At 41.0% G+C, this 121,896-nt stretch overlaps 2 protein-coding genes and 1 pseudogene across 4 annotated transcripts; 2 read left to right on the top strand and 1 right to left on the bottom strand.

Moving 5' to 3' along the window:
• Positions 1–21,697: 21,697 nt before the first annotated feature.
• Slc5a3 (solute carrier family 5 member 3) lies at positions 21,698–45,578 on the top strand. Of its 3 annotated transcripts, none has more exons than XM_076867423.1 (2): positions 21,698–21,739; positions 42,360–45,578. In XM_076867423.1, the coding sequence occupies exon 2, from the start codon at positions 42,700–42,702 to the stop codon at positions 44,854–44,856; it is 2,157 nt and encodes a 718-aa protein (XP_076723538.1). In that variant the 5' UTR covers positions 21,698–21,739; positions 42,360–42,699; the 3' UTR covers positions 44,857–45,578. The 3 variants fall into 3 exon arrangements, with proteins under 3 accessions (XP_076723538.1, XP_076723535.1, XP_076723537.1); XM_076867420.1 differs by lacking the exon at positions 21,698–21,739 and adding an exon at positions 22,123–22,201; XM_076867422.1 differs by lacking the exon at positions 21,698–21,739 and adding an exon at positions 22,830–22,986.
• On the top strand, positions 22,113–85,348 carry Mrps6 (mitochondrial ribosomal protein S6). The gene is made up of 3 exons (XM_076867424.1): positions 22,113–22,201; positions 68,816–68,955; positions 84,743–85,348. Exons 1-3 carry the CDS (start codon positions 22,157–22,159, stop codon positions 84,930–84,932), a joined length of 375 nt encoding a protein of 124 aa, XP_076723539.1. The 5' UTR covers positions 22,113–22,156; the 3' UTR covers positions 84,933–85,348.
• LOC143408093 (replication protein A 70 kDa DNA-binding subunit pseudogene) lies at positions 80,929–82,720 on the bottom strand (annotated as a pseudogene).
• Positions 85,349–121,896: the final 36,548 nt, after the last annotated feature.

Raw genomic sequence — 121,896 nt, 5'->3', positions numbered from 1 at the left:
GACAATCTGGATGCTGTTCGAACCAGAGTTATTAAATGTTGTACCCAAGATTTTAACTTGCATTTACAGTGAGCTAGGTGAATGAATGCATACAACAAGATATTTTAAAACTCATTTATAGTAAGAATAATGTATGTCATCTTCATATAGTTGTTTAACAAATGCATCAGTGCATTATTGGGCACTGATGATTAAAAAAAAAATTCGGGGCACCTTATCTTAAGGAGCGTGTGTGTGTGTGTGTGTGTGTGTGTGTGTGTGTGTGTGTGTAGGTGGCTGGTGGGAAAGAGAATAAAGGATGTCACCAAACTGCATAGTAAATATAGTTACAGAGGTAAACACAGGTGCTGGTGACATAGAGGGAGGACAGGTCAGCCCCAAGGGACTCGAGGAGAGACTCAGGGAAGGCTTCAAGAGGAGCTAAGAATGCAGCGGAGTTGGGAAGAACAAATGATAATGCACAGAAACAACAGGGAAGTAGAAACAAGGTCAAAGGAGCAACTTGTCAAAGGCAGAGACACACCAGGCTTTGGGAATTGCAAGGTTGTGCATGTACAGTACCAGGTGGGGATGCAGCCAGGGGTTAAACTGGGTGTGGATGGATGAGCCATTTCTAGATGACCTTGCATGTCACCGAGTCTGGCTTCTCCACATTTGCTCTATTTCCCAGCGTCTCCCCTGGGCTAACACAGTGTCCCTCAGATGCAAGTCCTGGTACACCCTAGCTGAGTGAGTGAAGAAACGAATGGATTTGGAATGTTGTCCTCCAGCACCCCGGCTCCAGGGGGCAGTTAGGGTTTTAAACCGGGAAGCGTCATGATCATGTCTCTGTTCTGGAGGGAGACACGGGGCAGGAGAGAGAAGCCCCAGGTTTGTGAGGCTGGCAAGGTATCACTGTGAAAGTGCATCTCCAGAGCCATGGAGGGAGGCAGTTAGGAGGAAGGGATGGGTTTAAGAGGTACTTGGTGGCTTCTTGGGTGGGAGGTGAGAATCGAGGTCAAGTCTAGGAGGTTTTCAAATTTCTGCCACAAGGCCTGAGTGTTGGGTGGTGCCACTCACGTACCAGAGAAGGGGAGATAAAGGACTCATGCAACTCCTGAGTCTAAGGTGCATTTAGAAACATCTAATGGTCAGCCAAAATGTGGGGCCTGGAGTCCAAGAGGGAGGTCTGGGCTGGGAGAACAGATGGACATTGACAGCGTCTAGGTAGTGCTAGAAACCAAGCAGCACAAGAAGAACCCAGGGAGGGAGCCCTCCAGGCCAGGGCTGCAGAGTCCTGGGGCTGGTGGAGGAATCCCTGCGGGGTGACCCAAAGCTGCAGCCAGTGGTAATGGAACCAGAGTTACGGCTTGAGGGAACCACTGTCAGATGCAAAAGGACCGTGCCACTTTCACCTTGAGTGGTCAAAAAGTGACTATAAGACTGAATGTCAAAAGAATAAAACTCAGGATAGAACGAGGTGGAAGGAATGGGTGGAGACGGCCAGATTGGAACCTGCAGGAAGCAGGTGCTGGAATTCCCTTTTTCTATAGTGTCCTCGGTGAGGGGTAGAACCACGGGGATGTGCCAGTTTCTGCCTCTGAGTAACTTTCCATTGTCTCTCCCAGCTTCTCTTCTAAATATGCCTGTGGGGTCCTGGTGGTCACCTGCCTGGTCCCTACTGGAGCAGTCAGCTGTGCCCAGGGTGGTGCCTCTGAGGCCTGGAAAGCATGTGGGCAGGTGCCCGTCCAGACTCAAGACTCTTCTCTTAGCACAGAGCCCTGTACTATTCAGGCATTTCTAGTCATCTCTATTTCCTCTTTCTAGATCTTTTGACCTCTTACCCTACCCCCAGATAAATTTTATGGCTGTTTTCTAGGTATTGAAAAAAATAGGTCCTTGCTGTTCAGTCTCAGTCTTCTAAGTTCTGAGGCCTGCTCTGCCCGTTTCTATTTTATTTATTTATTGGAAAAAAGAGCGTGAAAATATGCCAAAGGGGCCATAAATGATTCAAGAAATCCACTTTGGGAGGCCAACCAAAGAAAGCGCTCCTAAATGCAGAAAAAGCCAAAGCACGAAGATGTTCATCTAAGAATTAGTTACAGAACAGAAGAGTGCAAAAGTGTGAACTGAAATGTCCAAGAGCCAGGGCGGTGTAGGGGAGCTAAGCGGCAGTCCTTGTGCTGCAGTTTTAAATAATTGCTATGAAGGTTCATGGAGAACATGGGCATCCTCATGATTGAACATACAGGAAAGAGTGGAATACAGAATGGTATGGACAGCATGATTCCAGGGATGTAACTAAAATATACAAATAGATCCATAGTAAGTCTAGAAATCTCTGAGGGCCCATAATTGCTGTGCTCAGATTGTGGTATAAATTTTCTGTAATGAGTTTACAGAGATCTTACAATAGAAAGATGCCTGTGACAAAAATATCACCCTTCAAAATGCAGAAGCCTAACACAATGGCTCCCTTCTCTTCTTGGATTTTCAGGCCCTGGGCAGTCCCTGTATGGCCCCTGCTGGGGCCTCCTACTCCCTCTGACTCACCTGGGGCTTATCTATTGATCTGTGGAGGTTCACAGAGGCTAAAGCCTTGGGGCAGGGCCTCTTCTGGGAACCAGACCCCCTTCCTGGGGTGGGGCGTCCAGCCTCTATCTTGGGGTGTTGGCTTTTAAAATGTGAAGAAACAATTAAATCAGGGCTTTACTGCTTTAAAGAGCAGGGAAGCTACCAGAAAGCTCATGAGGTCCATTTCCCACAACCTACCACTCAGGGTGGAGCTCAGGAGGATGTGGTGCTGAGCCTCTTACGGTCACTCTGAGACATGTGGGTCACAAGGAAATACTATCAAGGCCAGGGGAATGGGGGCGTCCCCTGAAGGGAACTTCCTGAGTGGAAAGTTAGCAGAGAACTGTTAATTCACAGGACAGACCAGTCACGGCAGGTAACCTTTCCCTGAAATAGTTCAGGCACCAATGCCAGTACCTGGAGTTCTAACAAGAGGAGGGAGGAGAAGGACGAGGGCTGGATGTGTAGTAAAATAGGCACCCAGACACAGGAATAGACAGCCAGCACGTGCAACAGACAACGACGAGGATGGTACTGTTATGGCTGGGATCTGACTTCCCCGCCGAGAGGCTCAAGTGTTGATGGCATGGTCTCCAAAGCAGCAATGTTCTGAGGTTGGCCTTTAGGGAAGTGAGTGGGTCACGAAGGCTCTGACCTCATTGGTGGATTAGAGGAATCTATAGCTGAATAGACTATTGGGAGGTGGTAGAAACTGAAGGAAGTAGGGAGAGGTTGGAGGAAGTAGGTCATGGGAGATGTGCGCTGGAAAGTTATATCTTGTCTGAGGTCCCTTCCTCCCCACCCCTCAATCTCTCTCTCTCTATCTGCTTCCTGGCTGCCATGAGCTGAGCAATTATATTCTGCCTGGCCACAGGCCCAGAGACAACAGAGCCGGTGACCATGGACTGAAACCTCTGAAACCATAAGCCAAATTAAATCTTCCCTTGAAGTTGTTTTTCTCAGATATTTTGTCACAGCAATGGAAAGCTAAGTAACACAAATATTTTCCACCTAGTGAGGAGAAAAGCACCAATGCTGCAGCAACACAATTTTTGCACAGCTGTGGACTCAGGAAAGGGGAAGGCCATCTTTCCCCGCCCAGCTCTAGGAGAGTGAAGCTCAAGCTATCTTCTGTTCCTCCTAGAATGTTTGTTTTTCAGGACCCCTAAGGGGGATGATGATGAAGGGACCCCCAGGGGAGGGGAGGTGGGGTAGAAGTGGCAGAGACCTATGTCCCAAATGGTACCAAATGGCCCTGAAGCTGTCTACTGGACTAACTAGTCCTTTGCAAACTTGCTTTCTGTTTTCTTTGCCTTTGCCCAGGATTCTGCATTTTAAAGAAAAGCTGCGCCTATACTAACTGCTAGAGTCAACTATTTCAAGAAAAAGGACTCTTAGGTCTACAGAACCTGGAACATCTAGTGACCCTCAGATAACATCAGAATGTGCATCAAATGAATGGATCACTGTAGGATTAATGATCACTCTACCACCCACTCATCTCTGGCTAAAAATACTTTCCCTTAATTTCCCATATAAGCTCTTCAGTTGTGGTTGTTAGTCAAGATGGTTCTTAGGATGATGGTCTGGCCTTTTTCTGATCAGCTGGCTCATGGTAGTACATTGTGTTCTCTACCATTTCCTTGCTTCTTGACTAATCGGCTTCTGTCCCGTGACAAGCAGACTCCTTGCTCTTTCCCTGGGGACTCAGCCTAGCTGAAGGCTTCAGGTATCATTCCCAAATGAGACTCACAGGTCAATAACCCCAGCTCAAGGGGACTCAGCCCACCATCTAGAGGAAACCCCCATCTGAATTTGGCACCACAGACTTATTGAGCACCCTATCTGCATCAGGATTGTTCCAGAGGCCAGGATCCAACTGTGAAGGGAACCAAGGTCTAGATCCCCAGAGATGACATTCTGCTGGTACCTCAAGGGCAGCTTTGACCTATTGTGTACTGAAAGATAATTTTGGGAAGCCAGGTCCTGTTTCAGATGCTTTACATTTATAAGCTTATTTCATCTTAACAATACCCCGTTGGCTAGGGCTATTGCTCTCCTTGTTTTCAGGAAGGAAAGTTGGTAAGAGGCTAAGTGATGTGGCTGATGTCACACAGCTGGAGAGCATAGAGCTGGTGTTGGATCCGAGCAGCTTGATTCTAAATGCCACACCCCATCTGAGATGCCTACATTGCTGCTTACAAAACCTGATGTCCTTCTTACATCATCTCCTATATGTCCAATGACATGTGGGAGGAGCCCTAAAGTCATGGTTATTACCTTTCTCTCTGCTGCAGTTGAGATTTTGATAGTGCCCCAAAGGCCCAAGGATTAGAGAATTGGATTCCAGGCTGGTACTTATTGGAGGGTGGTGGAATTTTTAAGAGGCAGGGCCTTGGGTTCAATCTCCAGCATCCTCTCTCCACCAAAAAAAAAAAGAGATGGGGCCTATTGGTAGGTCTTCAGATCACTGGAGACATGCCCTTGAGGGAACTGTGGGGGCTCTCATCTCTTCCTCTTTCTCTGCTTTACTTCCCAGCCCATGAAGTAAGCAGTTTTGCTTTGATACACACTCCACCATGATGCGTTGTCTCTTCACAGGCCAAAAGCAACAGGGCAAATTGACCATGGATCAAAATCTCTAAAACTGTGAGTCAAAATAGACCTTTCCTCTTCTTAAGTTGATAATCTCAGGTATTTTGTTATGGTAACACAAAGTTGACTAACACATCTTTCCTTCCTTATTCAAGCCTAGCTAATTTAGCCACTTCATTTTTTTCTTCCAGAGACAGACACATATGTGGGTTTGGTCATCACTATGACCCAGTGAAGCCAGCCCTTGTCCCAGAGATGCAGAGTGCTGGCCCCCAGCAGGCTGGAACATAGGCAGCAGGTGGCACATGGAGCCTCTTATGCTGGGTGTAGGCCGAGGCACAATCAACCAGGGTGGAGGCAAGCCAGGGTGTGCTACTCTGTTACCCTGTGGTGGGCCAGACCTGGCCTGATGTGGACACCCGCTCTATACAGTGCAGCAACCCAGAACCCACACATCCACCATCTGATGTCCTCAGCCTCCTGCTTACCAATCATCATGAAGAAAATGAAGTGGGGCAGGCCTGAATGGGAGTTCAGACTCAAGGATTAAATAATAGCAAGTACGTTCCCAGATCCTGATTAGCATAAACTTGGACCAATAGCATTGACTCAGGTGCCACACAAACTCCTAGACTAGCACAACCTTGGGGTCTCCTCTTGCCCTTGCAAGAGTTCTGTTTCTGTTCTTCACATTTGAATAGATCCTATTCTTTCACTCTTGCCTTCCATATTTCATTCTTGAGCCCAGAAAGAAGTTGGTGGTGAGTTGCTAGGGTCTGTTGCAACACTGGAAGGCTACTCCACCATTTAGAACTGCAACACTGAGCCTCAAAATAAACCATTTGATAGTAGTGGAGAAGAATCTGCCTTTGCTGGCTGGCTAGGACCCTCAGAGTTGACGCTGGTGGGCATCCCCTGCTGTGATTAGCTAATAACAACGAAACTCAGCTGCAGAGGCTTGCAGTTTGCATAGGCCCCACCCAACAACAGAAGTGGAGAATTGAATTTAGTCTCAAACTCTGGTTTCACCAGTCTCGGACACATGGAATGACCACACCAGTTGAGTGACTTAGTAAACCCCACATACATGCTTGTTGTGGAGGAATGGTTTTCCCCAATCTTAAGTGTAGGACTTCAGTCTGGACAGAGAATGAGCATCTTGGGCAAATCATAACTGAGATGGAATCATTTACCAGGTTTGTAGGTCAGTGTTAAACCAGATGATCTAACCCTAACCCCTTCTGCCATTGCATGATGCAGCATGAAATCCCTTACCAGATGTTGGCCCCTTGATCTTTAACTTTCTAGCCTATGGATCTTTAAGAAATAAATTTCTGTTCATTATAAATTACCCAGTCTATAGTATTTTGCTATAGCTGCACAAAACAGACTAAGATACATTCCTGTGGTAAGATTAGGTGTAAGTGTTTAATCATCATTATAATCTGTGTGTTATTTAAAGAGGTTGAAACATTGATGGCAATGTACATTGGACTTGAATTTAATTTGAAACATTTAAGAGGATATGATTAAGTTTATGGATAGTCTGAGGCTGTATTACGGGGGTACAGTCTAACCCTATGACTCAAAGATGATAAAAGTTTTGTTCTGTTTTTCTTATGTTACAGTCTAGTAATGAGTGGTCAGAACTGGAGGCCTTAAGGTCTTCTAAAGAATTGGCTCCTTTTCTCCTTTGGCTGTCTGTGGGCTCTGTGGGCTTGGGGGCCATCAGTGTGGTTCATGGTGGCTCACCACCACATCCAAGGGAAGTGAGAAAGAACAGTGTCTGTGACAATTACCTTGAAGGAAATGACCTGGTTGTAGCTTTCTTCATATCTGCCCAAGTTCCATTAACCAAGACTTGGTCACATGATCATACCCCACTGCAAAAGAAACTGGTAAATGTACTCTGTTGTTGGATGGACAAACCAAATGAAAACCTAGGGGTTTTATGTAAAAGAAAAAAAAAAAAGAGGGAGAATTCACATGAGAAACAGTTGGCAATTATCTGCCATGAATCTTAAGAAAACCTCACTCACTAGATTTATTAAATTTCAGTAATTGCTTAAAGACCTAGAAAGATCTCACTTGTCAGGCTAAGTTTGCAATGTCAGGTGTTTGAAGTGTTTTAGAGAATCAGATATATTTTAAATTTAAATGTACTCAAAATGTTTTAAGAAATTGAGTAATAAGTTTATAAATAATACTATTTTGGGCTGGGGCTGTACCTCAGTGGCAGAGCGCTTGCTTAGCTCATGTGGGGGCACTGGGTTCAATCCTTAGCACCATAAAAATATAAACAAACAAAATAAAGGCATGCTGTTCATCTACACCCCAAATAAATAAATAAATAAGGCTATTTAGAAGGATTTACCCTATCAAACTTAAGAGTCATTTTAACATTGATTAAAGAAAAATGAAAATGACTAAACTTCTTTTCATATAAAAATTACTAGGTATCAAAATTATAAGACTTCTACATTAAACAAAAAGACTCAGAGAACTTAGGATTTGAATATTATCACTTTAAAACTTGAATATTAATCAAGACAGGTAACTATAAGGCATTCTCTGCAAATAATGTTAACAGCCTAAACAAATAAATCAAAAGACATAGAATGGCAGAATGGATTAAAAAGCTGTCTTCAAGTGATTCACCTCATGAGCAAAGACATCCACAGGCTGAAGGTGAAAGATTTGGAAAAAACATATCACTCATATATGGATTGTATAAGCAAGCAGGGGTTTCCATCCTCATTTCAGAAAAGTAGACTTCAAGCTAAAGTTAATCAAAAGAGACAAAGAAGGACATTTCATACTTCTTTAGGTAAGTATACATCAGCAAGACATAACAATTGTAAATATTTATGCCCCAAACAATGGAGCATCTATGTATACATTAAACAAACCCTTCTCAATTTCAAGAATCAAATAGACCACAGCACAATGATACTGGGTGACTTTAATACACCTCTCTCACTACTGGACTGGGACACTATGAAGGCAGTATTAAGAGGAAAGTTTTATAACACACACACACACACACACACATATAGTATTTTTAGATGTATATGAACACAATACCTTTATTTTATTTGCTTTTTATTTTTATGTTGTGCTGAGGCTCATGCATGATAGGCAAGCACTCTACCACTGAGCCACAACCCCAGTTGTGGAAAGTTAATTGCATTGAGAGCATTCATTAAAAGAATAAAATATCAACAGATAAATGGCCTACATCTCAAAGCCCTAGAAAAAGAAGAACAAATCAATACCCAAAGTAGTAGAAGGTAGGAAATAATTAAAATCAGAGCTGAAATCAATAAAATCTAAACAAATGAAACAATTGAAAAAAATTGACAAAACAAAAAATTGGTTCTTTGAAAAAAATAAATTAAATAGATAAACCCCAAGCCATGCTAATGAAAAAAAAAAAAAAGAGAGAGAAAGAAAACTCAAATTACTAAAATATGAGATAAAGAAGGAAATATCACAATGGACATGTCTGAAATATAGAAGATAATTAGAAACTATTTTGAAAATTTATACTCTGAGGAACAAGCTAGACAATTAATAAAACAATGTCAAAATTGTGTGACCTTTTTACCACAAGTTAATCTTGGAGTCAATCCTAGAGGATTGATACCTAACCATATTTGGCAGATGGACGTCACACACTTGCCAGAATTTGGAAAATTAAAATATTTGCATGTTACAGTTGATACTTCTTCTGGATTTTTGATGGGCTCCCTTTATGCCGGAGAAAAAACTAAAGATGTTATAGCTCATTGCTTACAAAATTTTGCCACTGTGGGCGTTCCAAAACAGTTAAAAACAGATAATGCCCCTGGTTATACTTCTACCTCTTTTAAACAATTTTGCTCATCATTTGGCATTACTCATATAACAGGAATCCCATATAATCCACAGGGACAAGGCATAGTTGAAAGAGCTCATCAAACTATTAAAATGTACTTATTAAAGCAAAAAGAAGGAATTGGGAAGGGGTATATATTCCCCAAAGATAAACTTAAAATAACCCTTTTTACTCTAAACTTTTAAAATTTGGATTCATCAGGGCTTAGTGCTGCGGAAAGGCATATGTGTCCAAAAAATGTACATAAGCCCAAAGTACTTTGGAAGGATATTCTAACAGGACAATGGAAAGGTCCTGACCCAGTAATTGTCTGGAGTCGGGGGTCTGTTTGTGTGTTTCCACAGGGAGAACAGCAGCCGATTTGGATTCCAGAGAGATTAACTAAGGTCCTGACCCAGTGATTGCCTGGAGTTGGGGGTCTGTTTATGTGTTTCCACAGGGAGAACAGCAGCTGATCTGGATTCCAGAGAGATTAACTAAAGCGATTTCTACAGACCAAAAAGAAGATGATTTGGCTCAAATCCATAACAGCTGATATATATCCAGAACTCCTGTTTAGTTATTCTTACATCTGCGACAGAACCAGAATGCTTTTTTCAATATCTATTTTATTATTGCCCTTTCCCATATCATGAAGTTCTATTTTGTTTTTTGAGCTCATACAGACCTAGGTTAATGTTTTGCTGATCAGTTCTATTTTTTTGACTATAGAGTTTTTAAACATTGCAATGGAGATTTCACCTGTAAAAAGTTATAAGGCCTTTACTATTATGTTGTGTGTTGTATGTATTATATTATGTGTGCACACTTGTGTTTTGTGTTATATGTTTGAATGTACGTATGTCCATATATCATATATGATGAGCGCTCATGAAAAAATAGATCCAAATTTTTTTTTTTATTTCACGTGATTTAAATGGTTTAATTTAAATTGTGTAAACAACTGTTGAGGATTGTTTTAATATGTGAACAAAAAAGGAGGTTAACAGATCTGTTTGTTTACTTTCACTTTTCATTTTCATTATATTTAATAATTCTCTTCAAGATAATGTAAATTGTTAAGAAAATTGTTTTCTTTTAGTGCCTTCTGGAATGTTACATAATTTTTTCTTTAGCCATTATTGCCAGAATTCCTATCTTCATCCCAGTGCCGGTGAAGACAAAGATAAAACCAATCTACAGCTTCTGCAATAGCCATCACTGAACTGCTTGCAGAACTTGCCTGGACTATGTGTCACTTGTATGCATTGTGAACTATCTGTTGGTGCAGCGACTTGTGGTAGTGTTGGGGTATTTATGCCGATGGTGTCATCGGTGGTACAATTTTTCCAAAAGGTTCTGTCAATTGACTTGGTGTATCTTCCTCCCTTCTGCTTGTCATGATCGTTCAGCTAAAATTTGGGGGCCAACAGAGGTGAGGCAAAGAACCTCACCTCCCCCCCCCTGCTGGTATAAAGACCTCTACACAGGTGTGGCTGTATACCAGACCGGTAGTCAGTGACGGGTAAGATCCAATTACAATGGTACCAACCTAAGACAGGGGGCTGACGCCTTGAGGTCAGCTCATCCGATAATGGGTAAGAACCATATGTACTATTGGACAACCTAAGGCAGGCACGGTCCCTAAGCCACATGCTTGTTGTTTAAACAGAGAGGGGGAGATGTTGAGAGCCACAGCCGAAGGGGCCCCAGCAAACTTTCAGACTGCCAGCTGATGATTGGCTCACAGGGGCCCCAGCAACATCTAGCTGATTGGCTCCTCTGTGGTGATGCTCATTGGAGATGCTCATTGGTCTGTTTCCCTGCCCTTTCAGGCCACGGAGCTGCTCATTGGGGGACTTTTTTGGCTCCGCCCACGCGACCCAGTCAATCGGCCTCAAGAGCAGGAGGATTGTGGAAGGTGGAGAGGCTGGTGGTGGAGGGAGTGGCTTGTGGGAAGCCGGTGGTGGCAGTTGGGCTCTGAGGGTTTTTCCTGAGGAGCTGTTTTGTTTGGCGTGTGTGGTTCTAAAAATAAAGTTAGTTTCTTTTGACAAGTGGCTCCTGAATTGTGCCCAGCCAGACTGCGGCATTTGGTGGCCCGTAGAAAATATTGAAGACATTGACAAATTTCTAGAGACATAAGACCTACCCAAATTGAATGAAGAGATCAAACATGATTTAAATAGATCAATTTCAAGTAATGAAATAGAAAATACCATCAAAAGCCTACCAACCAAGAAAAACCCAGGACCAGATGGATTCTCAGGCAAGTTCACAAGACTTTCAAAGAAGAATTGACACCAATACTCCTCGGTATTCCATGAAATAGAAAAGGAAGGATCCCTTTCAAACTCATTCTATGAAGCTAATATCACCCTGATACCAAAACCAGACAAAGACACATCAAGAAAAGAAAACTTCAGACCACTATCCCTGATGAACATAGGTGCAAAAATTCTCAATAAAATTCTGGCAAGTTGCATACAAAAACATTTTAAAAAGATGATACTGCATCATGATCAAGTGGGGTTCATCCCAGGGATGCAGGATTGGTTCAACATATGGAAATCAATAAACATAATTCATCATATTAATAGACTTAAAAACAAGAATCATATGATCATTTCAATAGATGCAAAATATGTATAATATAAATTGTAATGCATATGTGAAATATGAATTGTAATGCATTCTGCTCTCATATATAACAAATTAGAATAAAAAATAAATTAAAAAAAAAGGATTTGACAAAATATGGCACAACTTCATGTTCAAAACACTAGAAAAAACTAAGGATAGTAGGAACATACCTCAGCATTGTAAAAGCTGCATAAGCTTATTTCCCCGTCCCCCCCACAAGGCCAGCATCATTCTAAGAGAGAAAAATTGAAAGCATTCCCTCTAAAAATGGGAACAAGACAAAGATGTCCTCTTTTACCACTTCTATTCAACTCTAGCCAGAACAATTAGACAGACAAAATAAATTAAAGGGACACAAATAGGTAAAGAAGAACTCAAACTATCACTATTTGCTGATGACATGATTCTATATCTAGAAGATTCAAAAAATTCCACCAGAAAACTTCTGGAACTAATAAATGAATTCAGCAAAGTAGCAGGATATTAAATCAATACCCATAAATCAAACACATTCCTACACATCAGTGATGAATCCACTGAAAGAGAAATTAGGAAAACTACCCCATTCACAATAGCCTTAAAACAAAACAAAACAAAACAAAACAAAACAAAACAAAACAAAAACCCTGGGAATCAATCTAACAAAAGAGGTAAAAGAACTCTATAATGAAAACTACAGAACACTAAAGAAAAAAATTGAAGAAAACCTCAGAAAATGGAAAGATCTCCCATGCTTCTTGATAGGAAGAATTAATGGCCATATTAACAAAAATATACAGATTTAATGCCATTCATATTAAAATCCCAATGACATTCTCCATAGAAATAGAAAAAGCAATCATTAAGTTTATTTGGAAAAATAAGAGACCCAGAATAGCCAAAGCAATCCTTAGCAAGAAAAGGGAAATAGGAGGCATCACAATACCAGACCTTAAACTGTACTACAGAGCCATAGTAACAAAAATGGCAAGGTATTGGCACCAAAATAGACATGTAGACCAATGGTACAGATAGAAGACACCCAGACAAACTCACACCAATACAGTTATCTCATGCTAGACGAAGGTGCCAAAAATATTCACTGGAGAAAAGATAGCCTATTCAACAAATGGTGCTGGCAAAACTGGAAATCCATATGTAGCAAAATGAAATTGAACCTCTATCTCTCACTTTGCACAAAAATAAACTCAAAGTGAATAAAAGACTTAGGCACTAGACTAGAAACTCTGTGTCTAATAGAAGAAAAAGTAGGCCCAAATCTTTACCATGTTGGCCTACAATCTGACTTCCTTAACAAGACCCCTAAAGTACAAGAAGTAAAATCAGGACTCTTTGTTGTTATTGTTCTTATTTTGGTTTAATTGATTTAAATTCCAGAGGTGGGTATCATTGTCATCCCTTATCCATGAATTATCAGACAATGACTTTCCTCATAGAACAATAACAATGTGAATGATTTATATTTTTAGAATTTTTGAAGTATAATTGGAACATAATAAATGTACATATTTAAAGTAAAAAAATTTACTTTAAATATGTAATTTTGGTAAGTTTAGACATACATGTATATCCATGAAACCATTGTCCCAATCAAAATAATAAATATATCCATCACATCCCAAAAGTTTCCTTGTGTGCTATATAATATCTCTGCTTTATTCCCATACCAACCAACCATTGGTTTGTTTCATGTTGCTACAACTTTACATTTTCTAGAATTATAAATAATAGAATAATTCAATATGTGTTTCTTTTTATCTGTCCCCCCAACCCTTAGCTCTATTTAGAGGCATCCATGTTGTTGAATATATCAATGGTTGGACCCCTTTAATTGCTGAGCACTAGTCTGTTGTTTGGGCATGTCATATTCACCCACTGATAGTCCTTTGAGTCATTTCTTGTTTTTGACTATTACAATTAAAGCTGTTATGAACATGTGTGTGCAGTTCTTTGTATGGGCACATGCATTTATTTACCTTTTGTACATATCTCAGAGTAGAATGACTAGTTCATATGGCATATTCCAGTATAACATTTTAAGAAATTGCTAAAATGATCATATCATTTTATGTTTCCAACAGCAGTATGTGATTGTTTCAGTTACTATCTTTCTTGCACTTGGTCTTTTGATTCATTTCAATTGCAATCATCCTAATAAGCATTTAGTAATATCTCATTATAGTTATAATTTGCATGTTCTTAAAACTAATGATACTGAACATCTTTTCATGTGTTTATATACCATCTATAGATGGCTTACTTGCCATCTTCTTTAATGATGTGTCTATTGAGAATTTGTTTTTTTGCCCACTTTGCAAACTGGATTATTTTCCTATTATTGAGTTTTGAGTTTCCCTATGTATTCTGGGTATAATAATCCTCAGATCAGTCCTGTGTGTGATAGAAATGAACCTTGTTTCATACCTCCATCATGCTCAGTCATTGACTGGGAGAAATCTGAGGGACAAATGGTCTTAGTTATAATGGAGCAGTGAGTCCAGAGGGAAAACAGTTGGGGATCTGAGCAGCTTCCCTTCACATCTGTTATGTGTATGCAACAAGGTGTGATTAGCGTGACATGGAGTAAGCACAGATGCTAACAGATTACAGATGGAGGATACCTGAAACATTCTTTTCAGCATTTGGATAGGCTTTCTGATAACCAATTTATATTTTTTAAGTTTTTGAAATACAATTGATACTTCAAATTTGATTTGAACAATTGTAAAAATTGAGACTTGGAGTTAGCAACATCATATACAAACTAGTACCACCACTTTGGAAAACCATTTGGGATTATCTAGAAAAGCTGAATGAATTTTTTGCCTACCATGGGAGGTAGCATTCCATTTCTGGGCCCAGGCCTTTGGAGGAAGTTTTGCATCTGTACATATAGACTTGAGTCTACATGTACAAGGATATTCCCAGCATTGTTATTTGTAATGGATAACCCCAGAACAAACAACACAGTAGAATGGATAAATAGTGGTTTAGTTTTACAAAAGAATAGTATCAACAATGAAAATATATAGGTTGAATCTCACAAATACAATATTGGAGAGAAAAGCAAAGCACACAACGTTCAAACAACAAGCTGTTGCTTAGGAATGCATATATAAATTATAAAAGCAAAGAAAAAAAAGTAGGGGAAAGGTTGGGATTCTACAGAAGCATGGAAGAGAATTCAGGAATTTTTACAAAATAGTTATTCTTTAAACTCTCTATGTTTAAGTCCATATTTGTATGACAGGATCATAATAATAAAAGGGGAAAAAATAGGAGTAGGCTAGGTGAAGAGGAAGGTGTGTGCTCTAGGAAGAGGACAAAGGTCAGAAGGGAAAATGCATAAAGAACTCCGGGACGTGGGATGGAATGGCATGGTGAGGAGTGGCCAGATAGATGGCAGCAGGCAGGGGGCTCCTACAGAACGAAGGGCCTTATAAACCCCATGAAGTTTGGACTTCACCCTGAGGGCAATGGGGAATCCCTGAAGTATTTAAGCAGGGGAAAAACTGATTCACATTTGCATTTTCAGAAAGATCCTTTGCTCGCAGCATGGAGGCTGTGCCTCATGGTAACCAGGTGAGTGGGAGTGAAGTGGGAAACAGAAGGAATCTCGGTCTTAGAATGTTGCTGCTGCATGTGGCACGTACCCAGGGTGCTGCCTGAATCCAGACAGACCTGTGGGCCGCAGCTGGAGCCAACTTTAATAGTATTACTAACTGATTATTGCAGAAAGTTAACCCTCTGTGGGAATCATTTGATAATAACACTATATATCTCTAAAATAATTTGTTCCATTTGCAACAATATTATAGAGGAACTGCTGGTCAACATGATTTTTGAAAGTGTTCTTAGTGAAAAGCTGGGAGCTAAATTCCCAAGATATTTCCTGAATATTCTAAGGTCTCAGTAAACCTAGGCCAAAAGTTCAAGGTGATTTATTGTGGGAGGTATCATCTGACAGCTAGCTGCCAATTATCTTGTAATTTTAATTGTACCCAAGGGATTTGTTTTCCTTGCAGCATAGATAGCTGCTGCTGTTTTGCTGTTAGATTTATTTTTAAAAATATGAGCAACTTGAAATACATATGCTATATGCTATTGAAATATTATATACTGGCCTGATATATTCTTAACTACAAAATATTCCCTCAGACCTGCTTTTGAGGGGTTTTGCCTACTGTGAGACATCTTCTCCACTGCAAATGGTTATTAACTTCCTGAGTTTCTCTGTTGGAATTCCCTTTGACTCCTACACATTCTTACCTTTCTGTTGTCTTGTTCCTTAGTGAAAGGAAAGTCCAAAGAAGTTCAGAGCAGGAGCAGGATTGTTTTATCCTGGCAAACTTGACTCTGAGCCAATGTATACTGCAGAACTATTGGGTATAATTTGGTGCCTACAGGACTTGCTCCTCTTACTAAGTCTCTGTTAAAGCTCTCTGATCATGAAGGCCTTCTCCCCTGTTGAACAACAGGGGAGGTCCTATCAGTCCCAGCAAGTCCCAGCACCAGGGTGTGGGATGATGCTCACACAGCAATGGACTTTGTGACAATTCTTGTACACTGACCTTCTTACCAGGAAGTGTTGACTGGTGGTCATGACACCCATCTATCAACATTCCTTGGGGACCATTTAGATGGCAGACCTAGTACAGGCGATAGGATTATCCCCCTTCTTGTCTTGGTTAAAGCCCTGAAGAGAGACTGTTTAAAGCAATAAAAGATATCACCCCAGTGCATCAAATTACAATCTTACTATGAAGATTTATTAAGATAAAACACCCGGAGAGCAAATGAATTGAATTGTAATATAAGAAAAAATAATTTACCTTTAGTCAAGAATTAGGAGCTGAGGAAGTGTGTGTGTGGCCTGAACCAAAAGTTGATTCAGAACGTTCCTTGAGAAAAAAACCTCAGCACCATGTTTGACACTTGTTCTGTGAGTCGTTCCTGAAACATGCAATCCGTCACCAAGTCCTTCAGATTCTGACTTCCCAAACTCCCTCCCCATCCCTCTGGTCTGCCTCAGCACCCGCTGAGCTTCTTTCTCATTCTGCATATAGAAGGCCCCCTTAGAATCTCTTCCCGATCTTATTCCCTCTGTCCTTTCCCTCCAGCCTTAAAACCCCTTTGTGCCCAGCAGGCCAGGCCCAGGCGCACCTCTCTGGCTTCACCCCAGTGACATGCTCCACAGCTTATTTTGCCAGGTCCTCTCCAGCTCCTTTGTTCAGCTCCTGGCCCAGGAAGCTCCGCCTCCTGGAGACCCTGCAGATGTTGTTTTATTTGCTGGCAACCTTCTCAGGCCTTTGTTCCTTTTTAAAAAATCCAAAAGGCTTCCACATGCATTCTTCTGTATTTAGAACTGGTGAAGAAAGAACATAAAGCTGTCTCATACCTCTAATGTTATTGACGTTTAACATCAAGAACCCTTGTGGGACCGTGACAAGCTGTTGGGAGACACTTCACAACACTATTGGAAGAAAAACTAACTCTTCAGCAAGTGGAGATGCAGGATGTATTTTGTCTTTTAAAGTCATAGAGTTAATACACACACACACACACACACACACACACACACACAGAGTATCTCTTTCCTTAAAAAAGATGGTAAATGTGTGTCTCCCACAAACATAACCACCCCCCCCCACACACACACACAATGCAGGGAGAGATAAGACAGAAAGGAAAATTATATTGCAGAGATTTTTGGTTTTCCTTTTTTCTTAAAAGTGGAGCCTGAATTTGAATCCCTTTTCCCCCCACAAAAAAGCAAACTAAGTTGATCAAAGTTTAATAAATAATTTGGAAATTGGTGGATTAAAGCTTGAAGAGCTCCCAAAATGCCTGAACCATGTTCCACACAGTATTTCATTCTGCAAGGAACAGGACCAATAGTACAGGCAATTTAAGTTAGGTAAAAATTAGTCTAGGGAGTACCTAGAGGCTTACTGAGAAGAAAAGATGAGTCAAAGGCAAGTAAATGGACATGGCTGAAAGGGTCTGGAGGTGGTTGAGGGGTGTGTAGCGGTTTAGGAGTGACCAGTGGGTTACTGATAGAACAGTTGTAAACAAGTTTGAAATGCGGAACTTAGTTTGGGCGTTCGACTGAGAAACAGGTACACACCGAGCAGCCACGCAGAGAATCAGGGTTTTATGAGGTCCAGATCCCGAGAGCAGTTAGCTATGGAAAAATCTCAGGTCTCTGTGAAGGGAGATCCAGGACAGGCCCTGAACTATGCCACAAATGGAGGCTCCCTTTTTATCGGGAAGATTATGGGTAGATTATAGGAAGACTATAAGTAGTGATTGTGACAGTTTAGAATCTGACTTGATTCTACTGTGGGATCACTTCTCCATTAGCTGAAAATACTCATATTCCTTCAGTCTCTGAGGGGTGTATTTAGAGACAGGCTACATGAGCAGAATGTTTTCTGTCTTACCTCTTCCCAGTGATAATTTGAACTCAATTTTCGAAATTCAGAAGGATGGTATTTCTCTGAGAATTAATCCAACAGCAATAGAAAAACTAACACCAGAGCACAGAGCATAGGATAGGAAGAATAATTTGGTAAACAAAGTTTTTTTTTTTTTAAATTTCTTTTTTCCCCCTTGAGTTAAACAAGCTCAGGGTTCTATGTCTTAGAATAAATAATTTACCTTGTTTCCTTATCAGATTCCTTATCTACAGACAAGGAGATCCCTCATTTTATTCACTTTCTACTGCCCACCTACACTGTTTTAGTACACTGGGATCCTGGCAGAAAAGATCAACTGAGTGTTGTTCAGAGCCAAACTCCAATGCCCTTGAATAACAGGAAAGCAGGTTAGGTGCAGGTCCTGTCTTAAATCCTTGGTATTGGAATTCTTCCTTGCTTTGGAGAACAGTCACATGGAGGGGCAGGAAGGAATCAAGAAAAGGGACCAAAGATGTAAAGGAAAACCCCAAAAGCACAGTGCAGAGTTGTAGGTAGTAAAGAAGAGACCACTGAGATTACTGAGAGTCCCCTGACAATGAGGCCTGAGAAATAGCTACTCAATGAGGGAATAGAAGACCACTGGTGATGGCGCAGGTGAACAGTTTGCAAAGGTGGGGAGGAGATGCAGTGGGGTCTGACACTCTTGGAGAAATATGACTAGAAGAAAGAAAAATGATAAATTGAGAGGGTGACAGGATTAAGATAAGGCTTTTTTCCTCCTAGTGACAGGAGACCTATATAGCTTGAGGGCAGGAGCAAGAAGCCTGTGCCCAAGGAGAATATGGGTGCTGGGGGTGGGATCCTGCAATTACATAGGAAGGGGAAGATATAGTAGGGCCTCAATAAAAGACTGTTGATTGACTGATAGTTGCTTAGTTGTTGCTGGCTAGTAAACATTGAGATGCTATGTGGTATTGGGGCTAACTGTGCAGGTCCAGAGTTCTGTACGATTTGGGGCAAGTTGCTGAGGTCTATTAAGTCTCACTTTCCTTTTGTGTAAAGTGAGAGAATTGATAATACCTATCTTTAAAAAAAATTTTTTTGGTAGTTGTATATGAAGAGCATGCCTTTATTTTATTTGTTTATTTTTATGTGGTGCTAAGGATCCAACCCAGTGCCTCACACATGCTAGGCAAGTGCTCTGCCACTGAGATATAGCCCCAGCCCTGATAATACATATCTTTGTGGTGAGAACTGAATGTTAATACATGCAAAGCATTTGAATACTTTCAGGTGAATGCTGGTGAATGCTCAAAATGGTTAAAAAATAAATAGCTGTCTTTGAGAATTAAAGGTGGAAAACTCAAGTTCAAGTCTCATTATACAGCAATAGAATATAAGAAGGTAGAGGTGATTAAATTCACCCAAGGCATAGTCTAAGGTTATCTTTTTTTTTTTTTTTAAATAGGACTGGACTCCCAACTTCTATTCTTAATCTTCTTTCCTATTTGTCCTCAAAAGAACTTACTTGAAAATTAATCAATCAAAACTTCTGGTTAATCAAATCTTGAACACCCATCATATTAAATGTTTTGGAAACTCTAAGAGGTAAAGGCATTATTTTATTTTACATTAGATACTGCAGTAATGCTTTATATTCTTCATATTGAGTACAGTTAAAAATTGTTTTGGTAAATTTAAGTTAGTTTTAGTTGTAAAATACTAAATTTGCAGCAGCGTTTCCCAAGATTTTAAGAAAAAAAAATTTTTTTAAATGAAGTCACTAGCATTTATTAACTAAAAAAAGCCACCAGTAACCATTTATTTAAAACAAACAAACAAAGTTGAGAAGGAAAAAAAATCAGTGTAGTTGCCCTGTTTCTCCCCTTAAGAAATAATGAGTCTGTGGGTGGTCAACAGCTTGGGAGAGTTTTGGGGGGTGCTGGCTCTGTGGTGAGGTGTTATGCAATCAGGCTTATTTCCTTATACCACTTGTCAAGTTAGTGGGAGGGGTAGAGCAGCAGCCAGATACTCACTCACCCCTGGGCATTAGGAAAAACAAAACAAAACAAAACTGTGGAGCTTCCAAGAGGAAATGCTCCAAGTTGAGTCAGTTCATGGTATTGCCTTGGCCTTTGGCTTGGTACATAATTGCTTGGTTCATATTTTCTCATTCCCAAAAAGTGGGTCATGTAATTAACAAAAGGAAAAAGAGGTGAAACAGGGATTATCCTAGAATAATCTGTAACTCAATCCTGAGGGTCCAGAAATTCCTTGTTTCCTTCTGTTAAGTATGCTACTCCTTTAAACTAAAAGTGAAGGAAGTTGACATTAACTAGGTAATTTGAATCAATTACCCGTGTGGTTTCATTCAGAAGAACACGGGTTGTGAACAAGGACAGAAAATATTAAAACCCAGATGTTACAGAAAAGCTTGTGTTCAAGCATCCTCCTCATCTTTAGTGCAGAGTGGAGGTAGATGTAAAATGGTAAGGACTCTGGGTAAGGTGACAAAAGTGCTCATGGAATTAATTCGCTGAATAACCCCAGCTCATCCATTTGTGTAGGGAAATGTAGTGTGGTACCCAAAAGTATGGGTGCAGCCTTTAGTTAGTCTAGATCCAAATTTTGTTTCTACTGTTATGTGTATGACCTTGGACTGGTTACATTATCTCTGCATGCCTGTATTTCCAAACACCTAAAATGAGGTTAATAGTTCTTGCTTCATATGGCTGTTGTGAGAATTTTACGAGACACATGTAACAGCCTTAGCATGGTGCCTGATAAGAGTGGATTCTCAATAAATGTCTGCCAATTATCGTTTAAGCACTTTAGTGTTGACAAATATTTCCCTTACAAACCCTTTAAACGGGACCGGCAAGGGGGCAGACTTTACAAGGGACTCCATCTCTAAGTAGTGGAGTCTGATAAAATGGCATTTCCCACCAGTGGTTGGAGGGGGAAGTGAGCCCTGTGTGAACGTGTTCCTGGAGGTGAGAGCACAGGCTGTGACCCCTCCATCCCCCAATCTTCTCTTCCAGGACAAGCTCACCATCCCTGACGGTGGCTAACCTCGGCCTATCCTTTAAATGAAACTAAGCAAACATTCGAGGAATATTGGATAAAGACAAAGTATTAGCCTTGCCTTGGCAACAACTCTTGCATCAGGCAGGCACACATAACAAATACCCGGGTCGCCCCTCGCTCTGTCTGCTTCAGGTACCCTTTTGCCGATTAAGTGCATCAATTCACTCAGAGGCATCACATCCCACTTTCCGCAAAAAGGAGCCTGCACAAGGTCATGCAGCCGCCAAGAGATGGAGCTGGACCCGAAGCCGCGCACCGCAGCCCGTGACCTGCGCCCCCTCGTCGGGGAGGGGGCCTTAGGTAGGCGCGCCAGGGCAGCGGGCTAAGGGCGGAGAACAAGTGGCAGGCCCGCGCACCCGAGCAAGAACGCTTCCGGCAGCCCGGCGCGCCGCCGTGCGCTGGGGCAGCCCGGGTCCGGCTTGGACACCGCCTTCCGCAGGGAAGGTCCCTCGCGCCGGGGAGTCGGGGCGAGAGGCGCGCGCAAGGACGAGGCCGCACCGCAGCGCACGCGCACAGCGAGCACACGCTCGCCCGCCGCCCAGGATGAGACGGAAGGCATGGAAAGTTCCAGCCCATTCGAGAGCCGTAGGTAGAAGGAGCGGCCTGCGGAGGCGGGGCCACGCAGGGGGAGGCGGCGAGGAGGTTTGCCGCTTCCGCGAACCGCTCTGGACAGCGCCCAAGGGGCCGTGCCCGCACAGCAGCCGTGAGGCCCGGGGGCCCCGGCCCGTGGGCGCCGCGCAAAGAGGGGCTGTGGGGGCGGCGGGCGGGCGGGAGGGGCGGGGTGCCGGCCGCGCGGGGGCGTGGCGCGCCGAGGGGGCGTGGCGCGCCGTCTGCGCAGCTGCCAGCGCCTTTAAGCCCGGGCTCGCGCGGCCGGAGCGTGCTTTCGCCGCCCGGGAGCCGTTCGGCCCAACCACCAGTACTTCCCTGCCAGGTTCCCCTTCAGGTCCCCGCCCCTCCGCGTCCCGGGACCCGGCTCGGTTCGGAGCCGCGCACCTAGTGTTCGGGCATGCCCCGCTACGAGCTGGCTTTGATCCTGAAAGCCATGCAGCGGGTGAGTGACCTTCCCTCAGAGCCCGTGTTCCCGTGCGGGGACCCCGCCGCCGCTAGGCCGCCGCCCCCCGCGTGCCGGGGTAGCGGGACTGCCGGCCTCCCAGCGCGGCCCCGGGGAGGCCGGGGAGGGAGGCGGAGGGGGCGCGCGCAGGCCCGCTCGGCCCGGCCGCGTGCACGCGGGAGGCGGGGGTGTGCCTGCGCTTGTGCGCGGCCGCGGAAGGGTCTGCTTCGCACTCGGCCGGCCGGCCGGCTCGGGGCGGGCGCCCCCTCGCCCGGCGCGCGGAGTCCATTGGAAGGTCCGCGGGAGGACACGCGCGAGCGCCCGTCATGAAGCTGCTTGTCGCCGGTCCCGCGCCCACCCCGTCCCGCCTGCCGGCCGCCGCCGCCTGCAACGTCCGCGCTCAATAAAACGTTGTTCCAAAGCGTGTTTGTTCAGTTATCTACACCACTCGCTTGTAACCGCTCTCACGCTAAAAAATCTTTTGACTTCTCTTTTTCTGACTTCAGCGACAGTCCTGCTGCGGGTGCCCTTAGCCCAGTTTCATTCATCCAAGTTGTGGCCTTGCTTGCGCCTTCCGAAGACACTTTTCTCCCCCCACTCCCCCGTTTTTGATTGATCTTGAGGGGGGGCTTTCAGGTTTGGAGGGATAAGCGAACCAGCAGCCCGTTCACTTCAGGTGATGGCGTGGCCGAGGACAGGGGCCGGCGGCGGAGGCAGCTCTTCGTCCTCCGTTCTGGGTCAGGCACTCCAGTCGTCGCTGAAATCCCCATTCTTCCGAGAATTTGGTAACGTAGTGTGTGGTGTATGCACTCCCCTCTCCCCACCAGGTATAATAAAAAACAAGAAGCGTTGGTACTTCGTCTGAATTTTGGAAACATCTTTCTACAGCGACAGGGATGTGGACACATTTTATGTTTGGATCGAGCTTTGGGTCATTTTCGAAGGGTAACTTACCGAGTTTAACTGAACCTGGGATCATCGTCTAGGCTGTATTGAAAAATTAATGATCACGGAGCATGGAGAGGTTGTTAACGAGGTATGCTTGGTCGTCAGGGAAAGGACACCAGGGCCGCTTGATCAGGTCATGAGAGTCTGTTCAGGCGTGCCATTGTATCCCCAGGCTTGGTCTCCCTGCACTTCGGAGAAGTTAAGATTGTATTGTTAAGCGTCTTGATATTCCTCTGCCTTGGCTCATTACCAGAATATAGAGCTTTAAGAGGAACAATGAAAAAAGAAAAAGACCAAATTATTAAAAAGAATATATTTACTTAAGTGGAAACTGCTTGAGCCCTCCCTATAACTGTGCTTTTTAGGCAGTGTTACTGCACCTGGGAAATGTGGTTGCTGAAATTCCTTCATTACTTTTCTTGTTTTTGGGAGGTAGCAGGTTAGGGTGTATTTGCTTATTTCATTTAATCTTATTAAAATGAAGATTCTGTGTTGTTCTTTGGTTAACATGACTTCAAGTATGTTGGTTAAATGTATTTCCTTTACCATGCTGCTTGTTTTCTTTTTTGCTCTTTTCTTTTAACACCCAGTATTCACAATTTCCAGGTGTGGAGCATAGTTTTTATTCCAGTTAGATAAGCCAAACCTGGTGTAATTTGGTTGAAACAATGATTAAATGCCTGCCTTGAAATATTTGAAGGCAGGGGACAAAAACACTTAGAAAGTAGATAATTCAGAATGCCCTATAGGAGGAGGCATTAATGACAGTAGATAAAATGTTGTAACTATGTTGAAGTTGTGTCCAGGGAATCTTTGACCTAAATAAACTAAGATTAAACAGTAACAAAAGTTTGTCACTTTTTTATTAAAAAAATTATCTTCAAGTTAGTTGTAAATGGGTAAAATAAAAACTTAAAAGGTTTTGCTTGTTTTCAATTTTAGCAAAATTAGATTCTAACCATAGGGTGACGTCTTGGGGGAAAATAACAGTAGGCTTCTTTAATGTAAAATCCACTGTGAGCTTGCACACCTTTAGCAGGCTCTGGGGAAAACTCACCTCCAATCTGAGGCAGTTTGTGCTTCTGTTGCAGAAAGGCTATTGCAGATCCTTAATTCTCAGTTGTCATATCTTTTCATGTTTTCAGATTCTGGGAAGTACACTTAACAGTGTGGTCCTTTAATATGATGGTATTTTCCTTTTCATCCTCCATATAATCCATTTATGTGTTTCAGAATTGAGGAAATATGTTAAACAACTTTTGTAGCAGATAGGGAAGACTATTTTTTTCCAGTCTTTTAGATTCCTAGAGCTGTTTTCCTGTTTCTTTTCTATGCCTGAAGAGCATGCTTGCTCTCTTTGGGGATGTTAGTCTCTCTCTCCACCCCTATTATTTTGTTCTATTTGACTTTTAGCTTCACTCCTTAAAATTGAGCTTAGAGTTTTAAAATAAAGATCCTATGTTGAGATTCTTAAAATATCTCTACTGTAGGAAAAGCACTTGTGGGAGTTCCTGTAGAAAGATACCAGGGTGTAGTCTATAGAAAAAGTACTTTTTTATTACATGATTGTGTGTTAATCAGTCACTTAGAATTTGCAATGCCATTTTTTCTCAGTTTGCAGTTGGGAGTGGATATAATAATGAGTCTTTGCTTTTGTTATATTTCCAAGTTTGTGCATTTATATAAAAGTTTTCCCAAGAAATATATTTGCAGGTACTGTTGAGCTTGTATGTGTGTATTAAAAGTTGTAATTTCTATATTCTCCCTGCTTTTACTTTAGCAGAAAAAGTAGATGAAAGGTTAGTTAAATTCTGAAATAGACAGTGAAGTACTATTGTAACACCAGGCTTTGAAAGTAATGACCAACTTTGAAAAAGAAGTTGTTTAGAAACATATTTATAGAAGAGTCTTTAGAGTAATGATTTTTGGAAGTCTTGTTACCCCTACATCAAATAGCAGCAGAAGAGTTTTATTCACTTCTGGAAAAGATGTTATTCATAGGCTATAATATGGAAGGACATAGCTGCAAAGGAAAGACCAAGGCTGCAGATTCAGGCAGTCTCATCTCAATATGAGGAAGACCTTTTCTAACAACTGAAAAAGAAAAGGATTGTAAGATGGTGAGTGCTTTCTCTGCCTCTACCTTGTCTCCTTGAAATGTGAACTTCCAGGTGAATAGGAGAGAAGGGGCCATGTGATTTGGTGGGTGAGTTCTGATTTCACAGTCACTTCTGTTGAGTCTGGGGGAAAAGATTATTGTACTTTTTCACTTAGTTAGATTTTTAAAATTGATGTTTAATTTCAGTTAGGTAAGAGTAAATTGCCCAAACATGAGTGATAAAATCACTTTACTGTGGGGAAGCCCAAAAAAGCTATAGAAAACTTTAGAACTTTTTTACATCTGGGATGGGTGTAATGAGAGGAATCTTAAGGAGAAAAATCTTTGCAGTACATAAATATTCTTTCATTACTTAGTTTAGGAGCACTTTAATTATCATGTCTTATTCTGTTGGCTCAGAAGATGATCACAGTTGGCGTAGTTAGACTTGTGAAAGCCCTATGAAAATATTTTCCCTGAAATCATCTCATCATTCAGGAATTTTTATATGAGAATAGTTTAATAACTAGCTCAATTGCTAAATTAGTGCATGCAAGTACCATAAAATACTGTATATATAATCTTTTTGTATGTTTCAAATAGGAATAAAGAAGTAGGTAGCTGTTTTGGAGATGTTAAGGTTTTTCATTAAATAATATTTTTAGGTTTAATACTTCCCATTTAGTTTTAAGTTGATTGAAAAGATTGTTTTAAGATAACTCACTAAAAGTAGTTTGTAGAGTTTTATGATACAATCTGAATTTAAATTCCTAGTTTCTAAAATGAAGAAAGCAGTAGGTGTTTTAGTTGTCCTGTGAAGAGATTGTCTTGTTTTTTCTTCACTTAGGTCTTTTTTATTGTTATTATTTATTTTTTATTAGAAAACCTCAATAAAATTTTGTATTTGTTCTAGAGTTGTTGTCCTACTTAGGATATTCTGGAATACCTATAAACCATTTGCATTCTAGATTTTTTTGAAGATATAGAGTGCTAATGAACTCGTGTGGGACTGGCCAACCCTGTATCATTGTAGCTTGGCTTGCTTGACAACATTCTCTAACTAGGAAATACTGTAATTTCTGCTGTTCTTGGGAGACTTGACTTAAATTCATATGGAAACATGTCATATAATCATTTTTTCCCTCTTGGGCCCTCTCTCAGCAGCAGCTTAGCTTGTATTTTTAATAATTGCTTTGTCTGTTTGAAATGAGACAAGTTAAAATAGTTTTTCAGTAGTGAAAGGTGTGAACTTGGTGGGCAATGTTATGCTTTCATCTGGTATTAAAGTTTTCTTGGGTTACAGCCTATTGCCGCAGCAAGTGATTGAAGAAGGAGTCCTGTTCTGCCCCTGAGCTACAGCTAAGTTTCAAGGAGTGGCTTGGGGGTAAGGAGTCCTTCCTCACCAGATATGGTTTGTATGTGTGAAGAATGCAGAAGTTGACAATTCTGCCCTAATTAAAAAAAAAAAAAAATTATGACTTGCATATTCAATACTGATATTTATAGGTTTTTAAAGTCTACTTATGTCTACTATTTTTATGCAGGCTGCCATTGAATCGTTTTATTTATTTATTTTTAAAGATTATATAAATTACTTTAAATGTTTAAAAACAATGAGGGCTAAATTCTAAAGTAATGTTTTTCATCTGGTATCATTACTATGTTCATAATATAGGAATAGCTCATCTGAAAGAAATACCAAATACAGAAATTTGACTTAACATCACAATGGAAGGAAGGGTAGAGGGAGAATGGTATATTGTATGATTATTCATATGTATAAAAATCTGTTTGCCATTTATTTAATTATCTTTTGCTAGTTTACATTATTGGCTTTGTGTTAGAATTTGTTTCTAATATTCTCACAGGTTTTTATCTTTTCGAGATAAGGAGTACCTCCTTTCAGTACTTACTTTAAGAAGACAGGGGCAGTATTCATTTTTTTAAAAAAAATATTTTGTCAGTGGACCTCTATTTTGCTTATTTGTATGCGGTGCTTAGAATCGAACCCAGTGCCTCACACATGATAGGCAGGCGTTCTGCCACTGAGCTACAACCCTAGCCCCTGAGAAGGCAGTATTCTTAAACTAACATGTCTATTAACACATAGTTGTCTCATGCTTAGGGGATCAAACTTGAGAACTTTAGTCAAATGGAAGTGGTAAGTTATCAATTTATCTGTAAGAAAATCTCTTGTTAGAAGTTTGGAAAAGCATAGTCTTATCCTTGTTGCTGCTTCTAACTTAAGAGTAGGGGCTGGCAGATGAGCCCACAGGCCAGATCTGCTCTGACAACTGTATTTTTATAGCCTATAAGCAAAAAAAGGACTTTACAATTGAATAGTTGGGGGGAAAAAAACCAAAAAACAGAATATTATTTTATAGTCGTGTGGAAATGAAGTTGTATTGGAACATAATTCTGTCCCTTTTGTTTGTTGTCTGTCCCTTTACAGGAGAAATGTGCTGGCTACTGATTCAGTATGTACAGACAAATTTCCAGATTCACCATTTCTCTTTGACTTTTTTATGATATTGTTTTCTGACATTTCTCCTTTGATCCCTTCCTTTCTTTTTATGTACTATACCTTTGGCATCATGTGGATGATTTGTTATATTCATAACAAGCTGACAACTCTGGCATTGCCTCTCTGTGTTGGTCATAGCCTCCAGGATACTATACTCATTGTGGTTCAAAACTTAGTGAGTTGCCTTCCCCAAAGCTTGCCTGTTGGTGTTTAACTTATTTCTATTTATTGCTACTGTGCCTTCTGTCATTTGGGACTGAACAAATCTACTTTTTATTATTCACAATCTCATGTAGTCTCCTCTGCCTTAGTTGAGTTGTTCATGTTTCTTTTGCAGTTTCTTAGCTGGTCACTTCAATCCTACCCCTAAGGGGAGAATAGTTAATACTTGCAAGTACACATATTAGAGTGCAAACACACTGTTCTTGAGATATTTTAAAAGAATTAAACTGTGTTTTTAACAAGGAAATAATATAAAGTATAGTAATGGATTTCTGATCTCCATACTAGTTGATTATGTGAACACTATTACTGAATTACATCACACATCTTTTCTCGGACATTTCAAATGAAGTCTGACGTCCATGGCCACCTTTGAAATGACTGACCTATTTTTGTAATCTCATAATTGAGTTTCTTACATTCTTTATTCCATATTCAAATAAACAGAGCTGCTATGGATTCCTGTGTATACAACATTCTCTTTGATTTTCTTTGGTGTCTATACCACACTTCTTTTCCGGAATGCCTTCCTTTCCACATCACTCCATCGTCGCTATGAAAAACCTCCTCAAGCTCATTTTAACTTGATACCTTAAACATCAAGGATTTGCACCATTAATAGTATAGAACATGGGGGCTGGGTTGTGGCTCAGTGGGAGAGCGCTTGCCTCGAATGTGCAAGGCTCTGGGTTCGATCCCCAGCACCACATAAATAAATTAAAAAAAAAAAAAAAGAGGTGTTCAATTACAATTAAAAAATAAATATTTTTTAAAAAGTAGTATAGAACATGATCTTTCCTTTGATCATAGTTTTTCTGTCTCATTACATGGTCATTTTCTACTTTTAACAGTTAATTGGTGAATGTATTTTACCTCCTTTGCTAGATAACAGTCTCAAGGGTCACTTCTGTTTTTATTTCTGTCTTCTGCTATGTTTTGTGCATGTTAGATGCTCCCTGAGCTGCTTCAAGGAGATTATGACTTGATTTCTTTAAAACAGTTTTTTGATATGATACAGTATACTGAGCTGTGCCAGTAGGTTGCTTTCAAGTCAATGTGTTTTCCATGGACAGGGTAAGTTGAATGCTTCCCAGAAGTTGGGTTGATTTCCAAGGCTTTTGTGGCAGGTAATCTTGATTTTTGTAATTATTTGAGTATTGTGTGAACTGATGAAGTGAGTGCAAAGAATCCAAGTTGGATTCTTTGGAAAGACTTGATAAAAGGTGAGTCACTGAAATAATGGTTGTAGAATTAGATGTGACTGAAATGTTTAGGAGGAAGAGTTGTAATAGTCTAAGATTCTGTGTAGATTGCTTATAAGGATCTCTTAAAGCCTTTTACTGTAATGAGACTGAAGCTGTAGATTATACCTTTATATGGATGAGGCTTAGATCAAACAGAAGGAATTTCAAACCTTCCATACCATTTCCCAATGATCTTGGCCCCCATGTTAAGGTTGGTTCCGTTAAATAAAATATTTAAGGAATGAGTGAGGTGTGTGGGTGTGTGTGTGTGTGTGTGTGTGTGTATAATTGGATAAGATTGTTTGGGTATGAAGACTTCTGCTTCAGTATGTGCTCTGATATTGTTTTCTAAATGAATAAAAAAACATGAAATCCCAAATGAAGATACTGGATGTATTGGGGTAGAATAAATGGAAATGATGGGAGAGCATCAGGAGCATTAGAAGCAGGTAGACCTGTTTTTGGATTCTAGCACCTGCTTGCTAGGGATCTGAACCATTTTGGACCCTTAGTTTCTCATCTGTTAAGTGAGGGTAATCCTTACCTTGGAGAGCCTGTGAAGATAAAGTAATGTGACCTTGGAGGTAGTGGGTGTTCAGTATGACAATAGAGTAGCTTTGTGATCTTGGGTAAGTTACTGAATTTCATTGCCTAGTTTTTCAGTATTCCTTTACTGATGAGACTTAAAATATGAATTTACTATATGCAAGTATATTTTATCATAATCCTAGATTGAATCAAACCTGAAACATTTGCTCAGTTTATATTCGAATTTGATGGTGCTTTCTGTTCCACTCTAGTCAGTTATTGCATGTGTGGGACTGGTCTCATTAACTCAGAAAAGAGTTAAATCTTTCTACTCCTCCTAGAATTCTAGATTTTATAGGGAATGTGGTTTTTTAAGATGATGGCAATTTATTTCAAAACTATATAAAAACCATGGGCCAAATGAAATGTTTCTGAGTCTCATATAGCTCTCATTTTATAATTTCTGACTGACTTGGCTTTAGGATGACATTTAAACTTCTTAAGCATTTATATTGACAAAGTTCACCTTTTTAATTGGTCATTGGTTTACAGTGGGGCTCAGTAGCTGGGTGCAGTGGCGATGCCTGTAATCTCAGCAGCTCTTGAGATTCAAAGCCAGCCTCAGCAAAAGCGATGCACTAAGCAACTCAGTGAGACTATGTCTCTAAATAAAATATAAAATAGGGCTGGGGATGTGGCTCAGTGGTTGAGTGCTCCTGAGTTCAATCCTGGGTATCCCCCACTCCCCCAAGTAGGGCTCAGTAAATGGGTAAGTTTGTTCAGTTCTTTAAACTAATAGCAATCTTTGTATGCCTGTCATCCCAACAACTCCTGAGGCTGAGGCAGGAGGATTACAAGTTTGAGGGCAGCTTCAGTAACTTAGCAAAGCCTAAGCAATTTAGTGAAACCCTCTCTCAAAATAAATAAAAAAGGGCTGGGTTCAATCTCCAGTACCAAAACAAAACAACAAAACATAAGTAATAGCAATCTCTAGTTTCCAACTGTTGGACATATGTCTGCATAAATGGCTAAAGTATAAGTAGATGCTTCAGTATTGCATATTATTGGAAGTGGGACATGACTTTATAAACTGTCAGAAATTGATATTCACAATCCTTTGAATGTCTCAGTGGTTGCTTATTTTAAGCATGCATTAGTACAATTTGATTTGTACTTCTTGTATTAACCTTGTAGAGGTTTGAAATACTGCTTCTAGGCAAAGATAGGTTTGTCTAAAAAATGACATTTTTATCCTCAGGGTTTATCTGTGACATTTACAATAGTTTCTAATACTTGTGATCTTGGAATATAGTATTACTGTGGGACAAAAAAATTTAGATGGTTTCCTAATCAAGAATATAAAATTAAGGGGATGATAATAAGTTTTTTGTTTTATCATGTTTCCATAGAGAAACCAAGTTATTATCTCTACTAAATCTTTGTTCTCTTCCCTTCCTGGCTCCCACTTCAGACACTTAACATCAATTGCAAATTAAAACTCTCAGATCCATGTTGTTCTTAACATATCTTTTGGCACATGATTCAATTAAATTGTTTTGCCTCAGCCACTTTTATGCGGCATTGCAGTGCCCCAGTTAAGGGAGTCCTTTACTCCCTTTGGCAGCACCTCAGTAGAGGTTGGCGTAGATAAGATCTTAAAAATGAAATTGGAAGTGAAAGCATAACTTAACAAAACTTTCCGGACTGGAATCTTCAGTGACCATAAATAAGGCACTGACTCCAGCTGTATTCATAATCTATAACACCATGCCCCTATAACTTTCTAGGTTCAATTCAGGGCTTTTGTCTCAGAATAGAGAATTACTGATTTTGTCTTAGCTTTTAAGATGTTTTCCTTGACACCTAGCCTGGCTATTAAATGCTTTAATTTTGTTGAGTGAAGAAACTAAGTGCACCTCTCACAGTCAGATTGCTGTGGATGTAATCCAGTTTGAGAATATTCTCATAATGATCAGAAATGCAGTGCTGTGCTTACTTGGGTTTCAGTGGCTGGAACAAGGCTCCAATGGGAGCTATGTACAGTCCTTGTTTCTGTTGCAATATTACAGCATTGCTGTCCCTAGTGTTCTTTTTTCAGTTTGTATTCAGAAGTCTTATGTGTTAGTTAGGAATGTAAAGTGTCTGTTCAGTACACGGTTTTGATTCACTTAAAGTGAGTTTCTAATAGAGAAAAGCTAAATAGAGGGTAGGGTCTTTGGCAGACATTTTGTAGGATAGGTGTACTTAAGTTGTTTTCTTTTCTTTTTTTTTTTTTAATTCAGATTTTTTTTTTTTATACCTTTGTTTTTATTTATTTATTTTTATGTGGTGCTGAGGATCGAACCCAGGGTTTCACATGTGCTAGGCGAGCGCTCTACCGCTGAGCCACAACCCTGGTCCCAATTTTGTTTTCTTTTTAAATTGCTTAACTAGATGGCCTAGTCATAGGTTGTTTTGATTGTCATTCTTTCATTGGTGTACTGGTTGCCTTCTGTTTTATTGGTAGTCATGAGAAAGTGTTTGCATGAAGTATGTTACCTTTAAACTTTGACAGCCAAATTTTCATCTGAGTCAGTTGAAGCCAGCAAACTCTGGTAGCAACCAAACTCTGGCCTCACATGAGAGCATTCTTATGTGTGGACTAAGTATGTTTTTGTAAATGCAGGTTGTGTGTAGGAGAAAATGGAGAAAATAACTTTCTCCTAATGTAATTTTTTCTTTTAAAATATTTCATCTAATTAGGATATAATCCCTGGAAGATACTTGTAATTTTCAAGATCTCCTATCTTCTGATATCCAAGAAAAACATTTTTTATATCATCTACTTGTCTCAAATACAAGAGGAAACTCCAGCTGTATTCATAATCTATAACACCATGCTCCTATTTTTAATGTTAACTTTCTAGGTTCAATTCAAGGCATATTTTCTACCTTTTCTTCCAAGTACTATTAAAATTATCTTATTTGTAATCCCCACCCCCATGCCACCTTTTTAAAAAAATTTCATGAAAAATCCTGTATTCTCTAAATTTTGGAGAAAATTAGAAGGTTTTTTAATTTTTTCCAACCAAAATGATATTTCTGATTTCAAGATCTGTTTATGACTTGGTATTCTGGAAGAGTTAGAATCTGGTCTACCAGGAAGATGCTTGTGTTTACATTTTCTCCCTGTCACATGGGAAATAAGGAGAAACTATTCAGTGTAGGTTCTAGGAACAGTTTTTCTAGAAACATAAAATTGGAACCAGTAGGATGAGAACAAAAAACATAAAGGTGGACCACAAGGTTCTTCAGACCAGCTGTTTTACCTCTGTAAACCTTATAGTTGTTAGTGCCACTCTTATACCCTTCCTCAATGCCTAATACCTAGGCTTAGTGATTGATTGAAGCAGGGGTTATATATGTGTGTGAATATGTATTTAAGATAGATAGATATTTTGCCCTCTGTTTGAATTCTGAGTATCTTAATGGTTAGATAATATGATTTCTATTCCAAGATTTCTTTTTTCCAAATGAAAAAAAGCAGAAAGGGCCACACAATTCAAAGTGGCCAAGTCAGGATTCTACGGCAGTATCAAGGTGGTCATGTCTTTGAACACTGCATCTGTTAAAGTATAGGTTGAAGTCCCTTTAAACTAAAGGAAATGTTTTCAGTGTTGACTAGGTGCTAGTACTGCTTTGTGTTTCGGGAATATAGTGGTAAATAAGACAAAAGTTCCAGCGTTTTGGTATGTGTTTTCTAGTAAGAGAGACATACCAGCAAATGCCATGAAGGAAACCAAAGTGTAGGATAAAGGGACAGAATGTGGAAAGTTCCAATTTAGTTAGATAGTTAGGGCGTCTGACATTTATCTATATCTATTTATAAAAAATCTTCCAGTAGCTTTACCTGAAAGAATCCATAGTGCACAGATAGCAATAATTTAGTGCTTAATTTTTTTTCCATAGAACTTTAGTAATCTATCTTGCTGATGTTGTTTTGAGGTACATGTTTTTCCCATTTTATAGAAGGAAAAATAGGCATACATAAAAGCAAATAATTTAATGACTCTCCATATTGTACCCATCACTCAGCTCCAATAGTTAGTCAACATTTTACCAATATTACTGCATCTCCACACTGTTTAAAGAACAGTTCCATTAATACGTTTATGTTTTATGCTTTTTGCCTAGATCACTGATTGTTAGAATTTACCTATTTAAACTTTTTTTTTTTTTTTATCTGCACTATTTGAGTTAGTCATCTTGATGTGCCTTTCTTGGGAATAAGGGCCTTTCTCCCCCAATCACGACATAACAATTACACTCAAATAACATTGATAGAATAGTAGTACAAAATATTAGGTTTATTTTGAAATTTTGTTATTCTAGTAATATTTTTAGTTTTTTAAAATTAATATTCAGTCAAGGGTCATACATTTAGTTGTGGTTTATTCTCCTTTAGCAGTTCTAAAGCCTTTTAGTAACAGTAGACTTTGATACTTCTGAAAAAAGAAGAAATATTTTGAACATTTTTAATGTTTTATATTTTAAAATATTTTTCTGTAAGCAAGTAACTCACCCTATAAATAAAATGTATCTAAACTGTTTTATTCTTCATAAGTGTTTCCTGAAAAGTTAGGACAAAATAAATGCTTTATAATACCAAAAAAAAAAGACATAGCACGAGGCCCGTGTTTAGATATGGCCATCCAATCTTGAAATTTCCACTCCCCAGAACTATGAGCCAAATAAATCTCTATTCTGTACAAGTTTAAAAAAAAAAACCAAAAATACAAAAAGTGGACTCTGAAGTGTCCAGGTCCAGTATTTCTGCAGAATCCCTTGGTTAGAATTTTTCTGCAGTTACTTTCTCATTATTAAATACCAGTTAAATATCCATGACAGGAATGTTCATGGGAATGTCAGTTTGTGTGTTAAACAGTTCTTAGGTTAAGATGATAGCCACCATTGTAAACATTTCTTGTAATTAGCTATTTGTGAAGTGACAAATTTGAAACTGATTTTTTTTTTTTTTCCCCTTCTAACAATCATTCACTGACTTGAACATCCATCTCCTGGTGATTCTGAATGGGTTATTGCAGGGGTGTTTTCAAGCAAACACAGGTAGATAATTTCATATGAATATTTAGTGTATATCTAAAAGATAAGGACTTTTAAAAACAAACCACAGCTCTTTATCACACTAACCATAATTTCTTAACATCTAGTAACAATATTTAAATTTACTGAATTATCTCTCCCACAGATAGTTCAGTCTGAGTCTGAACCAGGTCACATTTTTTTCTTGATGGTCTCTTTGTAATACTTTTCTTTCCTCTCTGTGGATTTGGTTGATCATTTTTCTGGCGTTTTTTGTGTTGCTCTATTCCAGGAATTTTCCATAAACTGATAGGTAGAAATTTGGTTAGATTCCGGTTTTGTGTTTTGTTTTGCACAAGTACTTCAGTTGTCTTTGGAAATAGCATCAAATTGAGGCACATAGTCCTATCTTGTAGAAAAAGATTAACTTTTGGTGAGTATAGTTACCCATCCATTTTAAAGTTTGCCATCAACCTTAAGTGTTTTAGCGTCCATTATAATTATTACCTGAGGTTAATTATTGCAATAGAGGTTGCAAGTGTTGATTCTCATTGTATCATTTTTTTTAATGTATCATTAATTGAAATTTTTTCTGACTTTTTTTCCCTTAAAAACAAAGATACATTCTTTATCTTTACTCCAGAGAGGACTTTCTTGTACTTTAGTAATTCTTTCTCTAAAGTGTCTTCATTTTTCTCATCTGTAAATTGGGCATAATTATGCCTGCCTTTTTGGTTTTCGTGAAGATTACAGGAGCTCGTATATGTAAATATAGGGATTGGTTAATGCTAGTTTAAAGTAACTCTTTGAGGCTGAGGGTGTAGCTTAGTGGTAGAGTGTTTGCCTAGCATGTGAGGTCCTGGGTTCAATCACTAGTACCAAAATATTACTACTATTACTACTACTGCAATAATAATAATAATATTAAAAATAAAGTAACTCAGTTCTGTGGGAACACTGAACTGAAGTATAATGGAGAGCTGAAGCTGGAGAAGTTCTTCATGAGTTGCCATCAGCAGGAAGCTTGGGTCTGTGTGGAGTGAGGTAAGGGGAAGTGCTGTTGTCCTTTTGACTGTGGAAACAACCATTGACCATCAGATAAGAAACATACAGGGAAAATAGTAGTAAAAGCTGGAACACATTCCAAAATTAATAAAATGAGGGGAAATGGGTCCCATTGTGATGGGTAGGTAGAGTGGAGATGGTGGTTCTATCTACAGGTTTTTACTGTTAAAAATCTCAGAAGGCCATGAAAGATTTTTATCTGAACAAAGAAGAGGCTTCTTGCCTAGTCTGACTTTTGTCATTTCATACACCCTCAATTCCATTAAGCTACCTTGAGAGCACCTGAAATGTGCAAGATGGTATCTATAGACACTGAGAATATATCTGTGAACAGTAGAGATCAGAATCATTTAGATTCTGGCATGGAGGAGGCAGAACAAACACAAATAAGTTGGGTAGTAATATATTAGAAGGTGTTACAGAAAATAGAGCAGGAGAGGAAAAATTGAGATGGCCAGGGATATCACTTGAACAAGACCTTAAGGGACAGGAGAGCAAGCCTTCTGGGAATGGGGTGCAGAGGGTTGCCTGAATGGGAAACAGTCAGCCACAGAGGCTTGTTTGGTACGTTGTGATTGAAGGAGTGACTGGATTTTATCATAAGTGATGTTTGTAGTCTTAACTTTGTTAACATTTGCAATATAGCCTCCTTGGGTATTTTCTCTGTAAATACAACCTTTTAAAAACATTCATGGTGTTGAGTGATCTTTTATCAACTAATTGTAATATTCTTCCTCTTGGTCCATTTCTTTGAAGGTAGTATTACATTGTGATTAACGGCAGAAACAAGCTGCACAATCTTCCCTGTTTCAGTTCTCATCTGTGAAATGGTAATAATAGCTGTCCTTATCATGATTGTGATGAGGATTAAAGTAACGCACACAAAACTTAATTTAGATCCTACATGGTGTTAGTCAGGACTTAGTTCAGTAAGGCCAGGTTTGCTGATTTTTAATCTCCATTTATAAGTCATCGTCTTTGACAAATCGTTTTTTTGTAAGCAGATAATGCTGAGGATTTTGGATTCTTCCCACTAAAGTTACACAGATGTTTAGTCATTGAGATTTATGTGATAACACTGTTGTCACAGACACTGTCTCTCTTATTTCATATTTTCATTTTTCTCTAACAAAAAGGTTGTTGAAGTTTGCTTTTTTATGTATGAGCTAATAAAATCCACGTAAAAGTTAAAACTAGTAACAGTTTAACATTTGTATTTGTTCCCCCCATATCCAAAACATCTTGTTTCCTTGAAACACTTAAAAAAAAAAATCCAATGAGCCAACTTTCATATTGATACCAGGTTAAAATGAATATATCTTACGGAGTACATGAATGAAATAAACTTTTTTTTTTAAAATTTTTCTAGGTGAACATGATTTTATTTGATGAAATGGTTTAGTTAGAAATTATCCATTTCACACCCTCGTACCACATGAAACCCTGATCAAAGTAGAGGTATCCTGGTTGGTGTAGGTTTATGGGAGTATGCTACTTCTCTTGCTCCCTTTGTATTGCTATCATGGTACATGAGGAACTGGAAATCCTTGGTGCAGTTAAAAAAAACATTTGGGTCCCATTAGGGTTTCCTATACTTATGTACTTTAAAAACCTGAATAGCAAGAGTTGTAGGTATAATAGAAATATTTTCTCAGATTTAAGGGCAAACTCCTTCATTGATTAAGCACTGTTACATAGTTACTTATTGTGCTGTCTTCAGCTTCACTTGTAATTTTAAATTGGCTGGAGTTCATATCAGTTGTATTATGAAGACTTGTTTTTGCTTTTAAGTGTCATTGGTAAATCTTGTCATTCCTGGTGCTTCACATTTTTAAAGAAAGAAAGGATTGAGGATTGTCCTGTGTGTGTGTGTGTGTGTGTGTGTGTGTGTGTGTATGCTTGGTACTAAGCATCATTAAGTATTCACTTGCAATTTTCCTTTGCTGAATTTTGACTCAGGATGACAAAAGTGAAACGTGTGAAAAGTCCATAAAAATAAACTTTTTTTTTTTTTTTGGTATTTTATTAAAACACAGTGATGTAAGAAGAAGCTATTGTGAAGATAAATTTAAAATATTGTGAAGATAATTTAAAATACTGTGGGGAGAATATAGCTTTTTAATATGTAAGTAACTTGTGGAGAGCCTAATATGCCTGGCATGTAGTTGTCAGTTTAATTTGAAAGCTTCATGACTTCTGGTTCATTCCAGTTGTGGCAAGTAAAGTGACATTTACCGAGCCATTGGCCTTTTAACCCTGGGCAGTATTACAGGCTTTCTTTGTTATTCTGTATTAAGCCATTAGGAGCTAGGCAGATGATTCTTGAGCTTTATGGAGATAAATTGTTACTCAAGATCCTGTAGGTAGGTTGTGACCTTTGAAACCGGGCTTTTTGAAGTTGACTGCTTTCTAGTCTATTCTACCTGTACATCTCTGGTAGCCTACACTTATCTCCTTTAAAGAATCACAAAACCTGGTGGTAGGTAGTCAGAGCTGTTTCTATGACTGGGGGGTGAAAGCAAACCTCCAGTATTCTTATTATTTTCATTGTTTTTGATAGGTTGCACAAAGGCGATTATTATTCAGGTAGTCAGGTTTTTGAAGGTCTCTGTATAATCTATAACACTTACATTACTAGTTGGTATTATGAATATTTTTCATTTGATCAGTGTAGGAGCAGGGCTCATTAAGTCTACTGTTGGTAGTGCTAGGCTGGACTTCTTCAGTTTCAGAGTGAGTGCTTATAAACTGACCCCAAAGCTAAAGATAGTTGTTTGGTCACTTTGGGGCTGACCATATTCAACTCTTTGTTAGCCCACATGTGTCAATGAATTTATTATGATGTGGAACCTGAGTTCAGGGATCATTTTCCTGTTCTCTTTTTGGTTTTTCTTTTTTGATAGTGACCATACATCCTGAATTTTATAGATTGTTCTAAACTAATATGCTGATTTGGTAGATAAATAACGTAGTCACCTAGATGGCAGGAGAGAGAATTGATCATCATAGCCAATTAAATTTTTGGTAATCATCTTTTCATTTCACTAAAGGAATTTATAGCTGATTTAAATTAGGTCTTAAAAAACTCTTTCTAGTTGAGCAAACAAAACAGATATTTATATGTACTTTTTCTCTTTGAAATTAATTCTTCAATTCCTATAAATACATGACATAGTATCAATTGCATTCTAATTCTGTGCAAAACTGTTAACATTACTTTTCTGAGAAGGAAGCCTTCTCTTTAGGTGACAAATCTTTCAGAATACCTTTGTGTTTGAGGTTTGGCTAAATCTGCTCATCATCACTAGGGGACCATATCTCTATACATTCTACAAATATTACTCTTACTGTAGAAATAATTCTTTTAAAAAAATGCTGTACCAAGGAACCAATCCACTTAGCTTGTATAAATATACTTATTTTATTAGTTGTCCAACATTCTTTCTTAGGAGATTTACCTGAACTGCGAACTGTGGAAAAAATAAATAGAACATGAAGCTTTTCGTTTTTCCATGTGTATTTTTCCAAAAAATAAAGGAATTTTGAAAAGTGTTCATTAAACTTTTGTTGAAAAGAATTTTATTTCTTTAAAAGAAAAAACTTAGTAAAATCTAAGTTTTACATGGGAGTCAGGTTTAAGGAATGTGAAAATTATCTTCTGAAAGATTGAAATTTAAGGCTTTGATAATCTTAATGACTAGAGTATGAAAAAAATTGAGCTGCATTGATAATACAAAGTATTTTATTTTTCCAAAAAACTAAGTTGACTTGTTTTGGGTTCTGTTTTTTCCTTTCCCACTCTTCAGCAGGTACTGGTCTGTGGATGTATTTTTGTTTGAACTGGAAAAATCTAAAAGCCACAAGCTGGTGTGGTGTCCATTGAGGAAATCTGTCAGCAGTAGCTTTTGAAGGGTTGAAGAGGCATAAGCAGAAAGAGTTGAACTCACTTTTGGCCCCTCCTTGTTTCCCTCCTTGTGGGCAGAACATATCTAGGGAAGTTGGGGGACAGTCCTTGCATGGGAATTTCAACTAGTCTTTGAGTTGAATATGGCTTAGTGCATAAATCATATTTGACAGCAAGGAACAGTGTTATTGATATAGTAGCATTGCTTCCTAGAGATGGAGGAAGGAAGTGCTTGCTTTGTTCCTGAGCACTTTGCCTCTGAACAAATAAGCTGTTGCAGCAGCTATTGACAGACTCAATTCTGTTCCACATCCAAACACTGAAAGTCACTGGATTGGTTTCTTTCCCTTATTGGGGAACTTGTGGTACTATCAGCTGCTGCTACTGAGAAGAATAGTACCCAAAAGAAGGTCTTCTGACCTCCTTTGAACTAAGTTTATCTGTAAATGTTGAACAAGTGACAGGGAGATGGTTTGGATTTTGGGTAACAGAGAGATCTTCATCAAAGGATTTCATAACTGCCAACAATGATTTTCATTGTAAATGAAAAGTAGCTGTCCTTTCCACTGAAGCATTTAAAATGTACCCTTTTAAATAAACTACATTTGTCATAGATTTATTTAAGTGATAATTCCTAAATGATTTCAAAGTATTTGTTTACAAACTTGAAAGCTTTTGGGGCTGGGGAAGATGGTGGTAAAACATGACACAATTTCAGGAACTGCAGGTATGAAGTGATACAAATCCCAACTTTATTATTTACCTTTGGCAATTCTATTTATGCCATCCAGTGACTCTGACAGAGGCAGGATTTTTAATCGATTTTCTTAGCATAATTATTATACTGCTTTGTGTTTAAAAAAAAAAAAAGGGGATAAAGATGGGATTAACTTTTTTAATTTTGGCAGCTTTATGAATTAGACATAATAACCTAATTTGGTGGGGTATTATTAGTCTTTTTTAGACATTGTGCCTAGCTTCTTGCTGGTGGGAACTGTGTTTTTAAGTTTTTTAATATTGTGGGTATTTGGGGGTTTTTTTGTTTGGTTTTGTTTTGGTGGCAGGAGCTGAACCCAGAAGTGCTCTACTACTGAGCTGCATCCCCAGCCCTTTTAATTTTTTTTATTTTGAAATAAATTGCTGGCCTAGAACTTGCAATCCTTCTGCCTCAGCCTCCTGAGTATCTGGGATTTACAGGCATGGGCCACCGTGCCTGGCTCTGGTCTGTTTTGAACAGTTTGGAAAAGAGATGGCCTCATTTATGGGATTTAAGTTTTCTGTTGGATTTAAAAAGAAAATGCCTAAATTCATCATAAAGCAACAACATTTATCCTGATGTTGCTTCAGGAACGAGGAGAAATCACTTAGAAGTTAACATATGGAGGTGTTAGGTTGAATGGTAATTTTTTTTTTTTAAGTTAAAATATCTTTGAAGAATTAGAATTTGTCTCTTTACCAGGGGAAAACCACTAAACTCAAACTTGATTTAGGTGAATTTAAATTCTGTTTTGCAGAATGGTTACAGAATGGATATCTAAATCCAGGACTGACAGATATCAGAAGGACTTATTGAAGTTGATTTATTTAATGATTAACAAATGTGTTTTGTTCAGGTTTGGAAGATAAATAATCCAGTTATTCAGTCTTCCAGAAAACTTTTTCTCCTCCCCCCTCCCCCTGATTTCTATACCCTTCAACAAAAAGGCATTAAAAGGAAGAAATGCTTGAGAGTGCTCTACAAAACTAAAACTTGAGTCTGTGCCTTTGTATGACTCAGAAGGTCTCTTGGAAATATTGCCTGAAGAAAAGAAAGGGAAGGAAATTACCTCTTTTAAAGTTCTTTTTGTTTTCCAACAACTTCTCACTAGAGGAAAGAATAAAATGTTAGGCTTGTTTTGTCAGTTGTATGTTTCCAGTTTTTTTCTGTGTGGAGTATCTTGTTTCCCTTTAGGTGTTTTCAAGTTCCAGGTTATTATATGATAACTGTATACATTTACAGTTTGCACAAACTGAGTAGTACTTGGTTTTATGTGTTTAAATTCTCTGGAGGAGATAGATACTCACTAGCAAATACATTTGCTGTTCTATTCAGGACCCTAACTGGCCAAAAAGTTAGTCCCAAATATTCTTGAGATTCACAGTATTTGAAGATTCTGTTTGGTACCCTTATTATAGTAATTAGTACTCCCTTCTCTTTAGGGTGCTTTATGATTTCCATTACTGTTCCAAGCTGAGACTGCTACAGTAAGACAAGAAAGGACAATGTGATACAAAGTTACTTGCTGGAGAAGTTAGACCACTTAGTTACGAGATGGATGAATTTTTGTTTTTAGTTAAAATGATGAATATTCACACTTTTAGTATTAGTTGTGATAGTATAGACCGATCCTTGCTGTGGAACTAAAGTGTGTTTTTAAAGTTTTTGTTTCTTTTTATAAAAAAATGTCTTGTTGCGCCGTGTTTGCTCGACTGAAAGTTTCCTCATCCCTTGGTGAGACCCTCCTCTAATTCAATCTTTGTCTTTTGTCTTTGCTGCCTTGCAGGGTTGGTACAGTAGGCTTCACTAGACTTAGCTGCAACTCAGAATTTCTCCTCCAGCACCTGAGTAAATGCTGATGGTCTTGTGGAGTGTGGATTAAAAGTACGAGCTAAGTTCTCAAATCCCAATTAAGAAGCGGAGGAAAATTTAAACTGTCTCCTTCAAAGTTTATCACAACCACCACCATCAAGACAGCAAACCAAAGGACAAAGACTTTGACCTGCTGTGTTGCTCTGTATAGTCCAGTTCACGTATGGTTTACAGACTTGGCTGAGGTTACTAATAAGTAAATAAAAAGTTGGACACTTCTGTCATTTGGACGCTTTTATTCACGAGTTACCAGAATGAGGGCTGTTCTGGAGACAGCAGACATTGCCATAGTGGCCCTGTATTTTATCCTGGTGATGTGCATTGGTTTTTTTGCCATGTGGAAATCTAATAGAAGCACCGTGAGTGGATACTTCCTGGCGGGGCGCTCTATGACCTGGGTAGCAATTGGTGCCTCTCTGTTTGTGAGCAATATTGGGAGTGAGCACTTCATTGGGCTGGCAGGATCTGGAGCTGCAAGTGGATTTGCAGTGGGCGCATGGGAATTCAATGCCTTACTGCTTTTGCAACTTTTGGGATGGGTTTTCATCCCAATTTACATCCGGTCGGGGGTATACACCATGCCTGAATACTTGTCCAAGCGATTTGGTGGCCATAGGATTCAGGTCTATTTTGCAGCCCTGTCTCTGATTCTCTATATCTTCACCAAGCTCTCAGTGGATCTATATTCGGGTGCCCTCTTTATCCAGGAGTCTTTGGGTTGGAACCTCTATGTTTCTGTCATCCTGCTCATTGGTATGACTGCTTTACTGACTGTCACCGGAGGCCTTGTTGCAGTGATCTACACAGACACTCTGCAGGCTCTGCTCATGATTGTGGGGGCACTCACACTTATGATTATTAGCATGATGGAGATTGGTGGGTTTGAGGAAGTTAAGAGAAGGTACATGTTGGCCTCACCTAATATCCCTTCCATCTTATTGACATACAACCTATCAAACACAAATTCTTGTAACGTCTACCCTAAGAAAGAAGCCCTAAAAATGTTGCGGGATCCAACAGATGAAGATGTTCCATGGCCCGGATTCATCCTTGGGCAGACCCCAGCCTCAGTGTGGTACTGGTGTGCTGACCAAGTCATCGTACAAAGGGTCCTAGCAGCCAAAAACATTGCTCACGCCAAAGGCTCTACTCTTATGGCTGGCTTCTTGAAGCTTCTGCCAATGTTTATCATAGTTGTCCCAGGAATGATTTCCAGGATACTGTTTACTGATGATATAGCTTGCATCAACCCAGAGCACTGCATGCAAGTGTGTGGAAGCCGAGCTGGGTGCTCCAATATTGCTTACCCACGCCTGGTGATGAAGCTTGTTCCTGTGGGCCTTCGGGGGTTGATGATGGCTGTGATGATTGCAGCTCTAATGAGTGACTTGGACTCTATATTTAACAGTGCCAGTACTATATTCACTCTTGATGTGTACAAACTCATCCGCAAGAGTGCAAGCTCCCGGGAACTAATGATTGTGGGGAGGATATTTGTGGCTTTTATGGTGGTGATCAGCATAGCATGGGTACCAATCATTGTGGAGATGCAAGGTGGCCAGATGTACCTTTACATTCAGGAGGTAGCAGATTACCTGACCCCCCCAGTGGCGGCCCTGTTCCTTTTGGCGATTTTCTGGAAGCGCTGCAATGAACAAGGGGCTTTCTATGGTGGAATGGCTGGCTTTGTTCTTGGAGCAGTCCGTTTGATACTGGCCTTTGCCTACCGTGCCCCGGAGTGTGACCAACCTGATAATAGACCAGGCTTCATCAAAGACATCCATTATATGTATGTGGCCACGGCATTGTTTTGGGTCACAGGACTCATTACTGTAATTGTCAGCCTTCTCACGCCACCTCCCACAAAGGAACAGATTCGCACCACCACCTTTTGGTCTAAGAAGAACCTGGTGACAAAGGAAAGCTGCTCTCAGAAAGATGAACCATACAAAATGCAGGAGAAGAGCATTCTGCGATGCAGTGAGAACAGTGAGGCCATCATCCATGTCATTCCCAATGGGAAATCTGAAGATAGTATTAAGGGCCTTCAGCCTGAAGATGTCAATCTTTTGGTGACCTGCAGAGAGGAGGGTAACCCTGTGGCTTCCTTGGGTCATTCAGAGGCAGAAACACCGGTAGATACTTATTCCAATGGGCAAGCGGCTCTCATGGGTGAGAAAGAGAGAAAGAAAGAAACAGAGGAAAGAAGCCGGTACTGGAAGTTCATAGACTGGTTTTGTGGCTTTAAAAGTAAGAGCATCAGCAAGAGGAGTCTCAGAGACTTGATGGAGGAGGAGGCTGTCTGTTTACAAATGTTAGAAGAGACTCCACAAGTTAAAGTCATACTAAATATTGGACTTTTTGCTGTGTGTTCTCTTGGAATTTTCATGTTTGTTTATTTCTCCATTTGAACTTAAGGATATGATGAGACATTTAACTTAATACTGGTCTTTGGAAAAAAATTATGTAACTGTTGCATCTCTCAGGCATTGTTTACGCTGTAGGTTTTAGCCAAATTTTACTTAGCAGAAAATCATCTATTTGCAAGACTTTATTTTCCCAGACATGGATTAAAGTAAATCTTCAACTTTTAAATGAAGCAAAACAGACTGAAAAGTTAAAAAATGTGGTTTAAAAATTTCCATACCAAAGTAAAGAGAGACCAATTATTCTCAGATATCTTAGCACATAATAAATGTTAAGGTATCATGAATAAGATATTGTCTGCACTGCCAGGTCTTGGTAGACCTTAATGCTGAAGTAGAAGATTTGCTCATTTCTAAGTTTTTTCTGTCTCCGTAATTCGCACTACCATTTAAAAATACAATAACTGAATTTTACATATTGTATAATCAATTATGTTCTGAAACTCTAATGTGTGGTATGTATTTCAAGACAGGTTAGTTTGCCAGGTTAATTTTTATGTGTGACTGTGGTTTCTGATTGCCAAAAGAGAGGAAGAATGTTATTCTGTAGGTATTTTTGTACCACCTGTATGTGGAATGTTGGGGGTGTGGGTTGATCCGGTTCTTCCCCCACCTGTTTTTTCCTACTTTTCACTGAAGTTTAATGAACCACATAATGAACACCAAGTTTGTTTATAAAGGTACATATTCAAATTGTATTACTGAATGATTATGGGGGGAAGTAAAATAAATGTTACTGATGATCCCCACCTTTATTGACCAAATTAAGGTGGTTTTTATATAGTTTGAGAATTACCAGCTTCCAAGCAGTGTTTGATTAACTTTGTCAAGCAGATGATTAATCATACTTCAATGAATTTGACTTTTTTTTCCTTGTCATTTGATAACATTCTTTATTAGTTAAAAACCCAGTAGATTGAGTTGAAAGGTTTGTACAGTATCTTGAACAAACGTTTTCACTGCTTTTTGTGTTGCTGGGTTATCATGATATGGAAAATTTAATTCTGAGATCATACTGCATTCTTGATAATTTTTTTTTATTTTGTATTTTTTCCTCAAAAGATTTACCATCTGTACACAGCCTGTACATCTTGTTGTGAGCATGTAAGAATGTTTCAGTGCAAACTGGCCATTAGTACCAGAAAACTCAGAGTGCACACTTGCCATTGGTAGATTATTTGTAGGATGGATAGCATGTTTAAGAGATGCCATAAACAAGAACTTCTGGGTTTAGTACTGTACTTGTGGAGGAAATTATAGGACTTGTGTAATTATAGGATCCTTATTTTGACATGGTTTACCCAGTTGCATCATCCACAGGTGGAAATCTATTTTTCCTTAGTGAGGAAGAGGACTGATGATGTTAGAGAAGAGCTTTGCAGGGGATGTAGCTCTGTGTCCTCAGCACTGTCCTTTTTCCTCCCTGAAAAATAAGAAAACTAATTGTATCTACTTTCTTTGACTTTCTTTAAACTAATACTTTTTAAATTGCATGATTTTTATTAAGCTTCTATTCTTTAGGAAAATTACTTTTATAGATACTTTCATAGATTTTGAATCAAAACTCAGTCCTGATGACTTTGAAATTTTTTAGCGTATAAACTAATTTGTTTTTGATGGACTTGATTAGTCCAAAGTTGATTTCAGAAATTATCAGGTATAATGTCTTCCCATCATCAGGAAGCTTTTTGATGGACTGAGTCTGTAGGTGAAAAAGTAATTCATGTATGAATAGCATGTATTTCTAAAGCGCTTAAGAGTGCCTTGTAGAATTTTTTTTTCCTTCAATTTCATTCTTAAGGTTTATCTGGGGATCAGATAGATAGGGACCATCCTTTCCTTGTATGGAGGTTGAGGCTGTGACATGTTCAAGGTTAGAAAATCTATTTCAGAAGAACAGAAATCCGGTCTCCAAATCTGGACTCTACATTTGTCAAGACAAATGATTTGTCCATGGTTTGTGCTTTTCCTAAAGTAAGTGTTCTTCCTTTGGGACAACCTTTTGGTATTTGGAAAAGTAATAGGATCTTGGGTTTTCCAAATTGGCATTAAGCTGTACGAATTAACATTTTCTTTGAACATACTGCTGTGTAACTCAGCAGTGAGAATTGACACATTGGCTGGGTAGCCTTCCTATTGCTTCTATTTATTTATCAATAAGTGAATAGGAGGTATTTATGTAGATCCCCACCCTTGATTTCATGTTGGGTCCTAGTGCTTTGGAGTATTCGAGCCCCGTCCCACCCCCAATCTCTGCTGTTGTCTTAGTATGATACATAGAATACATCATCTTGTGTCTGTTGGTCTATGTATAGCAGTAGGTCAAGTTTAGATTACTAATGTTTGTAAATAAAGAATGACTATTAGTGTATCCATTAGAATTCTTTACTCTTGCCAGTATAAACATCAGTTTATTTAGACTGAATTCCCTGAAGCTTTGTCCTCTTCATTGTTTCCCAGTAATAAATAATGTGCTTGAATAGGTAGGTGAATTGCTGATGGCAGCTTTATTTCAGGGGTCTAATCTTCAGTCTTCATTAGAATGATTATTCCTAGGAAATGACATATGGACTGTCTTAAGCTAGCAAAATGTTTCTGCTTTATACTGAGTAAATGAGTCATAAAAGATGACATTGGTCTTTAGACATTAATGTATATATTTTTATATTTGTTCAAGTTAAGTTTTAGAATTGACCAAGTGATATTATACTGACTAAAATAGTAGCTAACCATCAGAATGAGGTGAGAATACTGGTCTTCAAAGGTAGAGAAAAATGCCACCAAATCAGCTGCAAAATGTGTTTCCCCCGCTCTTAAATTTTTGTCTTCTCAGGCAGTCTTTGTCTCCAGATTGGATACAAAGGATTTACTACAGAGATATGCAAAAGGATAGTTTGCTTTTTTTGTGAAGCCTCTAGTTTCTCTGTCTTTTAGATTCTGTCCTGCCACCCCAAGAGGGAGGTGATCACTTTTGCCTTTAGAAAGCAGTAGCAGTGGTTCTGTGTCCTTTGACCCAAATTTAAGAGATCTGCTCTCTGGGGCTTCCTTTCCTCTTGGCTCAAAGGATCCATTGTCTTTTTACCCAGAGAGGCTGGCCAGGATCATGTAGCCAATAGCTCTTAGGAATGGCACCTCAAGCAATTAGGAAGGACCCATCACTCTGTGAAACTTTTTATTTTAAGAGTTGGGTGGGACGGTTACTCAGTCTAACCTGAAGCTAAGCAGAGGGTTAAAAGTCTTGTCTGGAGAATTATAGTCTTTATGTTTCTCCATTGGCAGTCCACAGCTTTTTTCTCTATATTGGTGCATAGATCATCTCCTCTCTTTTAATGTCATTTAATATAGAAGTTATTCTCATTATTTTCTACCAAATAAACCAGCTGTATTTTTAGCCATTAAAGGGTTAGGTCCTTCAACATTCCCACCTGGCAGTATTAGGCTTACTCATTACCTTATATTTTCCCTAACTCATTTTCATCAGAAGTGTGATGACTAGAAAGGAACCATATGGATGTCTGGTAATGACACCTCACCATTCCCTAGGTTTTGGGTTGAGAGATATGTCTAAGGCCATTCCTCTTAGATTATGTAATTGTGGAGCCTTGCCAAGACAGAATTTTCCTAAGAAATCAGGAAAACTATTAAGTAGGATATCAATAAGTACTTGGGTGATACAGATGTGGACAGTTGGTAAACTACAAACATTAGCTTAATTTATAGCCTTAGAGTCATATTCACTGCATTCTAGATCTTGAAGCATCCTGGCTATCAGCTAATTAAGCCACTCCCCTTATAAATTGGGGTATCAGTGTATAAAGATCCAGTCTGCTAACTCCTGGTTTAATGTCGAATATAATACAAATTTTTTAACATTTGAGGTTAGAATGGGATTTGATAGTGTTAACTTGTAGGCTTTAGCATTCAAGATTTCTTCATTAGCCAGGTGCTTAGGTGCTTAAGTCACTTCATAGGTTGATATTAGCCCAACGGGATTTTACAGTGGCATATTTCAAATGTGTTTGTTTTTATCTCCATACCATTCTGAGAGATTGATCTTTATTCACATTGCTTCTTTAATATTTCAACTTTCTTTCAACAAATTAATATTTTGCTCTTTGGTCAGCTTATTTCACTTTCAGGCATACTGTCTTGGTGTTTAATTACTGTCCTTTCCCCCCAGTATTAAGGACTTAGTTCCAAATAATACTTTGTATATTATAAATGTTAATTAACTTAAAATGTTAATTCTTGACAAATTGTCTCAGATTTGTGTTAACTAAATGATAAAAGGACTAATGGTTCATCACTATTCTCAAAACTCCATCTCAAAAATTAGAGAGTAATAGTGAAAATTGAAATGACGGTGGGGTCAGAATGCAGAAACAATGGAGTTTGCTTTAATGCCAAAAACAAAAACAAATTATTCTTGCAGTAAATAAAGGTAAAATTTTGGAAGTAGTCAGCATATCAAGAAACCTTGGATTGTATAAGAAGTAATCTTTTGAATATTAGAACTGGTTGACTTAATTCAGTGTTGCAGACCCTTTTCCTCATTAAGATCACTTCTTTTAATTTTTTTTTTTTTTTTTTTTAATATCAGACTCTTATGGAATATTACTTGGACTTTTAGAAGAGAATTAGGCTAAGCTTCTAAGTAATAAACTTTGTCAGCACTGAGTGCCACATCATTCACTTAGCTGTGTAAATGTATTTTACTTTTCAGTTCTGGGAATAAGATTTTACACTGCTGATTGACCTTTAAAGAAATGTGAAATTAATGTCATTTGTGTTTCTTTCTCAACTCTTTTGTAGAAAGTGAAATTTGGTTGGTGGTTTTGGGGTAGGCACCTACCTCATGTATCTGGTAACCAACAACCATAACCTTGACAACCTTTTACTTAAAAATGAACAGAAAGGGTTTGGTGTGTTTGTATCATTACTAATCTCATGTGCTATACTCTGTGAGTGGAGTATCATACATGATCTGTGGCTGTTGTTGAATTAAAACCAGTAACCTTAATTGAATTTACTTACTTGGGCTGGCAGCATGTTTGAAGATAGGTGTTCTGGAAAAAGTGAGTAGCTTGAAGAACAAATCAGGATAATATGTATTGGTCCCAGATCTCTAGTACAGGAAAGTGGTTTTGCTCTCCTCCAAAAAGGAGAAAAGCACTATGCCATAACTACAGCCTGTAATAAATGAAGCCCTCCCAAGCACTTCAAGACAGTTTATGTTTAGTGAACTCTGCTGATAAGGGAAGTCACATCATAGTGATTTTTTTTTTTTTTTTGCAACAGCACAAGTTGATAGTAGATATCCACAACTAATTATATTTTGGTGAATTTACTCTATTCCTTAGTGCTTCTGGATAAAGAAGTATTTAGTTATCAGTGTGGCCTGTACTTCTATAAGTTCATTAGCAATTTACTTTTTTGGTATGATAATTAGAAATTGAAATTAGGCTTATTGCTATTAGTGAAATCCCCACTTGTCAAAGGCCAATACATGGTATTTCATAGTATAACAATTCTTGAAATTGATGTGTTTGGATTAGTGCCTTCTGGTTACCAGTATTGACTCTGTTAGTTTTTACCTTTCCTTTTCTTATAGAAAATTCTTCTTTGGTACTACTCCTTCAGTTTTAGTATAACTAGTAAAGAGCATTAAAAAAAAAAAACCAACACCTCTCATATTTACATTTCATGCAAGCTTTAGGTTCAGAGAAACAAGTTAGCTGGATATTTGTGTTGCTGCTTAATGTTATTTGTCTTTATTTGCTTTTATATCCATAATTGAAAATTTAAAGTTATATAATTCTTTCGGTTTTATCATTAATCCATTATAGGTTCCATAAGTAAATCTGAGAACATGTGACAACAGTTCATATTCTGTGATAGAGAAAAAACTAAAAGTCCATAAAAAGCACAAAATCGTGTTAAAGTATAACGCGTGTCTCCACACGTAGAAAGCACAAGACTGATAGTGTTCTCTTTAACCCACAAGTGCCAGTCCTGGAACCCATCAAGTATTTGTTGTGATGAGGACCACATATTGATAGCCCGGGACAGTGAGGCATCTGTTATAAGTGGGTCCTGAGAAGAAATTCAAAATAATAATCTGGGTAAGTTTGTACTGCTTTGGAGGAGGGAGAGAATATCAGGAGTACTGTGATTATATTTGGGTGTTTCTAGCAAAATTGGGGTCTTTGGGTTCAATCCCAAGTTCTGAAACTAAAGAAATAGGGACAGATTTTTAGAGTTTTGGTGTGTAGAACAGGTAACAGCCTTCTGGTTTGAGCTGTAGAGCCATTGGAATTTTTAAAATTTTGAGGAAATATTACCTCTCATGAACAAAAATGCTCTAAACCCTGGAGAAATTAACATTTTAATAGGGCAAATACTACGTTAGTTTTTATGTAAGTTTGTGAGATGAAGTGACCTTTTATTTTCTTCACATGCTTGACCTTGCTTCATTTTAACTGAAGAGAATTTGATCCAAGAGTTCCAAGCATCAAACTAAGTCTAAGAAGATTTGCCAAATGAACTACTTTGCTTTTCATAATGGTACCCATAGTCTGAATGAGTCTTTCACCTGTCCCATTGTTTTCCTCAAGACTAGATTAGAGGAAATCTGTGAATGTACGCATGAAAGATGAAATGATGTTCCACTTCACAGTTGGCTTTATCTTGCCCCAACTTAATGCATTTCCCAATAGTCCCTGTTTGCCAAGAATGAATAAATAGCTTTATCTTGAATTTTGCCCATGTCAAGGTACAACTCTCAGAATAGGAGTGACTGACTACCTTGTTCCGTCTCTCTCCTCTGTTTGGTGTATTTATCTTCTTAGAGAAAAGCTTGTTTAGAATATAGCTGATATAGACTATTGTGACATGTTTTGGAAGAGTTAACCTGAACACTGGAGGGAGAGATTCCTACCTCCAGCTAAAGCCAGGCAGGTGTATACCTACATTTTTTTAGAATGTAAAACCTTAGGCTTGAGCTCTGAAGGAAGAGGAGTGCCAGAAGAACAGGAAACTGGAAAGGTTCTAGGACCGTATTTGGCTTAGCAGTATGTAATAATGCAAAACAGTTGTAACCTGTTAGTTCTATAGATTGTGTATCCTATACCTTTAAATTTAAACTAGTTTGTAAAAACTTTATGAAAGGATGCTTTTGAAAAAACTTTCGGCAGAAATATCTTTTCATTTATAATTCCATGGAAGACTGCTTTAATTAGCCCAGATGAAAAGTAGTCCTAGTGGTGTAAATATGTATAATTAGAATTGCCTAATTTCACTGTGAGATCTCAGACTTTTAAGTGGCAAACGGATCAACAAATCTTGCTCATGGAGTTTTCTGTGGGGTTGTTAAAATGCAAAAGCTTTATTTTTTTTAATAATGACATATTACTTTAGTGTCAGATAATGGTATGGAATCTGTTCCCCTGCTTTCCCCTGCCATTATTGCTTCAGTTTATAGATTGCCAGCAGAGCTCATAAATAGAGCAGGGGTTTGCCCATTCTCTGATTGGACATCCCATGTTCTGTGTCCAGACTGTGTCGGCAATTATGATATGAACTATGTTAGGCTTCTCAGTGCTTTTTTTTTTTTTATTTTTTGATAAGATGGATATCAAAAATAGTTGCTGTGCAAAAGTTAGTAGTCTTCTTCAAGAAGAAAACCAATTCCTTTTCTAATAATATCCTGTGAAATTGCTTCATTCATTCCTTTGTTTTTAAGCCAAATGTCAGCAGAATACTGCTGCTTTTATCTAGTAATTTTGATATGTAAGTATTAATGCATTTTTAAAAGATATCTGCATTGAAAAATGCTTCTCCCAGTGTCCTGCCTATTATGCTTTGTTCACATTTTCTGTAAGAGACCTGGGAAGTGTGTATTGTGTACATGTATCATTTTAGTCAGGTATTGTAGGTCAAATGTAATTATAAATGAAGTTGATGAACATACATTTTGAGTGAGTCTTTGATTGTAAACTTAATTTCCAATTTGCCCTTCATTGTTCACAGCTTTTTTGTCTTAAAGTTTGGCTAACTGGGTCTGTTCCATTGTGCAATGTTTTAAGAAAATATAATTTAGTATAAATCAGGTTACTTCCATATTGAAAGGAAAACAATTGAAACTGTAGATTTAAAATTGTTAACCATTCCTGACAATTCTAACCTGACTATTCCACTGTATACAATCTGATTTTTTTAAATTGTAGACATGTATGATCTTGGTTTAATGTGTTTTAAAAAGTGTTATTGTTGTTTAAAAATGAAAAAAAAAAATGGAGCAAATCTGCTAAAAGAGCTGTCAGTTTTCATTACTGATTCTGTAAAATACACTGTTCTTTGTGTACTGTGTGTTATTTTGCCAGCTGCTGCATTAGCCTTCAGAAGTATTTGGAAGATGAACTACATTTCTTGCAAAAGTACATTCCTTTCTGTGGTATTTTGTCCTGTAACTGAAGTGTAGTAATTATTTTATGGAATTGTTAGCACTTCTGTACCAACTTTGAATAAAACGAAAAATTTACATTGTTTTTGAGTGAGTATTTTCAGTATGAATACATCAACCCCCCCTCCCCCATTGACAGCGTGTTATGTCTCAAAAGTTGAAGAGGTTGTGCCTCAATTTCTTATTCTCTTGGCTTATAAGTGGTTTACAGTAAATTTGCCCCTATAGGTTATTGTCACTTTTATTCTTTATAAACACTGAGGTACAAGTATTGGCTGAGAATAGAATTACATATAAAACATGGATTAAGTAAAACTATTCTTCCACTTCTAGTTTTGAAATAATTTCAAATTATAGGAAAGTTGTAAGAATGAAGGAAGAATTTAGGAATTCTCTTATCCAAATTCACTAGTAAATATTGCCACATTTGCTTTGCCATTCTTATACATTTTCCAGAACTTTTGAAAGAACCATTTGCAGACGTAATTCCCCCCTTCATAAGTTCTTTGGGGTATATTTTTTGAGACAAGAGCAGTTACTTGTAATTGTTATCAAAATCTGGAAGGCAAAAATGATTTTTAATTAAAGACTATTCAGATATTTCCAGTTCCAGTATGGTTGATTTAGGAACATCTCCTCCTCCCTCCCCTTTGGTGCTGGAGATCCAACTGAAGGCCTTGCACATGCTAGTTAAGAACTCTTATCACTGAGCTTACATCCCCAACCTGGGAACTTGTAGTCCATGGCAGTTGACTCTATGTTGCTTGTTTCCTTTCATCTAGAATAGTTCCTTGGCCTTTGTCTTTCATGGTATTGATGTTTTTAAAGTGTATAGGCTAGTCATTTGTGAATGTCTCTCCTTGAGTTGGATTTATTTGCTTCCTCACAATTAGATTGAGACTACATTTGTGGTAGGAGTATGATGTAATTGATGTGTCCTCAAAACTTCACACTGGGGACATGTGATGTCATGTCCCATTCTTCACATTAACTTTGATACTTGATTAAGGTGTTGTCTATCAGGTTTCTCCACTGTGAAACTGCCATTTTCCCCCTTGGTAATAAGTAATTTGTGGGAAAATTATGTGGGGGCATTAAAAAGCAATCTATTCCTCATCAAACTTGAACCATCTAGTTAGTATGGCTGTATAATTCTTGCCTAAGTTATTATACTGATGGTATAAAATGGCTATTTTTCTTTTTTCTTTGGTCATACTGAACTCGAGCTTCTCTTTTGCCTGAGTACTTGTCAGTATGAATTCCTCAATTATTTTATTCAATGGGTTAGAATGGATTATAATCATTTTGTTCAAATGTTTGCACAGTTAGCAAATGGGACTTTTCAGGGCAGTTTTGTGTTCTTTGTGACATTTTTCCATCAGTGTACTTCTTATTTTTCAGCACAACAAGCAGTGAAGGCTCATCTTGTCCTTTCCTTGCCCTAGTCAGAGAGGCCTTTAGTAGGGAATGGTGTGGATATGCTCACTGCCGCAGGGATGTCATGGCTGCTGTCTCCGTGTATGGAGCCATGAAGTTCATATACTTGAGCTACTGATGACTGAAGCTCTAGCCTAGCACCAGAGGTTTCTTTTTAGCTTTTCCTCATTCTATGATATTCTATGATATTAGCATTCCATCCCACCCCCGATCCTGTAACTCATTGCCATTAATGTTTTTTGTTTTAGAATGTCTAATAATGTTTGGCCAAATACGGAACTCTATACTGGAAAACATTTTCAAAATACATAGACTAGAAGCTAGAAAAATACTGAAATTGTAAACATAAGACCGTATTTTTCTAGCTTCTAATCTTTATGTTTCAAATTTTGTAATAACATGCCTAAATGAAAGTTTTTTTTTAATTGGCCTTAGTGGTCTCTTAAAATATGGCAGTTCAGTTCTGGGCTAATCGTTCTGTTTTCTCCTTTTTGGAACCATTTTATTTACTTCTTGGACCTTCTAGACTGGTACTTTGTTTTGTTAAATTTTTTTATATTTGTTTTTTAGTTGTAGTTATTTATTTTTATGAGTTGCTAAGGATTGAACCCAGGGTCTCACACAAGCTAGGCAAGTGCTCTACTGCTGAGCCACAACTCAGCCCTGTTTTGTTAAATCTTTTAATTTTCATTTCGTGGTGCTCTTTCTAGGAGAGTTTATAAACTATCTTTAAACACTTTCTATCAGGTTTTTAATTTTAAGCTCCTTTGTTTCCTTAATCTTTATTGCTTCTTGTTCTTGTTTAATAGATGTGGTATCTTTTCATATCTGAAGACAATGGAGTTTTTTTCCTCCTGCATTGTTTATTCCAAGACCATTTTTTATTTGTGTTGATCTTTTGTACTGTGCTTTCCTCAGATGTTTGCTGATCCTTGGTTGTCTGCTTATATTTAATAAGGCGAATTTAAAATGCTCTGAATGTGTTGATGGAGCTTATCAACTTCAATAGTTGGCTTTCATGGCCTTGTGGTTTGTAGGGTCTTTCATTATCTTTAGAATGGGTCAAATTCTCCAAAGGAAGTTGTTGATGAGTTTTAAACTGAAGGGTAAAAATCCATTTTTTTCTGTGAGTCAGTGGGGAAAGAAAGAACAGAGGGGTCTTGTCAGTCACTATGCTGTGTTTTTCCTTAATCCCTTTTTGGTATAGCACTCCCACTTTATGGCTGTAACAGTGGTCTCCAGTCCAGAGAATAAACTTCCAAGTATGCATCTAGGGATCCTATTGCCCTCCCAACTTTCAGCCAATTCTGAGTAGTTTAGTCCCACACTTCTGCTTTCAAAGGTGCTGCTCAGATCAATTCCCAGATATTCGAGGAATTCTACGTTGTATATGTGGTTAATTCTTAGTTTTCTCCATTATTGCTTGTTTTTGGGTGGTGGGGAGGTAGGTACCCAGTATTGAACTTAAGGGCAGTTGGCCACTGAGACACATTCCTAGCCCTCTTTTGTATTATATTTAAACCAGGGTTTCACGGAATTGCTTAGCACTTCGTTTTTGCTGAGAATGGCTTTGAACTCTTGATTCTCCTGTTTCAGCCTCCCGAGCCACTGGGATTACAGGCGTGTACCACCTCACTGGCTCTCTTTCCCACATTCTTGTAGGGCTGTTTCTTTAAAATCATGCACAATATATATGTATAGTGGGATATTATGTTGTACACCTGGAATATTTTTTTTTTCACTTTTACCTCAATAATGCTGAAAAATGATCCCTTTATGGTAGTTTTGGTAGGTTCTCTAGAGGGGCATCATTAGATGCTTGAGTTCAGTACTACAGCTTGTCTGGAAGTCCTGGTGTTCACTCTTGAATTAGCCTTTGAAAGTTGAAATTTCAGAGCTTACTGCCCATTTCTGCCCTCCTTGAAACAACATTTTGACTACCAGTTAAGTTAGAGTGCTAAAGTTCTGCTTTTCTCTTGAAGTGCAAAACTGTAAAGACTGTTTGCATATCAAAAAGGCCTTAGAAGCTGTATAATTGATTATTTTGTGCAATGCATGAATATCACCCTTAAATACTCAATTCATAACTGACACAGATGTAGTGCATTGATTATTTTTTGTAGTTCTTAATTTCTCCAAATTTACTGTGAACCCTGAATGCTTGCCTGTTGGGTAAATGTAGGGTCAGATTCCTGCATGCTCATTTTTGTTACCTGATCCATCCTTAATCAGTTTTTATGTGTATTTCTGTTAAAAGTCAGCATTTGTAGCATACATTGTTGATTCCTTTGCATTGAGCTCAAGGCTAACAGCCCTGCAATGCATGTTTGAATAAAGCTTACTTATCTCCTGAAGCCACATCACAGCCTTGTGCTTAGGAACACTAGACGGCACTTTAGCACTACAATTGGGTGTTGTGAATAGTGAAATCACCAACAAAAGCACACAAATGCAAAAATCATAGCACTGCAAAGATTGTGCAAAGGATATTTGTTTATGGTATGAGAGAACTGAAACTAGAATGCTGCCTTACTTGTCCCTACCTGGGGCTATGTGCAACAGATGCTACTCTGCATGTGTGCATGCATACAGTTGGCTTCAAAAATGCTAGGAATATGGATTTGGAGGTTACAAATAAGTTCTAATAGGTAAATTGGCAAACATGGATTACACAATAATAAGAATCAATTGTAATTGTGAAGCAAGTGCATGTAATCGTTATCCACATAAAATAGAATTAATTATTAGCGCTGCTGCCCAAGAACACTCATTTTTTCCCAGAGAGTTCCAATTTTAAGGAGTTTTCTTGTTGATGCTTTATCTCTGGCTTTTGATCCCAAGTTTTGCCGCAGAAATGTCATCTTTTCCTTCCTTTATTTGAAATAAATGTATTCATAGTATTTAAAATCAGGCTTACTGTTCTTCCTTCTTTGGGATGTTATCTTATTCATTTCCTGGTGCTGTAACAAAATAATTTATACATTAATTTATACAAAGTAGAGATAGATTTAGCTAATGATTTTGGAGGCTGGGATGTCCAAGAGCATGGTGCCAGCATCTGCCCTATTTCTCCAATCTGGTGAGGGCCTTCTTGCTGCATCAGGACATGGTAGAAGGCATCACATGGCAAGATAGAGCAAGGTAGCCAGAGAGTGCTCTTACATACCAAAGCCACTCCGATGGTAATCCATTTACCTCCCAAAGGCTCTCCAAATATTAGCATGAGTTTAATGATTAAGTTTCCAACACAGGGAATTTGTGGGACACATTCAAATCATAGTGTGTAGCACAGGATATAGATTTCAGATCCTTACCATCTTGGTCTTCTTTTTTTTCCCTAGACAACTTTGAGGCAGTTGGTCCTTTTTCACTTGCAGTCTCCAAGTTAAATTCAATACTCTTAAGTAGACACTGCTAACGTTAGGTTGTGGAAATGAGAAATCAGAACAACAAAATGAAGACTGTCATTCCCTTAGGTTTGCTCCTTTTCCAGTTCCCATTTGAAATCTCATACCCTATGTCAGACCCCCTATTGGGTCCTGTAATGGCCTCAGGATTGCTGCCTCAGTTCCCAGAAGTTTTCATAACTTTTCAGAATCTGGGTTTTATTACTATAACATTCCCTATACACTCTAGGAGTTGAGTGTTATTGAGTTTTTAATTTTGTCCTGAGAATTTTAGAAATTTATAAGCACCATTAAGTGTGACTGACTGTAGTTTTGTTTTCATCTTTCACTTTGTTTATTCTTCAGTCCTTTACTCCACATCTGTTTCAACTAATAGGCTGTGTATTAGCTTTATTATACATCTGTCTTTTAAAAGAAAAGTTTTTCTCTTTGCAATGAAGATTTTATATTTTATGACTTTATTTTGTATTTCCTTCCCTTTCATTTGGATTAAACACAGTTACCAACATTTCTTAGTTTTTTTTTTTTTTTTTTTTTGGTGGGGGGCAAGTATTGGGGATTGAACCCCAGGGTGCTGTATTACTGAGCCACATCCCCAGTCTTTTTTCTTTTCTTTTTTTTTTTTTTTTAATCCCAGTCTTTTATTTTTTGAGACAGGGTCTTGCTAAGTTGCTGAGGCTAACCTCAAATTTGCCATCCTCCTGCATCAGCCTCTCGAGTCTCTGTGATTATAGGCATGCACCAAGCCCACTTCATTTCTCAACTCTTTCATTTGAAATTTTCATCAGAATTTATTGAACACATATTGTGTGCCACGGTCTTTGCATTTCTGTCATCTTGTAAAGAGGAGTAAGATGCAACCTTGAGAAGTTTTGTTTGGAGAAACGAATAGACTCCATAATTATATTTGCAAGATATGTATGGAATGAGAGATAGCTAGGTGATTGCAAGTACTTCTATGAAGTAGGTGAATCTCATTGAATGTTTTTATTCCTATAATTCTTTAGTGCTTTTGCACCCTTCCACTTCCCTATTAACGGCTTTCTTCCTATCACTTGAATTTAAGCACTGCCGCAGTGGCTTAGTTGGTGGACCCACTGTGGGTCCATTGTTCAGCATGGCATGCCAATCTAACTCTTGCCAGAACCTTTCTGATTCTGTCAGTACATATTTTTTTTTTTAAAGAGAGAATTTTTTTTTTAATATTTATTTTTTAGTTTTCAGCGGACACAACATCTTTGTTTGTATGTGGTGCAGAGGATCAAACCTGGGCCACACGCATGCCAGGCGAGCGCACTACCGCTTGAGCCACATCCCCAAACCCTCTGTCAGTATATATTTTAAAAACTCTTGACCCAGTCATGTAACTGTTTTTGTTAAGCCTTGTCCTGGCATTTAGAAGATTCACAGGACCTCAATAGAATTTCCTTATAAATGTGTCCAAATCTCTGATTGAGTCAAATCTCCCCTGGCATTCCTTTTGAAAGAAAGGAATTGGTACTGTCCCCTCCCTTCTGCTTGTGAAGAGGCTGAAATTCGAAGTGAAGGAAGGAGACTGGATTGTGGATGAAGGAGCGCAATCAATAAGAAAGGTAGCTCAGTAATGTCTACCTGATTCCTACTCTGCTGACCAGCTCACAAGCTTTGGTATTTCATTTACTTTCTGCCATAGTAACTAGGCCTCCTGCCAATCTTCCCTTTTCTCATCTTCTTTTATTCATCTGTAAGTGCTTTTGGAAAGCAGGTGGGAAGGACAGAAATGGACCCTGTAAGAGGGTTGTGGACTTGAGAATGTCCTCAGAGCAGCAAGCATGAGGACTTAATTTTGGCATTGTTTCTAGCCAATGAAATGGTATTTTCAACCAGTAGTCACCCATTGAGTTTGCCATTTCTTCACTTCACCTTCAGGGAGAATTGCAGTATTCCTTAAGTTAGAATTGGAAGCGATCATTGCTTAAAATCCTTTTCAAAGTTTAGTTCAGCCAGATTCATACATCTTTGGAATGATGAGACCAGCCAGGTCCTATTTAGAATATAATTCTATGGGCTGGGGTTGTAGCTCAGTGGTGGAGCGCTTGCCTAGCATGTGTGAGACCCTGGGCTCGATTCTCAGCACCACATGAAAATGAATAAATAAAATGAAAGGCATTGTGTACATCTACAACTAAAAAAATTTTTTTTAAGTATAATTTTATATGTGCACCTGAGGAGCTTTAACTTGTCTTTTTTTGGGGGGGGGCGGGTACTGGGATTGAACTCTGGGGCACTCAACCACTGAGCCACATCCCCAAACCTGTCTTTTTGTATTTTAGTTAGAGACAGGGCACGGAGTTGCTTAGTGTCTCGCTTTTGTTGAGACTGCCTTTAAACTCAAAATCCTCCTGCCTCAGGCTCCCAAGCTACTGGAATTATAGGCATGCACCACTGCACCTGGTTTAACAAGTCTTAATGCCCAGAATTTTTGAATTCTCAGGACAGTTCTATATAAGTGTAAAATGTAACTTCAGATGGTGCAGAATATTTAAAAGCATTCATGTTTGTAAGGCTACCAGCTGATTGCAGCATGTGCTGAGGAATTCCGTTGTGACTTTGGCTTTTGCCTTTGACTTAATTGTGAAAGAAATGATTGGTTTTATGCAAGTGAGCCCAAAACTTGTCCTTAAATGATATCCAAATGATGTGCTTTGGCTCGAGACTCCAGAAACCGTATTGTGGTTGAACTACATAAATTAATGCTAACTCTAGGCAAATAACAGGCAACTAGTAAATTTATACAAGGTTTGATTTCATGTGATCATGACTTCTTGTTCTGTGTGGTAGCTCTTTAAATTTTTCATTTTTAGCATTTTAGTGCCAATGCTGATTGGCTCAGCATGGGCTTGCTTCATGGGCCCCTTGAATGGGAAAGTCTGGTTTATGATATTTTACTGGACTTGTAGATAAAGTTACTTTATCTACCTTCTATATTTGTAAGTTCGGCCAACCATTACCTCACTATGAAAAACTATGACTATTTTATTTTTGACCCTTAGTTTAATAGAACATTAAATCTGTGCTTAACTCAGATCAGCTGCTGGACTAGTAATCAGATTGTTGCTCTTTTTTCCTTTTTTTAAAAAAAAAAAAAATCAGTTCTTTTATTTTCATCATATACCCCAAAGAATGAATTTTCATGTTGTATTTCTCAGGTCTCCAGAATCTTATTCCTAGCTGCATGGCCCTAGAATGGGCAAGCTCCTCCTGTTTTCCTTATCACCTTGGCTTCATTGGCCACTGTAGTGTCAGAGCCAGACTATGCCTGGTCCTGTTACATGCTTTGTTTTGCTTGGATTCTAGAGTCAATGATTTCTGAGCTCCTGACTTTGAGATTCCAGTTTTTCCTGATTTGCCAAGAAACAGAGTAAGAAGTTGTAGCAACTGATGATGCTAGAGGTACTAGTGTGCAAGGCTCTATGGATGTGGAGTCAATGAATTCTAAATGTTTAGGTGTAGATCTAGGACTTACAAGAATTCACAAAATATTTTATCTTTAAAAAATTAAAGGAAAGTAAATTTGTCCCCAGAGGAATAAGGTTCTAGTGTAGCCATGTGGAAAATGGTATGGCGTTTCCTCAAAAAAATGACAGCTAACTACCATATAATACCAAAATATACTTCGCTAAGAAAAACTATGAGTTTTTATGGGTATATATACCCATTTCTGAGTATATATCCCAATGGGGGGAAAAAAACCAACAGGATATTAAAGAGACACCTGCTGTTACATGTTTATTGCAGCAAAGGTGGATAGTAGAGGCTGGGAATTTCAGGGAGACTGTGGGGGCAGGGGTGATAAAGAGAAGCTGGTAATCAGGTACAAAAATAAAATTATATATTGGAGGCTCAAGTACTAGAGTTTTATAGCACAGTGTGTTTCAAGTTAATAATAATTTATTGTATATTTCAAAATAGCTAGAAGAATGGATATTGAATGTTCCCAACATGAAGAAATGATAAATCTTTGAGATGATGGATATGTTAATTATCCTGATCTGATCATTACACAGTGTATATATGTATTGAAATATACTAGAACTCAAGAAACTGACACAAAATTGTATATTAGTGGAATCCCGTGAGTACATACAGTCTATAAGTATATATAATTATTATGTATTGAAGTTTTTTGACAAGTTTTGTTTCTAAAACACCCTTTTGATGCTCATTATAAATCAGGTAATAGCCCAAAGTGTTAAAAAAGAAAAGACTTCTTGTTTACTACCCAGGGAAGAGTAATGACATTTGGATGGTTCCATGCCACTTTTCCATCTATGTGTGTATATAGTGCTTTCTTTTTAGGAAGAAAATGTGGCTGTATATTCTACATGCTGGTTTTTCTTATTAAAATGTTTTTATGGAACATAGAAGTTTCAATGTATTGATTTTTAATGGCTACATAAAAACATTTTGCTTCTTCAATAAATGAAAATAATTCATTGAATCCCTCTTATTAATGAACAACTAGATTTCTATGTATTCACTGTCCTCATAACTTTGGGTGAACATTTTTATAACAAAAACCTTGTATATGGATATAATAGTTTGCTTAAATTCTTAGACGTGGTAGGGTTGAAAGTATAAACATGCTGTCCAGAAAGTTTATTTTTATCAGCATTATAGGTGAGTGAGCTCAGGTATTGCAGGTATCTGCTTAAAACACTGTGTGGATGTAGTTACCACATGAGCAGTTCCTCTGTACTGTAAAAAATATCCTGCCATTTGTCATGTTTTTTGCTGTGTGTAATACATACAACATAAAAGTATGTTAATTGACTCCTATGTTACCAGTGAGGCTTCTGGTAAATAGCAGGCTATTAGTATTAAGTTTGGGGGTATTCAAAAGTTGGGCTTGGATTTTCAGCCTCTGGAGATGGGGTGTCAGCACAGCCAAGTGGGTAAAAGAGCAAGCACATTGACATAAATGTGGACAGTGGTACCAGTTTCCACTAGTAGTCCATGTATTCTTCACCACCACACAATTGCAGTTTTCAAAAAAGGCAGTTTCACTTAGGAATGCCCTTTAGAATGATGAATGGTACCAGAATAGAGAGGAATTTAGCCTTGGTAGGGGATTTAGAAGTGATTGGGTTCAACCTCCCACCCACTGCAAATATTGATGAAGGTGGGCATCCAATATCTTATTTGTGTATCTCAGGTGATGGAGAGCCAGTACTTTACATGGCAACCAATTTCATTTTCATACAGCTGTATTTTTCAGAAATGTGTTCTGCAAAACACAAAGGCTGTTTTTCTGTAAACTTTACCCTTTGATTCTAGTCTACCCTTGAGGTCAAATCAAAAAGCAAATCTCTTTTACATAATAGACCTGCAAATATTTGAAGTTAGCTGTTGGGTTTTCTTTGTCTTTTGTATACTAATGGTTATGGTCATTTTAGTAATTGATAATGTAAAAATTGATTTTAATTTTTTCTAGGAGTAATTATTTTAAAAAATACTGTTACGTTAAATTGTCAGGTGATACTTTATCTTACCAGCAAATAATTAGAACAATGTAATTTTTTTTCTTTTTTGATATACATGACAGTAGAGTGTATTTTGACATACATACATGAACTACAGCTCATTCCAATTAGGATCCCATTCTTGTGGTTGTGTACATAATGTGGAGTTACACTGGTCATGTTAAAATATAGTCTTTAAAAATATATATATAATCTTATCAATTTTGAAATGAAATATTAACTCTGGTCACTGTGGCCATGCAGTAGATCAGTATAACTTCTCTCACCTAACTGAAATGTCTTACACTTTGACTAACAAGGTTCTTCTCCCCATTCCCTACCTCATTTCCCTCAATAAATGGAACAACCATCCTACTCTTCATGCCTGCATTCTGCTCTTTTAGATTCCGGGGATGGGAAATCATGCTGTAGAACAATGTAACTTTTATCATTTATATTTATATTTGTATGTGTATTTGAACTTGATGTCGAAATATGTGAAATGTTTTATATAGCTATGAACTGCATAATGGCTTTTCATTCAGTGATGGATTGCATATAAGCTAGTGATCTCATAAGATTATATGACTTAATGATAGCATATGTTTGCATAGTGACCGAATGTATGACTGCATTTAGTTTCACTTCTAGATGAATTCTGGATCTTTTTGAAATATAATATCAGTATTAACAGCATTTTGGTACTACATAAGACAAAGAGGAAAGCACTAGTATTGTAATTTGGCTTCATTATTATGGTCACTACCCTGGCAGTGAGCATTGTATTATAGATAGGGGATCCTTGAGGGAAGATAGGAATAAGGAAGCAAGAGATGCTCTTAGCAAGGTACAATTGATACCTTAAATAATTTAACCATCTGTCTATACTTATTCCTTATTGTGGATCTTAAGACATTGGAATAAAGTTGTGTACCTGATGAGCAAAGTTAGCAAAAGAATATTGATTAATTACCATAAGTGATGTTAGAAGTAAATGAGAATGACATCAGGAATGCCTGGAAGGGGTGATGAAGATTCAGAAAGGAGGGGCATAAAAAAGAGACTTATCAAATTGTGTATGTCCTCAGGAGGTGTTGAGAATTACAACATTATAAATATTGTTTAGGTAAGGCTTGTAGAAACAGAAAAATTGAGAACCACTTATTTGGCAGAGGAGAAAACTGAGGCATGACTTTATCCAAAGTGTTATACCTCATTAATCAGTGATCAGGGACTAGATTCCGGTTTTCTTAGTTCCAGTTCATATTCATTATTTATTTTCCACTCAGCCTCCCAAAATTGTTTAATTGGCATATTGGTAGGTTGAGAAAGTCTCAGAGGGTACTGCTTTCAGATGGGTGGGGAAAGCTCATTAAAAAGCATGCATGACTTAGAATAGATGGAATTGAATGGCTCAGAGACCTTGTAACTGAGAATCATGGCCACAAAATCATTTGCTTTCAATGAACCATATACTTTTACAAATTGTGCTAAATAGACCCCCCACACCCCTAGCCTAAGTATTTCATTTTATTGGATCTCTAGGCTTCACCAAATTAGGGAGGCTGAATTTTGCAACCTGGGTTGATTAGATTAAGAGCATGTGGATGGGGTGGTGAGTTCAGAATCTGTTCTGAGCCCTGTGGTAAGTTGAGGCTGATGGTGGTCATTCATTAGGTGGTAACCCTGTGTGTTTCTCTGATGGCCCATCCTATGGGGAATTCACTTTTTGTACCTCTCAGTCACTGGCCAGACTTGTGGTTATCTGGTGCATTTTAGGGTGAGTGGATTGAGGCCCTACCAATTTCTTCAATCCATCACAATGTAAAGCAGGGATTATCTGAATAGTAAAGGATTTAGGAATTGGGCCATATGGTCTCTGTTTTAACCACAGATCTCCCTTTAAGCACAAAAGCAGCCCTTAGACATTATGCAAATTCATGAGTTGGCCATGTTCCAGTAAAACTATTTGCAAAAATAGGTAGTGATCTGCATCTGGCCCATGGGCCCTGGTTTGCTGAGCCTGCTTTATTATAGGAGGGACATGTTGGACTACCCTAATAAACAAGAAATGTTTTTGCTCTTCCTTCAGTCTTTTTAACATTTGGGGTAATTTGAAGTTGCAGTCAAATTAGTATAACCATTCAAGTATTCTTCCAACATGACCTTTACATACCAAAGTCAAACAGGTGTGTTTTGATATTTTCCTAAATTACATTCTTGTTAGCAGCATTTCCCCATTTTGGTACAGATGTTAAAAAAAAAATTATTTACAAGCTTTTACTTCAGAAGAGGGTACTCCCTATTTCGTGCTGTAAACAATTTGGTTAGATTTTAAACAAGACATGAGATATTGAAATAGTCCTCTTTAATCAAGCAAAACTTAAATTAAAATTTATGATTTAGGTTACTAATCAAAAGACTGTAGGAATCTATAATTTTTTAAATCCATCACCCAATCTTTATTTGGATAGACTGTACATCCACTGTATTATAAGTTAATTGATGCAATGCCAGGTCAAGAAATAGCATTTTTAACGAAATGAAATATTATCCTACTGTTAATAATGAGGCTTCTGCAGAAATACGAAAATGACTTTGTGAACTACTGAAATGTGAAAATTCAGTTTTCATGTGATTAGAACTGCATATATTTGATACTATCATAAGGAACAATTGCCATAGAGTTTTTACATAGTTAATGGGAAGAGATTTTGATCCCTGATTTATTATTTTCAGGAAAATTCTGTTTTATCATAAGGTTGGTTAAATATATAAACATAATAAAATTTCAGTTGGGATTATTTAAATCAATAGTGGACTACAACATGAAACAAAAGTGAAAATTTTCTAAGCTTAAAGCTAATAGTGCATTGATAATGTCTTAGCAGTATTTATCAGAAAGAAAATGTATCCAATATAGTAGATTTTCCATGGTCACCAGAATGACACTTGTTTTGCAGTTTTCTGATCACTGCAGCCACGGGGAGAAAGCCTTTTATTCAGTTCCCTCCTGTACTTCAAGATCTCCTTGCTTGTGTTGTTCCCTGAGTTCTGAGAAGTGCCCCTGTTTGCCACACCTTCCACCTCCCCTGGCTGTTTTCCTTTTCCTTACCACAGGCTCTTCAGTTACTAACTGCCTTGTCATAGCATCTCTTAGAGGCTCAGTTCCAAGTCTGTAAAGCTTCTCAGCTCCTTTTTTACTTTATTTTATTTCTTGGTGAAGGTTAAATATGTAATAATAAAACACTACTAGACCAATGTCAGGCCTGTTGCAGTCAGATAGTAAATCGTGGCTGTCATCGTTGTTGTTATTTAAAAATGCTACGTTTAATCTCTTGACTGGTGCATTTGCCATTAACTCCTGTCTTACTCTTATGTGTTTTTTCTCCTGAAACACTTTGCTCAGACTTGCTTGCCCCTTGAGCTCTGGCACTTTCTCCCTGTCATTGCTGTCCCACCTTTGCCTTGGGAACTGCAATCTGCCTTCTGACCACATGTTGCTAAGTGCCCCTGTACTCACCAGGTTTTTTTTTTTTTTTTGTGGCTCTTACTTTACTCCATTCTCAGCCCCACATTGTGGAGGTTGCCTCTTTTCTTAATTTTTTGTGACAAGGCAGGCTCCTGATATTCTTCATAGTTTGACTTTGAGTCCTCTTGTCAGCTTCTAGATGTTTATGCTCTTCAAGGTTCTGTTGTTCATACCCTCTTCTTCCCTCACTGCAGGAGTCACCTCCTCAGGGCTTCCAGTAGCTGGATGCACAGATGACTATAAAACATGCATTTCTAACCCACCCGTATTTTGAACTTAGAATTTCTATCTTTGGGTCAACCCTGGGAGCCACGGACATCTCACACTTTGTGTGTCCTAAACCCAGTTCATTGTTTATTGTCCCCAGCTGGTTTCTCCAGATTTCTGTCAGATGCTAATAACAGTTCTATTCTCTAGCCACCAGGTTTTGGTGCCCTCTTTTGCCACAGCTTACCCTCCTTCTCCACATTGTACAAGTTGGATTTTTCAGGTTTATTGTGAATTATCTTCCCACATTTTGTTGTTAATGGATATACATATAGAGATGTCTGGAAATACTTCAGATGGTTCAAGTCTTATATCTCTGGGTGATTGGATTTTATATTGGCTGAATTTTATTTTTTATAAAGGCTTTTATTACTTATGTCATCAAATCCAGCCTGTTGTCATCTTCTCAGCCCTCCTTGACCTGATCTCATCCTCTGGGACTTGTGGCTCTATCTCAGTGGCCTCATGCTTTCTTGCCCTTATTCCTGTACTTGGTGCCTGGTTTGTTTGTGTGTTCCATCTCCAGTCTTCATTTTCAGGGCTCCTGCCATGTAAGCTTCCCTTAATGAGGCCCTTCTCCCAACTAAAGGTGTTTCTTCCTTCCATGAGCCCCCTGGTCTCTCTGCTACTCTTTTGTTCTTCTTTCTGATTTTCTTCCATGTGTTTTATTAGATTGTAAGCTCCATGAGGGCAGAAATTGGAACTTATCCTTCCCCCTTTTGGTTATAGCCTTCTAACATTTCTTTCTTTAAAAAAATATTTTTTTAGTTGTAGATGGACACAGTTTCTTTATTTTCATGTCGTGCTGAGAATTGAACCCAGTGCTTCACACATTGAGGCAGGTGTTCTACCACTGAGCTCCAGCTCCAGCCCATCTTCTAATATTTCGGGAACTACAGGCTGTGGTTTTGGTAGAATGGTCAACTAAGGTGTTCAGACAACAGGATGCTCTTCTCCTGGAGTTCAAGTCATAAGATACAAGGACTGACCAGTGATTTGTACTGATTGTACCTGGCTCAGGTGTTCTGAAGAAGCCACTCCTAAGTTCCTGCCTCCCAGGTTCTTGGAGCTGATCTGACCTTGGAACTCTCTGAAGCCTGATTCTCCATATTTTTCCTCTGTGTCTGTGAGCTGTCATATCTTTATAATAAACATCTCCTCTCACACCCTTAAGTTAACCAAAAGACCAAATTTCTGTTGCTTTAACCCAGAGATCCCTGCCAGTAGAGGTGTTATGATTGGAACTGACTGCACTTTATCATTCTAGTGCTCATATTGATTGTGATGATTATGTTTTTTTATTTCTCTTTAAAAATGAAAACAAACAATCAAAAACCAGCCAGAGACTGCTGCTGCTTTGAAACGGACAATAGAAGCCCTGATGGACAAAGGAGCCATAGTGAGGAACTTGGAAAACCTGGGTGAGCGAGTACTTCCTTATAAGATCTTCACCCACAGTCAGCAGCACAGGAAAGGCAGGTAAGTTTCTTCACGAAGTGCGTGGAAAATGTCTTTGATGGACTCATTAGAGAATACTTATCTATCTTAGAAATTATCATAATTTTGCAGTCAAATCCCTCTTTTATTGGGTGTCATTCAGGTTGTATCACAGCAGTGTCATGTTGTAAATAGGATGCAGTTATGCTGGCCCTTGGCAGACTATAATCAGCAAAATAGGCCATCCTACACACAGAGGCTTATAAGCTCTCAATTATGGGAGGCTTTTCTTGTCAAACTGAACATCTTTGTCCCTGACATTTTCTTTTAACTTTTGTCTTTAAAACACCTCAGTGAACAGTGTGTGTCCACATACTCAGCACATTCTTTTTGAGTATGTGGGTTGCAGAGAAGCAGATGTGCTTATTCTGATCAGTATACACCAGCAGAGCTAATCCACGGGAGAAGTATGGTTTTATCCACTCCGATTAATGACCAGTTTTCTGTAGTGGCGTTTTTTTCTCTCACAGGGTACAGCATCTTCCTCAAACAAGGTTTGATACTGTGCTAATAACTATCTTTGTAAATAATGTATAGAGGGGGTTTGAAGCTTATTTAAGCTTTAGTGGTGTCTTTTTTACATGCAAGGTTTCTGGTTTGGGGGAAGAATCTTCTCATATTTTGTTGGGTTTTGTAGGTCGGTATTAGAGAAGATGGAATTAGTCTTTAACAGAGTGGGGCAAGCCCGGGGCAAAAGATACCACTCTCCCTCCAGTACTCAGCAGCTCTCTGTGGTGAGCAGTTCATTTAGCTTTTCTATTCCAGCTTCCTTGGGCATGGAATTCAGGTGGTCATTCTCTCATTCATATTGTCCCGGGGATCAAGCAGTATAATCTCTGCAGATGTGCTTTGTGGACAAAATGCTGCTTCAGTCTTGTTTTGTGGTTATGTGCAGGTGGAATGCATGTTGGGGCCTCAGTGGAGTCACACCCCAACAGAGGCTTTCTTACTGCATTTTAACTTCTACTGGGATGTAGCATGTGCTACAGACCTCCTCTTTTGCTTGCCTCACATTATTTTATGCTAGTGTTCAGCTTCTTGAGAGAACCTGGGAAGAGAGTACCTGAGCATTGCTAAGCAACAGGAAATACACAATGGCTAGGCTTCTTCCACAATCAGGGAGTGAGGAATGGAGATTGTGAGGGGTATGTGTAACTAAGTTCCCTCCCTCCCTCCCTCCTTTTCTTCTTTCCTTCCTTCCTTCTAGACTTAAACACAAATGGGTATGGCTTCAACAACGAGATGGTGGATTTTGTTTATAAAGGAGCATATAAGTCATGTAGTGATAGGCACCTGTAGTCCCAACTGAGGGAGAAAGATGAATTGAGCTCAGGAATTTAAGGCCTGCCTGGGCAACTTAGACCCCCATTTCCAAACAAACAAAAGAGAACAGAGCATATAAGATCTGGCCAGGAATTATTAGCCAGGTTCTCAGATGGAAGGCACTGTACAGAGAGAAAAGTCAGTTTCCTCATCCATGTCGTACTGCAGGGGTATCCAGTAGGAGGACCTCCTTCTATAGTTTTTCCGAGCACAGGACTTTTAACTTTTTTAGGGCTGGTGTGACCAGCACTCTAGAATATGCACTTCTAACAAGTGCATGGGGCAATGCTGACGTTGCTTGTTTAGGATCACGCTTTGAGTGCCATCATATGAACTCCTTTAGTATCAGGCCTCTGTGTGCAGTGCTGGGGATATGTGTTTGTGTGTGGCAGGGGTCACTCTTTTCTTTATGGGTAGAATAAATTCAGGTCTTAGAAGAACTCCCCTGAAACTGCTGACAACCCTAGCCCTGCACTTTGAATTCCTGACCATATCTGCATGTGCTTCACCAAGGACTTGGTTACATTCACTTAATTCATTCGCCTTTAAAGATCTTATTTCTGTTTGTTGTTGTTTGTTTGTTTGTTTTAACTTCACTGTCCTTAGCAAAGGAGAGACAGCACACTTAGAGTGTATACATGTGTGTGTGGTATACATTCATAGAAAGGAGATTCCCAGCTGTGGTCGGAGAGGTTTAGCTTATTTTTCTGAGACAAGTCAGTGCCTGGTATTTATTTGTTTTAAAGGTACTCTTCCCAGTGTTTATAGAGAAGCTTCAAAACAAAAATGGGGTGTATGTGATCAATTAGATATGGAAAGCCTTGCATGATCTACTCCCTTCTAAAAACTTATGTGCACTGGCATATGAATGGTGGTAAGCCCTTCGGTTAAATCCCATTGACCATATTGCCTTTTAATTTTGTAAAAACTGTGAATATTCTCCACAGTGACTTTTAGTCACTGAGCATATGAGAGCAAGTGTATTGGAAAAAACTGGATAAAGAGAAGCCAGTGATGTGTCCAGATGGGAGCTTGAGATTAGTTGGATATTCTCTTGGTTTTGGCCAGTCCCCTGGAGTCACTAACCTTAGTCAACTTTTCCTTCAGTTGGCAAACTATTCATATTATTGCACATGGTCAAAATGATATTGCAGATGTTTATTAAGTGGATTATGTGCTCTTGGTTGCTAGAAGCTGGAGAAGTCTCACTTTTAAAAAGTAGTTAAGAAGAAACAGAGTGGACTTGTCACCTATGCATTTAGTAGTCAAAGTTTTGGCTAATTTTCAGCAGCCGAGGAGGCCACGACATATATTTGCAGTTTAGGCAAGGCACCAGTTTTAATCTTGATGCTAGTTGTGAGAGCCATTCTTCTAGCTGGCTTGTGGAGTAAGCCTAGATGCCCTTTGAGAATCACATTTCATTGTGCTATTATTGCTGGTTTCGTGTGCTTTTGTTTTTACATTCACAAGAAGAAGTGGTCTGTCCTAGTGGTATCCATAGGTCTCAGGATGGTTCTTGGTGTCACGGAATTTTCTGTCTGATTAGGGACTTGGCTGTTTAGTAATCTAGGTACCAACAAAGGGACTGTGAGTAAAGGTGCCTCATAGCAGTAGGGCCAGGCCCAGGCTGACAACCAGCTGTCCCTGTCACAGTTTCCCAGCATGTTGGGTGATTACCACTGCCATTCTCTATCCCTACCTCCTCCCCCAGATTGGCCCCCTGCTGCATATAGGCCAGATGGGCTGAAGGATAGACAGTGCCTGGCAAGGAGAGAGCCACTGCCTTAGAGTTATCAGGGATGTCTTCCAGCGGGGGACACTTTGGGAATGGTGCCATTACTTATTATTTTATCAGCCTATTTCCAGGTTATGCCAAAAATAAAAATAGTCATTTCCATCCCAAATATTAATTTGGTCAGTCCCTACTTTAGAGATAAGTATGTTCCAGAAATTTGTCTGTAAGTTCGTTGTTTGTAACTAAGAACTGTTTTCCCACTGGAACAACTTGGTTAAGTTCCAAGTCTGGTCCACAGAAATATACTCAATTCATTTTCCCTGAGGGTCAGAAGTTGATGGGCCATTCATGTTCAGCTGAGGACCATTTTAAATTTGTTTTTAAAGATACTAGTCTTTGTTCTATCTGGCAGCAGAATGGAGCCTGGTTCTGTTCATCCTTATCAGGGATGGGGTCAATATCTCAGACACCTTAATAAAAGGGGTTCACACTAGTTTTCTATTTCCCCAAGGGCGATACTGTCTCAAGCCAAGTTCCCCTCACTCCTACCAGGTGATGTGAACTTAAAAACAGTGAAGTTGACCAGCTGCACCTGCTATTTGGGATGGTTGGGGACTTTTAATTCTCCTGAACCAGCTTTCCAGATGGAGATTTATGGCCTCATTTACAACCTGTTGTCACCAGGCAGTGTCTGGAAACCACTGGTGCCCAACCTAGAGAGGCGGGGGGGTCTTAGGACAGCAAGGAACCGCTCCTAGTTCTGTATTTGCTGTAGTCTCTTACAGGCCTCTTCATTAACTCCCCTCTGTGCTTTCATATGCCCAACCTGATGTGCTTGTCTACTCCATGGGGAAGGCAAGGTGCTGTGAATATGCTTGCTATATTCCTTGCTGTCTGAAAGGGAAGGATGTCCCCCACACAGTGGGGAGCAGTGGGAGTTGATGCTCCTTTAGACCCTTTAAAGGGGCAGGTAGCTTACTGGGTACTAGTTGACATGCGCACCATTTGAGATCCTCTTTCCACTAGATGGGGCTGGACAGGGAGAGATTTCCAGTGCAGCAGAGAGAACTATAGACGGAGGAAGCTGGTCCATATTTCAGTGTTGGGCTTCTGTGTGCTGTAAAAGGCTGCCTCAGTGGTGTTAGACTCCATTTACTTGGTCTGACTTTATTTATTGCTGTGAGACTGTGCTGCCTGCTGGACCTGTAAATAAAGAGTTCTTCAGTAGTAAAGGGGTTTCTGCCTCTTTTTCCTCTTCTTTTACCATTCTCATCCACTTTAAAATTTGGATAGGTGCTTACAGCAAAGTTCTGCTGGCCTACATACAAGATACCCTTCTATTTACGGGTAAGCAGAATGATAAAAATAACTGACTCTATGGTGAATCAGTGGAATTTTACTGACTTGCTCCCCAAGTGTATCGGCAGTTTACTCCAAGAGTGCTGGCACCATCTCTAGAGGAGATTGATTCTCCTCTGTAGTTTTCCCGTTAGCTAACATTTCCATGTTCTTGTGCTTTCCTGCCAGCATCAAGTCAAGGCCAGCATCCTGACCCCATTCTTGAGTATAGGTACTCTGCAGCCTGTTTCAAGGCAAGGCTATTGAGTCCTGGGAGGTTTCTAAGTGGCAGTACCCCAAGATTTGTAAGGATTCTGCTTTGTAAGGTTCTTAAAATGAGACCCAATTGATATAAAAAGAAATGAGGCTTTTGCATGCAGACAGTGCCTTGTTTTTAAGGTGAATAATTTACTGTCTCTGTGAAGCCTGAATCCAGAAAGATTTAACCAATATAGTCTAGGAATTGGCATCCAAACAGATCTGTTTCCTATCTACAAAAAGGCTCCAAGATGCTTCAAGGCTGCAAAGCCCTCCCTCCCCCTCCTCTACCTCCTCCACCCACTGGGCGCCACTGAGTGCTTCAGTGGAAATTTCCACTTGTCTGACAGGGGGAAGGGGAGGTTGTCTGAGAGAGACATAACAAAGAATATAACTCTAATTCAAGCAAGCTCTTTTTGTAGAAAACTTGTAAATACAGGGTTAAGACAAAAATGCAATTAAAAAAAAAAACCACCTTTCTTGCATTTAAGTATACTACAAGAAAACAAATTTTCTCCCTTAAAACCTGGAGGAGTGGGACTGGGAGCTGGCAGCCGCAGGCAGTCTGCACAGTCTGGTGTCAGAAAATGACCAAGTGGTACCCAGGGTCTAGGATGACCCTGGGGACATGGAAAGCAGCTGTTTCCCTCATGAGGACACTGCTGTGGATGGGATTCATTTTTTCAAGCATTGAGCACAGTTTGTCCAGGAAGCTGTTTCTTTGGGTCTTTTCAGATCTCTGAAAGAGTTTTCTAGTGTGAAAATGTCTTAAGAAATCGAAAGGAAGGTAAATTGACACTTTGAAGACCATGTGGGTAAGTTCAGCCTGGAGAGTACTTGACTGTTCTTTTGAATGTTGGTATCTGATAAAAAATGACTTGCAGGGAATCAAATTGACCAAATTTTGTTGTGTTCATGTACAAATATGTAACAACAAATCCCAGTATTATATGTAATTCTAGTACTAAGAAAAAAAAACTTGAAAAAAGAAAATATTTTTCCCAGTTAAAAAAAGAAAAAGAAAATGCCTTAGTGTACTGAACCTGTTTTGGCCCCTCTTCTCTTCCACTTCTGCAAAGTTGGTGTGCTTACAAGTTCAGGCTTTTCTGTAGGGAAGAGAGATGCTTAGGAAAGCTGATACCAGCCTCGTAGATGAACAGATTCTATAATAGAACCACACATGGGGAGACATACTTTAAAGCAAATATTGCGAGGCGTTATATGTTTTAGACAGTGGTAGTGCTTAGGCTACCTTGTATGCATGCAGAACCATTTCCCTTACACCATGCAGCACATGGCTGAAGGTGCTGGGAATTAGATTTTAGATTGTTTTTCCAAAATGATTGTCTACTTATTGGTTCAATCACTGACTAGAATAAAATGGAAAATAGAAAACGGAAAGCTAGCTCTTTGCAGTATTTTATTATTTTTTCCTCATTGCAATGTCTGCTTTTGGGTAGTTGCAGTATAGTCATAACTCTAAATTATTCTACCGTAGTGAGGAGTTTATAGTGAGGATATAGATGGAAATAAGAGAGTCCACGTGTAGGATTTCAGGTCTTGTGTTCTGATTCTGCCTACATTGGTGAGGGCAGGAAGCAAGCATTGGTAATCTCATGGAGACTCTGTAATCTTCTGGTTCCTTTCCTCTCTCAGGCAGGGTGAAGGTGGAGCCAAGGGCTCCCAGATTCCTTGGGAGACTCTGAGTGCTCTTCTGCATCCTGCCCTTGAACTCAACTCCTGAATTTCAGATGCGTGCGATACCCCATCAGGATGTGGAGAGTGGACATCAAGATAGTTCCAAGGTCATTTTTTTCCACCTAACCTTTGGGACTTGAGCTGTCATGTGAATGGTATCCCCCCTCAGGCCTCAGGAACTGTCTGGATCCACAACTCCAAGTGGGTTACAAGGCTTTCCTGGGTGTTTATTCTCACATCTGCAAAAAGCCTCATTCTCATTCTTTGAGTCATCTGTTGTAAGCTAAGCCCAGCAGCCCACAGTTGGGTGTCTGATTGTCATGGCATTGCCACAGTCTCTAGCAGGAATGGGAATCTTGTTGAAGTCATGGAATCCTGGGTTTCTGCTGGCACAGCAGCCCTTGCATCTTCTCTCTGCAGCTAGACTGTGTGTTCCAGGAGAACGTCCCCCCTCATCGTTTCAGACTCCTGAGGATTGCCTGTAGGGTACTCAATAATCAGGTTTGCCCTGACAGTAGGTCAGGTTGGAGGAGGAATCTTTACTGGAAGTAACAAATAATTGATCCTTCATATATGGGAGGGACATGATGAACCATTTACCTGTGTTCTTGGGCCACTCAGGGAGACAGGTTGTGTGTGTCCTGAACTTCTGCTTGGTAACCTTATGGTGGGGAGGTAAGGAGCTCACCTTTCAGCAAGGAGTGAACACAGTAAGATCTGCTCATCTCTGAGCCACTTTCCCCTTTTTCTGTTTGGCCACATTTCCTTTTCATGGAAATTTTCATGGTGTAATAAGGAAGGAGCCACAGGAGTGGAAGCAGTCTTTGCCCTCAACAGCCGCAGGCACAGATCAGCAGGGAGATAAGCGTGAAATGACAGTCACAAGCTGTGGTTGTGGGTGCAAACCATTTGCATTTTGGCCAGCACTTAGGGTTTGGTTGTTGAAGGAGTGTCATGAAGGAATTGAGAGAGTAAAGAAGAGTGGGTTTTTGGTGGCAATGGGGAGCCTCCACAAGCCATTCCACAGCCCAGTCCTAGAATTTCCAGACCTTTTTCTAGGACTTGGTTTTACATATAGAGGGAGGAGCTGTGTGGTCTGGGGTCTGGAGTCTGGAGCTTGCCTCTTAAATCTTTGTGACCTGGGGCAGATCACTTCCCTTTCTGGCTTTGGTATTCTCCTGTGAAGGGTTGGGCTGCATTGTCCTTATTGTCCTTTCTAGCAGTTAGTCTATGATTTTGTAACTCATTTCTTACCAAGCAGTCAGTGGTTTCTTGTGTCCTAGAGTTGCTCTGTTTGAGTCCTGGCTATGGCCACTTAGTAGCTGAGTGAGCTCAGGCTAATGAGGGAACCTTTCTGGAGTCTCTTTTAGTGATGTTAGATTCTAAGACTTGGTGCGGGCAGAGTGTAGGGAAACCACACACTAGAAAGTTCCAGGAGTCTTCGTGGCTGGGAGAGCACTGCTGGAACCACACAACAGCACTCAGCTCCACTTCTTCTTCTTCTACTTTCCTAATTTCTCCCATGGAGTGGGGTTTCTGCTGCCCTTCATCCTCCTCAGAAGCTGTTTAAAAGATATGAAAGCACTTTGAAAATTAGAGAGTGCTGTTATTATGTAAGGCGCTTCTTTCTTTTTAAGTTCTGAAATATGAGGTTTGTGATCTATCTGGCTTCTATTCTTTTTGCCCATATCACAAAATGATATCCAGAAGCTCTGGTTGTGTTTCTTAGGATTATCTGGTGAGTGTTGATCTGTGAAGAACATGGTTTAGGAAGACTGAGGATTGATCGACAGAGGATGTAAATACACTTTCTTTTAGTGGCAGCTGTAAACATACTTTCTCTTAGAACATGTGGGCTAACTTCTAAGGTAGCCCACAAAAGTGCCTTAGACCTGCGATGCCATTGAATAGAAAATGGAAGAAAACAGTTCTTCCCATTAATGATATTATAAGTAAAACTGAGACAACCCCAGACAGTATTTGAGGAAGTTGAAGGGCAGCCTTTACTTGAGGGAGCAGGAGATGGCTGTGGACTTGCTAAGCAGGGCTGGCAGTGGTGATGACTCTTGTCAGTTGGTGCCTCAGAGCAGCCCAGGCCCTTGCTGAGCACCTCCCTCCCATGTTATCCGACATACTGCCCTTAAGCTGCCCGCACAGGTGTCCAAGTGGAATGAAGTAAGAAACTAAAGGCAAAGAAAGAAGCAGAGAGGTGCGCAGAGAGAACATATATGTTCAAAGGAAAACTACCTGCTGTCGTGGGAATGCTAGCAGACAGAGTAAGGTCACAACTCCTGCATGGTAGCTTGGAAGGACATTTTGATGAATAGTGAGCAAAAGAACAAATGAATAAATGGGAAGAAAGAAGTGCTGGGGAAGCTCTCCTCTTGCCACCAGGTGGCCAAAATAGAATTAGTGGAAGGCAAGGAAAGTGAGGAAAAGACTGGTGCTGGCATAGAGCAGGTAATTTGAGATTATTCACACTTATTTTTCAGGCTCTACTCCAGAGCCTTGTTCAAGGCAAGCAATCAATAATTAAATGTGGAACAAATGAGTAGTTCATTAGTTGGGTGATTGCAACCCTATTGTCTGCCGTATGGGGTAGAAATAAGCAAGTAGAATTAAGCCCTGGCCAGGTTGGTGTGTAGTTTCCAGAGTAAGCAAATATGTGTACAAGTCACTTATCTCAAGAAGCTCATAAAATGATGGAAGAGTTTACACCATTTCTGCTTCAATTTTCAAGGAATCTAGGAGGCTTCATTGGTTGTAACTGCTCCCTTGTCTTTCCTACCCCATTATCAGGTCATTTACCAAGTCCTGCACATTCAGATTCCTAAGTACTATTTTTAAATCAATGACGTTATAGAGGTAATTTAATAGATATACAATAAAACTGCACATATTTAAAGTATACAATTTAATAAGTTTTGATATACACACACACACACACCCATGAAATCACCGCAATCAAGATAATAAACTTTCGTCATTCTGTCTTCTCCTGTCCTTGTGATCCCTTCCCTCTTGTCCTCCACCCCAGGCAACCCAATTGCTCTCTTTTATTTCAGATTTGTTTTTTATTTTCTGGAATCTTAGATGCAATCAGGCAGTATGTACTCTTTTTACTCCAGTTTCTTCATTTGAAATAATTGTTTTAAGACATGTCAATAGTGTGTATCAAGAGTCTAACTCCTTGTTGTTGCTGAGTTGCTTACCACCATATGCTTATCATTTGACTGATATGCATGTTGCTTCCAGTCTGGGTTGCTCCAGACAGCAAGGCACAGATACTGTATGGACCTGTGCTCTAAATTCTCTTGGGTAAATCTAGAAATAAAATGGCTTGATCATAATAGCAGCTATGTATTTTTTAACTATTCAAGAAAATGTCAAATGTTTTCTCAAATTGGTTAGAGCATTGACAGTCCCACTACTAGTATATGAGAGTTCCAGTTTCTCTCAGTCCTTACCAACACTTGTTATGGTCAGTCTTTTTAAATTTAGCTATTTGGGCAGAAATCACTTTGTGGCTTTAATTTGTATTTTATCAATGATTGATGGTTTTAAGTATCTTTTCATTGCTGTTTTTTGTCGTTATGTATCTCATGAAATGTGTTTTCAAGATTGTATTCTGGGTAATAGTATTTTATCAACAGTTTTTAAATTTTTTGATCATAGTCATTTTAATATTAAACAAAGTCTTAATTTGCATTGGTGTTGTATCTGAGGACACTAGGCTTCACCCGGGGTCCCAAAGACTTTTCTATGTTTTCTTCCAGAAGTTTTATGGCCTGATGTTTCACATTTAAATCTATGTTCCATTTTGAAGCTCATTTTCTTATATGATACAAGTATGGAACAAAGTTCAGTTTTTGTATAAGGATTTTGAAAAGTCTGCTTGAAAATTATATGTTTCTCTACTGGTATTCACATTTATTTCCAATGTCTGATTATTTGTTGTTAATATAGTAAACTAAGGTCATTTTTTGGTCTATTAATTTTGTATTGCGCAGCTTTGCTAAACTCAGTGGTTCCAATCTTTTTAATAATGTCTTTAGGTCTTCTCAATAGTCATGTCATATGCAAATAAAGACAGTTATATTTCCTTCTTTAACAATCTGGAAGCTTTTTATTTCTTCTCCCCTCCCTGCCCCCACAGTATTTGGGATTGAACGCAGGGCTTTGTGCATGCTAGGCAAGTGCTGTACCACTGAGCTACAGTCTATCCCCTTTTTATTTGATTTTCTGGCCTTATTACACTAGCAAGCATTTTCAGTGCATTGTTGAATAAAAGGGATACTATAGAGGACATTCTTGTTTGTTTCCAATGTTGGGGGAAAGCTGAATTTTATCAGTTGGTAAATATTATTTGTAGGATTTTTAAAGATGTCCTTTGTAGGATTGAGGAAGTTTTCTAATTCTCTCTGGTTTCCTGAGAATTTTATCAGGAATGAGTAGGGGATTTTGGTTAATGCTTTTATTCACCTGTATTGAAATGATTGTGGGGTTTTAAAATGTTTTGTTAGTAACTAACAAAATGTAACAATACATTGTTACAATACATTGGTTGATGTATTTTTTTCACATGTTAAGCCAATATTATATTTTTGATATGTGCCCTGATTGGTCATGATAGATTGTCCTTTTTATATATTATAGTAATCATTTTGCTGAAATTTTATCTAGAATTTTTTTCATCTGTGCATATGAGAAATCAATCTGTTCTTTTTCTGTGATGTCTTTGGTTTTGGTATAAGATAATGCAGGCCTCAAAACAGTTCATAATATCCCCAACTATCCTTTTAGTACTTCAAAAAGGCTGTTTCATTTCACTTTTCTCTTTTTTAATAGTGTTAATTTATCTTACCTCTTTTTTTATTGATCTGACTAGAGACATATTGATTTTATTGATCTCACTGAACTAGTTTCATTATTATTGTTTTTCCTTTTTTAGAGATTTCTGCTCCAATCGTCCATCTTATCTTCTTCCCTATTATTGAATTTAATTTGCTCTTTTTTCCAGTTTCTGGAGGTAGAACTGACATCATTGATTTGAGGACTTGCTTTTTACTTATATCAGTGTTTTTAGGGCTCAATTTTTCACTATGTACTATTTTTGTGGCATCCCCAAATTTTCAATATGTTATAGTTTCATTTATTTTAAAGTACTTTGTAATTTTCCTTTTGATTTCTTTTAATCCATTCTTCATTTAAATGTGCATTTTAGCATTCAATATTTAGAAGATCTTTCTTATTATTTGAGTTCCTTTAGATTTATTGACACTTATTTTTTATTTTTTGAGTGACATAATTTATCTCAATGTTTGTAGAATTAGTGTCAATTGTGACATAATTACTGCTTGAAGATAATGAAATTTTAATAAAAGTCAGAGGGACTGGCTGTGCTGCCTGCCACTGATGCCTGGGTCTGACAGTTTGCACCATAGCCCTCTGAGCACTTTGTGCTCTGCCTGAGTCCCAACAGGTGCATACAGGGGAAACTTCCACTCCACCACAGAGGTGCTCTACACTCTGTCATGTGGAGGTGGGAAGAGACTGACTCCATTTTTGCTGCTTTCAAACTTGTGCCCACTTACACTGCTCTCCTACACAACTGCATTTCTCCTGGGGTTCATCATCAGTCTTTTGCTGTAGTCTCTGTGGTCCACAGGTTTCACATCCATCATGGTGGCCTTAATTTGAGACTCATCATTGTAGGTCACCAGTTTGACCCTGATTCTGAATGTAAAGGATCGAAAGTTGGCATTCTGGGAAACTTCTTCAAATGCCTGCCCATTCTTCTCTTTTAATTCCCCAAGATAAACAGTATTTCATCCGAGGATAGCTTTGGCAGACTCCTAGAAACAAATCACCCACTGATTTTCTTGGAAATCTACAATATTTGCCGACAAGATCATGCTGTATTTAAAATTGGCAAATTCACTGTCGCACTTTTCACAGTGGTATAATCCATTCTGTTGGTCAATCGCTTATTGCAGCCCTGAGTTGGGCAAGCCTGGTACATACAGTTCTCTTTGCAAAGACACCACTGTTGCTACAGAGCTAAATAGTCGGCCTTGTCACCATGGCCCAAGTTCTCCAATTTAACCTCATATAAAGTTTTCCAGTTGGTGTTGCCTTCTCCACTCTTTAGATTAGAGAGGAAACATCTAAGGCTTGTTCTTCTGAGTCAAACCATCCACAAAGCTTATAGGCCTCTGAGATGTCAGGGTTCAAAATGACAGTGCTTGAATTCAGATAGTACGGAAATGTTCTGTCCTCCAAAATGGAAAACTCTGGCTCCTTTAATGGCCATCACAGGATGTCTAGAACCATCAAACTTGTCAGCATCTTCTCTCCACAGAGTAGCAGTCACCACTTTCCCTGACATGTCCATTAAATAGATATTTCTTTTAGAAACTTCTCTGTTGTTAAATTTTATTGTGATTTTAGAAGCATCTATATAGCTCTTGCAGATCCCAATTATGTCTACAAGTGTGTCTTTAGACTTGTTCTCTAAGTCACCGATGTCAGTGAAATCAAACTGAACTTTAGGTAGATGATGATCATCTTCACAGGGCATGACACAAGTCTCATTGAAAGTCATCTCATGGTCATTTTTAACAGCAGAAAATTATTTGTTAGCGATCTTCAGGGTGCATTTTGAGAAATAATACATCTTCCTAATTTCAGTAAGGAGAAAGAACTTGCCTACTTGCCAACTGAAAGTAGTAGCTTTGATTTTACCACTTTTAACAACTAGTTCTATAGAGAAAAGTTTACTTCTCCTCGAATTGCTCCAGGTACAGATTTGACTTTTGTTGCTAACATGAGCATAAATAGTCCACTTGGACTGGTAAGAGGTGGGCTGGCAATGGGTACCACTTTGGACTATGTCCCCCCCCCCTCCCTGAAAGATGTAATAGGCTGGTTCCTCCAGGTTTTCCAGATGTCTTTGAGGCACCATAACCCATAGATGATGTGGAATCCATCCCTGAGCTCCCATTCTATTGCTGGGGCTTGCTGGTTTGAGGTGGGGAAAGAACTACTTGCTGCTGCGCACGTCCTTCATTACAGGGCACTATATGGCCAACCTTCAATCCACCTGTTTCAGCTGATTTCAAAACTTCTAAGTCCATCAAACTAATTACTCTCTCTCCATCTTTCAGAGTTCAGAGTGTTAACAGTAAGTTGACAGCAACAAGAGAGTTCAATTGTGTTGCCAACATAAAAGACAATAGATGTGTTAAATTCATCACTCATAAGCAGTTGATAACAGGGTGGACTATTCCCTGTTGTAATGGGATGGATGTTATTGACCTGGAGAATTGGTTTTATTGATATATCTCCCTGTCACAATATGGCCGCCATGGTCCCCTTGCTCAAGTGGCTGACCATGGTTCCATGGTGCTAACTGTCATGATTACTCCATGGCTCCCCAGCTTCACTGACACTTATTTTATATCTGAGAATATCTTTGACCTTGGTACACGATCTGTGTCCTATTTTGGCCGAGTGACGGGTTCTATAAATGTCATTAACTTCCAGTTGGTTGGTGCTCACTTTTTGTTATCTTTCTCAGTTTCTGGGAGAAGAATGTGAAGAGTCTCCAGTTGATTGTGAATTTGTTTCTCCACTCAGTACTGTGAATTCTTGCCTTCTGCATGCTGAAGCTCTGGTATTTGGTGCATCCACATTTGGGGTTGCTATCTTCTTGGTGAATCCACCATGAATGAATTCTCTCCTTTTATCCCTGGTATTTTCTTGACTTCAGAGGCCACTTCGTCTGATACTGCTATAACCTCTTGAGCTCTATTTTGATTAGTTTTTTTTTTTTTTTTGCTTGGCACATGTTTTCCCATCTCTTGTTTATTTACCTGAATGATTTTCCCAGTAGTGCTAGCTAAGAAGAAACAGTCACTCAAAATTTAAGCTGGGTGCAGTGGGTACGTGCTTATAATCTCAGCAATTTAGGAGGCTGAGGGAGGAGTATTAAGTTTGAGGCCAGCCTCAGCAATTTAGTGGGGCCCTATCTTAAAATAAAAAGGGCTGGGTATGTGTCTCAATGATTAGAGTACCCCTGAGTTCAGTCCCCAGAAATTTGCTTGCAAATTTTGAACTTTCTTAAAGTTAAGAAAGTTACATAGAATGCCACCCTTTTTCTTGTGACTTTCTTCCTTGCAGAACGTGTTCATTTTCAATGTGGTTTTTAGTGCTTTCTGTGAGAATTGTACAGTTCATGCCAACACCACCACTGTGGAAGAGTTTCCCTGGACCTGCTGATGTCAGGCTATTCAGGATGCTGGGGACAACAAAGACCTTCTCTCTATATCAGTTAGTTTTAGTGGAGTGGGGCACCCAGTAAACAAACACATACTGTGCCAGGGTGACTGAGTGCTCTGGGAAAGCACTGAGCAAGGGAGATAGCATCTGAGGCTTGGTGGCTGGGGCGGGTATGCCACTTTAGGGAAGTCAGAGATGGCTTCTGAGCAGGCGACATTTGGACAGAGCCGTGTGGAAGTGAGGGATGAGGAGCATGGAACTTGGACAAAGAACATTTCTACCTGCGGGAGCAGTGAGGGCCAAGGCCTGGAGAAAAGGTGTGGCTAGAACAAAGTAGGTGATGTTGAAAAACTGCCAGCTAGAACGTCACCAAATTCCCAACTACTGTGCCGACATGGCTCTTTAAGCGCACTGTGGTCCACCTCAAAGAGTACAAGGGAGGCTCCAGTGTTTAGAACCATGAAGAGGGTTGCGCAGAGGAGGGTGCTTTGTCCTTTGTGACTTCCTCCAGCAGGCCCGAGGGAGCAAGGGGGCCGTGAGTCCTTAAACTATGGCTTTCTGCAGGGCCCGTGAGCATCGGCCCACCCTGAGAGCATGTGCTTTCTTTTTCTTACCCCAAAGTTCAAGGCATTTTCTTTTTGTTTCTTGTCATTTCTTGTACATACAACGTAGTCTTCTTTTTCCTTGTTTGTGTAGTTAACTGGTGGTCCTTACTGTATCTCTTAGGTGCATTAAATCACCCAAAATCCTTGGGAAAATTAGAAGACTACCTTGTGGATGTTTTTACAAAGAATAGCAACTGATGGCCTAAAAAAATCCAGTCTTATTAATGGGCTAGAAAATTCTGTTCTTGCCCCATAATTTTACCATATTTTCTTGTATTTCCCACAGTATGTCATAATGCCTTTTTGCTGCCATAAAGTTAGTTTACATTCACATTTCCACAGGAGTATAATGGGGAGAGCCAGGCAGGTTGGGTGTATACTGCATGCTCGTAAGCTGAATTTCTGTTTTAATGAAGGGGTCTTGTGTTTATGAGTAGTTGGTGTATATCTGGGAAGAGTAAAATGAAAACATTGATCAGAATTGTAGAACACTTCAGAATGCAGGAATTCACCAATTTCTATTTTATTACAGGTATTTCTTGGTGGATTTTTATGCACCAACAACAGTTGTTGACAGTGTAATGGAGCATTTGTCTCGAGATGTCGATGTGATCAGACCAAATGTTGTTAAACATCCTCTGACCCAGGAAGTAAAAGAGTGTGAAGGCATTGTTCCAGTCCCGCTTGAGGAAAAATTATATTCTACAAAGAAGAGGAAGTGAGGCGACTGACTGGATTTTAGCCTTCTATTGAATTGTCTGGGGCCTGAGCAGCATGGGTGAATAGTGAGAAGCTTGGCCTTTATCTGGTGGTGGGGTGCGGGGGGGTGCAGGTGCCGATGGCCTTCTTGTGATTCCCTTTGCTGCAAGAGGCAGGAGAACTGCTTGCCCACCGAGAGCTGCTCTGTAACCTGGGGTACCCACAGTAGGCCATTTTTTATTTCATTTGCATTATGTAATTTCCTGATCAGTGAGAACTTTCTCCTTAAAACAATAATACAATTTTGAAGAGCAAAACACAGAACTGGCTTGGATTGTGAGCCAGTAATTCAGAGTGAAGAGCCATGCAAAAATAAAAATTGAAGACCCATATATTTTGTGGGCAACTTTTATCAGGGGAATAAACATTTTACAAACTCTGCCAGGTGTGTTGCCTCTTTACCTGCCTCAGCACGTGCACCTCGTAAGGCCTCATGGCTCCAGCCTGGCTGCGGGTTCTCCAGCATATGGGGGGGCACTGAAGATCCTGGGGTGGGGACAGGTCTGTTTCACAAAGTCAGTAACCTTTTCTCCCACGTCACTGGTTATTTTTGGTGGGTGCTGTGTATTCTGGGGCCATAGATTTCTGGCACTGTTCCTGTCCTTTCTTGGCTATTGGCACGTGCCTCTTCTATGTCCCTCAGCCCTAGGTAGGCCTCCTGGAGGAAGGAACTTCCTGTCAGTGGAATGACTTCTGTGATGGGTGAAAATGGGGCTTTTTCCTGGAGTGGTCATGCAAATCTCATCCTCAGTCTCCCTAGGGCTGTGAATAGGAAAGACGTGAGCAGCAGCCCTTCCACCTTTTCAGAGTGTCCTGCACAGTGGTCTGTCACCATTGCAGATGGGAGAACTTCAGTGGATAAAATGGAGGGGAGATAGAAATGCCAGTCACTAAAATCCTGGACTGTGTTGATTTATGGGATCAGACTGTCTTGACAGGAAGGGGCAAGAGATGCCTGTAGAGCCAGGAGGAACTTAGTCCAGGGCTCTGTCCCTCTGTAAAGCTGACTCTGCACTGGGCCATCTGTTTTGTCACTTATTAAGAACCCAGACGGTGACCGCTTCAACTTCCAGGCACAAAAGCTTATAAAAACTGTATTTGAAGAGCAACAATTGAGTAAGGAGGGTGACTAAGAACTGTAGAATGGGGGAAAAAAAGGGATAAAGTAGAAATTACCTGAGGAAGAAGCCACTTCCTGTTTCATTGGGAATTTCCTAAAACCTCAGACGCTTGGCCAAAGCTCACAAGAACCCACGCCTCAGTATCCTTTTGCCCAGATACTGCTAAAGGTGAGCTTCCTACTTCCCGTGAGGTTGAAGTGCATGTCACTCATGATGTGTGGTGCTGCACATAGTTGGCCAGCCTTGAGTGTCCCTTTAGCTCCTTGGGAATGTTAGCCTTACTTTTTGACTCAAGATTTGACTTTGATCCCATAGCTACCAAGTGACTTCTGGGTACCTTGAATTGGGGACCCTGATGCCACCTGGGCTTGCCCATTCTGTATCACTGAGGTGTCTTTGCCTCTCAGGTCAAACAAGGCACCAGGTGTCTGGGGTGATTGTTGGCACTCAGGTCCTAGCATCTGTTTTTTTTGGCTCTGGCACTTTTTCTTTGTACCTGCTAGAGCCTGAGAAGACAGGTGACACCATTGAGCATTCTTGGCCCCACAGGCACTCAGAATCCTGTGACACAGCCTGAGGAAGAAGGATGGCTAAGTAGGACAACTGTGTAGGGTGCCACCACCCCCACCCCTTTGAAATGCCAAAGTGAAGCCACATCGCTCTGCTCTGAGCACTGGTTTGCAGCTGGACCCTCTGTGGCTTACTGAGGCTATGGCTGTTGTGTGCCCGGTGTTCGATCAGGGCACCTGTGCAGGTGACTTCCAGGCTGTGTATTTGCTGTCAGAGCCAAGAATCAGGTCTTCCTGCCTGGGCTGGTAGCTCAAGGGCTGTTGTGTTGGTCCACTCCTTCCTTCAGTGAATGAAAATGAGCAGGGTGCTAAACATATAGCAGTGAGCAAGGACCATCCCTGTCCTCACTGGGAGCCGGGACGGTGCAAACCTGTGTGGTGGCAAATGGAAAGTGCCACCAAGGGCAGGTGCAAAGACCATGGGAAAGTAGGGCCTGTGGGGTGAGATGTGCAGGGACACCCAAGGCCCTGAGAAAGCAAATGGGAGGGAAGAAGGGGGGCATGCCATGTCAATGAGGGCCCAGATCTGGGAAGCTGGAGAACCCTGAGGACTAAACATGGAGGGATAGGAGTTTGCCGAGGCGAAATGAGCTACAGAAATGAGCCTGCTCCCTCAGGCTCACCTCCTCCATGAGGCCATCTTCCTTAGCTTTGCAGCCTTAACCATTTGTGCACTACTCTGGATAAGATCAGTCTTGCAGAAGTGCTTTGTTTGATCTGACCCACATTCTTGGCTTGACCCAGCTGCACTTCAGCGCATACACTCTGACTCGCTCTGACTCGGAGGAGGAATTTGAGATGTGGTCAGGATTGACAGCACAAGTGATGTTCACCCTCTGTCCTGTCAGCTTTCCCACTCGAGTGCCAAAGTCACTTCCCTTTCCAGTATTGCGTGAAAGAGTTCATTTTTGCCAGCCATCCCTGCCTCCTGCCTGGAGGAAAGTGTGTTGACTCGGGTCTTCCAGGACAGAGGTCCTGAGAGGAGGCCAGCTGTCCTTATGATAGTAATGTCTCCCAAGAGTCAGCAGTCCACAGCGGCCAAGGCATGAAGTGGCCCAGACAGGTGGATGATGAGATGCAGACTGAGGGCCCATGGTTTTGAGGTGCGCTTCAGAGGGAAGCTGCCCCATGACACCTATGTCAGACACCATCATTCAGTGAGCCCAGGACATGGGAACATTCACAAAGAGGGACGATGAAGCCTTAGCAAGGCTTCCAGGTGTTTACCTAAAGACCAGATTTATGCTGGTAGAGATGAGTAGGGTATTTGGTTAAAAGATGGGAGGAGTTTGAAGTCAAGAGCTGCACAGAGTGCTTCTGGGTCCTGCTGAGATTTGAAGAGTAGGTGCTAACCCTGGCTCACTGAGGGTACCAAGCCAGACTCAGAGTGGCCTTGGTTCCTTTACCCTCCTCACCTGTGTGAGGCAGACCTGCTTGTTTTACAGATAAGGCAACCAACTTAGAAAATTGTAAGTAATTCATCCAATGCCACGAAGGGAGAAGACAGGACTGGGAGCCTGTCTGTTTCCAAAGGCCACTTTTGGCCTGCTGGAGGTGGACACTGGTTTTATCAGCCCGGACTATGGTGCTGGACCCTTCTATCTCCCACTGCCCAGACTCTGGGCTTTGGCTCCATCATCACTCTGGGGAGGATAGCCAATGGAACAGGGACTTCTTGGGAGTGTTTCTCATTTCAGGTCTTCAAAAGGAAGCACCCCCCCAACCCTGAGATGAACAGGGGAGAATGTTTGTGTTTCCTGGAGACCAGGACTCCTTTTTGCATGTTTCTGCCTGATCCATATTTCTCACAGAGCTTTTTTCTCTGCACATTGTGTATTTATAGAGCACACGTGGCAGGTGCAGCTCTGGGCAGGACACAAAGACGCCATGGGCAGTGCCCCTGACCTAAGGCCCTCACAGATGGGGGAGATGGGAATATTCCAGCTATCTAAAACTCGGGCCATGATAAAAACAATGGAGATTCAAAGCAAGCACCATGGAAACAGGTTGGGGGCGGGGAGAACTGGTTCATTAGTACTTGGAATAGGAGTGGGGCTGGGAAGTTTTCCAGCAGAGCTGATGTTTGAGCTGGCATGGGAACAAGTAGTGGGGAGGGGGAACCAGGAGGTGGCAGCACCACAGTGCATTCTGGGAGCTCCCTGGAACAGGTGAGTATAGTGTGATGGTGGGAAGGAGCTTGGAGTGTCAGAGCAATGGACTTTCTGTGGGGGGAGATTGGAAGTCAGGGTCCAGGACCCCACCTGCCAGGGGTGCCTTGTGGCTGCTGAGGATGACTTGAAGGATCACTGTGAGGAGCCGAGGGTGAATCTGTTGCCCGTGACTTGGCAGAGGATGTGCATCCTAACTGAGCAACCCCATGCTTGCCTGTGTATTTGTGAGGAAGGAAAGGATTCTGCAGACTCACCAGGAAGTACAGAGAGGGTCGAGGTGAGGTTTTTAGATGTCCGCAGACAGCGCAGAGGAGAATGTACGTGCTTGCTCAATCAGCCTCAGCTGCACAGGGTGTACTGGGAAACGTGTGTGGGAGCATTTGAGAAGGACAAATCATTCTTTGTGAGGTCTGGGTGTTGGCATTTGCATCAGGAGGTTGGGCAGAGACCACTGCACCTGAAATGGCCTTTCAATGTCACCTGCCGATCCCTGTTCTGTCTGCCTGCACCTGGGAACAGGCAAGAATCGTGACTTTGGTGGGGAGTTTCCAGGGCAATTTCTTGGTCACCTTGAAATAAATTCAGTAGTGGAATGAGCATAGAACTTTGGATCAGGGTTCCACTCCAAGGTCCTGGCTTTGTGACCCACCAGCCACTTGACCATGGACAGTTTCTTCTCATCTTCAGTGTCCTTGGAAGGAAAATGTGTCCAGAAAACCAAATGGTCTTGAAGAATCCTCCCAAGCCCATTTCTGCCTGGTTTCCTGAGGAGTTGTTTGAGGCTCAGGAACTTGGTAGTGAGCGGGGGAGGGAAGGCATCTTCCTGGAACAGGCTTCGTACTTGATTGCAAGAACATGGCAAAGAGAGCCCTGGAGGCCAGCAGAGTCGTCTTCTGTGTTCAGGATGCTGGCTTGCTTCGTGCTCTCTGAAAATGAAGCTCTGAGGGACGTGGACTTAGAGCCAGATGCAGGCAAGGAGCACCCTGACAATCGACAGGAGGAGAGAGTGTCACAACCCAGAAACCCACAGGTGGTGGTGAAGTTCAGCTTTTGGAGAGCCACACCCCGACCCCAAAATCAACCTCTTAAGTCTATAGTAACAGCAGCAATGTCATCCAACTGCAGCTCCTGGCTCCCCTGACTCTACTAGAGACCAGCAGAGGCAGAGTCCCTGAAGCAAACCTCATCTCCCAAGGGCTCCAGTTCTTTAGCTGAAAGGAGGGCAGAACCCTTGCATCCAAACCCTGTCCCAGGAACATGGGCATCATCACATTTCTGAGAGGACTGTATCTGCCTGAGACCCTACCATTGGGAGAAGAGTCAAGGATGAATGCTCAACAGATAATGCGGGAAGTAAGGATTATGCATGATGGACTCTTGATTCCTTTGTTCCACAAAAGTGGGAGACTCCATTATTCCCATAAAGCTCCTATGGAGCTAAATGTTGGGACATGGCAGTAGCCCCTTTTGTCCAGATGAATCCCAAAGTGGAAGCACCTCTTTGTGGAAGACTAGGTATTTCTTCTTAACAGAGGGGTCAAGCTCTGTTACTCGGTGCAGTCGGTCCTCATTATTCGCAGATTCTGTATTTGAGAATTTGGCTACTGACTAAAATTAATGTGTAACCCTAAGTAGATACCTGTGGCACTTTTGTGTTCATAGAGACACACAGAACACACAGTGTTGGAGTTGCCTGACAACGAAAGCCAGACAAAGCAGTGCTCTGCTTTCTTGTTGGAGCTCTCATGCTGTAAACAAGTGTCTTTGCCTATCTGCTTAGTGCCACATTTTTTGTATGTGTGTTTTGCACTTCCATTTCCCTGTTCAAAATGCACGCCCCCAAGCCAGGTGAGGCGGCACACACCCATAATCCCAGCGGCTCTGGAGGCTGAGGCAGGAGAATCACAGGTTTGAAGCCAGCCTCAGCAACTAAGTAAGGCTGTAAGCAACCTAGTAAGACCCAGTCTCAAAATAAATAAATCAAAATCTGGGGATGTGGCTTAGTGACTAAGCATCCTTGGGTTCAATTGCTGGTACCAAAAAAAAAAAAAAAAAAAAAATGAAAAAGAAAAAATCCACCCCCAAGTGGAGTGCCCCAGTGCTGCCAGTTTTCTAAGCTCCAGAAGATGGAGACCTGCCTTGTGGTGAAAATATGTGATGGATAGGCTTTGTTCAGGCACGAGTTATAATGTTGGCCTCCAGTTCTGTGTTACCCAGTGTTTTAGTCAGTTTTTCATGCTGTAACCAAAAGATCTGAAAAGAACAATTAAAGGAGGAAAAGTTTATTGGAGCTCATGGCTCCAGAGGTCTTGGTTCATAGACAGCCAATGGCATTCTATGGGGCCAAAGGCGAGGCAGAGTATCACGGAAGAAGAATGTGGCAAAGGAAAAGAGCTCAGGACATGGCCACCAAGAAGCAGAGACAAAGCTCTGCTCACCATGTACAAAATATACACCCCATAGGCACGTCCCCAGCAACCCCGCTCCTCCAGCCACACCCCTCCCTGCCTATAGTTACCACCCAGTTACCCCATCAGGGGAATATTGCACAGGTTAGTCGAGACTCCCATAACCCAGTCATTTCACCTCTAAACTCTTGCATCTTCTCACACATGAGCTTTTGGGGGACACTTGACATCTAAACCATAACATATAAAAAACACAATGTCTTTAAATAGAAAAACACAAAACAGGATTATGTGTTAAAAGGTCGACATAAGTGCCGGGACCGGAGGCTAACCTACCCCGTATTTCCCTGGGCGTAGTGATTCAGTAGTCTTTAATTCAGTGTTCACAATGACGTTACAGAAGGTATTTGCTTCAAATAATAAGAATTGACTGTATTTGACTCTGAGATTTGTGCCATGTTTTGCTGATGAGAGCCTTTTCGACATTTTTCTTTAACTTCCCAATTTTATCTGTAATAAAGGAAATTTTTTTTATCCCCACTAGTGTTTTTATTCTGCTTATCTCTTCTTCCACCATCCTGCCTCCTCTTTGCAGCCACACGCTTTTGTTCCCAGCCACCAGCTCCCATTCGCTAGGGAGCTATGACGTCAACATGAGTTGGACACCTTCCCTGGGAAAGAGCTCTCAGACCCCACCTCTGCAGAAGGCATTGGAGAGGTGGCCAGGAGCCGGCGCCCCATCTGCCTTCCAGCCTCCTCAGGAGGGTTTGGTGAAGAAGGTTACAGAAAGGGATCAGCAGATGGCTAGTACGGCAATCCCTCCAACTGCAGGATAGCTCTGCAGTTCTCAAGTACTCTCCCAAAACAGCCATTTTAATTATCTCTGCAAAGACTGTCACAGGTTGTTCACGTAGCCCCCTCACAAGGAACTCAAAGGTGCTGATTTTATAAAGTTAGAAGCTACAACCTGTTTTAAAAGCTTTATTTCTTCTATATATGTCTCACCAGATCTATCATTATCACCTGGTTTGGGGTTCAGACTGTAGCTTGGTGGGATATGATGCTATAGCAGTGATGTCCCCACTTACAGAACAGGTCACACATACTCTGCTCTCTTTGCAAAAATCTGCACCTAGAGTAAGAAACCAGAAGCCTTCTAATTTTTAAAACATCCAAACATGCCTCAAAGTACAGAAGATAATATAACACATTTGAGGCAACTGCTGATCCAGCTGAATGGATAATATATCTTTGCTGTTTATGCTTCAGGTAGAGTAAAGAAAGAAAATGTTAGCATGAGTTGGAATCCTTTGTACCCCCCATCCTGTTCCTTCTTGAGGTAACCATCATGCTAAGGTTAATAACATTTTTTTAAATATTGTTTTAGTTATACTTGGACACAATATCTTTATTTTGTTTATTTATTTTTATGTGGTGCTGAGGATTGAACCCAGTGCCTCACAGGCATGAGGCAAGCACTCTGCCACTGAGCCACAAACCCAATTTTATATATTAATTGTGTGAGTGTGTGTGTGTGTGTGTGTGTAATGTACACAATTCACAACATTGCTCTGTGGATCTTTTATATATATATATATATATATATATATTTTAGTTGTTGATGGATCTTTATTTATTTATTTATATGTAGTGCTGAGACTCGAACCCAGTGCCTCACATATGCGAGCAAGTGCTCTGCCACTGAGCCACAACCCCAACCCCTACTCTGTGGATCTTAATTAACTAAATGGATTCAGGAGAGGTCACCTTCTGCAACGGGCTTTATTTTCACCTGGCACTATCATTTTGAGATCTAGCATGTAGACACTTGCAGGCCCAGTCGCTGATTCTGTACCACAGTTCGTTCACCTGCCTGTTCGCGGGCGTGCCCAACATGGCACTGTCTGGAGCAGTGCTGATTACCAGGGTGTCTCCAGGGACCTGTGTGCAAGTTCCCAGCAGAGACTAAATTGCTGACCCATTGGGTAATTTCATTTTTGTTTGTTTACTTGTTTTTTGCAGAACTGGGAATTGAATCCAGGAGTGCTCTATCATTAAGCTACGTCCTCGCCTCTTTTTATTTTTTGAGATGGGGTCTCTCTAAGTTGCCCAGGGTGATCTAGAACTTGTGATCCTCCTGCTTCTGAAGTAGCTGGGGTTATGGGGGTTTGCTACTGTGCCTCGTGGGGTGTTTTCATCTTTAACGGTTACTGACAAACTTCTCTCCAACGCTGGCAACATTGGAGAGTTCCTGTTTTTCAACCCCCTTCCAGGTCATGGTGTTACGTTATTAAAACACTTTGCCAGGATAATGAGTACCAACAAGCATCTCTTTTTCAAACTTTTCTCTATTATCAAATATAAATTTACTTTCATGCTAGCAGTCCTTCTGGGTTTTTCCCCTGTTAACTGCTGGTTTATATACTTTGCAGATTTCTTTCCTGGATTGTCTGTCATTTTTCTGACCTTAGAGAACAGAAAGGCAGCGTTGGCTGCATGGGTGCTGTTCAGAAGAGCATTCAAGACCACCACCCGCCTCGCCCTGCCCCTGACATGGACAAAGAGGGCCCTGAATTCTACATGCTTCTAGAAACACCCCATTCATTCTTGGACACCCTGACATTTCACCTGCTGGCCCACCCCTACACACCGCCCAGCTGCCCTATTTTCTTTCTTTCTTTCTTTTTTTTTTTTTTTGTGGACACAATATCTTTATTTATTTTTATGTGGTGCTGAGGATTGAACCCAGTGCCTCGCGCATGTCAGGCCAGCGCGCTACCACTTGAGCCACGTCACCAGCCCCCAGCTGGCCTATTTGCCTTGAAGACTTGGGGAGTAATGTAACAGTGCCCGGAGCCCTTTATTCCGTGTGTGTGTGTGTGTGTGTGTGTGTGTGTGTGTGTGTGTGTCTGGGGATTGAACCCAGTGCACTCTACCACTGTTTCACCCCCAACTACTCCTTTCTCCCATTTCTTTTTGATACAAGGTCTTACTAAGTTACTCAGGCTGGCCTTGAACTTGTGATGGGTCCTCCTGCCTCAGCCTCCCGAGTAGCCGTAGCATGTGCCACAGCGCCTGGCTTGCCTCCTATTCTTATTGATGGGGATCATCCAGAGAATCCCGGGTGTTACAGGTTATCCCTCGCCCTCAGCAACCCAGTTCCTATCAGTTCAGTATATTCCAGCCTTGACCCCCCTCCCTCTCCCACCCTGAAACCTATTCTCTGGGTCCCCAGAATTTAAGTCATCATCCAAATTTCTGTCCTCAAACCCTTCAAAATTTTTCTTCCTCTTGTCGTTCTGACTGAAACTGGAACCTCAAAGCCCTTGCTTTCCCTGTGGCTCTCTCTGTGGTGACCCTTTTCTCTCCCATGACCCTTTTCCTACTAGGCCTGGAGGTAGGGCAACTGCCTCCTGATCCTGTGCCCCATGCAGACCATAAGCCCTCTCCCCACTCTAGCCCTAGGTTTTGACCTCATGCCAGCAGGCTGACCCCAGGGGTGTGACTGGTCACCTGCGGACCTGGGTTATGTCCTCTGGTACCTGGGAGATTTCAGATCCGGATCCATTGTTACTCTTTCCATTCCAAGCTTGTGACTCTGGGTGACATCAATTACCACTTGGAGATCCTTCCAAGGCCCTGGCCTCTTAGTTACCTGGTGTCCCCTCCGCCATACTACCATCCATCCTACCTCAGTCACCTGCTCCCTGCTTGTACCAGTAGATACATTATCCAAACTCTGTTTCAGACACCCCCTCTTGTCTCAAAAGCTCACTCCGTTTTGTCTCCTGCACCAACAACCCAGTCCCCAACCGCACAGAGACCTACCCATCCTACCACCTTTCCCCCTCATCTCTCCTCATGCCACCCATTCCCTCCCTACTCAGCTCAAACTCCAAGTCAGCGACCACAACCACTCAGCCCCCTTGGTCCTCTCCTGCTGATTTTCGTCACTCTCCCTGCTACATTTGTGCGGCAGCACATGGCTGGAGAAAAACACTTCTGTCCTGACGTCGGCCATTTGTGCTCCCTGGCGCGGAGATGCTTCCCTGGTCCACCGATTCTCGACCTTCCCAGGTAAACCTCTGCCTTCCCCTCTCCCCAGTCTTCCAGCACCTCTGGCCCCCACCTCACCCTCAGCTTCTATTTTACTGAAAACGGAATTTTAACCTTCTTCTATTTTACCATTATCTCACCTTGTGAAACACACACACACACACTCAGAAGGAAAGCTCCACACACACTGTCAGAGTGCATCTCCTGTCCATCACTGCACCCTCCATTTTCCCTCTTGATGAGCACACGATGCTCCAGAGGGCTCACATCTCCCTGGTGTCCCAAGTTCAGTCCCCTTGTTCCTGCTGTGGACGTTGCTCCGGGAGATGTCCCCCTTGCTGTCCTGCCACACTGAACTCCACAACTTCTGGTCATTCCCATCAGCAAAAACATGCTGTTAATTCCTCCTGGAGTGTGAGTGGCGCTGGTGGGGACATCTCTATGTTCCCTTCGTTTTCTGTCTTTTCAGTCTCTTTAATGAAAATAGCAGCGGAAGAAGAGAAACCCAATCTTCCACACTGGAGGGCACCCACTCTCCCTGGAGCCCCCTCATCAGGCTCTGCCCCCGCCATGCTTGCTTGTGCCCTGCTCTCTCAGACCCAGGGCCCGTCCTGGGCCTCCTTTAACTCCCCACCAGCAGCACTAAACACAGCGGCTGGTGTCCTCCCCGGAAGTGCCTCCTTTGCTTGGTCCCTAGGGCATCCAGACCCTGCTTGCTGTGACTCGGGGCTCCTCTGGTGGTTCCCCCTCCCTTCTTCCTTGTAGTGTTGGGGTGTTCCAGCCGCAGCCTGTCTACTCTTAGCTGCCTGGTGACTCCACCCTGCCTGGGGTTCTGATTGCCATTTAGGTTTATACTGGGGCTCCCTAATTTCTGTCTTCAGCCTGGATTTCTCTCTGGGGTCCCCCCAGGATCTCCAACAGCCTGCACACATCTTCTTTTAAAACCCTAACTGGCGTCTTGCCTTCACTCTCCACAACTTGAGCTCCTGCCTCCCTCCCAGGCCTGCTCTTCCAAGGGTTTTCCTGCCTTCCGTTCGTCCCAACCAAGTCTTGGAATCCTCTGGACTCCTTGCTTTCCTCCACATCAGAGGATCCTGTTGCCTCACCTTCGAAACACATCCAGAATCTCACCACTTCTCGTCACCTCCACTGCCACCACCAGGGGCCCGCCACATCTTCTCTCTTAGACCACGAGAGCCCCTTGTTTCAGTGCCTGGTGACACCATGACACAGCACCACATTGGAGGGCTTGCGGTTGTGTTGTTCCCCCACTGACGGGGCCCGTTTCTCTTCTGGATGAATAAATCAGAGTTGGTAGATCCCTTTTATTTTGCCTCTCAAATTTATTTGAACTGCTGCAAAGACTGGTCTGAGACAGGACTGGTTTTGTGTTGAACTGGGTTTTAGCGACATGTATATCAACAAATGCTGCAAAGGGTGAGGCCGCCCTGGACAAGGGGAGTGTCTCTGGGTGTCCATCCGTGACCCACGTTATTGTGTGGAAAAAGGGGCTTACGGGGCACTACAACACAGTCTCCTCTCTTTACCAAAAAATCAGAAACAAAGACCAAAATGCTGAGTACCAACGTATGAGTGGCATTGATCTCTGAGGAATGTGATGCTGGGTACTTTTTGTTTTCTTTCTCTAAGTACAATTTCTAATTTTTAAAAACAGTGACATGTGCTGGAAACACATTAGGAAAAAAAAAAAAATCAATAACAACAGAAGAAAGACGGAGTAAGAAAAACACTCCGAGAAACGATCTAACGGTTCCGCACAGCAGACCTCCCTGCACTGCGAACCTGTGAGCATGGCCAGGCTTTTATTTAGGGAAAGCTAATGTGATTTGGAAGATAGCACGCCTGTGGGTGAGGTCATTGTCCCTGGGGCCTTATTATGCTCTTTCTGGTCTTAGGAGAGACCCAAGAGGTTCTGAGCACAGCACCACTACTAATAAAATTAAGATGATAACAGTTGGATTATTCGACTTCACAGAAATCACAGCTTTAAAATTAACTTTTAGAGTTTTCAGCCAAGACACCAATCTTTTTCACAGAGGACAGAGCAAGAAGAAAAGTCCCCAAGTTGATCAACAGCTCAAAGAAGAGACCCTTGCCGGGACGGCTGCTGAGACCCTGGCGTGAGCGGGCAGTGGGCTCCCTCAGCCCCAGGAGAACCGATAAAGGAAGCAGCATCTGTCCCAGAAGGATCCAGGGAGATCTGAGCAGCCGGGCCGGGAGGCTCCTTGAAGTTCTGGATCTTTGATGTCCTGATGAAGGTATAGATCCCCCAGCCCGCTCCTGAACTACGTGTCCTGGAACTCAAAGTGTCTGTATTCTTGGCTGGGACTGGCCTCCAGAGAGTTGGTGGCCATCTGTGTGATCGGAGGGCCGCCAGGATACCACTCCTACTGCCGAGTCGTGCCGTGTGAAATCCTGCCAGGTGACAGTCATTTCTTGGTCATCAAGAGCCCAGCAGGGGTATGAGTGGTAGATACACTTGTAGTTCTTTTTCTTTTTTTAGTTCAGAAGGGATGAGGTTGGAAACTTTGATATAACTAGAGTTTTCTCTCTTAAAAGAAAACTTATCTGAAACTTAGAAATAAGGAAGGCCAAGGGACATTCCCCACCCCACCCCTCAAGGTCATACTGGGGGCATTGTTTGTCAGGCTCACCCAGAGATAGTTCCATTCTTGAAGAGAATCTACCTGTGTGCGACTTGACTTTACTATTTACTAGTTGATAAGCCCAGACACAGTAAATATACATGTTACCTTGTCAATTTCTGTCCCTTAAGTGAAGATAACCACAAGGGTTACAGGCTCATTCCCACGGAGGCACATTCACCAGCTTCCTAGCTAACCTGGCAGTCATTCCAACACTTTATTTTGTTCTTAAATGCTGTAAAATTCCACAGATGTTCTTTAAGCTTCTTTACTATCCTATTGGCTTAACAAGTTGAATATTCATTTTATATTTGTGTAAAAGTCGTGTGTTTAACTTTTTAAACTTAATAAGTTTAAAAACTTATTAAGTGACAGGAAGGTAAGGAGACATTAGGGACATAGCTTTAAAGACGTGACATGGATCTCATTTATATGTGATGAGCTGGGTCTACCGTCACTCCCTGAAGCAGCAGGATGCATCAGGTGGCCTGGAATCTGTGCAGGGAGCCCCTTGGTGCGCAAGAGGCCACTGGATTTTTTTTCCCAACCTTAACAGCTAGCTAAGAGCAAGGTCAGAAGAAGAGGGTGTGGGTGGAGCCAGGGCCACCAGGTGGAAGGAGGGGATTTCTGACTGCTGTTGTGATTTCTGAACCAAGGCCCCTGGCAGATGCAAATGTCAACTGGAGGAGGAGATCTCAGAGGTGGACGAATCCAGGGAAGACAAGGTCCGGGTGTGATGATGGAGTGGAGCAGAGGAGGTGAGGCCGAGAGTGGTGGGAGCCAGAAACCACCTCCCTGAGGCTGCGCTCCCTGGGGACAGCAGCAGGAGTGCCTGCCCTTGAGGGCTGAGGGCTGCCTTGGCCTAAAGGACCATGACTCATGCAGAGCAAAGGAATGAGGGCAGGGAGGGCCCCAGAGCTGTAGGGGGACAGGGTCCCGTGACCAGAGGGGCTAGCATTTTGGACCACAATCGCGGATTTTTCAGGATGACTGACACAAATGGAAGAAGTCAGCTTTGAGAGAGGCCCAACCACCGCAGCCATAGTTTGGGTGACACAGCAGAGGGTCAGAGTGAGGTCATGACCCGTCCTGCCTCAGGCATAGAGGTGCAGGTAACCCTCAGACTCTGAATTGTCTTGGGTGGACACCTCCTTCTAGAACCTGGTCAGGAAACAGGCACCTCTGCCTCACAGATGGGGAAGGAGCAGGCCCACCTTCTCAAGCCACAGAAAGCAGCACACAGCACCTTTGGACCTGCAGGGCTGTGTTCTGGCCTGGGAAGGCCATCTGCAGGTGGCTGGACCCCACCCCTCCTGCCACTCTGGGGCTCCTAACCTGGTCCCTGTCTTAGCTCGAGGCCACGCTGCACCACAGGCCCTGACTGCAGCTCCCCACCATGGAGTGCCTGGGGCCTCCACCCACGGGGCAAGATTTTCTCAGGCACCTACTGAACGGAAAAAGTGCCCAACTCCCAGGTGCTCTTGTGTGGGTGCTGCTTCCCTCCACGTGCCTCTCAGCCACAGCTGCAAATTCCAGTTTTATCTCGGTTGTGTTTTTTAGCCTGTTTGCCTTTGATCATGGTTTAGTTTTGAAAGGGAAGGGGCATACACTCTCCAGCTCCCTTTTTTTCTTTCTTGGAGTAACGAGGCTTATTTATAGTGGAATTATTTTTTCCATTATGGCACATTTGGTTTCATTATTCTGCTGCCTTGCATTTTGAATTGCATAGGGGAAGAAACCCATAAAGGAATATTCCACCCCACCTCCCTGGAGCTGATTGTAGGAAAAAAAAAAAAAAAAAAGACAGAACATTCTATGAGTCACTCTGTACTATTATAATTTTTTGCCCTTGACCAATAGAATTACAGGTCTGTGTGAACCGTGTCACTCAGCTTAAGTGGACGTGAGGTTCAAAGTACAAGTGTCTGTGGTACCACCTGCTTGGGAGGCTGAGGCAGGAGGACACTTGAGCTCAGGAGTTCAAGGCCAGCTTGGGCAACCTAGTGAGACCCTGTCTCAGGAGAAGAAGAAAGAAGAAGGAAGAAGAAGGAAGAAGAAGAAGAAGGAAGAGGAGGAGGAGGAGGAGGAGGAGGAAGGGGAGGAGGAGGAGGAGGAGGAGGAGGGGGGGGAGGAGGAGGAGGAAGGGGAGGAGGAGGGGGAGGAGGAGGAGGGGGAGGAGGAGGAGGGGGAGGAGGAGGGGGAGGAGGAGGAGGGGGAGGAGGAAGGGGAGGAGGAGGAGGAGGAGGAGGAGGGGAGGAGGAGGAGGAGGAGAGGAGGAGGAGGAGGAGAGGAGGAGGAGGAGGAGGAGGAGGAAGGGGAGGAGGAGGGGGAGGAGGAGGAGGGGGAGGAGGAGGATTATTCAAAATATGGAGAAGCCCAGAATCATACTCTGAGTCCATTTCTTCCCTCACTGGTGGTTCTTTCTAAGGATGAAGTATGATGCTGCAGAGCACAATCCTCAGACTTCTGGAAAGAAGTTGTTCATTTTGCTCTTCTGCCTTTCCATTCAAACTGGCTGAAAACACCACTAACTCCAGGTATCTGGGCAGAATCTTTGGTTACAGCACTGGCTACTCAGGTTACTTCTCTATTGCCCTGGTCTGTGCTCTCTTAGGCCTAGAAAGAGGACAAGGAAAACCTCTCCCCTTGGGATCCAGGAGGTCGCTCAAGTTGGCTTGAGAAAGACTTGGCTGAATTTCACATCAATGTTGGTCGCATGTTCTAAAGTCTTAGGTTTGAATCCATATTTCTTGCTGTTTTTATAATGTTCAATCATGAACGACAGGGATGTCTTCTGTGAAATGAATCATTGGGTGTGTTTGGCATCATGCAAATACATTATGTGAGTGTACTTACACAAACTAAGATGGCTACAATATGACTAGATGACTTAAAATTATGGGACCACTGTCATGTCTGGGGTTCGTCATTGACCAAAACGCTGTCATGCATAACTCTATCTAAATAAGAGGCTTATGCATCTTTCTTCATTTCTAGGAGAGAAAATGGAATCGCAGGGGAGGGCTCAGCCTTGCTTGAAATCCCCCAATTTAGGGGAAGAGCTTTGATCAAACCCTCTTGCTTCTGCTTCAATTTGTACAGATGAAAGAGAAGCAGATCTTTGCCAATTTGTAATGCTCTCCAGGAGAGAGATGGGGGTGCCGGGCATCCCATTTTCCTGTAGTTGCTTGTTCTTCAGCTGCTTTAAAAAGTATCCTGCCAACATGGAGAGATCAGAACCCTCATCCACCACGGGGGAATGCAAAATGATACAGCTCCTTTGGAAAACAGACTGACAATTCCTAAAAAACACTAAATATAAAGTTAGCATATAATCCTGTAATTCCACTCCTAAGTCAGTATTCCCAGGACAATTGAAAAATGCATGTGCCTAATAAAACTTGTGCACAAATGTTCACGTCAGCATTGTTCATATTATTTTTTCTTAAGATAAATTAAATGAGCTCTTTGTTATTTGTTTTGTTCCTTACCTAGTCATATCTTTTTGGAAACAAGTCAATAGTGGGATGAATATATGATCTTCCCTCACCCCAATTCTTCTTCTTTCTGTGGTAAGGAGGGGTTCCATGGCTGAGGTCAGGTTTGGTCTACAGCCCCGGGGCAAAGCCATTGGACTCTTTACGCAGACCTGTGTTCATCTGTGGAGATTCGAATCATAATATTGCAAGCTAGATTTACCTTCCTTGGGAATTTAGTTCCTTTTTATTTCCAAACACATTTTCTTTATTTCATCCTATTTATTTCTGCACCCTGCCTCAAGCTCTGACAAATTTGAATTTTTCCAAAAAAAAAAACAGAGAAATGCATTATTCCAATTATGATGATTATCTGTAGTTGTTCTTTTAGTTTATAATAATGAAAAGATGGAATTCAATATTTTTTTTTCCTTTGGCTATTTTATTGTTTTGCATTCTGCGTTTCCATAACTTTGCTTTCAGTCTCCTCATTGAATTTTTGATCTCTGAAATAGCAATTTTAAATAGCTGTCTGATGGCATATGTATCCACAACAGAGAGTGTTGCCAAGCATACAGAATGATGGGGCTCCTTACTGAAATACTGAATGTCTGTGCAGCGGAGTCCACGTACAGACCTGAGACTGAGATCTGGAATGGGGTTCCATGATGAAGACCGTCAAGATGACAGCTTCCAGTGGGTTGAGACTTTTGTTAGGTAGCGGTCCCCCAGTGCTACCTAACAAAACAATGTGATTCTCTTCTCTGCATGGTCGCAAGTGCCCACCGAAGCTCACATCCTGGCTGTTCAGAACCATTTGCTGTGACCCACACTTTCCATGCTCTGGATCTTTGCTGGTGCGAGAGGACTCCTTCCCATCTGCCAGGGATGCTCCTCCTGCCCTGTTCACTGGGATGCTCTTCTGAACCCAAACTAGCCTGGGTACTCTCCATGGGCTTCTGAAGAGTCTCGCTGGGCCTCCTCAGCACATCACATACTGGTTGCACCTGCCAATATGTCTGTCCCTCCTTTCCAGCTGAGGGTATTTTCTGTGCCATGGATCTCTTTGGCAGTTGATGAGACCTCTGGATCTCATGTCAGAATCCTGTTTTTGAATGCATAAAACACACTGGGTTCTAGTTCAGGGCAAGTTGGAGGGAGCACATTCCGCCTTGTTTCCTAGTGAATGCTGCTGTGAATCCCATCTAGGATGTATGGAATGTACTCGAAGACTCAAAAAAAAAACAAACAAACAAACAAACAAACAAAAAAAAAAAACCCAAAAACAAATATTAGAGTATTGGCCAGGAAGACAGAATCTCAGGTCCTGCTGACCTGGTGATGAGTTATCATTTTTCCTTTTCTAGAATTATCTGCCCTCAATTCAGCACAGCCTGGAACCCAGAAATGGACACCATCCCAGACAGAGAGAGACCCTGGGGCAACCCAGAAGGAGATCTCCGAATACTTAGAAGGGATGGAGAAATCCCATTGCGTTTTTCTTTGCTCCCTTCTCCTGTGTCCCGGCTCCCACGCAATCCTGAGAAGGTCAGGGCAGGAGATCTTTCAGGAGTCTTAAACTCTGAGGAAGGGGACTGTTCCCTGTGGGCAGAGAAGCTGCAGTCCCAAAGGGTGGGAAAATCCCCAGTGCTATTTTTCCCTCCTCGCTGCGCCCCCACAGCCTGTCCCAGAACCCAGATAGGATTGTGGGAAGTGCAAGTAGAAGAGGCTCCTGGGAACGAGAAAGTACCAGGAGAGGGAAGAGCTCAGAAGAGGAGCCCTATAAAGTTTTCATGAACTTCTGGCTCCCTGCTGAGAAGTACAAAAATAGACCTGACCCTAAATAACATACCACCAACTTTGAGAACTGAATCACAAAACAAAACATTGCCCAGGTCCCAGGCTGGCCACTGGCCACCACACGTATCCACGAGGACAGATCTGAAGTCCTGGAAAACAGGACCACCACCTATGGAAGATTGGAACCTGTGACCCAAATTCAACCAGGTAACAAGACATTTTTACAGAGTTTAAATCCATAGTCTTCTGACATAATCATCAAAATGTCCAGGTTATGATAAAAACATGCTCAGCATGTACATGAAGAATGTGGAAGATCTCAACACGAATAGGAAGAGAGAATCAGCAGATGCCACTGTTGAGATGATACAGAGCTTAAAGCAGATGTTATAAAAATGCTACCGTTTATGATTTTTAGTCCTGGGGATGGGACCCAGAGGCACTCTACTGCTGAGGCTATATTCCCAGGCCTTTTTTTTTTTTTTTTTTTTCTTTTTTCAAAACAGGTCTCTCAAGTTGCCAAGGTTGACTTTGAACTGCCCCTGCCTCCTGAGTTGCTGGGATGGCAGAAGTACACTACAGCACCCAGCGAACATTCTTGGAATAAATGAAAAGATAAAAAAAAAATGTTAGGAAAGAAGCTGAAGATATAAAGAAGCCCAGAAGGACATAGCAGAATTAAAAACGCATAGAACTGAAACACAGATCTCACCTGATGGGCTCCACAGCAGAATGGCGATGACAAAGGAAAGAGTGTGTGAACTTCAGTGTAAATCAACAGACATTATAGACTCTTAATAACTCAGGGAGAAAAGACTGACACAGAACAGAGCTGAGGAACCTGTGAGGAATTACAGAAAGTCCAACAGTCTCGTCTTCAGATTCCTGGAAAGACAGAAAAAAGAATGTGGTGTATATAAGAAGTTTGAAGAAACAATGAATGAAAGTTTCCCAGATTTGGGGAAAATATATAAACCTACAGGTATCAAGAAGTCTAGGAAAAGCCAGGCACAGTGGCACACACCTGTAATCCAGTGACCTGGGAGGAATCCCAGTGACCTGGGAGGCTGAGGCTAGAGGATCCAGTTCAAAGACGGCCTCAGCAACTTAGCAAGGCCTACACAACTCAGTGAGACCCTGTCTCAAAAAAAGACATAAAAAGGGCTGGGGATGTGGTTCAGTGGTAAAAACCCCTGGGTTAAATCCCCAGTACCTAAAAAAAAAAAAAAAAGAAGAAGAAGAAGAAGTCTCTGAAACCCCAAACAAACCCATGCCCAGATACATCATTCTCAAACTGCTGAAAACTAAAGAAAAAAAAATTGTTTATAGTAGCCAGAGAAAAACAACACATTACTTAAGAGGGAATAGGCTTCAAATCTCCTCCTGATTTCTCCAGAAGGAAACAGAACATTTTTCAAGTGCTGAAAGAAAAAAACTGTCAACTCACAATTCTATTTCCAGTAAAAATGTCCTCCAGGAATAAGACAAACAAAGGCTTTCTTGAGTGAAGGAAACTGAGAGGGCTCATGGTCACTGGCCCTGCTGCTACAGAAGTTCTTCAGGCAGGTGAAGCAAAGTGGGAGTACCAAGAAGCTGAGAAGAAAGAGCGACAGAAATATAAGAGCCCGGGTCAATTAATAGACTATTCCTCTCCTGAGTTCTTCAAGATGTATTTGATGCCTGAAAACAAAAACTACAATATTGTTTAAAGGGTTCTTGATATATTTAATGGAATGAATAAGACAACCACAACGTGAGGGAGGATAAATGGGAACCCACAGGTTGATAACATATCACTTGAAGTGGCAAAAAATTAATTCCATATAGACTGTGAAAAATTGAGTATGTGTATTTTAACCCCTAGAATAAGTACATAAAGAGATATTTAGCAAAAACATAAGAGATAATTGGGCATGGTGGTGCACACCTATAATCCCAGGTAATTGGGAGGCTGAGGCAGGAGGATTGCAAGTTCAAGGCCAGCCCCAGCTAGGGAGACCCAATATCAAATAAATAAGTAAATAAGGTTGGAAGTGTAATTCAGTGGAGAGCACCCCTGTGTTTAATCCCCAATTAAAAAAAAAAAAGCAAATGATAAAATAGAAAATATTCAAAATAACCTAAAAGAAGTTAAGAAAATGCAAAACACAGAAACTAAAAATAGAGAGGGCCAGGGTTGTGGCTTATGAGGTAGAGTACTTGCCTAGCATATGAGAGGCACTGGGTTTGATCCTCAGCACCATATAAAAATAAAATAAAGGTATTGTGTCCACCTTTAACTAAAAAATAAATATTAAAAAATAAAATTAGAGAAACATAAAACAAGTAATAAAATGTTAGATATTTAAAAACCCAACAATTATTACATTAAATGTAAATGGACTAATTAAAAGATAGATTGCTAGGACAAAATTTTAAAATGACACAAGTACATGATGTCTACAAGAAACTCATTTCAAATATAATAATAATTACAGGCAGGCTAAAAAGGACATATAAATGAATACAACAAAGTAGACTCCAGAACAAAGAAAAGTATCAGGGATAAAAGAGATAGTACATACACTTTTCACTAAGAAGACAAACAGTCCTGAATGTGGATGCACCAACCAAACAACAGAGCTGGAAAATATAGGATGCAAAAGTTAACAGAACTGGAATGAGAAACAGGCAAATCCACACTCAGAGTTGGAGGAATCGACATTCCTGTCAGTGATCAACAGAATTCAGCAGGCAATCAGCAAGGGCACACTGCAGAAAACCAAGCAACACTGTAAACAGCTGGTTCTAATTAACATTTACAGAACAAGCCACTGAACAGCAACAGAATATACTTTCTTCTCAAGTTCACGTGCCATTTTCACTCAAATAGACCATATCCTAGGTCATAAAACAATTTTCAACAAATTTAAAGACTAAAAATCATACCAAGTATCTTCTCTGGTCATAATGCAATTGGACTAGAAATCAATACAGAATAAGAAAATCTCTATACTTTTGGAAATTAATCAGCACAGTTAAACTTGTAAATACTTCAAAGGTCAAAAAAGAATTCTCATAGAAATGTGAAAACATTTTGAACTGAATGAATATGAAACACAATAAATCAAAATTTGTGGGATGCAGCTATAGCAGTGCTTAGAGGAAAATTATACTATTAAAGCATTCAAATTGGAAAAGAGAAAAGTTCCAAACAAACAATCTAAGTGGCTGCCTTAAGAAACTAGAAAAAGAAGAGCAAAATAAAACCAAAACAAGAAGGAAAGAGAATAATAAAAAATTAAAGTCCAAGGGTTTGGGCTGGGGCTCAGTGGCAGAGCACTTGCCTCCCACGTGTGAGGCCCTGGGTTCAATCCTCAGCACTACATTAAATAAATAAATAAATAAATAAATAAAGGTGTCGTGCCTATCTACAACTAAAAAAAAATTAAAAAATAAAAGCATAAATCAATGAAACTGAAACAATTTCAAAACAATATAGAAAGTCAATAAGTTCAATAAAATTGATAAACTTATAAAATGACTGGCAGAGAGAAAAAAACCACAATTTACCAACATGAGCAATGGAAAAGAGGTCATTACTACAGACTCTGCTTATAAATTTGACAATTTAGATAAAATGGAAAAATTCTGTTACCAAAGTCATCCAAAAAGCATATCGATAACTATTGCTATTTTAAAGTTGAATTTGTAGTTTAAATCCTCAATTAAAAGCAATCTCCAGGCACATATTCTAACATATGAGCATGTACTACCAAATATTTTTAAAAAAATACAATGAATTCCACATAATTTATTGTATTTTCTTCCAGAAAATAAAAAAGGAGGGAACACTTCCTAAATTATTTTACATGGTCAACTTACCCTGATACCAGAGCCAGACCAAGATGGTGCAATAAAAGTACTGAATAATATCTCTCATGAACATGTTGCAAAAACATTAGCAAAATATTAGCAAATACCCAGCAATGCAGAAGCATACAAAAAGACATTTAACATAATTGACCATCAGGGAAATGCAAATTAAAATCCTGATGAAATATAGCCACACGCCTGTTAGAATGGTAAAAATAAAAAGTGCTGACAATCCTGAGAACTCCCAATAATGCAAAGCAATTATGTGAACTCTGATACATCACCATCAGGAATGGAAAAGTGCACAGTCACTCTGAAAAAAATCACTTAGCAGTTTCTTCTAAAACTGAGCACACACTTAACATATGACCCAGCAATCCCAAGTGAACGGATCATTCATGGTCACAGAAGTCTGCATGGGTGTTTATAGCGGCTCTACTCGTGATCACCAGTAACAGGGAACAACCCAAATGTCCTTCAGTAGGCAAATGGGTAGACAAACTGGGACACATTCCTACAGTGCAATACACCACCGTCAGCAATGAAAAGGACACAACTATTGACTTTGATGAATCCTAAAGATATGCGGAGTGAAAGAAGCCGGTCTCGAAAGTTCGGCAGTACAGTATGATTCAACTTATGTGAAATTCTTGATAAAACTTGGTGACAGAACAAATCAGTTATTTCCAAGAGTGAGAAGCTAGCAAAGACTAGTGCTGTAATCTTTTCTCCAAATTCAGGACCCCCAAGTTTTAATTATTGACCACTTGGGAGGAGAATCTATGGATCTCGGGTTAAAACCCTGATGTGGCACATATGCTGTGTAGAAAATGTGTCCATTTTGTTCATCCTCTAGGTAGAGTGGCTTGGCACATAGTACATGCTCAATTATTTGGTGAATGGACAAACCATCAAATGGTTTCAGCATTAAACAGTGCATTGGGAGATTCAAAGAAAGACAGGTGCATTAGTTTAACAGGCAGTCACCATTGGTGATTATTAGCTGGACTCCCTCTGACGACTCTCGTAACTGTGTTTTTCTGCTTGGGGCACTGACCAAGTTTTGCCTTGTGTTGCTGTGCCTGCACTGTTTCTGAGTACTTATCCAGTTTCTGTCCTGAGTAGGAAATAGAATTAAATATGCAAGTCCATAATTATATGCCTATTGTCACCAAAGGTAGTAGATAACTGTCATTGTTTAGAGTTTGATATTTATCAGGCTCTGTAGGACCGGAGTTAGTCGGGGCTGTGCTGAGATAATAATAAGATTCCCTCAAATGGGCCCCACAGAAGCTAATCCCCAGAAGGTCCTGGAAGAGTTGTACAGACTGAATGAGTTGCTACGCTCTCCTGACCCTGCCATGTGCCAGTGATCTTTTCTGATGGTCTCTGGGGGGGGGGGGGGGAGGCTGTTTCATAGAACTAAATAAAAGATTGGGAGGGGCTAAGGCCTTAGGTCAAGCCCAGTCTAAGAAGTCCTTGATGGTAAGACCAACCATTATTTTATACATTGATAAGACAAAAAAAAAAAAAAAAAAAAACCCAACAACAACAACAACAAAAAATGCTGCCAATAGACTCTGATGGATGACTTTAATGACAATCTTGAATGGCATCTGAATCAATCACATCAGATTCCTTTTAAATTAATCTTTCTCTCTTCTGGGGAGTTTGGCAATGCCACAGATGTCTCAATAACAGAAAGTAACACAGCTTGCTCAGCTCATGGGCACCTTCCTTTTCCAGGTTCCTAACACACTTGGTTGTTCTTTGCAAGAAAACGTGGACTCATGACCATCCTTCTGTGACAACATTCTTCATTAATACCACATTTACATCCTGTTTCTTGGCGTCTGTGTCCAAGTACAAAATAGCTTGTCATTTCAATGCTGAATCATAGCAAAATCTTTTGGAGGAAATTTCTAAATAGCAGTTCAATGCTCACATTAAACTCACAAATGTATATATCTCTACTGAAGCAATAATGACGTCAATTGCTATAAATTGTTATAACCCAGGGGCTATACTTAGGAACACCAGGGCAATAATGTCATGACTGCCGCTTGGTGATGGATTTTTAATATTTTTCTGTACCGGGGATTTAACCCAGGGGTGCTCTACCACTGAGCCCATCCCCAGTCCTTTCATATTTTTTAAATTTTGAGACAGGGTCTCACTCAGTTACCAAGGTGGCCTCCTCTTGGCCACCCTCCTGCCTCAGCCTCCCCAGTAGCTGGGATTACAAGCTTGCACCACCATGCCTGGCGGCTGATGGCTTTTGAAAGCACTGTTGATTAAGATGAATCTCAACTTCAGAGATGTTAGGCTGTGAAAACCTATGCATCTTAGGACCAGTGGAAAATGCAGTGGTTCTGTTGGATTCTATAATTAGGGAGAGTGTTTTGCACTTAGAACATGTTTCTTGAACATCCTGCTTGCTGGGGAATGTTCGGAGGCTATGGTGGTAAACAAGCTGGATGACTCTTCTGCCCACATGGAGCTCACACGGTTGGGAGGAGACATAGTAAATAGAAAAAGGATCATGCTATTCTAAGTACAATGAAGGAACTAAACAGGAGGCTGAGCTGGAGCCTCATGGTGGGGCAGGTACATGATGTATACACACATTGGTGACAGGCCTTCTTAAATCTGGCTGATTTCCAACTAAGTCAACATTTGGATTTTGGTGTCAGAGTCAACGAGAGCTTGAGGAGGGATCAACTGTCCCAAGGTTTGCCCACGACCAAGGGGTTTCCCAGGATGGGGCACTTTCAGTCCTAAAACACATAGTCCCAGGCTTCCTGGCACCGTTGGCCACCATATGGGAGTCTTAACTTGTTTTCTTTTTAGTTTGATATTTTATGACAGAGTAAAAATTTAAAAATAAAAATAAAAATTAATATTTTATGACTATTTCCATGTCTGATGAAATTTGATACTAGTGACTTTTATTTTCTTTCACTCTCATCTCTCTTATTTTCATAAATTGAAGTAATTCGATAGATATGATGAAAATCTTATAATGAATCCTTAAGGTATTCAGTCATTCAACAACACTGATTAAACTCCTACTAAGAGTCCTTTGTGGGCTACAATGATAGGTCAAGGTAGCTCCAAGGGGTGAGAAGTTCTGTGCGCAACAGCCTGAAAAGAGTACAGCACATGCCACTAATTACAGCTGCTCAAGAAACGGAGGCCCGAGGATTGCAAGTTCAAGGCCAGCCTGAGCAACTTAGGGAGACACGGTCTCAAAATAAACATTTAAAAGGGAGGGAGATGTAGCTCTGTGACAGCATGCCCCTGGATTCAATCCTCCGCACAGATCTAGATACAAACATAGACAGAGATACAGATGGTCTAGATATAGACATAGGTAGATAGTTAGGTAAGTTAAGGTGGCGGCATAAATGGAATCCACCAAAACCTCTGGGCAAAGTGGATGGTTGATAAAGCATGCTCAGGAGGGCTTGGAAAGCTGGTTTGTTTTGTAATTTTATTTTACTTTGGATGAACAATACCGATCAGAGGCTCTGAAGAAGAGTAATTTTCTTTACCTTTGAAATAAATTAAAGGCAAGACCAACTCCAACCTTTCATGTTAGGACTAATTTTGGTAAAACTGTACCTTTCTGTTTTTTTTTTTTTTTTTTTTTTTTTAACTAAAAGACAAGCTGAAGACTGAATTATACATGTTTCTGCAGCTATTAGAAACATATATTTTTCCTCTTTAAAACAATGAACTGTATATACTTGGTTTTCCCTTCATGCAAGTTGCCACCATGAGAAGTTATTTTCTAGTCTGTTTGCAAATGTGGTGATCAGGTTGCCAGTGACATTACAAGGCAAAGGGTCCTTGACTGACGTGGCTTGCCTTAGGATTTTTGGACTTCATGATGGTATAAAAGTGATACACATTCAGTATATATCATGCTTCAAATTTTGAATTGCGATCTTTTTCCCAGGCTAGCGTTGCACACTAGATACTCTCACAACACTGGGCTATGGCAGTGTGCCCACGGCTCCCAGTCAAATGGATGACCTGCCACTGAAGCATCCTCTTCATCCAGCAGTTACTTTCAATGTTTCAAACATTCCTGGGTCCCAGTGTGCCTTCCACTGTGCACATCAATGGTGACGCCCATCCAAGCATTCCGTTTTCCACATTCAGTGCGGTAGTAAATAAATGACGTGAGATATTCAAGGCTTGAGTATAAAGGGCTTTGGATCCCAAGATTTTGCTCCACTGTTGGCCCAAGATTCAGGTAGACTTGCCTCTGAGCCAGGTTAGGTGTATGAAGTGCATTTTCTGCTTATGATAAATTTCATTTATGAGGATATAATCCCATCACAAGTCCAGCAGAACCTGTACTTGTATTCGTTTTCCCAAGGCCTCCACGGACCTCATGCTTGATCTCTGCTGTTCAGTCCCAGGGTGGATGCATACACGACTCAAATACCTACTATAATATTTTAAGGCTACTGTGTGACTCCTTTCTTTTGTCCTTAAACAACACTTTACATTTCATTTTCTCTTGTCTCTCATGAGCACACCATTCCCTCTTTAAGGACCGATTCTCTTGAATGCCACAGCCAGTATCAGAAGCGCTTTTATTTGAATCAAGCCATCAAACTTCTCACCCGATCACTCCTGTTGATTATTTTTTCAAAAAAGATGGAAGTTGTCATCTGGAAATCAGGGAGGGCATTAATTCCTTAACCTCTCCCAATACTCTAGCTCATAGATGACAAAGAAATAGAACAGGGAGCTTGAGACTGTGCATGTGTGCTGGGAGCGCTAGAAAAGTAGAATTTGGAATCAACATTTCAATTAGATATGCTGTACAGGCTGATTTTATTTGCAAGCTGAATAGCTGATGTCAAAAATAGATTTCCCTTTCTTTCCAAAGTGGGGCCAAGGGCCAGTAAGTGGCAAAAATAATCACATGCCTTTCTTGGACTCCCTATTCTTACCCCAAAGGGTTTTCTTGTGTAGGAACCAACAATTCCTTGGATGGGAGCACTGAATAGGCTAGTCATTATTTGGAGATGTAGGGGACTGCAGATTCTTGGCAGGGCTCCCTTGTTTTTCTAGAGTAGTAGGCAATCCTTGGATAAAAGGCAAAAAGCTGATCCATGACGCTGGCTTTGGGTCCTTTATGAACAAATGGGACAAATCCAGAGGCTGGCCTGCTCACCTCGCTCTTTGTTTTGTGAGATAACTTGCTGGTGGCTACAGTGGTGGGGTCCCCCCCATCTGGGTCTCTTGGAAAACGCCCAGCGCTCCCCCCCCCCCCCCCCCCCCCCCCCCGCCCTTCCTCTGGGCTGCTATAGGAAGACCTCGGGGAGACTCTGCTGGTTGCCAGCCCAGCCACCACGGGGTTAGAAATAGAAGATTTGCTTGTGGAGAGAGAACAATCACTCCATTGTCAGATCCCTTTTTTCACTTCTCATGCAAACGCGGGGCTGCTCGGTGGCACAGCCCGAGGTACTGTGCTGGGAAGCCTTTGCTCAGGGCAACGTTTCCTCTGTGCTTTCTGCTGCTTCTTGCCTTGGAAAATTCCATCCTTTAACACTGGGATTATATGTCACCGTGGCTGAAATCATAGACAGAGTCCACTTAATTCGCTGCGAGCATGAGAAATAGCCAGAGAGAATGCGAGAAGACAGCATTCCCTGGTATAAAGAGAGGATTGAACGAGGTCAGTGAACCCAAGAGCCGGCAGGTCACAAACCCTCAGGGGGTCATGAAAACCCTCCCGGGGGTTTCCTGTCTTTAGGAGCAAAAATGATGCCTGTTTTAATTAAAATAATAATAATAAAGTATTTAAGGTTATTCTAGTCGGTTCAACTGGGTGATGTATTCTATGGCTCATGCTACCAGTTTTTGCACTTTTACATATATATATTTTTTTAAATCAGCGAGAAAGAGTTTTTGGAAGGTATTAAAGTACCTTTTCTTTTGTCTCAACGTTTCCCGGAGCCCCGAGGGGATACCAGGTGCGCACGCGTGACGGGGAGGGCCGCTCAACCGAGCATGCTCGGCCTTAGCCTTGGTCAATTTACCTGCAAGCAGAGCCCCAAAGGTTCCGGCCCGTATTCCCACACCTTTTCACAGGGCCTTTATTCTTACCATCCGTTCTTTGGTCCATATCCCAACTGGAGCATGTTTTAAATATAGGCGCGTAAGCAATACAGATGTTGGAATTCATGTTGAGAATTGAGTACATGGCCTCATGACAATCTTCGCTGTATCTGAAGATGGTCTTTTCTCTCCTCGCAGTCTGTCCCTCGAATGTTACCTTTGGACATTAGGAGCCCAGAGAAGGAAAGTACAGTGACTATTATGCCTAATTTTGATTTTCACTTATAGAAAACAAATGGTTGTAATACAAATAAGTAATACAAATAGCAGCTAGTTGGTATTTTAAACACAGAAGGTAAGGATTTCAGATGTAATGAAAGTAACTTTCGATGTTATTGGCCCAGTTCTTTTGATTTTTTTTGAGAGTCTGGCCTCCAACTTGGGTTCCTCCTGCCTCAGCCTTTCTAGTCTTTGTGATGACAGCTACACAACCACCTTGCCTATCCAAAACAACTCTTTTATTGAATTCCTCCCTGTATCTGGTGACTTTGAAATGGTTGTCATGAAATTCATTGTTTAGTCACTGTTTCCTAGATCTTGTGGGCAAAGGTAGAGGTTTCAGAAATGGGACACGTAGGCACATTGTAAGGTTTTTGATGTTAGACACACTTCTGAAACTTGATGTTAATGCTCACATTAGGCTAAGTTTTAAGATATTTTGACTCAAAGATTATAGCTAACATGAAATTTATAATTACATCAATAAAATAAAAAAAAATGTTATTTACTCCCAGTTTCTTCTTTTTCATAAGATACCATATGGGACAGCGTTGGTGTGCGTCTCTCACCTCTGGTCCACCTTCCACCGCGGGGCAGCCAGCTCCGAGCAGGTGTGTCACCTCCACATGCTCCCATTCTCCTCTGGGCTTCTCTGAGACGGTTTCCTGGTATTGGAGTATGAGCTATCTGAAATGAGAGTCCAACACCCACGTGGCAACCCTGGCCCCCAAAATGAGAGTGTAGGGTGGATGCGTCCCTTTTCTCTCCTCACACTGGGACTTCTGAGCATCTTCCTCACAACTTGTTAAAAGGTCACAGAGGAGATGGAGCCCTTCACCGCCTTCCCTTTTCCCTGGCTTTATTTCCTCCAGTCTTCTGGGATTGCTCTCCCAAATCCACCTTCCCTTACAAAAGCCCTGGTTGCTCCCTTCTGAGAGAGTGCAGCTAAGACGTGAGCCTGATAGGCTAGAATCAAGGTTTGAATTTGAATGTGGGTTGTGTTTTCTGTGACTGGGATGCAAAGAGAGATTTGGAAAGCTTTGGACCAGATGGCCCTAGGCATCACAGCATTTAGAATGGCCGGGTTCTTATCCAGCTTGTGTCCAGCATTATGAGTATCTGAGACTCCCACGAAAACAGTAAGAGATTCCCAAGCTTTTTCAAGCATGAGGAATACCTTTGGATGTGTGAAACATCAGCAAAAACCAGAAAACAAAACCAAACAAACATCTTCACAATCTTTCATAAATACTCCAATCTTGTAAGTTGCCTGCACTTTTTTTTTTTTTTAGGTCTAACAACAAGCTGAAGTGAGGTCTTGGTAAGAAACTGTGAATTCTAGCCTAGGCCCTGGTCTATGCCTGCAGGGAAATATAGAGGAGGGGGGGGGTGCTGTTCTGCTTCTCTTGTGATCCATCCCCGGGAGGGTGGGCTCTGCATCACCAGCCGGGATATGGCTGGATGCTCAAGATTCGGAATACCTAGTCACCTCTGGGACGATCTAGGCCAGTGGTTCTTACCTGGGTAAGACCATCTTTTCCTAAAGCCACTTCTACCTGGAGGGAGGCTGCAGATGCCAATTTGGGGGGGTCCTATCCCAGATCTTAATCAGTCTGTTTTGACAGTTCTAGGCCATTCTGAAGCTGGCAGGAGTGTGAGAACCACTGACCGGGTCCGTTCCTCCTCAGCTGGGCCTGCAGGCTTTGGGACCTTCACTGTTGATTCCCATTCTCTTCCACAGAATGGGCTGGGAAATAAAAGATGACTTGATTAGCTGGGAGGCAGGCAGCTACCCTGCTTACAAACACATCATGTTCTGGACTTTGGAAGTCAGCTGTTGGGGATGTGAGTTGTTTTCCGAGGAATGAGCGAGCGTGCAGGGGTGTATTTTAATCTTGAATTTAGCTGAAGTACTGCTGTGTCTCAGTGAAAAAAGCAGGTCACAATGCTCCTGGAGTATTAGCGACTGACCAAAGCAGAATAAAATCAATTACCGCACAGAGATAGTATTTGCTAATGGCAGTTGTCAAAGCAGAGGTTGCCTGGGGTGAGCGAAGGGGCCTGTGGGGGTTGCTGAGGGTCTGAAGGAGTCTGTGGCCTTTCTTCTCAGAAGGTCATGATTCTGACCCTTTCAGGCAGCCATTTCTCAAATGTGGTCCTGGGCTGTTTCCTCCTTTTCTGGAAGGTAAATTTCCCACAGGAGGGCAGGGAATTCTGAGACAAGTTGGCAGGAGTAGAAATGGAGAAAGAGAATTAAAGAGAATGTGGGTGTATCTATTCACATCAGCACCAAGGGAGACCGAGGGCACTTGAGTTACGGGCAGGGAGAGGGAGCCAGGCAGGGACCGCGTCAGGATTCTCCTCTAACATTGGCAACAGGGAGTAAAGAAAGCAGAGGAGCACTGGCCACGTGGTAGGTGGCTGCCATTCCGCTCACTGTACCCCTCAGTTCCATTCCAAGTCATAGGTGTCCTTGACCTCTCCCTGACCACAGATGGGCAGCTGACAGGCCTTGCCAGTGACCACTGAGATTGTGTGGCAAGATGGCCTGGACCAACCCCCTTTTTCTTCCTAAAGATTTGAACTGGGGAATAGACAGGACATTTGTTCACACCTCCATGGGAAGAGCTTCAGGGCTGCCTTGAGCACTTCACACATTCCCAAATCAGCCTCCCAGTTAGGTTTCCTGGGGTGGTGGAAATGCTTTCCTTTTGGTTTCACAATGCCTTGATTCACCGTTCTATTTTTATATCCTACAAATTATTAGAGCTGCCAGCCGAATGGCTGGATTTGGAAGAGTGTGGTAGCCCTAATGGAATTAATTAATTGAATAATATTGCCTGACAAATGGCTTCATTTATACCCAAGAGGGCCTGCAACTTAATTACTGATGTCATTTATCTCTCTATTTGCACCCCAACAATAAGGGACTCTTTCTCATTAACGTTGGGTCATCTTCCAAAAGGAAGAGAAGAAGCCAATGTATCTGGAAAGGGGAGGGGGGGCGCGAGGAAGCAAAGTCTTTGTTCCCCACCTCATTATCCTGATAAATCATAACAGACTCTGCTAATTAGATGGGCAGGATTAGCCACTGACTCCTGCCCAACAATTACTTCAGAAAGAAACCCCGCTGAGAACACCTCCTCCCAAGGGGAGGCCATGAAAGGAAGTGTGTAACAGAAAAGGGCACCATTATCCCAGCCAGGTTTGGGGGACCACAGTTGTCCAGACAAATTTCTAGACAGAAGAGCTGGGGCTGTTTCAGGTATGTCACCTGTGTGCCGGGGCCACGGCCGGGTGTCTGATACAGCTCTCCTAATCCAAGTCTTAGGTCATGGCCCTCGGAGCTTCCAACTATCCCCAGGAGATCAGAACCTAATTAAGCCGAGGAACAGGTGTAAAGAGGACCTGATGTGATCTGGCCAAATTAATTGCTAAGATGGGACTTGTGCTTGGTAAGCGGAAACAGTGAATTAAGTACAGCCAGAATACAGCTAATCCCCCAGTCGCGCTGTGTCTGTGTATAAAACAGACTCGGTGCGGTGCGCTGGCTGAGGAACACAAACAAAGGTGGATCTGCAGCAAAGGTAAAACCGCATCCTTCACGGGAAAGGCTGCGGATGGAGTGCCGTTATGGAGAGAGGGTGGCTGTATGTCCTCATTGTTTGCTGGAACAGCCCTGGCTTATGCCTGTGGTCAAAAATTTTGTGTGCAAAAATTTTAACAGTGTTCCCTTTCACTCTTAAAAAAAGCCCCAGTTTGGATAATACATTAAATGGTTATTGTGTTTCATGTCAATTTTTTTTTTTTTTTTGCCGTACTAGGGATTGAACCCAAGCCAGGGGCGCTCTACCACTGAGCTACAGCCCCAGCCCTTTCTATTTCTTGAGACAGGGTCTCCCTAAGTCTGGCTTCAAACTTTCAGTCTTCTTGCCTCAGTCTCCCAAGACGCTGGGGTTACAGATGTGCGCCACCATGGCCTGGATTTCATGTCAATTTTAAACTCTTTTTTTTCTTTACCAGAAGACTGATTTATAGATTGATTTGTGTTCCCCCCAAAGATGTTGAAGTCCTAACCCCCGGTACCTGTGAATGTGATCTTGTCTGGAAATAGGGTCTTTGCTGATGATTCAGTTGAGAGGAGGTCATTAGGGTAAGCCCCAATCCAATTTGACTAGTGTCCTTATGAAAAGGAGAAATTGCGACACAGAGGGTCATAGGAAAATATGCAAAGGTGAAGGCAGAGATGTGTGTGGTGTGTCTACAAGCCAAGGAACACTAAGATCACCAGCCGCCAGGGGGGAACGTGGTTCAGAGATTCCCCCTCACAGCCTCAGGAGGATCCAACCCTTGATCCAGACTTGATCTCCGACTTCTGACCTCCAGAACTGTGAGGCAATAAATGTGTGTTGCTTAACCCTCTTGTCTGGGGTTCTTTGTTATAGCAGCCCTGGCAAACTCATCCACGTGGGTCCTGGCTTCAACGTGTCTGATTAATACTCTAGTTGATCTTAATTTTTACAGTCAACCGAACGGAACCATCTTGGTGTCAAAGGCTGGCTTCAGGGCTAGGGCAAGAAGCTGATCAACCAATGGATACTGATTTTTCTTCGCCCCTGTTAGAGACAGCCCTGGTGCTTGGCCCCAACGAGTGGGCAGTCTGGGGGGAAGACAGGCTGTACAGGTGACCTTTTGTTCAATTAGGTAATCATGAACTTGTCTGGGTTTATCCAGGAGGAGGGAGGCTCACCACGGAGTGGCCATTTCAGGCTGGGCTGAGAAGAAGCAACCTCCCAAGAAGGGACACCTCAGCTGTGACCTGATGAGCAAGGGCTACCTGGATTTTAAGAGGCAGCAGGAGGGCGGGGTGCACTTAGTGGCAGAGCACTTGCCTAGCATTCGTGAGTCCCTGGGTTCCATCCCCAATACTGCAATAAAAAGGAGGCAGAGGGGACGCAAGTAGGAGGTCAAGGTCAAGGGGGCAAGGAGCCTGGGCACACACCAAGCAGCCAGGCCCCTAGAGAGAGAGCAACGCGAGGGGCCACAGTGGCCTTAGTCAGCAGACCCCAGGCAAGGGTGAGCTTCAGGTAAGCCCTGATGGCCCAGAGCTGGGGCATGAGGGAGCAGCCTCCCAGAACCAGGCCACTTCTGTGGGGAGAGCTCAGGGCAGTGGAGGACTGCACCTCAGAGAGGAGTCTATGGAAATGCCCTGAGCAGGGGAGAGGGATGGGAGAAATAAAGAATGTGAATCCCGGTTCAGAAGAGAGGGGCTTTTTGATCCCCAATCTTTCTGGCCAACAGTTTTCATGTGGCTGGGCTTGAAGGGGTCACAATTCATGTCCAAAGTGCTCATTATGTCCAAGTGTATAATGTGATCCCTATTTCCCTGAAGCAGAATTTGGGTTGTCACTTTTCTCAGTTTCCTTCAGACATGGTAGACATTCCAGAACATTCTATGGAACACTTGTTGTGTTGGCCTCTTACCTTTGAAGATCCAGACCAGACATTGTTGAACGTGGATTCACATTCTTGGGCTTTGGACTCTACTTCCAGACCCTAATGGGACACCATCTTGAATTCTGGCATTCACCTTTTGACCAGACTCTGGGGAAATTAACTGGACACCTCTGGGTCCAATCTCTGCAGGGCTTGTATATTTTGAATGCTAGCTTTGGCATTCCTTAGGTACAGCTCAACGAAAAAGAAAAAAATAAATAGTGACATTTTCAAGATGGATTTCAAGGTTGGTTGTTAAAGTCAGTTTCTCTTCTCTGGTTAATTTCAATATCTGTCTCTGATGGACCCAGGACAGAGAGTGTTGGTAAGGCAAAACTGGGCTCTGATTGTGTAGGCATGGCATGTCTTATGTAAGCATGCAGGTCTGTGTTTCAAAATGAAAAATAACAATAATAATTAGAGTTTCTCTAGGCTCCTTGTGTCTAAACCAGTCTTGCAAAACCACCTTTGGATGAGCTTGAAGTGTCAGCAAATCAGAAACATGTGGATTTAATTTCCTTTGAAATACACCAGGGGGAGAAGGGGCAGCAGGACTTGGCAGCCAGCTGCTTAGGGTTTGCCAAACCCCAAATATCTCACACTCTGTGAGAGCCATTATGCTGGCCCCCCAGCAGTGTCATCTGGCCAGACCAGCCTCTGCATTTCTTATTGTACCATCTCGGCTTTCTCTACCCATTATGTTGTTATTTGGGTCCATTTTAGTTGCCAGAAGGACACTGTAAACACCACCCGTATGCTGTAACTGGAAGAGGGAGCCATGCTGAATGAGGTGTCAGGTTGCTCCAGTCTTATCTAGACCAAAGCTATTACTGTGCCTTGAAAACCCAAATCAACTGTAGGAGAGGTTTTCCAATTTAACTTCTAGGTGGGAAATATTTAGCTTTTTTGCTAGATGATGGTGTCATTCCCAAAAATATCACTACCATCCAACATTCATGCATATAATGTGAAATACACCCATATTCTAGAAAAAGCACAGCCATCTCACCATTGAGCTCCAGGGTACACGTGGGTCCACAGTCTTCTGGGAAATGAAGGCGGAGTTTCAGTTAGAGGAGCTGACCACACAGTGTGGTGGAACTGAGATCTCTCCAGGACCCACAGACCCTGGCTATCTAACTTGAGAGTAAGGGTGTGTTAATGAGCTCTGTATCACTCTCTGGCCCATTATTTTTCTTTTTTCTTTTTAATTTGAGATTTATGCCTCCCTTTTTCTTCTATGTTTTCAACCATCCCTTTCTGTCTAAAATAATAATGTACATTAAAAGTAAAGGATAGCCAGTTGTGTTGGTGCACACCTATAATCCCAGCTACTCAGGAGGCTGAGGCAGGAGGATCACAAGTTCATACTTGGAAATTTAGTGATACTCTCCCTTAAAAAAAAAAAAAAATTAAAAGGCTGGGAATATAGATCAGAAGTAGATTGGCCCTGGGTTCAATCTCTAGTACCACCACCAAAAAAAAAAAAAAAAAGAAAAGAAAAGAAAAAGAAAGTTTGATTCTTTAAAAAAGCACTTTTTGTACCTAAAACAACTAATACTTCGGTGCCTGCTATGTGTCCTATGCTGAATCTTTTGTTATCTTTATTTTACTGAAGAGGCAATGGAGGCAATCCCAAGGAGATTGAGAATCCTACAGATCACACAATGAGTAAGTAAAAGAGCCGGAGCTTGACCTTGGGCTGTCAGGCTCCAGAAATGATGTGCTTTTTCCAATGGCAGTGCTGCCTCTTATCTTATTGTGAGGTTAGTTTTATGTATCAACTTGACTGGGCCATGGGGTGCCCAGGTGCTTGGTCAAGTATTATTCTTGGTGTTACTGTGAGGATTTTTTAAAAAAAATAACATTTAAATTGGTAGAATGAGTACAGATTAGAGCAGATTACCCTCCATAATGTGAGCGGGTCTCATCCAATTTGTTGAAGGCCTGAAGAGAACAAAAGTTCTGACTTCCTCCAAGAAAAAGAAATTCTCCTGCTTTACTAATTGAAATAGGGACACTGACTCTTTTCCTGTCTTTAGACTTAATCTGAAGCATCAGCTCTTTGGGAATCTCAAGCCCAACAGCTTTAAGACTAGAATCTACCGCATCTGCTTCCTGGTTCTCAGGCCTCCAGACTCACACTAAAACTGCACCTTGGCTCTCTTGGGTCTCCGGCTGGCCGCTTCAACCTGCAGATCTTGAGACTTGTCGGCCTCCATTTGCATGAGCCAATTCCTTCTAATACATTGTTTATGTGTATATGTAAAATCTCATTATTTTTATTGGATGCTGTAAAATCCAAGGCCATGCAGTGTGTTAAGACTGTTGTCACTTATCCTAGGTGAGTCCTTTACTTCCAAGAACCTTTCACAAAGCCAGAGCCACCTCAAGGTTCAGAAGAGGTACCCTGTTCTCCCCAACCCCTTTTTGTCTTCCCAATGTCCATTCTGGCAGGCTGGGGCCATAGCTGATCTGTTAAACATTGAAGACAAATTCTGAGTGTTTAAATAGTTTAGTTCATTAAAAGCAAATGCAAGATTGGCGAAGCAATTTTTATGTGTCTTCAATGGTCAGAAGTTCAGAAGCAGACAGCTGTGGCCTTCTGCGCTGTTCATAAGCAGCAGCACAAGATCCTTGCATAACCTGCTCATTCCTCCAATTCTCCAACTCCCACCCCAAGCATTTCCCCCCAGTAGTGGGGACTGAACCCATGAGAGGCAAGCACTAGACCACTGAGCTTCATCCCCCAACTCTTTTTATTTTATTCTGAGACAGGGTCTCACTACGTTGCCCAGGTTGGCTTTGGACTTGAGATCTTCTTGCCTCCATCTCCTGAGTTACTGGGATTATAGACGTGGGCCTCCTCAATCAACTCACCCCAAGCATTTTTTAATATTGAGATGTCTGCAGAAAAATGGGTGCAGAAAAGGTGCATTTGCCTTAGGG

This window comes from Callospermophilus lateralis, chromosome 10 (genome assembly GCF_048772815.1).
Source record: "Callospermophilus lateralis isolate mCalLat2 chromosome 10, mCalLat2.hap1, whole genome shotgun sequence".
Taxonomy (NCBI): Eukaryota; Metazoa; Chordata; class Mammalia; order Rodentia; family Sciuridae; genus Callospermophilus; species Callospermophilus lateralis.
Note: the sequence above shows the minus strand (reverse complement) of the source record. Positions and strands in the feature narration are given on the sequence as shown.

Excerpts from the sequence above, each read along its gene's own strand:
- Mrps6 (XM_076867424.1), top strand. The coding sequence starts at position 22,157 with ATGCCCCGCTACGAGCTGGCTTTGATCCTGAAAGCCATGCAGCGG. Across the intron at positions 22,202-68,815 it reads TCCTGAAAGCCATGCAGCGG|CCAGAGACTGCTGCTGCTTT; the intron begins GTGAGTGACCTT and ends ATCAAAAACCAG. Across the intron at positions 68,956-84,742 it reads CAGCAGCACAGGAAAGGCAG|GTATTTCTTGGTGGATTTTT; the intron begins GTAAGTTTCTTC and ends ATTTTATTACAG.
- Slc5a3 (XM_076867423.1), top strand. The coding sequence starts at position 42,700 with ATGAGGGCTGTTCTGGAGACAGCAGACATTGCCATAGTGGCCCTGTAT.